This window comes from Vigna unguiculata, chromosome 4 (assembly GCF_037176805.1).
Source record: "Vigna unguiculata cultivar grain cowpea cultivar isolate G323 ecotype 2 chromosome 4, ASM3717680v1, whole genome shotgun sequence".
NCBI classification, from domain to species: domain Eukaryota; kingdom Viridiplantae; phylum Streptophyta; class Magnoliopsida; order Fabales; family Fabaceae; genus Vigna; species Vigna unguiculata.
Window position 1 is genome coordinate 44,472,880 of NC_140795.1, and position 119,672 is coordinate 44,592,551.

The window sequence follows — 119,672 nt, forward strand, 5'->3', positions numbered from 1 at the left end:
CTGGTAAATCTTCTTCACTTTCAAACTTTAACTTTTCTTCATTTTCTCATTTTTATTTTAGTAATGTCAGTGAATGTGAAAGGTCATCAATTTTCTGAATTTCATTCTTTTCAATTCAAACATGAGTTTCTTTAACAAATTCAAGAAAATTCTACGAGTGGATATTGATGTGACCCTAAAGCGGATTGAAGCAGCTATGAATTTATACGATACTTTTCTTCGTATACAAACAAAGAAAGAAAAGCTACGTCAACTTTCATAGGCAAATAGCAGTCGACAAAATCAACGGAGTCTGAAGAGACAAATGGAAGAATATAGAAGTGAGATGATTTTACACAAAAACAAATTGAAGCAGGAGTTGGAGGAGGAAACTAGGGATCGAAAAGCGTATTTTTCCAATACTTCTGACTCAGAGACGGATTGATGAAACTAGTTGGAAGAGGAAGTTTTCTTGAATATTCTGCCAAAGGTTTTCCCTAGCATATTTTGTAATAAACATGTGTACAGCTATACTTTTTTTAATTCTGGTTCTTCATAATCAGCGAAGGCGCTAAATAATTGAAATGGTTTTTCTTGGATCTTCTGCCAGAAATATGACTTAACTATTTGTGTGGTGGTGTCCCATAATATGAGTCCAAAACCCCTATAAATCCTTCCCAAATCATTAAGTATGACCAAACTGACTAATGTGTTTCTAATTCATACAAATTTTTTCAGCATCTGTCATGTTCATGTCAAATGTTTGCTTTGCTGTATTAAAACTTTATAACATGTCAGTTCAACATTCCACGCATATTCTTTCTATTTTCTTAAGTCTTCTTGCCGGTTGTCTTTCCGCCGCACCAATCCCCTCGTTCCGCCTCTCCTCCTTCCGCTTGTAAATCCTCTTCACTTTCAAACTTTAACTTTTCTTCATTTTCTCATTTTTATTTTAATAATGTCAGTTCTACATTCCACGCATATTCTTTCTATTTTCTTAAGTCTTCTTGCCGGTTGTCTTTCCACCGCACCAATCTCCTCGTTCCGCCTCTCCTCCTTCCGCTGGTAAATCTTCTTCACTTTCAAACTTTAACTTTTCTTCATTTTCTCATTTTTATTTTAGTAATGTCAGTGAATGTGAAAGGTCATCAATTTTCTGAATTTCATTCTTTTCAATTCAAACATGAGTTTCTTTAACAAATTCAAGAAAATTCTACGAGTGGATATTGATGTGACCCTAAAGCGGATTGAAGCAGCTATGAATTTATACGATACTTTTCTTCGTATACAAACAAAGAAAGAAAAGCTACGTCAACTTTCAGAGGCAAATAGCAGTCGACAAAATCAACGGAGTCTGAAGAGACAAATGGAAGAATATAGAAGTGAGATGATTTTACACAAAAACAAATTGAAGCAGGAGTTGGAGGAGGAAACTAGGGATCGAAAAGCGTATTTTTCCAATACTTCTGACTCAGAGACGGATTGATGAAACTAGTTGGAAGAGGAAGTTTTCTTGAATATTCTGCCAAAGGTTTTCCCTAGCATATTTTGTAATAAACATGTGTACAGCTATACTTTTTTAATTCTGGTTCTTCATAATCAGCGAAGGCGCTAAATAATTGAAATGGTTTTTCTTGGATCTTCTGCCAGAAATATGACTTAACTATTTGTGTGGTGGTGTCCCATAATATGAGTCCAAAACCCCTATAAATCCTTCCCAAATCATTAAGTATGATCAAACTGACTAATGTGTTTCTAATTCATACAAATTTTTTCAGCATCTGTCATGTTCATGTCAAATGTTTGCTTTGCTGTATTAAAACTTTATAACATGTCAGTTCAACATTCCACGCATATTCTTTCTATTTTCTTAAGTCTTCTTGCCGGTTGTCTTTCCGCCGCACCAATCCCCTCGTTCCGCCTCTCCTCCTTCCGCTTGTAAATCCTCTTCACTTTCAAACTTTAACTTTTCTTCATTTTCTCATTTTTATTTTAATAATGTCAGTTCTACATTCCACGCATATTCTTTCTATTTTCTTAAGTCTTCTTGCCGGTTGTCTTTCCACCGCACCAATCTCCTCGTTCCGCCTCTCCTCCTTCCGCTGGTAAATCTTCTTCACTTTCAAACTTTAACTTTTCTTCATTTTCTCATTTTTATTTTAGTAATGTCAGTGAATGTGAAAGGTCATCAATTTTCTGAATTTCATTCTTTTCAATTCAAACATGAGTTTCTTTAACAAATTCAAGAAAATTCTACGAGTGGATATTGATGTGACCCTAAAGCGGATTGAAGCAGCTATGAATTTATACGATACTTTTCTTCGTATACAAACAAAGAAAGAAAAGCTACGTCAACTTTCATAGGCAAATAGCAGTCGACAAAATCAACGGAGTCTGAAGAGACAAATGGAAGAATATAGAAGTGAGATGATTTTACACAAAAACAAATTGAAGCAGGAGTTGGAGGAGGAAACTAGGGATCGAAAAGCGTATTTTTCCAATACTTCTGACTCAGAGACGGATTGATGAAACTAGTTGGAAGAGGAAGTTTTCTTGAATATTCTGCCAAAGGTTTTCCCTAGCATATTTTGTAATAAACATGTGTACAGCTATACTTTTTTAATTCTGGTTCTTCATAATCAGCGAAGGCGCTAAATAATTGAAATGGTTTTTCTTGGATCTTCTGCCAGAAATATGACTTAACTATTTGTGTGGTGGTTTCCCATAATATGAGTCCAAAACCCCTATAAATCCTTCCCAAATCATTAAGTATGACCAAACTGACTAATGTGTTTCTAATTCATACAAATTTTTTCAGCATCTGTCATGTTCATGTCAAATGTTTGCTTTGCTGTATTAAAACTTTATAACATGTCAGTTCAACATTCCACGCATATTCTTTCTATTTTCTTAAGTCTTCTTGCCGGTTGTCTTTCCGCCGCACCAATCCCCTCGTTCCGCCTCTCCTCCTTTCGCTTGTAAATCCTCTTCACTTTCAAACTTTAACTTTTCTTCATTTTCTCATTTTTATTTTAATAATGTCAGTTCTACATTCCACGCATATTCTTTCTATTTTCTTAAGTCTTCTTGCCGGTTGTCTTTCCACCGCACCAATCTCCTCGTTCCGCCTCTCCTCCTTCCGCTGGTAAATCTTCTTCACTTTCAAACTTTAACTTTTCTTCATTTTCTCATTTTTATTTTAGTAATGTCAATGAATGTGAAAGGTCATCAATTTTCTGAATTTCATTCTTTTCAATTCAAACATGAGTTTCTTTAACAAATTCAAGAAAATTCTACGAGTGGATATTGATGTGACCCTAAAGCGGATTGAAGCAGCTATGAATTTATACGATACTTTTCTTCGTATACAAACAAAGAAAGAAAAGCTACGTCAACTTTCAGAGGCAAATAGCAGTCGACAAAATCAACGGAGTCTGAAGAGACAAATGGAAGAATATAGAAGTGAGATGGTTTTACACAAAAACAAATTGAAGCAGGAGTTGGAGGAGGAAACTAGGGATCGAAAAGCGTATTTTTCCAATACTTCTGACTCAGAGACGGATTGATGAAACTAGTTGGAAGAGGAAGTTTTCTTGAATATTCTGCCAAAGGTTTTCCCTAGCATATTTTGTAATAAACATGTGTACAGCTATACTTTTTTAATTCTGGTTCTTCATAATCAGCGAAGGCGCTAAATAATTGAAATGGTTTTTCTTGGATCTTCTGCCAGAAATATGACTTAACTATTTGTGTGGTGGTGTCCCATAATATGAGTCCAAAACCCCTATAAATCCTTCCCAAATCATTAAGTATGACCAAACTGACTAATGTGTTTCTAATTCATACAAATTTTTTCAGCATCTGTCATGTTCATGTCAAATGTTTGCTTTGCTGTATTAAAACTTTATAACATGTCAGTTCAACATTCCACGCATATTCTTTCTATTTTCTTAAGTCTTCTTGCCGGTTGTCTTTCCGCCGCACCAATCCCCTCGTTCCGCCTCTCCTCGTTCCGCTTGTAAATCCTCTTCACTTTCAAACTTTAACTTTTCTTCATTTTCTCATTTTTATTTTAATAATGTCAGTTCTACATTCCACGCATATTCTTTCTATTTTCTTAAGTCTTCTTGCCGGTTGTCTTTCCACCGCACCAATCTCCTCGTTCCGCCTCTCCTCCTTCCGCTGGTAAATCTTCTTCACTTTCAAACTTTAACTTTTCTTCATTTTCTCATTTTTATTTTAGTAATGTCAGTGAATGTGAAAGGTCATCAATTTTCTGAATTTCATTCTTTTCAATTCAAACATGAGTTTCTTTAACAAATTCAAGAAAATTCTACGAGTGGATATTGATGTGACCCTAAAGCGGATTGAAGCAGCTATGAATTTATACGATACTTTTCTTCGTATACAAACAAAGAAAGAAAAGCTACGTCAACTTTCATAGGCAAATAGCAGTCGACAAAATCAACGGAGTCTGAAGAGACAAATGGAAGAATATAGAAGTGAGATGATTTTACACAAAAACAAATTGAAGCAGGAGTTGGAGGAGGAAACTAGGGATCGAAAAGCGTATTTTTCCAATACTTCTGACTCAGAGACGGATTGATGAAACTAGTTGGAAGAGGAAGTTTTCTTGAATATTCTGCCAAAGGTTTTCCCTAGCATATTTTGTAATAAACATGTGTACAGCTATACTTTTTTAATTCTGGTTCTTCATAATCAGCGAAGGCGCTAAATAATTGAAATGGTTTTTCTTGGATCTTCTGCCAGAAATATGACTTAACTATTTGTGTGGTGGTTTCCCATAATATGAGTCCAAAACCCCTATAAATCCTTCCCAAATCATTAAGTATGACCAAACTGACTAATGTGTTTCTAATTCATACAAATTTTTTCAGCATCTGTCATGTTCATGTCAAATGTTTGCTTTGCTGTATTAAAACTTTATAACATGTCAGTTCAACATTCCACGCATATTCTTTCTATTTTCTTAAGTCTTCTTGCCGGTTGTCTTTCCGCCGCACCAATCCCCTCGTTCCGCCTCTCCTCCTTTCGCTTGTAAATCCTCTTCACTTTCAAACTTTAACTTTTCTTCATTTTCTCATTTTTATTTTAATAATGTCAGTTCTACATTCCACGCATATTCTTTCTATTTTCTTAAGTCTTCTTGCCGGTTGTCTTTCCACCGCACCAATCTCCTCGTTCCGCCTCTCCTCCTTCCGCTGGTAAATCTTCTTCACTTTCAAACTTTAACTTTTCTTCATTTTCTCATTTTTATTTTAGTAATGTCAGTGAATGTGAAAGGTCATCAATTTTCTGAATTTCATTCTTTTCAATTCAAACATGAGTTTCTTTAACAAATTCAAGAAAATTCTACGAGTGGATATTGATGTGACCCTAAAGCGGATTGAAGCAGCTATGAATTTATACGATACTTTTCTTCGTATACAAACAAAGAAAGAAAAGCTACGTCAACTTTCAGAGGCAAATAGCAGTCGACAAAATCAACGGAGTCTGAAGAGACAAATGGAAGAATATAGAAGTGAGATGGTTTTACACAAAAACAAATTGAAGCAGGAGTTGGAGGAGGAAACTAGGGATCGAAAAGCGTATTTTTCCAATACTTCTGACTCAGAGACGGATTGATGAAACTAGTTGGAAGAGGAAGTTTTCTTGAATATTCTGCCAAAGGTTTTCCCTAGCATATTTTGTAATAAACATGTGTACAGCTATACTTTTTTAATTCTGGTTCTTCATAATCAGCGAAGGCGCTAAATAATTGAAATGGTTTTTCTTGGATCTTCTGCCAGAAATATGACTTAACTATTTGTGTGGTGGTGTCCCATAATATGAGTCCAAAACCCCTATAAATCCTTCCCAAATCATTAAGTATGACCAAACTGACTAATGTGTTTCTAATTCATACAAATTTTTTCAGCATCTGTCATGTTCATGTCAAATGTTTGCTTTGCTGTATTAAAACTTTATAACATGTCAGTTCAACATTCCACGCATATTCTTTCTATTTTCTTAAGTCTTCTTGCCGGTTGTCTTTCCGCCGCACCAATCCCCTCGTTCCGCCTCTCCTCCTTCCGCTTGTAAATCCTCTTCACTTTCAAACTTTAACTTTTCTTCATTTTCTCATTTTTATTTTAATAATGTCAGTTCTACATTCCACGCATATTCTTTCTATTTTCTTAAGTCTTCTTGCCGGTTGTCTTTCCACCGCACCAATCTCCTCGTTCCGCCTCTCCTCCTTCCGCTGGTAAATCTTCTTCACTTTCAAACTTTAACTTTTCTTCATTTTCTCATTTTTATTTTAGTAATGTCAGTGAATGTGAAAGGTCATCAATTTTCTGAATTTCATTCTTTTCAATTCAAACATGAGTTTCTTTAACAAATTCAAGAAAATTCTACGAGTGGATATTGATGTGACCCTAAAGCGGATTGAAGCAGCTATGAATTTATACGATACTTTTCTTCGTATACAAACAAAGAAAGAAAAGCTACGTCAACTTTCAGAGGCAAATAGCAGTCGACAAAATCAACGGAGTCTGAAGAGACAAATGGAAGAATATAGAAGTGAGATGATTTTACACAAAAACAAATTGAAGCAGGAGTTGGAGGAGGAAACTAGGGATCGAAAAGCGTATTTTTCCAATACTTCTGACTCAGAGACGGATTGATGAAACTAGTTGGAAGAGGAAGTTTTCTTGAATATTCTGCCAAAGGTTTTCCCTAGCATATTTTGTAATAAACATGTGTACAGCTATACTTTTTTAATTCTGGTTCTTCATAATCAGCGAAGGCGCTAAATAATTGAAATGGTTTTTCTTGGATCTTCTGCCAGAAATATGACTTAACTATTTGTGTGGTGGTGTCCCATAATATGAGTCCAAAACCCCTATAAATCCTTCCCAAATCATTAAGTATGACCAAACTGACTAATGTGTTTCTAATTCATACAAATTTTTTCAGCATCTGTCATGTTCATGTCAAATGTTTGCTTTGCTGTATTAAAACTTTATAACATGTCAGTTCAACATTCCACGCATATTCTTTCTATTTTCTTAAGTCTTCTTGCCGGTTGTCTTTCCGCCGCACCAATCCCCTCGTTCCGCCTCTCCTCCTTCCGCTTGTAAATCCTCTTCACTTTCAAACTTTAACTTTTCTTCATTTTCTCATTTTTATTTTAATAATGTCAGTTCTACATTCCACGCATATTCTTTCTATTTTCTTAAGTCTTCTTGCCGGTTGTCTTTCCACCGCACCAATCTCCTCGTTCCGCCTCTCCTCCTTCCGCTGGTAAATCTTCTTCACTTTCAAACTTTAACTTTTCTTCATTTTCTCATTTTTATTTTAGTAATGTCAGTGAATGTGAAAGGCCATCAATTTTCTGAATTTCATTCTTTTCAATTCAAACATGAGTTTCTTTAACAAATTCAAGAAAATTCTACGAGTGGATATTGATGTGACCCTAAAGCGGATTGAAGCAGCTATGAATTTATACGATACTTTTCTTCGTATACAAACAAAGAAAGAAAAGCTACGTCAACTTTCAGAGGCAAATAGCAGTCGACAAAATCAACGGAGTCTGAAGAGACAAATGGAAGAATATAGAAGTGAGATGATTTTACACAAAAACAAATTGAAGCAGGAGTTGGAGGAGGAAACTAGGGATCGAAAAGCGTATTTTTCCAATACTTCTGACTCAGAGACGGATTGATGAAACTAGTTGGAAGAGGAAGTTTTCTTGAATATTCTGCCAAAGGTTTTCCCTAGCATATTTTGTAATAAACATGTGTACAGCTATACTTTTTTAATTCTGGTTCTTCATAATCAGCGAAGGCGCTAAATAATTGAAATGGTTTTTCTTGGATCTTCTGCCAGAAATATGACTTAACTATTTGTGTGGTGGTGTCCCATAATATGAGTCCAAAACCCCTATAAATCCTTCCCAAATCATTAAGTATGACCAAACTGACTAATGTGTTTCTAATTCATACAAATTTTTTCAGCATCTGTCATGTTCATGTCAAATGTTTGCTTTGCTGTATTAAAACTTTATAACATGTCAGTTCAACATTCCACGCATATTCTTTCTATTTTCTTAAGTCTTCTTGCCGGTTGTCTTTCCGCCGCACCAATCCCCTCGTTCCGCCTCTCCTCCTTCCGCTTGTAAATCCTCTTCACTTTCAAACTTTAACTTTTCTTCATTTTCTCATTTTTATTTTAATAATGTCAGTTCTACATTCCACGCATATTCTTTCTATTTTCTTAAGTCTTCTTGCCGGTTGTCTTTCCACCGCACCAATCTCCTCGTTCCGCCTCTCCTCCTTCCGCTGGTAAATCTTCTTCACTTTCAAACTTTAACTTTTCTTCATTTTCTCATTTTTATTTTAGTAATGTCAGTGAATGTGAAAGGTCATCAATTTTCTGAATTTCATTCTTTTCAATTCAAACATGAGTTTCTTTAACAAATTCAAGAAAATTCTACGAGTGGATATTGATGTGACCCTAAAGCGGATTGAAGCAGCTATGAATTTATACGATACTTTTCTTCGTATACAAACAAAGAAAGAAAAGCTACGTCAACTTTCAGAGGCAAATAGCAGTCGACAAAATCAACGGAGTCTGAAGAGACAAATGGAAGAATATAGAAGTGAGATGATTTTACACAAAAACAAATTGAAGCAGGAGTTGGAGGAGGAAACTAGGGATCGAAAAGCGTATTTTTCCAATACTTCTGACTCAGAGACGGATTGATGAAACTAGTTGGAAGAGGAAGTTTTCTTGAATATTCTGCCAAAGGTTTTCCCTAGCATATTTTGTAATAAACATGTGTACAGCTATACTTTTTTAATTCTGGTTCTTCATAATCAGCGAAGGCGCTAAATAATTGAAATGGTTTTTCTTGGATCTTCTGCCAGAAATATGACTTAACTATTTGTGTGGTGGTGTCCCATAATATGAGTCCAAAACCCCTATAAATCCTTCCCAAATCATTAAGTATGACCAAACTGACTAATGTGTTTCTAATTCATACAAATTTTTTCAGCATCTGTCATGTTCATGTCAAATGTTTGCTTTGCTGTATTAAAACTTTATAACATGTCAGTTCAACATTCCACGCATATTCTTTCTATTTTCTTAAGTCTTCTTGCCGGTTGTCTTTCCGCCGCACCAATCCCCTCGTTCCGCCTCTCCTCCTTCCGCTTGTAAATCCTCTTCACTTTCAAACTTTAACTTTTCTTCATTTTCTCATTTTTATTTTAATAATGTCAGTTCTACATTCCACGCATATTCTTTCTATTTTCTTAAGTCTTCTTGCCGGTTGTCTTTCCACCGCACCAATCTCCTCGTTCCGCCTCTCCTCCTTCCGCTGGTAAATCTTCTTCACTTTCAAACTTTAACTTTTCTTCATTTTCTCATTTTTATTTTAGTAATGTCAGTGAATGTGAAAGGTCATCAATTTTCTGAATTTCATTCTTTTCAATTCAAACATGAGTTTCTTTAACAAATTCAAGAAAATTCTACGAGTGGATATTGATGTGACCCTAAAGCGGATTGAAGCAGCTATGAATTTATACGATACTTTTCTTCGTATACAAACAAAGAAAGAAAAGCTACGTCAACTTTCAGAGGCAAATAGCAGTCGACAAAATCAACGGAGTCTGAAGAGACAAATGGAAGAATATAGAAGTGAGATGATTTTACACAAAAACAAATTGAAGCAGGAGTTGGAGGAGGAAACTAGGGATCGAAAAGCGTATTTTTCCAATACTTCTGACTCAGAGACGGATTGATGAAACTAGTTGGAAGAGGAAGTTTTCTTGAATATTCTGCCAAAGGTTTTCCCTAGCATATTTTGTAATAAACATGTGTACAGCTATACTTTTTTAATTCTGGTTCTTCATAATCAGCGAAGGCGCTAAATAATTGAAATGGTTTTTCTTGGATCTTCTGCCAGAAATATGACTTAACTATTTGTGTGGTGGTGTCCCATAATATGAGTCCAAAACCCCTATAAATCCTTCCCAAATCATTAAGTATGACCAAACTGACTAATGTGTTTCTAATTCATACAAATTTTTTCAGCATCTGTCATGTTCATGTCAAATGTTTGCTTTGCTGTATTAAAACTTTATAACATGTCAGTTCAACATTCCACGCATATTCTTTCTATTTTCTTAAGTCTTCTTGCCGGTTGTCTTTCCGCCGCACCAATCCCCTCGTTCCGCCTCTCCTCCTTCCGCTTGTAAATCCTCTTCACTTTCAAACTTTAACTTTTCTTCATTTTCTCATTTTTATTTTAATAATGTCAGTTCTACATTCCACGCATATTCTTTCTATTTTCTTAAGTCTTCTTGCCGGTTGTCTTTCCACCGCACCAATCTCCTCGTTCCGCCTCTCCTCCTTCCGCTGGTAAATCTTCTTCACTTTCAAACTTTAACTTTTCTTCATTTTCTCATTTTTATTTTAGTAATGTCAGTGAATGTGAAAGGCCATCAATTTTCTGAATTTCATTCTTTTCAATTCAAACATGAGTTTCTTTAACAAATTCAAGAAAATTCTACGAGTGGATATTGATGTGACCCTAAAGCGGATTGAAGCAGCTATGAATTTATACGATACTTTTCTTCGTATACAAACAAAGAAAGAAAAGCTACGTCAACTTTCAGAGGCAAATAGCAGTCGACAAAATCAACGGAGTCTGAAGAGACAAATGGAAGAATATAGAAGTGAGATGATTTTACACAAAAACAAATTGAAGCAGGAGTTGGAGGAGGAAACTAGGGATCGAAAAGCGTATTTTTCCAATACTTCTGACTCAGAGACGGATTGATGAAACTAGTTGGAAGAGGAAGTTTTCTTGAATATTCTGCCAAAGGTTTTCCCTAGCATATTTTGTAATAAACATGTGTACAGCTATACTTTTTTAATTCTGGTTCTTCATAATCAGCGAAGGCGCTAAATAATTGAAATGGTTTTTCTTGGATCTTCTGCCAGAAATATGACTTAACTATTTGTGTGGTGGTGTCCCATAATATGAGTCCAAAACCCCTATAAATCCTTCCCAAATCATTAAGTATGACCAAACTGACTAATGTGTTTCTAATTCATACAAATTTTTTCAGCATCTGTCATGTTCATGTCAAATGTTTGCTTTGCTGTATTAAAACTTTATAACATGTCAGTTCAACATTCCACGCATATTCTTTCTATTTTCTTAAGTCTTCTTGCCGGTTGTCTTTCCGCCGCACCAATCCCCTCGTTCCGCCTCTCCTCCTTCCGCTTGTAAATCCTCTTCACTTTCAAACTTTAACTTTTCTTCATTTTCTCATTTTTATTTTAATAATGTCAGTTCTACATTCCACGCATATTCTTTCTATTTTCTTAAGTCTTCTTGCCGGTTGTCTTTCCACCGCACCAATCTCCTCGTTCCGCCTCTCCTCCTTCCGCTGGTAAATCTTCTTCACTTTCAAACTTTAACTTTTCTTCATTTTCTCATTTTTATTTTAGTAATGTCAGTGAATGTGAAAGGTCATCAATTTTCTGAATTTCATTCTTTTCAATTCAAACATGAGTTTCTTTAACAAATTCAAGAAAATTCTACGAGTGGATATTGATGTGACCCTAAAGCGGATTGAAGCAGCTATGAATTTATACGATACTTTTCTTCGTATACAAACAAAGAAAGAAAAGCTACGTCAACTTTCAGAGGCAAATAGCAGTCGACAAAATCAACGGAGTCTGAAGAGACAAATGGAAGAATATAGAAGTGAGATGATTTTACACAAAAACAAATTGAAGCAGGAGTTGGAGGAGGAAACTAGGGATCGAAAAGCGTATTTTTCCAATACTTCTGACTCAGAGACGGATTGATGAAACTAGTTGGAAGAGGAAGTTTTCTTGAATATTCTGCCAAAGGTTTTCCCTAGCATATTTTGTAATAAACATGTGTACAGCTATACTTTTTTAATTCTGGTTCTTCATAATCAGCGAAGGCGCTAAATAATTGAAATGGTTTTTCTTGGATCTTCTGCCAGAAATATGACTTAACTATTTGTGTGGTGGTGTCCCATAATATGAGTCCAAAACCCCTATAAATCCTTCCCAAATCATTAAGTATGACCAAACTGACTAATGTGTTTCTAATTCATACAAATTTTTTCAGCATCTGTCATGTTCATGTCAAATGTTTGCTTTGCTGTATTAAAACTTTATAACATGTCAGTTCAACATTCCACGCATATTCTTTCTATTTTCTTAAGTCTTCTTGCCGGTTGTCTTTCCGCCGCACCAATCCCCTCGTTCCGCCTCTCCTCCTTCCGCTTGTAAATCCTCTTCACTTTCAAACTTTAACTTTTCTTCATTTTCTCATTTTTATTTTAATAATGTCAGTTCTACATTCCACGCATATTCTTTCTATTTTCTTAAGTCTTCTTGCCGGTTGTCTTTCCACCGCACCAATCTCCTCGTTCCGCCTCTCCTCCTTCCGCTGGTAAATCTTCTTCACTTTCAAACTTTAACTTTTCTTCATTTTCTCATTTTTATTTTAGTAATGTCAGTGAATGTGAAAGGTCATCAATTTTCTGAATTTCATTCTTTTCAATTCAAACATGAGTTTCTTTAACAAATTCAAGAAAATTCTACGAGTGGATATTGATGTGACCCTAAAGCGGATTGAAGCAGCTATGAATTTATACGATACTTTTCTTCGTATACAAACAAAGAAAGAAAAGCTACGTCAACTTTCAGAGGCAAATAGCAGTCGACAAAATCAACGGAGTCTGAAGAGACAAATGGAAGAATATAGAAGTGAGATGATTTTACACAAAAACAAATTGAAGTAGGAGTTGGAGGAGGAAACTAGGGATCGAAAAGCGTATTTTTCCAATACTTCTGACTCAGAGACGGATTGATGAAACTAGTTGGAAGAGGAAGTTTTCTTGAATATTCTGCCAAAGGTTTTCCCTAGCATATTTTGTAATAAACATGTGTACAGCTATACTTTTTTAATTCTGGTTCTTCATAATCAGCGAAGGCGCTAAATAATTGAAATGGTTTTTCTTGGATCTTCTGCCAGAAATATGACTTAACTATTTGTGTGGTGGTGTCCCATAATATGAGTCCAAAACCCCTATAAATCCTTCCCAAATCATTAAGTATGACCAAACTGACTAATGTGTTTCTAATTCATACAAATTTTTTCAGCATCTGTCATGTTCATGTCAAATGTTTGCTTTGCTGTATTAAAACTTTATAACATGTCAGTTCAACATTCCACGCATATTCTTTCTATTTTCTTAAGTCTTCTTGCCGGTTGTCTTTCCGCCGCACCAATCCCCTCGTTCCGCCTCTCCTCCTTCCGCTTGTAAATCCTCTTCACTTTCAAACTTTAACTTTTCTTCATTTTCTCATTTTTATTTTAATAATGTCAGTTCTACATTCCACGCATATTCTTTCTATTTTCTTAAGTCTTCTTGCCGGTTGTCTTTCCACCGCACCAATCTCCTCGTTCCGCCTCTCCTCCTTCCGCTGGTAAATCTTCTTCACTTTCAAACTTTAACTTTTCTTCATTTTCTCATTTTTATTTTAGTAATGTCAGTGAATGTGAAAGGTCATCAATTTTCTGAATTTCATTCTTTTCAATTCAAACATGAGTTTCTTTAACAAATTCAAGAAAATTCTACGAGTGGATATTGATGTGACCCTAAAGCGGATTGAAGCAGCTATGAATTTATACGATACTTTTCTTCGTATACAAACAAAGAAAGAAAAGCTACGTCAACTTTCAGAGGCAAATAGCAGTCGACAAAATCAACGGAGTCTGAAGAGACAAATGGAAGAATATAGAAGTGAGATGATTTTACACAAAAACAAATTGAAGTAGGAGTTGGAGGAGGAAACTAGGGATCGAAAAGCGTATTTTTCCAATACTTCTGACTCAGAGACGGATTGATGAAACTAGTTGGAAGAGGAAGTTTTCTTGAATATTCTGCCAAAGGTTTTCCCTAGCATATTTTGTAATAAACATGTGTACAGCTATACTTTTTTAATTCTGGTTCTTCATAATCAGCGAAGGCGCTAAATAATTGAAATGGTTTTTCTTGGATCTTCTGCCAGAAATATGACTTAACTATTTGTGTGGTGGTGTCCCATAATATGAGTCCAAAACCCCTATAAATCCTTCCCAAATCATTAAGTATGACCAAACTGACTAATGTGTTTCTAATTCATACAAATTTTTTCAGCATCTGTCATGTTCATGTCAAATGTTTGCTTTGCTGTATTAAAACTTTATAACATGTCAGTTCAACATTCCACGCATATTCTTTCTATTTTCTTAAGTCTTCTTGCCGGTTGTCTTTCCGCCGCACCAATCCCCTCGTTCCGCCTCTCCTCCTTCCGCTTGTAAATCCTCTTCACTTTCAAACTTTAACTTTTCTTCATTTTCTCATTTTTATTTTAATAATGTCAGTTCTACATTCCACGCATATTCTTTCTATTTTCTTAAGTCTTCTTGCCGGTTGTCTTTCCACCGCACCAATCTCCTCGTTCCGCCTCTCCTCCTTCCGCTGGTAAATCTTCTTCACTTTCAAACTTTAACTTTTCTTCATTTTCTCATTTTTATTTTAGTAATGTCAGTGAATGTGAAAGGTCATCAATTTTCTGAATTTCATTCTTTTCAATTCAAACATGAGTTTCTTTAACAAATTCAAGAAAATTCTACGAGTGGATATTGATGTGACCCTAAAGCGGATTGAAGCAGCTATGAATTTATACGATACTTTTCTTCGTATACAAACAAAGAAAGAAAAGCTACGTCAACTTTCAGAGGCAAATAGCAGTCGACAAAATCAACGGAGTCTGAAGAGACAAATGGAAGAATATAGAAGTGAGATGATTTTACACAAAAACAAATTGAAGCAGGAGTTGGAGGAGGAAACTAGGGATCGAAAAGCGTATTTTTCCAATACTTCTGACTCAGAGACGGATTGATGAAACTAGTTGGAAGAGGAAGTTTTCTTGAATATTCTGCCAAAGGTTTTCCCTAGCATATTTTGTAATAAACATGTGTACAGCTATACTTTTTTAATTCTGGTTCTTCATAATCAGCGAAGGCGCTAAATAATTGAAATGGTTTTTCTTGGATCTTCTGCCAGAAATATGACTTAACTATTTGTGTGGTGGTGTCCCATAATATGAGTCCAAAACCCCTATAAATCCTTCCCAAATCATTAAGTATGACCAAACTGACTAATGTGTTTCTAATTCATACAAATTTTTTCAGCATCTGTCATGTTCATGTCAAATGTTTGCTTTGCTGTATTAAAACTTTATAACATGTCAGTTCAACATTCCACGCATATTCTTTCTATTTTCTTAAGTCTTCTTGCCGGTTGTCTTTCCGCCGCACCAATCCCCTCGTTCCGCCTCTCCTCCTTCCGCTTGTAAATCCTCTTCACTTTCAAACTTTAACTTTTCTTCATTTTCTCATTTTTATTTTAATAATGTCAGTTCTACATTCCACGCATATTCTTTCTATTTTCTTAAGTCTTCTTGCCGGTTGTCTTTCCACCGCACCAATCTCCTCGTTCCGCCTCTCCTCCTTCCGCTGGTAAATCTTCTTCACTTTCAAACTTTAACTTTTCTTCATTTTCTCATTTTTATTTTAGTAATGTCAGTGAATGTGAAAGGTCATCAATTTTCTGAATTTCATTCTTTTCAATTCAAACATGAGTTTCTTTAACAAATTCAAGAAAATTCTACGAGTGGATATTGATGTGACCCTAAAGCGGATTGAAGCAGCTATGAATTTATACGATACTTTTCTTCGTATACAAACAAAGAAAGAAAAGCTACGTCAACTTTCAGAGGCAAATAGCAGTCGACAAAATCAACGGAGTCTGAAGAGACAAATGGAAGAATATAGAAGTGAGATGATTTTACACAAAAACAAATTGAAGCAGGAGTTGGAGGAGGAAACTAGGGATCGAAAAGCGTATTTTTCCAATACTTCTGACTCAGAGACGGATTGATGAAACTAGTTGGAAGAGGAAGTTTTCTTGAATATTCTGCCAAAGGTTTTCCCTAGCATATTTTGTAATAAACATGTGTACAGCTATACTTTTTTAATTCTGGTTCTTCATAATCAGCGAAGGCGCTAAATAATTGAAATGGTTTTTCTTGGATCTTCTGCCAGAAATATGACTTAACTATTTGTGTGGTGGTGTCCCATAATATGAGTCCAAAACCCCTATAAATCCTTCCCAAATCATTAAGTATGATCAAACTGACTAATGTGTTTCTAATTCATACAAATTTTTTCAGCATCTGTCATGTTCATGTCAAATGTTTGCTTTGCTGTATTAAAACTTTATAACATGTCAGTTCAACATTCCACGCATATTCTTTCTATTTTCTTAAGTCTTCTTGCCGGTTGTCTTTCCGCCGCACCAATCCCCTCGTTCCGCCTCTCCTCCTTCCGCTTGTAAATCCTCTTCACTTTCAAACTTTAACTTTTCTTCATTTTCTCATTTTTATTTTAATAATGTCAGTTCTACATTCCACGCATATTCTTTCTATTTTCTTAAGTCTTCTTGCCGGTTGTCTTTCCACCGCACCAATCTCCTCGTTCCGCCTCTCCTCCTTCCGCTGGTAAATCTTCTTCACTTTCAAACTTTAACTTTTCTTCATTTTCTCATTTTTATTTTAGTAATGTCAGTGAATGTGAAAGGTCATCAATTTTCTGAATTTCATTCTTTTCAATTCAAACATGAGTTTCTTTAACAAATTCAAGAAAATTCTACGAGTGGATATTGATGTGACCCTAAAGCGGATTGAAGCAGCTATGAATTTATACGATACTTTTCTTCGTATACAAACAAAGAAAGAAAAGCTACGTCAACTTTCAGAGGCAAATAGCAGTCGACAAAATCAACGGAGTCTGAAGAGACAAATGGAAGAATATAGAAGTGAGATGATTTTACACAAAAACAAATTGAAGTAGGAGTTGGAGGAGGAAACTAGGGATCGAAAAGCGTATTTTTCCAATACTTCTGACTCAGAGACGGATTGATGAAACTAGTTGGAAGAGGAAGTTTTCTTGAATATTCTGCCAAAGGTTTTCCCTAGCATATTTTGTAATAAACATGTGTACAGCTATACTTTTTTAATTCTGGTTCTTCATAATCAGCGAAGGCGCTAAATAATTGAAATGGTTTTTCTTGGATCTTCTGCCAGAAATATGACTTAACTATTTGTGTGGTGGTGTCCCATAATATGAGTCCAAAACCCCTATAAATCCTTCCCAAATCATTAAGTATGACCAAACTGACTAATGTGTTTCTAATTCATACAAATTTTTTCAGCATCTGTCATGTTCATGTCAAATGTTTGCTTTGCTGTATTAAAACTTTATAACATGTCAGTTCAACATTCCACGCATATTCTTTCTATTTTCTTAAGTCTTCTTGCCGGTTGTCTTTCCGCCGCACCAATCCCCTCGTTCCGCCTCTCCTCCTTCCGCTTGTAAATCCTCTTCACTTTCAAACTTTAACTTTTCTTCATTTTCTCATTTTTATTTTAATAATGTCAGTTCTACATTCCACGCATATTCTTTCTATTTTCTTAAGTCTTCTTGCCGGTTGTCTTTCCACCGCACCAATCTCCTCGTTCCGCCTCTCCTCCTTCCGCTGGTAAATCTTCTTCACTTTCAAACTTTAACTTTTCTTCATTTTCTCATTTTTATTTTAGTAATGTCAGTGAATGTGAAAGGTCATCAATTTTCTGAATTTCATTCTTTTCAATTCAAACATGAGTTTCTTTAACAAATTCAAGAAAATTCTACGAGTGGATATTGATGTGACCCTAAAGCGGATTGAAGCAGCTATGAATTTATACGATACTTTTCTTCGTATACAAACAAAGAAAGAAAAGCTACGTCAACTTTCAGAGGCAAATAGCAGTCGACAAAATCAACGGAGTCTGAAGAGACAAATGGAAGAATATAGAAGTGAGATGATTTTACACAAAAACAAATTGAAGCAGGAGTTGGAGGAGGAAACTAGGGATCGAAAAGCGTATTTTTCCAATACTTCTGACTCAGAGACGGATTGATGAAACTAGTTGGAAGAGGAAGTTTTCTTGAATATTCTGCCAAAGGTTTTCCCTAGCATATTTTGTAATAAACATGTGTACAGCTATACTTTTTTAATTCTGGTTCTTCATAATCAGCGAAGGCGCTAAATAATTGAAATGGTTTTTCTTGGATCTTCTGCCAGAAATATGACTTAACTATTTGTGTGGTGGTGTCCCATAATATGAGTCCAAAACCCCTATAAATCCTTCCCAAATCATTAAGTATGACCAAACTGACTAATGTGTTTCTAATTCATACAAATTTTTTCAGCTTCTGTCATGTTCATGTCAAATGTTTGCTTTGATGTATTAAAACTTTATAACATGTCAGTTCAACATTCCACGCATATTCTTTCTATTTTCTTAAGTCTTCTTGCCGGTTGTCTTTCCGCCGCACCAATCCCCTCGTTCCGCCTCTCCTCCTTCCGCTTGTAAATCCTCTTCACTTTCAAACTTTAACTTTTCTTCATTTTCTCATTTTTATTTTAATAATGTCAGTTCTACATTCCACGCATATTCTTTCTATTTTCTTAAGTCTTCTTGCCGGTTGTCTTTCCACCGCACCAATCTCCTCGTTCCGCCTCTCCTCCTTCCGCTGGTAAATCTTCTTCACTTTCAAACTTTAACTTTTCTTCATTTTCTCATTTTTATTTTAGTAATGTCAGTGAATGTGAAAGGTCATCAATTTTCTGAATTTCATTCTTTTCAATTCAAACATGAGTTTCTTTAACAAATTCAAGAAAATTCTACGAGTGGATATTGATGTGACCCTAAAGCGGATTGAAGCAGCTATGAATTTATACGATACTTTTCTTCGTATACAAACAAAGAAAGAAAAGCTACGTCAACTTTCAGAGGCAAATAGCAGTCGACAAAATCAACGGAGTCTGAAGAGACAAATGGAAGAATATAGAAGTGAGATGATTTTACACAAAAACAAATTGAAGCAGGAGTTGGAGGAGGAAACTAGGGATCGAAAAGCGTATTTTTCCAATACTTCTGACTCAGAGACGGATTGATGAAACTAGTTGGAAGAGGAAGTTTTCTTGAATATTCTGCCAAAGGTTTTCCCTAGCATATTTTGTAATAAACATGTGTACAGCTATACTTTTTTAATTCTGGTTCTTCATAATCAGCGAAGGCGCTAAATAATTGAAATGGTTTTTCTTGGATCTTCTGCCAGAAATATGACTTAACTATTTGTGTGGTGGTGTCCCATAATATGAGTCCAAAACCCCTATAAATCCTTCCCAAATCATTAAGTATGACCAAACTGACTAATGTGTTTCTAATTCATACAAATTTTTTCAGCATCTGTCATGTTCATGTCAAATGTTTGCTTTGCTGTATTAAAACTTTATAACATGTCAGTTCAACATTCCACGCATATTCTTTCTATTTTCTTAAGTCTTCTTGCCGGTTGTCTTTCCGCCGCACCAATCCCCTCGTTCCGCCTCTCCTCCTTCCGCTTGTAAATCCTCTTCACTTTCAAACTTTAACTTTTCTTCATTTTCTCATTTTTATTTTAATAATGTCAGTTCTACATTCCACGCATATTCTTTCTATTTTCTTAAGTCTTCTTGCCGGTTGTCTTTCCACCGCACCAATCTCCTCGTTCCGCCTCTCCTCCTTCCGCTGGTAAATCTTCTTCACTTTCAAACTTTAACTTTTCTTCATTTTCTCATTTTTATTTTAGTAATGTCAGTGAATGTGAAAGGTCATCAATTTTCTGAATTTCATTCTTTTCAATTCAAACATGAGTTTCTTTAACAAATTCAAGAAAATTCTACGAGTGGATATTGATGTGACCCTAAAGCGGATTGAAGCAGCTATGAATTTATACGATACTTTTCTTCGTATACAAACAAAGAAAGAAAAGCTACGTCAACTTTCAGAGGCAAATAGCAGTCGACAAAATCAACGGAGTCTGAAGAGACAAATGGAAGAATATAGAAGTGAGATGATTTTACACAAAAACAAATTGAAGCAGGAGTTGGAGGAGGAAACTAGGGATCGAAAAGCGTATTTTTCCAATACTTCTGACTCAGAGACGGATTGATGAAACTAGTTGGAAGAGGAAGTTTTCTTGAATATTCTGCCAAAGGTTTTCCCTAGCATATTTTGTAATAAACATGTGTACAGCTATACTTTTTTAATTCTGGTTCTTCATAATCAGCGAAGGCGCTAAATAATTGAAATGGTTTTTCTTGGATCTTCTGCCAGAAATATGACTTAACTATTTGTGTGGTGGTGTCCCATAATATGAGTCCAAAACCCCTATAAATTCTTCCCAAATCATTAAGTATGACCAAACTGACTAATGTGTTTCTAATTCATACAAATTTTTTCAGCATCTGTCATGTTCATGTCAAATGTTTGCTTTGCTGTATTAAAACTTTATAACATGTCAGTTCAACATTCCACGCATATTCTTTCTATTTTCTTAAGTCTTCTTGCCGGTTGTCTTTCCGCCGCACCAATCCCCTCGTTCCGCCTCTCCTCCTTCCGCTTGTAAATCCTCTTCACTTTCAAACTTTAACTTTTCTTCATTTTCTCATTTTTATTTTAATAATGTCAGTTCTACATTCCACGCATATTCTTTCTATTTTCTTAAGTCTTCTTGCCGGTTGTCTTTCCACCGCACCAATCTCCTCGTTCCGCCTCTCCTCCTTCCGCTGGTAAATCTTCTTCACTTTCAAACTTTAACTTTTCTTCATTTTCTCATTTTTATTTTAGTAATGTCAGTGAATGTGAAAGGTCATCAATTTTCTGAATTTCATTCTTTTCAATTCAAACATGAGTTTCTTTAACAAATTCAAGAAAATTCTACGAGTGGATATTGATGTGACCCTAAAGCGGATTGAAGCAGCTATGAATTTATACGATACTTTTCTTCGTATACAAACAAAGAAAGAAAAGCTACGTCAACTTTCAGAGGCAAATAGCAGTCGACAAAATCAACGGAGTCTGAAGAGACAAATGGAAGAATATAGAAGTGAGATGATTTTACACAAAAACAAATTGAAGCAGGAGTTGGAGGAGGAAACTAGGGATCGAAAAGCGTATTTTTCCAATACTTCTGACTCAGAGACGGATTGATGAAACTAGTTGGAAGAGGAAGTTTTCTTGAATATTCTGCCAAAGGTTTTCCCTAGCATATTTTGTAATAAACATGTGTACAGCTATACTTTTTTAATTCTGGTTCTTCATAATCAGCGAAGGCGCTAAATAATTGAAATGGTTTTTCTTGGATCTTCTGCCAGAAATATGACTTAACTATTTGTGTGGTGGTGTCCCATAATATGAGTCCAAAACCCCTATAAATCCTTCCCAAATCATTAAGTATGACCAAACTGACTAATGTGTTTCTAATTCATACAAATTTTTTCAGCATCTGTCATGTTCATGTCAAATGTTTGCTTTGCTGTATTAAAACTTTATAACATGTCAGTTCAACATTCCACGCATATTCTTTCTATTTTCTTAAGTCTTCTTGCCGGTTGTCTTTCCGCCGCACCAATCCCCTCGTTCCGCCTCTCCTCCTTCCGCTTGTAAATCCTCTTCACTTTCAAACTTTAACTTTTCTTCATTTTCTCATTTTTATTTTAATAATGTCAGTTCTACATTCCACGCATATTCTTTCTATTTTCTTAAGTCTTCTTGCCGGTTGTCTTTCCACCGCACCAATCTCCTCGTTCCGCCTCTCCTCCTTCCGCTGGTAAATCTTCTTCACTTTCAAACTTTAACTTTTCTTCATTTTCTCATTTTTATTTTAGTAATGTCAGTGAATGTGAAAGGTCATCAATTTTCTGAATTTCATTCTTTTCAATTCAAACATGAGTTTCTTTAACAAATTCAAGAAAATTCTACGAGTGGATATTGATGTGACCCTAAAGCGGATTGAAGCAGCTATGAATTTATACGATACTTTTCTTCGTATACAAACAAAGAAAGAAAAGCTACGTCAACTTTCAGAGGCAAATAGCAGTCGACAAAATCAACGGAGTCTGAAGAGACAAATGGAAGAATATAGAAGTGAGATGATTTTACACAAAAACAAATTGAAGCAGGAGTTGGAGGAGGAAACTAGGGATCGAAAAGCGTATTTTTCCAATACTTCTGACTCAGAGACGGATTGATGAAACTAGTTGGAAGAGGAAGTTTTCTTGAATATTCTGCCAAAGGTTTTCCCTAGCATATTTTGTAATAAACATGTGTACAGCTATACTTTTTTAATTCTGGTTCTTCATAATCAGCGAAGGCGCTAAATAATTGAAATGGTTTTTCTTGGATCTTCTGCCAGAAATATGACTTAACTATTTGTGTGGTGGTGTCCCATAATATGAGTCCAAAACCCCTATAAATCCTTCCCAAATCATTAAGTATGACCAAACTGACTAATGTGTTTCTAATTCATACAAATTTTTTCAGCATCTGTCATGTTCATGTCAAATGTTTGCTTTGCTGTATTAAAACTTTATAACATGTCAGTTCAACATTCCACGCATATTCTTTCTATTTTCTTAAGTCTTCTTGCCGGTTGTCTTTCCGCCGCACCAATCCCCTCGTTCCGCCTCTCCTCCTTCCGCTTGTAAATCCTCTTCACTTTCAAACTTTAACTTTTCTTCATTTTCTCATTTTTATTTTAATAATGTCAGTTCTACATTCCACGCATATTCTTTCTATTTTCTTAAGTCTTCTTGCCGGTTGTCTTTCCACCGCACCAATCTCCTCGTTCCGCCTCTCCTCCTTCCGCTGGTAAATCTTCTTCACTTTCAAACTTTAACTTTTCTTCATTTTCTCATTTTTATTTTAGTAATGTCAGTGAATGTGAAAGGTCATCAATTTTCTGAATTTCATTCTTTTCAATTCAAACATGAGTTTCTTTAACAAATTCAAGAAAATTCTACGAGTGGATATTGATGTGACCCTAAAGCGGATTGAAGCAGCTATGAATTTATACGATACTTTTCTTCGTATACAAACAAAGAAAGAAAAGCTACGTCAACTTTCAGAGGCAAATAGCAGTCGACAAAATCAACGGAGTCTGAAGAGACAAATGGAAGAATATAGAAGTGAGATGATTTTACACAAAAACAAATTGAAGCAGGAGTTGGAGGAGGAAACTAGGGATCGAAAAGCGTATTTTTCCAATACTTCTGACTCAGAGACGGATTGATGAAACTAGTTGGAAGAGGAAGTTTTCTTGAATATTCTGCCAAAGGTTTTCCCTAGCATATTTTGTAATAAACATGTGTACAGCTATACTTTTTTAATTCTGGTTCTTCATAATCAGCGAAGGCGCTAAATAATTGAAATGGTTTTTCTTGGATCTTCTGCCAGAAATATGACTTAACTATTTGTGTGGTGGTGTCCCATAATATGAGTCCAAAACCCCTATAAATCCTTCCCAAATCATTAAGTATGACCAAACTGACTAATGTGTTTCTAATTCATACAAATTTTTTCAGCATCTGTCATGTTCATGTCAAATGTTTGCTTTGCTGTATTAAAACTTTATAACATGTCAGTTCAACATTCCACGCATATTCTTTCTATTTTCTTAAGTCTTCTTGCCGGTTGTCTTTCCGCCGCACCAATCCCCTCGTTCCGCCTCTCCTCCTTCCGCTTGTAAATCCTCTTCACTTTCAAACTTTAACTTTTCTTCATTTTCTCATTTTTATTTTAATAATGTCAGTTCTACATTCCACGCATATTCTTTCTATTTTCTTAAGTCTTCTTGCCGGTTGTCTTTCCACCGCACCAATCTCCTCGTTCCGCCTCTCCTCCTTCCGCTGGTAAATCTTCTTCACTTTCAAACTTTAACTTTTCTTCATTTTCTCATTTTTATTTTAGTAATGTCAGTGAATGTGAAAGGTCATCAATTTTCTGAATTTCATTCTTTTCAATTCAAACATGAGTTTCTTTAACAAATTCAAGAAAATTCTACGAGTGGATATTGATGTGACCCTAAAGCGGATTGAAGCAGCTATGAATTTATACGATACTTTTCTTCGTATACAAACAAAGAAAGAAAAGCTACGTCAACTTTCAGAGGCAAATAGCAGTCGACAAAATCAACGGAGTCTGAAGAGACAAATGGAAGAATATAGAAGTGAGATGATTTTACACAAAAACAAATTGAAGCAGGAGTTGGAGGAGGAAACTAGGGATCGAAAAGCGTATTTTTCCAATACTTCTGACTCAGAGACGGATTGATGAAACTAGTTGGAAGAGGAAGTTTTCTTGAATATTCTGCCAAAGGTTTTCCCTAGCATATTTTGTAATAAACATGTGTACAGCTATACTTTTTTAATTCTGGTTCTTCATAATCAGCGAAGGCGCTAAATAATTGAAATGGTTTTTCTTGGATCTTCTGCCAGAAATATGACTTAACTATTTGTGTGGTGGTGTCCCATAATATGAGTCCAAAACCCCTATAAATCCTTCCCAAATCATTAAGTATGACCAAACTGACTAATGTGTTTCTAATTCATACAAATTTTTTCAGCATCTGTCATGTTCATGTCAAATGTTTGCTTTGCTGTATTAAAACTTTATAACATGTCAGTTCAACATTCCACGCATATTCTTTCTATTTTCTTAAGTCTTCTTGCCGGTTGTCTTTCCGCCGCACCAATCCCCTCGTTCCGCCTCTCCTCCTTCCGCTTGTAAATCCTCTTCACTTTCAAACTTTAACTTTTCTTCATTTTCTCATTTTTATTTTAATAATGTCAGTTCTACATTCCACGCATATTCTTTCTATTTTCTTAAGTCTTCTTGCCGGTTGTCTTTCCACCGCACCAATCTCCTCGTTCCGCCTCTCCTCCTTCCGCTGGTAAATCTTCTTCACTTTCAAACTTTAACTTTTCTTCATTTTCTCATTTTTATTTTAGTAATGTCAGTGAATGTGAAAGGTCATCAATTTTCTGAATTTCATTCTTTTCAATTCAAACATGAGTTTCTTTAACAAATTCAAGAAAATTCTACGAGTGGATATTGATGTGACCCTAAAGCGGATTGAAGCAGCTATGAATTTATACGATACTTTTCTTCGTATACAAACAAAGAAAGAAAAGCTACGTCAACTTTCAGAGGCAAATAGCAGTCGACAAAATCAACGGAGTCTGAAGAGACAAATGGAAGAATATAGAAGTGAGATGATTTTACACAAAAACAAATTGAAGCAGGAGTTGGAGGAGGAAACTAGGGATCGAAAAGCGTATTTTTCCAATACTTCTGACTCAGAGACGGATTGATGAAACTAGTTGGAAGAGGAAGTTTTCTTGAATATTCTGCCAAAGGTTTTCCCTAGCATATTTTGTAATAAACATGTGTACAGCTATACTTTTTTAATTCTGGTTCTTCATAATCAGCGAAGGCGCTAAATAATTGAAATGGTTTTTCTTGGATCTTCTGCCAGAAATATGACTTAACTATTTGTGTGGTGGTGTCCCATAATATGAGTCCAAAACCCCTATAAATCCTTCCCAAATCATTAAGTATGACCAAACTGACTAATGTGTTTCTAATTCATACAAATTTTTTCAGCATCTGTCATGTTCATGTCAAATGTTTGCTTTGCTGTATTAAAACTTTATAACATGTCAGTTCAACATTCCACGCATATTCTTTCTATTTTCTTAAGTCTTCTTGCCGGTTGTCTTTCCGCCGCACCAATCCCCTCGTTCCGCCTCTCCTCCTTCCGCTTGTAAATCCTCTTCACTTTCAAACTTTAACTTTTCTTCATTTTCTCATTTTTATTTTAATAATGTCAGTTCTACATTCCACGCATATTCTTTCTATTTTCTTAAGTCTTCTTGCCGGTTGTCTTTCCACCGCACCAATCTCCTCGTTCCGCCTCTCCTCCTTCCGCTGGTAAATCTTCTTCACTTTCAAACTTTAACTTTTCTTCATTTTCTCATTTTTATTTTAGTAATGTCAGTGAATGTGAAAGGTCATCAATTTTCTGAATTTCATTCTTTTCAATTCAAACATGAGTTTCTTTAACAAATTCAAGAAAATTCTACGAGTGGATATTGATGTGACCCTAAAGCGGATTGAAGCAGCTATGAATTTATACGATACTTTTCTTCGTATACAAACAAAGAAAGAAAAGCTACGTCAACTTTCAGAGGCAAATAGCAGTCGACAAAATCAACGGAGTCTGAAGAGACAAATGGAAGAATATAGAAGTGAGATGATTTTACACAAAAACAAATTGAAGCAGGAGTTGGAGGAGGAAACTAGGGATCGAAAAGCGTATTTTTCCAATACTTCTGACTCAGAGACGGATTGATGAAACTAGTTGGAAGAGGAAGTTTTCTTGAATATTCTGCCAAAGGTTTTCCCTAGCATATTTTGTAATAAACATGTGTACAGCTATACTTTTTTAATTCTGGTTCTTCATAATCAGCGAAGGCGCTAAATAATTGAAATGGTTTTTCTTGGATCTTCTGCCAGAAATATGACTTAACTATTTGTGTGGTGGTGTCCCATAATATGAGTCCAAAACCCCTATAAATCCTTCCCAAATCATTAAGTATGACCAAACTGACTAATGTGTTTCTAATTCATACAAATATTTTCAGCATCTGTCATGTTCATGTCAAATGTTTGCTTTGCTGTATTAAAACTTTATAACATGTCAGTTCAACATTCCACGCATATTCTTTCTATTTTCTTAAGTCTTCTTGCCGGTTGTCTTTCCGCCGCACCAATCCCCTCGTTCCGCCTCTCCTCCTCCCGCTTGTAAATCCTCTTCACTTTCAAACTTTAACTTTTCTTCATTTTCTCATTTTTATTTTAATAATGTCAGTTCTACATTCCACGCATATTCTTTCTATTTTCTTAAGTCTTCTTGCCGGTTGTCTTTCCACCGCACCAATCTCCTCGTTCCGCCTCTCCTCCTTCCGCTGGTAAATCTTCTTCACTTTCAAACTTTAACTTTTCTTCATTTTCTCATTTTTATTTTAGTAATGTCAGTGAATGTGAAAGGTCATCAATTTTCTGAATTTCATTCTTTTCAATTCAAACATGAGTTTCTTTAACAAATTCAAGAAAATTCTACGAGTGGATATTGATGTGACCCTAAAGCGGATTGAAGCAGCTATGAATTTATACGATACTTTTCTTCGTATACAAACAAAGAAAGAAAAGCTACGTCAACTTTCAGAGGCAAATAGCAGTCGACAAAATCAACGGAGTCTGAAGAGACAAATGGAAGAATATAGAAGTGAGATGATTTTACACAAAAACAAATTGAAGCAGGAGTTGGAGGAGGAAACTAGGGATCGAAAAGCGTATTTTTCCAATACTTCTGACTCAGAGACGGATTGATGAAACTAGTTGTAAGAGGAAGTTTTCTTGAATATTCTGCCAAAGGTTTTCCCTAGCATATTTTGTAATAAACATGTGTACAGCTATACTTTTTTAATTCTGGTTCTTCATAATCAGCGAAGGCGCTAAATAATTGAAATGGTTTTTCTTGGATCTTCTGCCAGAAATATGACTTAACTATTTGTGTGGTGGTGTCCCATAATATGAGTCCAAAACCCCTATAAATCCTTCCCAAATCATTAAGTATGACCAAACTGACTAATGTGTTTCTAATTCATACAAATTTTTTCAGCATCTGTCATGTTCATGTCAAATGTTTGCTTTGCTGTATTAAAACTTTATAACATGTCAGTTCAACATTCCACGCATATTCTTTCTATTTTCTTAAGTCTTCTTGCCGGTTGTCTTTCCGCCGCACCAATCCCCTCGTTCCGCCTCTCCTCCTTCCGCTTGTAAATCCTCTTCACTTTCAAACTTTAACTTTTCTTCATTTTCTCATTTTTATTTTAATAATGTCAGTTCTACATTCCACGCATATTCTTTCTATTTTCTTAAGTCTTCTTGCCGGTTGTCTTTCCGCCGCACCAATCCCCTCGTTCCGCCTCTCCTCCTTCCGCTTGTAAATCCTCTTCACTTTCAAACTTTAACTTTTCTTCATTTTCTCATTTTTATTTTAATAATGTCAGTTCTACATTCCACGCATATTCTTTCTATTTTCTTAAATCTTCTTGCCGGTTGTCTTTCCACCGCACCAATCTCCTCGGTCCGCCTCTCCTCCTTCCGCTGGTAAATCTTCTTCACTTTCAAACTTTAACTTTTCTTCATTTTCTCATTTTTATTTTAGTAATGTCAGTGAATGTGAAAGGTCATCAATTTTCTGAATTTCATTCTTTTCAATTCAAACATGAGTTTCTTTAACAAATTCAAGAAAATTCTACGAGTGGATATTGATGTGACCCTAAAGCGGATTGAAGCAGCTATGAATTTATACGATACTTTTCTTCGTATACAAACAAAGAAAGAAAAGCTACGTCAACTTTCATAGGCAAATAGCAGTCGACAAAATCAACGGAGTCTGAAGAGACAAATGGAAGAATATAGAAGTGAGATGATTTTACACAAAAACAAATTGAAGCAAGAGTTGGAGGAGGAAACTAGGGATCGAAAAGCGTATTTTTCCAATACTTCTGACTCAGAGACGGATTGATGAAACTAGTTGGAAGAGGAAGTTTTCTTGAATATTTTGCCAAAGGTTTTCCCTAGCATATTTTGTAATAAACATGTGTACAGCTATACTTTTTTAATTCTGGTTCTTCATAATCAGCGAAGGCGCTAAATAATTGAAATGGTTTTTCTTGGATCTTCTGCCAGAAATATGACTTAACTATTTGTGTGGTGGTGTCCCATAATATGAGTCCAAAACCCCTATAAATCCTTCCCAAATCATTAAGTATGACCAAACTGACTAATGTGTTTCTAATTCATACAAATTTTTTCAGCTTCTGTCATGTTCATGTCAAATGTTTGCTTTGATGTATTAAAACTTTATAACATGTCAGTTCAACATTCCACGCATATTCTTTCTATTTTCTTAAGTCTTCTTGCCGGTTGTCTTTCCGCCGCACCAATCCCCTCGTTCCGCCTCTCCTCCTTCCGCTTGTAAATCCTCTTCACTTTCAAACTTTAACTTTTCTTCATTTTCTCATTTTTATTTTAATAATGTCAGTTCTACATTCCACGCATATTCTTTCTATTTTCTTAAATCTTCTTGCCGGTTGTCTTTCCACCGCACCAATCTCCTCGGTCCGCCTCTCCTCCTTCCGCTGGTAAATCTTCTTCACTTTCAAACTTTAACTTTTCTTCATTTTCTCATTTTTATTTTAGTAATGTCAGTGAATGTGAAAGGTCATCAATTTTCTGAATTTCATTCTTTTCAATTCAAACATGAGTTTCTTTAACAAATTCAAGAAAATTCTACGAGTGGATATTGATGTGACCCTAAAGCGGATTGAAGCAGCTATGAATTTATACGATACTTTTCTTCGTATACAAACAAAGAAAGAAAAGCTACGTCAACTTTCATAGGCAAATAGCAGTCGACAAAATCAACGGAGTCTGAAGAGACAAATGGAAGAATATAGAAGTGAGATGATTTTACACAAAAACAAATTGAAGCAAGAGTTGGAGGAGGAAACTAGGGATCGAAAAGCGTATTTTTCCAATACTTCTGACTCAGAGACGGATTGATGAAACTAGTTGGAAGAGGAAGTTTTCTTGAATATTTTGCCAAAGGTTTTCCCTAGCATATTTTGTAATAAACATGTGTACAGCTATACTTTTTTAATTCTGGTTCTTCATAATCAGCGAAGGCGCTAAATAATTGAAATGGTTTTTCTTGGATCTTCTGCCAGAAATATGACTTAACTATTTGTGTGGTGGTGTCCCATAATATGAGTCCAAAACCCCTATAAATCCTTCCCAAATCATTAAGTATGACCAAACTGACTAATGTGTTTCTAATTCATACAAATTTTTTCAGCTTCTGTCATGTTCATGTCAAATGTTTGCTTTGATGTATTAAAACTTTATAACATGTCAGTTCAACATTCCACGCATATTCTTTCTATTTTCTTAAGTCTTCTTGCCGGTTGTCTTTCCGCCGCACCAATCCCCTCGTTCCGCCTCTCCTCCTTCCGCTTGTAAATCCTCTTCACTTTCAAACTTTAACTTTTCTTCATTTTCTCATTTTTATTTTAATAATGTCAGTTCTACATTCCACGCATATTCTTTCTATTTTCTTAAGTCTTCTTGCCGGTTGTCTTTCCACCGCACCAATCTCCTCGTTCCGCCTCTCCTCCTTCCGCTGGTAAATCTTCTTCACTTTCAAACTTTAACTTTTCTTCATTTTCTCATTTTTATTTTAGTAATGTCAGTGAATGTGAAAGGTCATCAATTTTCTGAATTTCATTCTTTTCAATTCAAACATGAGTTTCTTTAACAAATTCAAGAAAATTCTACGAGTGGATATTGATGTGACCCTAAAGCGGATTGAAGCAGCTATGAATTTATACGATACTTTTCTTCGTATACAAACAAAGAAAGAAAAGCTACGTCAACTTTCAGAGGCAAATAGCAGTCGACAAAATCAACGGAGTCTGAAGAGACAAATGGAAGAATATAGAAGTGAGATGATTTTACACAAAAACAAATTGAAGCAGGAGTTGGAGGAGGAAACTAGGGATCGAAAAGCGTATTTTTCCAATACTTCTGACTCAGAGACGGATTGATGAAACTAGTTGTAAGAGGAAGTTTTCTTGAATATTCTGCCAAAGGTTTTCCCTAGCATATTTTGTAATAAACATGTGTACAGCTATACTTTTTTAATTCTGGTTCTTCATAATCAGCGAAGGCGCTAAATAATTGAAATGGTTTTTCTTGGATCTTCTGCCAGAAATATGACTTAACTATTTGTGTGGTGGTGTCCCATAATATGAGTCCAAAACCCCTATAAATCCTTCCCAAATCATTAAGTATGACCAAACTGACTAATGTGTTTCTAATTCATACAAATTTTTTCAGCATCTGTCATGTTCATGTCAAATGTTTGCTTTGCTGTATTAAAACTTTATAACATGTCAGTTCAACATTCCACGCATATTCTTTCTATTTTCTTAAGTCTTCTTGCCGGTTGTCTTTCCGCCGCACCAATCCCCTCGTTCCGCCTCTCCTCCTTCCGCTTGTAAATCCTCTTCACTTTCAAACTTTAACTTTTCTTCATTTTCTCATTTTTATTTTAATAATGTCAGTTCTACATTCCACGCATATTCTTTCTATTTTCTTAAGTCTTCTTGCCGGTTGTCTTTCCGCCGCACCAATCCCCTCGTTCCGCCTCTCCTCCTTCCGCTTGTAAATCCTCTTCACTTTCAAACTTTAACTTTTCTTCATTTTCTCATTTTTATTTTAATAATGTCAGTTCTACATTCCACGCATATTCTTTCTATTTTCTTAAATCTTCTTGCCGGTTGTCTTTCCACCGCACCAATCTCCTCGGTCCGCCTCTCCTCCTTCCGCTGGTAAATCTTCTTCACTTTCAAACTTTAACTTTTCTTCATTTTCTCATTTTTATTTTAGTAATGTCAGTGAATGTGAAAGGTCATCAATTTTCTGAATTTCATTCTTTTCAATTCAAACATGAGTTTCTTTAACAAATTCAAGAAAATTCTACGAGTGGATATTGATGTGACCCTAAAGCGGATTGAAGCAGCTATGAATTTATACGATACTTTTCTTCGTATACAAACAAAGAAAGAAAAGCTACGTCAACTTTCATAGGCAAATAGCAGTCGACAAAATCAACGGAGTCTGAAGAGACAAATGGAAGAATATAGAAGTGAGATGATTTTACACAAAAACAAATTGAAGCAAGAGTTGGAGGAGGAAACTAGGGATCGAAAAGCGTATTTTTCCAATACTTCTGACTCAGAGACGGATTGATGAAACTAGTTGGAAGAGGAAGTTTTCTTGAATATTTTGCCAAAGGTTTTCCCTAGCATATTTTGTAATAAACATGTGTACAGCTATACTTTTTTAATTCTGGTTCTTCATAATCAGCGAAGGCGCTAAATAATTGAAATGGTTTTTCTTGGATCTTCTGCCAGAAATATGACTTAACTATTTGTGTGGTGGTGTCCCATAATATGAGTCCAAAACCCCTATAAATCCTTCCCAAATCATTAAGTATGACCAAACTGACTAATGTGTTTCTAATTCATACAAATTTTTTCAGCTTCTGTCATGTTCATGTCAAATGTTTGCTTTGATGTATTAAAACTTTATAACATGTCAGTTCAACATTCCACGCATATTCTTTCTATTTTCTTAAGTCTTCTTGCCGGTTGTCTTTCCGCCGCACCAATCCCCTCGTTCCGCCTCTCCTCCTTCCGCTTGTAAATCCTCTTCACTTTCAAACTTTAACTTTTCTTCATTTTCTCATTTTTATTTTAATAATGTCAGTTCTACATTCCACGCATATTCTTTCTATTTTCTTAAATCTTCTTGCCGGTTGTCTTTCCACCGCACCAATCTCCTCGGTCCGCCTCTCCTCCTTCCGCTGGTAAATCTTCTTCACTTTCAAACTTTAACTTTTCTTCATTTTCTCATTTTTATTTTAGTAATGTCAGTGAATGTGAAAGGTCATCAATTTTCTGAATTTCATTCTTTTCAATTCAAACATGAGTTTCTTTAACAAATTCAAGAAAATTCTACGAGTGGATATTGATGTGACCCTAAAGCGGATTGAAGCAGCTATGAATTTATACGATACTTTTCTTCGTATACAAACAAAGAAAGAAAAGCTACGTCAACTTTCATAGGCAAATAGCAGTCGACAAAATCAACGGAGTCTGAAGAGACAAATGGAAGAATATAGAAGTGAGATGATTTTACACAAAAACAAATTGAAGCAAGAGTTGGAGGAGGAAACTAGGGATCGAAAAGCGTATTTTTCCAATACTTCTGACTCAGAGACGGATTGATGAAACTAGTTGGAAGAGGAAGTTTTCTTGAATATTTTGCCAAAGGTTTTCCCTAGCATATTTTGTAATAAACATGTGTACAGCTATACTTTTTTAATTCTGGTTCTTCATAATCAGCGAAGGCGCTAAATAATTGAAATGGTTTTTCTTGGATCTTCTGCCAGAAATATGACTTAACTATTTGTGTGGTGGTGTCCCATAATATGAGTCCAAAACCCCTATAAATCCTTCCCAAATCATTAAGTATGACCAAACTGACTAATGTGTTTCTAATTCATACAAATTTTTTCAGCTTCTGTCATGTTCATGTCAAATGTTTGCTTTGATGTATTAAAACTTTATAACATGTCAGTTCAACATTCCACGCATATTCTTTCTATTTTCTTAAGTCTTCTTGCCGGTTGTCTTTCCGCCGCACCAATCCCCTCGTTCCGCCTCTCCTCCTTCCGCTTGTAAATCCTCTTCACTTTCAAACTTTAACTTTTCTTCATTTTCTCATTTTTATTTTAATAATGTCAGTTCTACATTCCACGCATATTCTTTCTGTTTTCTTAAATCTTCTTGCCGGTTGTCTTTCCACCGCACCAATCTCCTCGTTCCGCCTCTCCTCCTTCCGCTGGTAAATCTTCTTCACTTTCAAACTTTAACTTTTCTTCATTTTCTCATTTTTATTTTAGTAATGTCAGTGAATGTGAAAGGTCATCAATTTTCTGAATTTCATTCTTTTCAATTCAAACATGAGTTTCTTTAACAAATTCAAGAAAATTCTACGAGTGGATATTGATGTGACCCTAAAGCGGATTGAAGCAGCTATGAATTTATACGATACTTTTCTTCGTATACAAACAAAGAAAGAAAAGCTACGTCAACTTTCAGAGGCAAATAGCAGTCGACAAAATCAACGGAGTCTGAAGAGACAAATGGAAGAATATAGAAGTGAGATGATTTTACACAAAAACAAATTGAAGCAGGAGTTGGAGGAGGAAACTAGGGATCGAAAAGCGTATTTTTCCAATACTTCTGACTCAGAGACGGATTGATGAAACTAGTTGTAAGAGGAAGTTTTCTTGAATATTCTGCCAAAGGTTTTCCCTAGCATATTTTGTAATAAACATGTGTACAGCTATACTTTTTTAATTCTGGTTCTTCATAATCAGCGAAGGCGCTAAATAATTGAAATGGTTTTTCTTGGATCTTCTGCCAGAAATATGACTTAACTATTTGTGTGGTGGTGTCCCATAATATGAGTCCAAAACCCCTATAAATCCTTCCCAAATCATTAAGTATGACCAAACTGACTAATGTGTTTCTAATTCATACAAATTTTTTCAGCATCTGTCATGTTCATGTCAAATGTTTGCTTTGCTGTATTAAAACTTTATAACATGTCAGTTCAACATTCCACGCATATTCTTTCTATTTTCTTAAGTCTTCTTGCCGGTTGTCTTTCCGCCGCACCAATCCCCTCGTTCCGCCTCTCCTCCTTCCGCTTGTAAATCCTCTTCACTTTCAAACTTTAACTTTTCTTCATTTTCTCATTTTTATTTTAATAATGTCAGTTCTACATTCCACGCATATTCTTTCTATTTTCTTAAGTCTTCTTGCCGGTTGTCTTTCCGCCGCACCAATCCCCTCGTTCCGCCTCTCCTCCTTCCGCTTGTAAATCCTCTTCACTTTCAAACTTTAACTTTTCTTCATTTTCTCATTTTTATTTTAATAATGTCAGTTCTACATTCCACGCATATTCTTTCTATTTTCTTAAATCTTCTTGCCGGTTGTCTTTCCACCGCACCAATCTCCTCGGTCCGCCTCTCCTCCTTCCGCTGGTAAATCTTCTTCACTTTCAAACTTTAACTTTTCTTCATTTTCTCATTTTTATTTTAGTAATGTCAGTGAATGTGAAAGGTCATCAATTTTCTGAATTTCATTCTTTTCAATTCAAACATGAGTTTCTTTAACAAATTCAAGAAAATTCTACGAGTGGATATTGATGTGACCCTAAAGCGGATTGAAGCAGCTATGAATTTATACGATACTTTTCTTCGTATACAAACAAAGAAAGAAAAGCTACGTCAACTTTCATAGGCAAATAGCAGTCGACAAAATCAACGGAGTCTGAAGAGACAAATGGAAGAATATAGAAGTGAGATGATTTTACACAAAAACAAATTGAAGCAAGAGTTGGAGGAGGAAACTAGGGATCGAAAAGCGTATTTTTCCAATACTTCTGACTCAGAGACGGATTGATGAAACTAGTTGGAAGAGGAAGTTTTCTTGAATATTTTGCCAAAGGTTTTCCCTAGCATATTTTGTAATAAACATGTGTACAGCTATACTTTTTTAATTCTGGTTCTTCATAATCAGCGAAGGCGCTAAATAATTGAAATGGTTTTTCTTGGATCTTCTGCCAGAAATATGACTTAACTATTTGTGTGGTGGTGTCCCATAATATGAGTCCAAAACCCCTATAAATCCTTCCCAAATCATTAAGTATGACCAAACTGACTAATGTGTTTCTAATTCATACAAATTTTTTCAGCTTCTGTCATGTTCATGTCAAATGTTTGCTTTGATGTATTAAAACTTTATAACATGTCAGTTCAACATTCCACGCATATTCTTTCTATTTTCTTAAGTCTTCTTGCCGGTTGTCTTTCCGCCGCACCAATCCCCTCGTTCCGCCTCTCCTCCTTCCGCTTGTAAATCCTCTTCACTTTCAAACTTTAACTTTTCTTCATTTTCTCATTTTTATTTTAATAATGTCAGTTCTACATTCCACGCATATTCTTTCTATTTTCTTAAATCTTCTTGCCGGTTGTCTTTCCACCGCACCAATCTCCTCGGTCCGCCTCTCCTCCTTCCGCTGGTAAATCTTCTTCACTTTCAAACTTTAACTTTTCTTCATTTTCTCATTTTTATTTTAGTAATGTCAGTGAATGTGAAAGGTCATCAATTTTCTGAATTTCATTCTTTTCAATTCAAACATGAGTTTCTTTAACAAATTCAAGAAAATTCTACGAGTGGATATTGATGTGACCCTAAAGCGGATTGAAGCAGCTATGAATTTATACGATACTTTTCTTCGTATACAAACAAAGAAAGAAAAGCTACGTCAACTTTCATAGGCAAATAGCAGTCGACAAAATCAACGGAGTCTGAAGAGACAAATGGAAGAATATAGAAGTGAGATGATTTTACACAAAAACAAATTGAAGCAAGAGTTGGAGGAGGAAACTAGGGATCGAAAAGCGTATTTTTCCAATACTTCTGACTCAGAGACGGATTGATGAAACTAGTTGGAAGAGGAAGTTTTCTTGAATATTTTGCCAAAGGTTTTCCCTAGCATATTTTGTAATAAACATGTGTACAGCTATACTTTTTTAATTCTGGTTCTTCATAATCAGCGAAGGCGCTAAATAATTGAAATGGTTTTTCTTGGATCTTCTGCCAGAAATATGACTTAACTATTTGTGTGGTGGTGTCCCATAATATGAGTCCAAAACCCCTATAAATCCTTCCCAAATCATTAAGTATGACCAAACTGACTAATGTGTTTCTAATTCATACAAATTTTTTCAGCTTCTGTCATGTTCATGTCAAATGTTTGCTTTGATGTATTAAAACTTTATAACATGTCAGTTCAACATTCCACGCATATTCTTTCTATTTTCTTAAGTCTTCTTGCCGGTTGTCTTTCCGCCGCACCAATCCCCTCGTTCCGCCTCTCCTCCTTCCGCTTGTAAATCCTCTTCACTTTCAAACTTTAACTTTTCTTCATTTTCTCATTTTTATTTTAATAATGTCAGTTCTACATTCCACGCATATTCTTTCTGTTTTCTTAAATCTTCTTGCCGGTTGTCTTTCCACCGCACCAATCTCCTCGTTCCGCCTCTCCTCCTTCCGCTGGTAAATCTTCTTCACTTTCAAACTTTAACTTTTCTTCATTTTCTCATTTTTATTTTAGTAATGTCAGTGAATGTGAAAGGTCATCAATTTTCTGAATTTCATTCTTTTCAATTCAAACATGAGTTTCTTTAACAAATTCAAGAAAATTCTACGAGTGGATATTGATGTGACCCTAAAGCGGATTGAAGCAGCTATGAATTTATACGATACTTTTCTTCGTATACAAACAAAGAAAGAAAAGCTACGTCAACTTTCAGAGGCAAATAGCAGTCGACAAAATCAACGGAGTCTGAAGAGACAAATGGAAGAATATAGAAGTGAGATGATTTTACACAAAAACAAATTGAAGCAGGAGTTGGAGGAGGAAACTAGGGATCGAAAAGCGTATTTTTCCAATACTTCTGACTCAGAGACGGATTGATGAAACTAGTTGGAAGAGGAAGTTTTCTTGAATATTCTGCCAAAGGTTTTCCCTAGCATATTTTGTAATAAACATGTGTACAGCTATACTTTTTTAATTCTGGTTCTTCATAATCAGCGAAGGCGCTAAATAATTGAAATGGTTTTTCTTGGATCTTCTGCCAGAAATATGACTTAACTATTTGTGTGGTGGTGTCCCATAATATGAGTCCAAAACCCCTATAAATCCTTCCCAAATCATTAAGTATGACCAAACTGACTAATGTGTTTCTAATTCATACAAATTTTTTCAGCTTCTGTCATGTTCATGTCAAATGTTTGCTTTGATGTATTAAAACTTTATAACATGTCAGTTCAACATTCCACGCATATTCTTTCTATTTTCTTAAGTCTTCTTGCCGGTTGTCTTTCCGCCGCACCAATCCCCTCGTTCCGCCTCTCCTCCTTCCGCTTGTAAATCCTCTTCACTTTCAAACTTTAACTTTTCTTCATTTTCTCATTTTTATTTTAATAATGTCAGTTCTACATTCCACGCATATTCTTTCTATTTTCTTAAGTCTTCTTGCCGGTTGTCTTTCCACCGCACCAATCTCTTCGTTCCGCCTCTCCTCCTTCCGCTGGTAAATCTTCTTCACTTTCAAACTTTAACTTTTCTTCATTTTCTCATTTTTATTTTAGTAATGTCAGTGAATGTGAAAGGTCATCAATTTTCTGAATTTCATTCTTTTCAATTCAAACATGAGTTTCTTTAACAAATTCAAGAAAATTCTACGAGTGGATATTGATGTGACCCTAAAGCGGATTGAAGCAGCTATGAATTTATACGATACTTTTCTTCGTATACAAACAAAGAAAGAAAAGCTACGTCAACTTTCATAGGCAAATAGCAGTCGACAAAATCAACGGAGTCTGAAGAGACAAATGGAAGAATATAGAAGTGAGATGATTTTACACAAAAACAAATTGAAGCAAGAGTTGGAGGAGGAAACTAGGGATCGAAAAGCGTATTTTTCCAATACTTCTGACTCAGAGACGGATTGATGAAACTAGTTGGAAGAGGAAGTTTTCTTGAATATTTTGCCAAAGGTTTTCCCTAGCATATTTTGTAATAAACATGTGTACAGCTATACTTTTTTAATTCTGGTTCTTCATAATCAGCGAAGGCGCTAAATAATTGAAATGGTTTTTCTTGGATCTTCTACCAGAAATATGACTTAACTATTTGTGTGGTGGTGTCCCATAATATGAGTCCAAAACCCCTATAAATCCTTCCCAAATCATTAAGTATGACCAAACTGACTAATGTGTTTCTAATTCATACAAATTTTTTCAGCTTCTGTCATGTTCATGTCAAATGTTTGCTTTGATGTATTAAAACTTTATAACATGTCAGTTCAACATTCCACGCATATTCTTTCTATTTTCTTAAGTCTTCTTGCCGGTTGTCTTTCCGCCGCACCAATCCCCTCGTTCCGCCTCTCCTCCTTCCGCTTGTAAATCCTCTTCACTTTCAAACTTTAACTTTTCTTCATTTTCCCATTTTTATTTTAATAATGTCAGTTCTACATTCCACGCATATTCTTTCTATTTTCTTAAATCTTCTTGCCGGTTGTCTTTCCACCGCACCAATCTCCTCGTTCCGCCTCTCCTCCTTCCGCTGGTAAATCTTCTTCACTTTCAAACTTTAACTTTTCTTCATTTTCTCATTTTTATTTTAGTAATGTCAGTGAATGTGAAAGGTCATCAATTTTCTGAATTTCATTCTTTTCAATTCAAACATGAGTTTCTTTAACAAATTCAAGAAAATTCTACGAGTGGATATTGATGTGACCCTAAAGCGGATTGAAGCAGCTATGAATTTATACGATACTTTTCTTCGTATACAAACAAAGAAAGAAAAGCTACGTCAACTTTCATAGGCAAATAGCAGTCGACAAAATCAACGGAGTCTGAAGAGACAAATGGAAGAATATAGAAGTGAGATGATTTTACACAAAAACAAATTGAAGCAGGAGTTGGAGGAGGAAACTAGGGATCGAAAAGCGTATTTTTCCAATACTTCTGACTCAGAGACGGATTGATGAAACTAGTTGGAAGAGGAAGTTTTCTTGAATATTCTGCCAAAGGTTTTCCCTAGCATATTTTGTAATAAACATGTGTACAGCTATACTTTTTTAATTCTGGTTCTTCATAATCAGCGAAGGCGCTAAATAATTGAAATGGTTTTTCTTGGATCTTCTGCCAGAAATATGACTTAACTATTTGTGTGGTGGTGTCCCATAATATGAGTCCAAAACCCCTATAAATCCTTCCCAAATCATTAAGTATGACCAAACTGACTAATGTGTTTCTAATTCATACAAATTTTTTCAGCTTCTGTCATGTTCATGTCAAATGTTTGCTTTGATGTATTAAAACTTTATAACATGTCAGTTCAACATTCCACGCATATTCTTTCTATTTTCTTAAGTCTTCTTGCCGGTTGTCTTTCCGCCGCACCAATCCCCTCGTTCCGCCTCTCCTCCTTCCGCTTGTAAATCCTCTTCACTTTCAAACTTTAACTTTTCTTCATTTTCTCATTTTTATTTTAATAATGTCAGTTCTACATTCCACGCATATTCTTTCTATTTTCTTAAATCTTAATATGTAAATTAATACTGAATTTCGCTTGCTTAATATGTAAATTAAGGTTTGACTAATCAGATTTCTTAATATGTGGAAATGTTAAATCCATATATTTATCAAGGAGAAAGAATTAGTTCTCACTCTTTCTCATTTCAACATTCAAAGTGCGTGTTTGAGTGTCAATTTACATTGAAAAAGAGAGTCAAAACATTACCTTTCATAATGGCTTAAACGTCACACTGGCACTTGGGTGATGTAGTTTATTATATCAAGCTACAAATTTCCATAAACTATCACATACTTTCAATATTTTTATCATTTGAGTGGCCACTTGTTTGGACGATGAGAACTATAAAGAAGAGAAAAATGTTGATATCTCTCTCATTCAAATTTTAAGTAATTGCTTGAGTGAGGGGTATTATCAATTTAGCAACCAATTAATGTGACACTTTGAGAGATAATGTTGTATTTCTATAATTATTGTTATTGTTTAAACTTTGTTCCATTGTTCAGTGTAATATTCAAGTGAAATATGCAGAAACACAAAATACAACAAATTCACAAGTATGGACAAATTAACATCCAATTTTTATAATCCATCTTAACATTTTTTAAATACCAATTGAAACTAACTTTGCTCTCAAATTAACATATATACTGTTAAGAATTTTGTCTTCGGTAAAATATACTAATTCAGATTATTTACGGTCAATCAATACTTAAAATAAGTCAAAAGTAACATAGATAAAGTGTATTACTTCATCAACAAATCCACTATTTCAAATTCATAGAAATGCCAAATCAATTTTAAAATACTTAACATATTTTCATCAGAAATGATTTAAAACAATTGCATATATCTTAGTTATTAGTTTCCATCACCTAAAGGTAGTTTGATTTACAAGAAAAAACAATTTCAATATCCAATGACTTGTAAATTAAAACAACAACGGTTAAAATAGTCTTCCAACCATGGTTTTTGAACAGTCGTGATGTCATTATTATTAGAAGTTCAACAAAAACAATTGACGGTTAAAATAACCATCATTAAAAGTTTAAAATGATGGCCGTTATTCTAGAATTGTCGTAAAAAATCATCAAAAAAAACAGAAAAAAATAAGATAATGTGTTTCATATCACGATGAGATTAACAAAGGTAAACCTACCATAGTACAACATGAAAACATCTCTATCTGAGTGTTAACAAAGGCACATAAGTTTTTCATTGGTTCATCATTTGCTTCCTTGTGAAGCCCCGTAAAAATAAATTAGAAACAAGTACCAACCATAGGTGAGGAGGAGTTTTGCGGCGATGGTTTATGGTGCAATGTAGAAAGCTTTGTGGAGGAGTCTCGTAGCACAGTGTGGAGAGCTTCGCAGAGGAGCCTTGTGAGGTGGGTTTTACAACATGATGCAACATAGACTTGTGGCGTGAGGTGAGACCAACAATGCTTCACGATTGACAAAGGTTCAAGCGGAGCAGTTCGCAATTGGTGGAGGCTCGCGGAGGTTCACCATTAGCGATAGCGGTAGCTATGAAAATACAAGGGAAGAGAAAATGAAAGTGTACGGAAAGAGGAAATAGTCAAATGAAAGCCATGCATAGGAAAGACGCACATATTTTTTTATGAAAGTATTGTGCATTTGACAATAATTCTCTATATGTAATTGTCTCGTTTCTCTATCTTGAAAAAGTTTTAACAATGGTTCTTTGTATAATTATCAATACTTTTAACGACGATTATTTAGTCAATCATCTTTAAAAAGTTTATAAAAATTGCAATTTTGTCTCCTTGTATTTTTTTTTATTATTATAATGGCTTGTTAAACGTTGTGAATTGATGAAAAGTTCTTTTTACAATAGTGAATGTTAGAATATAAATATATATATATATATATATATATATATATATATATATATATATATATATATATTATCCTTACTATAATAATGATTTATAGCATAAACAATGATAAGTTTGAAAATAAGTGTTATTTCATATTTTCAATTTCATATTATTTTTGCCACATATACTTCGAATTAAAATCAATTAACTTATATTCGAAATATTAATAATGAGACTGGTTTAAAATTGTTATTTGTTTAATTTGTATACAATTTTCTTGATTTATGAAAGACAACATTTGTGATAAGATAGAGGGAGTCATTAAATAAAGTGTGTTATATTAGTTTATTGAATTGGGAAAGGGTAAAATTATTAATGATATACAGAATAAATATATATATAAAAATACATATAATTTCTGGTGGTATATCATCCATTTAATGTCAAATTATTACTATTATTTCTAAAAGAATAATATTCATAGAGTCAAGTTTATATTTAGTTATGTAGATAGACATTTTTACTTATTTATGTTGATATATGCTTTTGAGCTAAGTTAGGGTTGAGAAATTGTGCAAAAACAACCTTATCAGCTAGTCTAAAACTATTAGGTGTCTATGATGTGAATCCATCTTCAATAAATGATTACATGTTTTGAAATTAATACATTCTATACTTAGTTTAAAATTAGTAGAGAACACAAAAGTCTCTCAAACCACCATACAAATTCTTTTCATCCATTTTAAAGTTATTCATGGCTGAGAAAATATAGTTCTTGTCAATCCATAAAATAAGTGATAGTGTACAATCATATATATTTTTTGTTCGAATAACTTTTTATAAAACCCAAATAAATTTATTACTTAATTTTATTTTTTTTGAAGAAATACTAAATAAATTACTAATTATTTATCCGAATATCATCTTTGTTTTGTCAACAGTATGATCCTATTAGAAACTGATTGGTGCATTCACTCGCCACTACCTAATTCTTTGAACAAAACACAACACACCAACCAATGAAGGCACCAAATAATTGATTTGTTTCGCAAATCAAAGTTGTGAATGAAAACGGATTTGATTCCCTTTCTATAGTCTTCATTTATTTATTTCCTACTCTGTAGTCTTATTCACCGCATGCATTGTAAGTGTAAATAATAATATAGCATTTTATACCCTTCGCTTTCAAAGTGAAAGGTGTTCTTTGCAATTATATTGAATACCTATAATCAAATTAATAAACCCTTACACTTCTATCTAAATCATCCATGCAAAATCTTATTATTTCTTTTTCCTCTAATTTAAAAGTGTAATTTATTCTTATTATATATATTGTAAAGGATGATCTATATGTTATTATATATTTTTTCAGATTTCTATTTCTAGTTATTAAATAAATCTGTTTTAAGTGTATAGTTGTTGTACTATGGGTAGATTGCTTGTGGATTTTTCTAATAATTTATTTTTTCTAAATTTCATATCATCAATAATATTTGTCTTATCTGTTATGAACAACACGATTGAGTTTTGGTTGCATCACTCTTGGTATTAATGACTACACCCATCATTCATCAAAATGGTAAATTGATAGGATTCAAAGGTTCACATCAAATCCCAAAATATAATTTATTAACAATATTTTCATATGATATGTTTGCAAAATAAACATACGTAACCACTATTATACACATTAAAATGGTCCTTAATTGTAACAGTACCCTACTATGGTTAGCATCACTGTCAAACTTTGTTTTAATTGAATTTGGATCTTATCTTCTTCATTAGGCCTGAATCAACCACTCCCATTTTCTTTCCATAAGAGTTTTCTTTTCCTCTTTAAACCTCTTTTTTTTTCTTTTCTTACTTATCCAAACAAATTTCTCCATATTCCAACCTCATTCAAAACCACATCTTCTATCATTGTACTTTTGCATGATGAATAATCATCACAATTACCAACAAATTAATTACAACTTCAATAACCTTTTTAAAAAAGCAATCAAATTATTAGTTATGAACATGACCAACCTATTTTCTAACACTTTTTTTTTTCAACATATCCCCTTTTCATTTGATTTTATTAAAACTGTTTTCAAAAATGTTTTCTGGAAAAACGGTTTTAAAAATTGTAAAAAGAACACATCTTTCTAATACAGTTTTTTTTTTTCTAGTTTCTTAACCAATTCTCTTAGAACACTTGTTAAAATTAGAATAATTTAAATAATGCAGATATGTTAAACTTGTGGTGGTAGTTCTACAATGTTCTATTAAGATTGTTTGAAAAAGAGAGCTTTAAAATGTGTATTTATCTTCCTTACGTATTCAAATTTTTTTGAACAATGTTGATATGGTGATTGAAGATGACATACAACACACGTAAAACTCGTATGGACCAATCAATCTCAATCCTTATAAATAATCATATAAAAAACAAGGTTTGTATGAATAAAGTTTTTTCACAATATTAATTAAAGTTATTTCACATGGCATTTTCTCCAACCTTTTATTTTCTTTTTTTTAATATTTTAATTTTCACTTTATATATTCTTTTATTGTTTTTTCTTGTCAAATTTACATGTTCTTTTTGGCTTTTTCTATCTTAACATATGAGTATATTAAAATAAATTAATTTTTTATGACTTATATATAATGCCCACTAAATACTATTTCTGCAGTTCCATGGATTTTCTTATCTTTGAATCACATATTTTCAAGCTTAATGAATATAAAAGATTAATGATAACGTACATGAATGATATATTATTGACTTTTAATAGTATACTCTAAATGAGCATATTAATGATATTAATTGAACAATTAAGGAATAAGAAATTATTAAAAAATACAACAACAAAAAAGTAGAAACATCTTCACAAAATCTCATTACTAATAGTTTTCCCTAAGAAAAAGGTTTATATTTAAATTCTTGATTAATTAAAGAACTTGTTAATAAATTAGTTTTCTGCACATCAATGAACTAACTTTATTCTTTCTCTTCTTTTCTAAAGTCAAGAAACTCCTTTTGTTGGTCTTTGTCTTTAATTATATATGAGACCAAACTTTTTTCCCTTCAATTCTCTTAATACTTTGCACATAAATTAGGACATCTTAGATTTCTTTATTTATTTTAGGTGATACCTAATTTAATTTTTTTTTGTAACAACTATTCTTGAAAAATATTAATCTTTTGTATTATTTATGTACCAAAATAATAAAAAAAATGATATTTTTTATTATTAACATAATACTTATTTTCAAAAAAATATATTTTAAATTAAATAATAGAGTTGTGTGTGTTTTTCTGATCTATTTATATTGAAAGTAAGTAACGTTTAACTTATTTTAATAAGTAAATTCTTTTCTGCTTCTTAAACAGGTGACCTTTTTAAAAAAATTTACTTATTTTAATATATTTAACTATACAATTTTTAAAACTGTTTCAGAGGTACAAAGGTCTGGTAAAATAGAAACCAAAGAAAATTTATAATAATAATAAAAATAAAAATAATAATAATAATAATAAAGTATAGCCGTTGTATAATGGAGTTGATTAACCCTTCGATTAAGATGAAATCAAAATGTAAAATATTAACATGTTTCTAAATGATGAAAAATCACTTAGAAAGATACAATGGGCTAACATTAGAAGTGGACTAAAGAATAATGTGTATAATCTTTTTGGTGTATTATATACAATGTTAACTCTTGATCAATTTCAGCAATAAAAAAAATTCATCATTATCAATGTAAAAGTATAATATTATATTACAAATAATTGACATTGTTTAAAAAATCAGTTTTATATCATCAAATTAAAAAATCTTTCTCACTCTTCTTGTGTTGCAAGAGATGCAGTTTTGAATCCAATAAACCTTTTTCTTTAAATATTTATCATGTTGGGTCTGGTCCTTCCCGTTTCGCGTAAGTGCTGTTACTTTAACTATCTTTTTCTGACTACTAGTGGATGCACAGTCCGATTTTTTTTTCCTCAATCTTTATTTATGACATAATAATCTAATGAAAATTCCTTATTTAATGTAGATATATTATATTTTTATTTTATATTTGATTATATTTTTTATAATTTTTGTGTGGAATGTTTACAAAAACTTATAGACTCGTATTCTTTCAACACGTATAAATTTCATGTTACAAATAATAGAGTACAACTATATCGTATGATGTAGAAAAATATCATGTCCCTACTTATACTTTGTACATGTTTCACCAACCAATTAGGAAGTTTCCATAAATACTAATATCATGTCGATGTGCATATTTATATACACAACCAATCATACAACTCATACCTCCCGATTCATACACTCATAGCAACATCTTGTTCCCATCTCAACCTCATACAAAAATCATGTAGTAAAACATTTAAGTCAGACTAGCAAACAACCACATCAATAAACTATTTACATTATAGCACAAAACCTGTCACATTCTCGCTCAGGCTAGAAGATCTTGCTTAGGCGATAATAGTCTTCTCGCTCAGACGAGCCTCTTCTCGCTTGAGCGAGATAGTCTCACTCCTCTCTACTCCCTTGCAATTCATTTTCGTCCTCAAGAATGTTTCTTGATTTTCTTATTCATTATTTGAGTAGTCTTTTGTAATGTCAGTCTGTAAAAGGTCGTCATGCGATTGGTTATTAGGGTGTTGATATCGATAGGTTGTAGTCAGATAGTGAAACTTAACTCAAAATTTTCTAGATTCACTCTTTTCAGGTTCAAATATGTCTATTTTTTCTAAATTCAAGAACAGCGGATATTGATGTCACGATGAAGCGTATCGAGACTGCTATGACTTTATACGAAAGTTTTCTTCGCATCCAAACAAAGAAACAAAAATTATGTCAACTTTTCGATGCGACTAATGTTGAAGAAAAACAAGAAAATTTGATATACAAACAAGCTATACTTGAATATATTTGTGTTTAATAAAATATTTACGTTCTTCTTCGTGTGTTGAAGAGAAATCAAAATCAGAAATACTATGATACACAAACATGATCTTTGAACAGCTTAAATTGTGTAATATATTTTTAAATTATTTTTATGATCATTTTAATCACAATTATAATATAAAAGTGTTAAAGATTAAATAGGTAGAGACTTAAAAGCAGAAGAGAAAAGGGATGGTACAGGGATCTGGAATCAAATAGTATTAATTTTCTATTAGATATTAGAGAAGGTCTTAAAAGGTCGAAAATTTGGAAGTTGTACGATTATAATTGTTTTTATTTTAATTTAATTTAAAAATAAATTTTATATATATATATATATATATATATATATATATTTATATATTTATATATATATATATATATATATATATATATATATATATATATATTTATAATGATATATGTGACTTATCAAATCAATTATAACGATTATAATATATTCATAATAAATATAATTTTTGTATTGGTTAAAAATACAAATTTATTACATACATAAAGTATTCTTTTAAATTACTTCAACAAATTTATTATAAAAAGAATATTGTTAATCTATCCTGAAATAAATATTAAAAACTAAAATAATAAATTAAAATATGTTGAGGGATGAGAATAGAAGGAAATATTTTACCGAAACTAAGTTAAAATTCATATATTCTATATGAACAAAAATTAATTATTCAAATTTTATAAAAAATAATAATAAAATTTATAAAATAAAAACATATTTAGCATTGTTTATTTATATAAGAATAATATAGATTATTCATTATCTACCAAATAAAACAATCAATTGAAATTATTACAATAAATATTCAAATCTTAATCTATTATTTGTACATATCTATTGTTCAAAAAAGTAATGTAACTACTCATATCTCATATGTATTTTTATAGTTTTTCAAATTTCCTAATAATTGAAACAAATATAGCAATGGTACATGTATGATAAATTATCTATTTTCGAGTATAATTGTAACGTCCCATTTAATTAATAAACCAAATTAAAAGGAAACTGTCACATAGATTAATATATAAACGCAGTCCTGGAGTACAATCACAACTCCGTACAGTAACCAAGGCACACCACGATACTAAATTAAAACATAGAGGAATAACGACAAAGTTTTCAAAATGAAGCTCAAAGGCCATACAGTACATGGACCATTGCCCTAAAAGAAAAGCCCAATTATCATAAGAAGTTCAGCCCAGGTAGACTATGCCGCGAAATCATCTCTCCCTTGTTGACCACGAGTACCTCTCGCATCTGCTCCCATCAATTTCAATAAATTGATGATCATCGCAAAAGTAGAAGAACAACATAAAAAGCAATCAAACAAGCAAAGGGTAAGCTAGAGCCAAAAGTGGTTTTATCATGCAATCATGTATACTTTCACAGTCCAATATACATACATCATCCAAGCATGTTATGACCTTCCAATCAATACACTAAGACTCGACTCGACTCATCCGGATACATATAATCTGGTCAGATTTAGCGGATGCTTGCACTTGTGGTGGATTACCCTGCTCACCCCCGAGCCATGTGTTACAAGTGTTACAATGATTCAATCCCTCACACACAAGGTTAGTGCTTAATGAGTTTCAAGCCTCCTACTACTCTCACCACAAGAGTCAGTCCGCTCTAAGTGAGACTAACTGACTCCTTAGAGTGTCAGGATGCAACCTTACCTTGAATCCTTACCAAATTATATAGATGGACACCACCATGGACACCCACTAACAGGGGCCGTGGAATTACGTCCCGACCACTGAAGCAATACCCTGAAATCTCACCTAGAGATTTCCAAGGAATTATGCACTGACACGGACCAATCATACTGAATCAATCAAGAAAGATTTATCATACATATACATATACATCACATACCAACTCTTTATAATTCACCTCTGTCATTTTCCCAGTAAATCCATACCCATCCATTATTCTCAAACCATGATTGTGGAATTTCATCTCATGCCAATACCATACCACTTTAATACCAACCATCTCATTTGTTTCACATGCCAAGATCATACAATCACATCAATCCAATTTGTAACCACAACTTATATCATGCATTTCATTTCCCAAGCCTCATGCATTATATAGAGTACATCATAAATCAAACATTTCATTTAGCCAAACGAAGAAAACAGTGCAACCCGCAACAAATCTCGCTCAAGGCAGGAGCCCTCGCTTAGGCGGTGGACTCTCGCTTAGGCGAGATCGCGATAGGGGCACTGGGAGGCTTTCGCATGGCTCGCTGAGGCGAGCACTCCTTGCCTGAGTGAGACAACCCCTCGCCCAAAGGTGAGGTTCATCGCCTGGGCTAAAACAGGAGCAACATGCCTAGGGCTATCACGCGTCCTCGCTTAGGCGAGCGTCTCTCGCCTAAGCGAAATAATGCCTAACTCAAAACAAGAGTTTTCGCCTGAGCGAGAGCTTGAGTGCAACCCTGACCTGTTCCTGCAAGTCTCGCCTAGGCGAGACAGGCTCGCTTAGGCGAGTGTGTCGAACCTCGCCACTGTTTCTCCCTGCCATAGACATATTTTCATACCCAAACAATAATGACAACCATTCCATACATCCACAGTAGCATACAAACTCAATCAATCACAAAACAAACGCAAAACAACAGCAATCACACCCAACAAAACAGGAGGGTTCTAGCTTCCCTTACCTGGAAAGGGCTAATATCAGACTCCGACCCTAAGCCAAAGAACTTCGTGGATCCAGGAGCAAATTCACTACTAGAACAACGACACAAAAGGAAAATAGGGTTACCTTAACGGAAATCACGAAAACCAACTCAGAAAAGGTGAAGTAAGACTTAAGGACCAACTTACGTGAGATGGAGTGAACTTTCGAGCTAGTACGAACGAGTGGGAACTAAACCCTAGCAGAGCTCTGTTTTAGGGGCAAGGGAAGAACAACAGTTGTTTTATGAAAGTGATGAGTGACGAGTGTGTTAGGGCAGACTTAGGTCTGTTTTTCTTTTGGGCCAGCCCTTAGGCCCAATAGTTTGAGGCAGCCTTTCAATAAAAAGGACAGAATGAAAAGTGAGCTTTACAATAATTATACTACGCTTTATTTTCAATATGTTATAAAATATCTTCAAAATATTTATAGTTAATATTTTATTATATAATAAATTATTTCTACTATACCTTTAAAATATTATTTATAATAATTGACTGTGTAACAATCGATAATTTTGCAGGTGAATTTTCTTTTGTTTTTTACTAAATTTGGTAAGAATCGTTATATCATTTTCAAGGTAGTTGATCATATGTTCATATCTATGAGAGTTAGATTATCCATTTTCATTTGGGTTTAATAAATACTTTTATATCTTTATATTTATTTTTATATAAAGATAATTATGTCATAAAGATGAAATCTGACGATGAAAACCATAATACAAGTTGTTTTTTTTTCTATCAATTATAATAATTAATTGATATTATCATAAAAAAATAATAACATAATTTATTTATTTATTGTACATTTTTATGATTTAAAAAGTAATTATTTATCGCAACTACTTCATGTATATTTTTGTAGTTTTTCAGAGATATATATTTCTATTGTTTTTTCAGAATTCAAAATAATTTTTCTATTATTAAATTTTTTTTGATGAGTTTTGTATTGTGCATACTTTCAAGATATTTACAAGTAATATATTAGGATATAATAATTTATTATAAGATTTTGTTATATTTTAATATATTATGAAATATTTTCAAAATATTTAGAATTATTTATTATATAATTATTGTAAGACCCTAGAAAATGACGTTTTAAAAGTGATAATGGTTTAAAAATAGTGAGACTCGATTATTTTAATATTAAAAGATTTTAGTATAAATAGAATTGTTATAAACGAGTTTCATTATTTTAAAACACATCATCTCTCTAGAAACCACTTCTGTAGAGTTCTCTAACTTCTCTCTAGAGGTTCTATCTCTTTGGTCGTCTGATTGAAGAACCGAGATCGTAGGATTGATCCTCTCGGTGAGCTCTTCAAATTGGACCGATCAGTTTCTCCGTTCGCGTAAGTTGAGTTTCCGCTCTCTTTTTAGTCTTTTATGTTTTGTGTTGCATGTGAGCTCTCTTCCGCTTGCATGCGACATTTTAATCATCAATATGAGTCTTTGTTGATCAGTGATCATAATGGTAGGTCCTGATCGTTCTTATGATGTTTCTATGTATAGATAAAGCATCCAGTGGAATTAGATGTGTTTTGGTGTTCTTTGAGCGGTTTGGGTCTGTAGAGTCGCTTTGTCAGGTAAGGGAAGCCGATAATTGACTTTATTTAGAGTGTTCAATGAATAAAATTGTGTGTAGTTAGAATTGACTGCTTGACTTGCTGTGAATTGTGAACTAGTTGATGCTTTATATAAGTGGAATTGTGAATGCATTGTATGAGTTGAGGTTGAATTGGAAAATGAACACTTGAATCATGGCTCTAATTGGTATCATCTCACTTTGCTTGAAAACCATTTTGAAAACTATACAACACTACCATGGAGGTGCCAATTTGGGTCATGAAATTAAGTGAAACATCTCCCAACGAAAACCAGAATATGTGTTGTTTTCTGGTGCAAGGCTGAGCCTTGAAAAATACGAGAGGATCAACGCTCAGCGCCATCCCAGCGGTGCCTAGCGTTGAAAAATGCGAGAAGAATGAGGCTGAGCGCCAGCCGAGCGGTGGCCCAGCGCTGGGACCCCTGCAGGTCTGGAACGAAATTTTAATGCTGAGGCTGAGCGTTGGAATTTGAGGTTGAGTGTTGGCTGCCAGATTTCATGTGTTTGCTGTTTTGATGTGTTTCATTGCATTAATCGATTTGAAATGGATTATTTTGACTGTCTTGGTATGCTTTGAGTGAGATTGGGTGAATATGGATCGGTTGTATGTGAATTATGGAGGAATTTCATGGAGAAATTCTAAATGTGGATGAGGTAGGGTATGCAAAGACATAAGGACTCAATTTTGGTTGGTATCCTGACCCTCCAATAACCACTAAGGCTCATATAGAGTATAATGGGTTATGTCGTGAGGAGTAGCAGGAGGTCTTAGCCACTAGACTTGATCAAGTCTTTGGCGTGAAGGAGACTTACCTAGTGTGATGATTGGGTGATAACCCCTTGAGGCCAAACTCTGTAGAGTTTGGGAATCATACACGGTTCAAGCCACCAAGAGGTCCGATGTTAATTGCATATATCAGGATAATTGAGTCTAGAGTTGAATGACGTGTGAGTATTGGAATGTTCCTATGTGAATTTGTGATAATTGATTGTTATTATGCTCTTTCTCTAGTGTAACCTTCTTTAAATTATTATTAGCTTACCCTTGCTTTCTGTGTTTCAGTCTCGTGTTGTATGTTTTCCTTTTGGCGATGATCACCTTTTCGGTGGGAGCAGATGTGGTTGCAGTGTCAAGGGCACTTCTGGAGGATGAGGATCCATCGTTTTAGGTTGTGGAGGAGCTTTCCCGTGGGAGCTTTAGCAGGGGTCAGTTTAAGCATAGACTTTACTAGTTTAGTTTAAGTGTATAATTGATATATTTTTATAGTCATATCTTTTGTAAGATTGTATTAATATACTGTGTATACTGGATTATCTGGTTTGGAACTATGATGAAACTTCCTATTTTTATTAGTTTCAACACTAGTGCAGAAATTCATTTTTACCTCGCCTTATATGCCTCGGTTGTCCAGGAATCGAAGCATATAATGGCGCGGTGACATTTTTGCAATTTCAGACAACTTTTATGCCTCGGTTCAGCTTAACCCGAAGCAAAAGAGGCTCATATGCTTCGGTTCGCCAAAAACCGGTGCCAAAGGAGGCTTATATGCTTCGGTTACACAGACCCGAAGCCAAAAACCCACTAGTCGTTACCTCTTTAGCCTCGGGTGGGTCTGAACTGGTGCCAAATAGGGCTATATGCCTCAGTTCAATTAATAACCGAGGCCATATGGTTTAATTAGGGCACCAAATTTGCGAGCCCCATTTCTCTTCTTCTTCCTCGTGCCCCTCTCTGCAACAACACTTTTTCTCTTCTCCCTCCGGCATGGCTGTTCCAGGCGCAATGGTGATGTCGTCGACGTTCCAAATGCAGCAATGGTGGCTCTGGTGGCGCGGATTCGCTGCTACTCCGATCTGTTCGAAGGTGGTGGTGGCGTTGCGTTGTTGCAGTGGTGGTCCGCTGCCTTCGTTTACGGTGGCGCTGCTATTTGCATCTGGTGCGTCTTTCACGGTGGCGTGATGATGGTGGTCCGCATCTGGATGTGCGTTCGCGTTTCGCGCAGGTTGTGGATCTGTGTTTCTGTTGGCTGCAGGTTTTTGCGCAGTGGTGCGGTGTGTTGCTTCCGACAAGGGTGGCGGCTGCCATGGTGATGGAAAGAGATGATGAAAATTAGGATTGCTCGAGCATGGTGCAGATGCGTGGAAGAAGATGGTGGTGGCTGCTGCGTTTCGCCGACGAGGATGATTGGCTTCGGTTCTATTTTGACCCGAGGCAGAAAAGAAACTCTATGGCTTCGGGTAACAACCGAGGCCAAAAGGGGTGCCTTTTGGTCTCACCCTAATTTGCCTCGGTTCTAGACCCGAGACAAAATAAGGAAAATAACCGGGACAAAAAGCCTTTACTGTAGTAGTGCAAGCTGCTAAAATTGGGATGTTACAATTATTGATTACCATATTATATTGTATCTTCAAAATATTATATATAATAATTAATTATATGATACCTTAAAGATTATAGTACTCATCATAGGTGTACTCAATCATCATACAATACTTTTTATATTCCTTACTCTTTGACTTGATTTAAACTTTAACTAGATTTTTCTTCGTTTTATTCCATTCTCTCTTTCTACTATCTAAGTAAATGGATTTGTTAATTTGTGATTTTATGGATGATTTGTGGCATCTTAATTCGAAAATTGATAGAATAATTAGGTAAGAAAAAATTAGGAAGTTTTACGTTTATAATTTTCCTTATTTTAATTTAATTTATAAATAAATCTTATAATAAAGTTTGTGACTTAAAAAATTAATTATAACAATCATAATAAAGTTTTAATGAATATCGTTTGTATTATTGAAGTATTCAAATTATTTAAATATATAAATAAAGTATTTTTGAAATTATTTTGTTAAAAGAAATATTGTTAATAAATATTAGAAACTGAAATAGTAATTTAGAATATTTTGAGGGATGAAATTAGAAGAAAAATATTTTACCAAAACAAATCTAAAATTCATACGTTTTATATAAACTTATATAAACTAAAATCAATTATTTAAACTTTATAAGAATAAAATTAATAATAATATTGGTAAACTAAAAACATATCTATCAAATAAAATAATTAATTGATATATTACTATAAAAGAAAATTTATAATTTACTTTTTTCACATTTTTATAGTTGAGCATGCGGAGATGCGTCGTGCGTTTGAGCGTGCGGCGATACGCCCGGGGGAGCCACTAAATTATTGCATGGGGGAGCGACTAGAATTTGGCTCGGGAGAGCGACTAGATTTTAGCGCGAGGAGTGACTAGATTTTTACGATTAGACTATCATTTTAAAGTTTTTTTTTTGAATATTTGGACTTTATTATTTAATAAAATTTAATTGCGTCATATTAAAGATTATATTAGAAAACATTTATATTTACAAATATATCGTCAAGTCTTTTGCTCTTATGTCTTTGATTTCATTTAAAATTTTAGTTTATATGTGAAGTTGATTAATGTTGCAATAGATTAGTACTTTTTGCCTTATGTCAAACTTTTTAAGATTCGTAACAAAAATATTGAAATTCTCATTTTTACATTCCAATGATCAAATAAATTAATAATCATAAGGAATTAAATTTCTGTCAAATCATTTACATACAAAACTATGGGTAAGAATACCTTGAAAACACATCATCAATTATGATAAAAGATAAACGATTTTTTTAATGTTGTATTAAATTATTTTATGTTTATATATGTTTATATCATTTTGTAAAATTTTGATTTAAAAACTATTTTTGTAAATTCTTTTATTTGTGCACAATCTTAGTGCCTTTTCTACCTTGTTACATATGAATGGTGGCTGAGTTTTCTCTTATTTCTATGGTTTTGATTTTGCAAATAAGAATCGAGAAGTATTTTAACACACCGTCATTGTATCGTGACTCCTTTTTCTTTTTTGTCAATGACTAAGTGTTTGAAAACAATATTGGGCTGTGACTAGTTTAAGATCGGAAGAGCCATTGAAGGAAATCAAGATTTTTCCAATGCATCTTTTTCATTCATAAGGTTTATTTATTTATTTATTTATTTCATTCATTGAAGGGAATAACCTTAGTTTCTTTGTTTCTCATCCGGAATGACTTAACGTGTGACAAAAAATAAAAAATAAAAACTTAAAGAACTTTTACTTTAAAACTCCTTTAATTTTAACATTAACTTTTTTGTGCGTAAGTGTTTTCTTGGGTAATTTTCTTTTCCCTTTCAAAATTCCAATTGTTCGTATTTCGTCTGTAGAATGCTAGTATTTTTTTTTCTCTCTTCAAACTTATAAATGTGTCATTGTTATTTATGGAGAAAATATTATTAAATTACAAATATTAGATTTTTCTGCCGTTAAAATTTATATCGATCCTCCAAAATTATAAGAGTGGTCTGCCATTTGCTAATAGAGGCTCGATAATGTAAAGTAAATAATTAATTAAACACTACAAATCATTAACCTACTTCAATTAGCAGAAAAAAACATGAATATTTGTAATTTATTATCTTAAAAGTCTCTCGTAGATTTTAATTGCATAGACGACGATGACACATAATTTTAGAGATCTAAAAATGAACGCTTGTCATTTTATGAGGATGAAAAATATATTTATTCCTTTTCTTTTTCATTATAATGTGCTTACTTTTAGAAAAGAAAAAAACATACTAAAAGAAGAGTTCAGAAAAATAAGAAATAGGATTTGTTTGACATCCGACATGTGGACTTCTATAACTAGTGAGTTATATTGTTTTGACAACACATTATGTTGACACAAATTGAAAATTATGTAGTAAAATTCTGAACTTTTGTCACTTCCCTCCACCTCACACTGGTTTTGAGTTGTCAAAGAAAATAAATGGATTTTTGCGTGATTGGGAAATTGAGAAAATGATATTTTCTTTGACTTTTGATAATGCGTATACTAATGATGTTTTAATAAAAACTTTAAAAAGTGAGCTTCTTTTGCAAAATGCTTTGGTTTGTGATGGTGATTTTTTACATGTACGTTGTTGTGCACACATTGTAAACTTAATTGTGCAAGAAGGATTGAAAGCTCTTGATGATTCTTTAGATGATATAAGGGAGAGCAAAAAGTATGTTAGGAGTTCTGAAATAGGATGATGAAGTTTAAGCAATGCATTGAAAAAATATGAGACATTGATGCCAAGACAACTTTGTGTATTGATGTTCCTACAAGGTGGAACTCTACATATTTAATGCTTCAAAGTGTCCTTAAATATCAACAATATCAACGTGTGTTTGTAAGTGTACACTTAGTTAATGAGGATTATTGTCTGTCTGAGGAGAAATGGAAAAGAGTTAAAAAAAATCCGTGTTTTCTTGTTACCCTTTTATGAGATTACAAATTTGATTCCGGCCTCAAGTTATCCTACATCAAACTCCTAAAGCGTAAGCATAGTGATTTGTCAACAACAAAGTCATCCTCAATTGATTCAATCAAGTCAAACGCTTTTCATGTAAGTCATATAATCATATTAGTTTGTACTAATTTAATCACTATTAATTAACATATAAATTAAATTCTGATTTCGGTTTTTATGTTAGGAATTAACACAACGCAAGCTTCAAGCTTCTACTCATATGCGAAAGAACCAACTTGACATATTTTTAGATGAGCCAACATTGGCAATTCCATTTACTGAACCTATGGATACTCTTGAATGGTGAAAGAGTAATAGTCAATGTTTCTCAGATTTTTCAATCATGGCTTGAGATTTGCTAAATATCCCAATTACCACAATTACATCTGAATATGCTTTCAGCATCGGTTCAAGGATTTTGAATAAGTATAGAAGTCGTCGAAGAAAGGTCCAAGGTGCGATTTCTGTGACATTGAAAGTTTTGATTTTTTTTCTTCTTTCTAAGTTTGTGGTTTCTGCATTTGTTAGTGTGTTTTTTCTTGTATTAAAATTTCTGAGGTGTTCATGCATTTCATTGAAGGAACATAGGTCATTGCTTTCGTAAGTTTGGAATTTTAGAGCAAATTAGGGTTTTTGGAGAAAAAAAAGGGCAGAAGCGTTGCTTTGTTGAATCTGTGGAGCAAAGAGTGTCTTCCGTGTTCTGTGGTGACTTCCTTACCACTCTTTTGACATTTTTGACATTTTTAATTGTGCTACCACCTCACAATTGACATTGGAAATTTTACACCTTTTATAAATATAAATATAAGTAGAGAATGATGTAATTGAAAATAATGAAACCTTATACATTATCCGAAAAAACATATAACAATTTATATACACATACAATGACATACCTTGAAAACTCTTGACAATGATAAACTGTATACTTATAACCACATTCTTAACTTATCCATATGCAAGAAAGACGCTCTCTTCTCCGCTTATAACAACACTTTGATTTTCAAATTAGATCTTTTATACACAATGCATATTTGATATTATGAGTGTATCTTGGTTCTTACTTTAGATATATATAATATCTAAATTACAACTTCTCTTTAATTACAACTTCGGTTTTCTTTTATTTTTCTTAGAAGTGGTATGCAAATTGTGCAGATTCTCTTGACATTTTATGTATAGCTCAATTGGTTTAATGTAAAGATAAAAGAAAAAGGAAAACACAAAAAAAAAAGTTAAAAGCTTGAGTAATTATTAACTTAATTAGTCTTTGTCATCAGTTTAATCCCTATTAAAGTCCAAGTTACGAATTAGTGAGAACAAAATTGTTACGAATTAGCGATAACAAAATTGTTACAAGTTAGTTACGAATTAGTGAGAACAAAATTGCGACAGATTAGCTACAAACTAGGAAAAACAAAATTACGACAAATTAACTACAAATAAAAGAGAGTAGTATTGTGACATATTAGCTACAAATTTATGAAAGCAAAGTTACCAGGAAATAACTAAAGATTAGCTAGAAATTGTAAAACTTTATAATTATAACTAATAAGGAATTAAAAAGATATTAACTATGAAATAGCAAAAGATTATATCTCTAATTAGCTACCTGCTTGATTTATGTAGGAAACATTCTCTATCAATTTGATAATTAACCTATCACAAAACTTGTTAATGAAAGATTAGGTACGAAATAGTTAGGAATTTTTCCGTAACTAATATACAACTTTTTGTAGTACGGTGACAACATTTCCTTGAACTAGACTTCTTCTAAGACCTTCATTCTTCTAGAAGGTGGTAACTTCAAAAGGGAAGGTGCCACTAGTAATTCTACAAAACCTAATAATACACAAGCATGATTCTGTAATTTATTTAAGACAACAACTAAACAAACTAGAAAAAAATTGAAAAAACCACTTCAAATAGTACTTATTTTCCTTAAGCAGTTTCATTTTGGAATGGGTGAGACTCATAAAATTTCCTTTGTTCTGTTTTCATATTTGTTTTTTTGTTTGACAATTTCTAGATGCATGTTCTTTTTGATAAATGATCGTTGAGGCACATATCTATTTGAATATGATATCCTTCAAATTTTGCTCTTCAATTAAGATTCCTGATTCAATCTTCAGCATCATTCTTGACCATTCGTTCTTTGTAAATCTTCAATCCAATTCTTGAATATTCATTCTTTGCAAATATAATTACGGAATGTCGGTTCTTGCAAATCTTCAACATAAGTCTTGAATATTCATTCTTTGCAAATCTTCAATATCGAGATATTTCCTTTTGAGTCTCTTCTCGTATCCAGATGTTTCTTGAAACGTTCATATTTTCTTGAAGCAATTTCTTCTGATAAGTTTTCATATTGCAAACGGTTTTTGTCTAGTTTTGACTTTTGAGTCTTCTGGTCAGTTCATACATTAGTCATCTGATGAAACACTACATTTTTGTTTCATCTAAAGACTATCTCTTTCGAAAGGTCTCGAGTGTAGCAAATTACTTTGAATAATTGAGATGTAGATGAAGATTCTTTTATCTTGGATGAAAGTAATTCAATAGTAATTTGTTGTGTTTGTTATCTAATGTGAGAATGTGTGATTCCCATTTTGATTATTTATACAATGTTAGTCACCATCTCTTAAAATTTCTCATTTTAACTTTTTCTCATCCTGTTGCTGAGGATATATACACTGGTTTCTGAGAAATTGGAGGATATCCTGCATGTCTGAATTATAGAAATGGTAATCATAATGCTAATACGAATGTTGTGGGTGAATTGAAAAATCAAAGCAACAAGACTATTACAAACACTTCCCTATCATCTGCTGGAATTTCTTTTTGATGCTGAAAATCAGCCTTAACTGTTCCATAATATATGTGCAACTATTTATGACATGATACTTATTATAATGCTAATCATTGTTGGTGTATGGATATTAGAATACAATAATGGCCCATATAGTTGTTGTGGCTAAAAGATGCAGCGTCAGAAGATTGTCTCACACTTGGTGTAATTAAGAATGTATCTTGGTCATCCATTGATGCATGGTAATTGTAAATTCAAAACAAAATTTTACACTCAAATCATGCACTCTTTCAGCTCTAACATAAAAAAGCTTGTATTTTGGCTAGAAAGCGACTAAACAGAGAGCAAACATGTACGAACTGATACAAGGTAAACCTGTTCACAAATTTTATGGCTAGAAATCACCCTGTAATATCTCTCTTGTTAGCAGCTAAAAGGTAAACTCGTGATTTAGCAAGTAATCTTCTAACCTTCAAAACTATGGTCACATAAATCACATCTTTCAAGTGGTCAAGAAAACCAAAATAAGCATGCCTCCAAGTTCTGTTGAAGAAAATAACACTGCAAAACCCCCAAAATCCTGCGGCAAATCCAACTCCCATTCCCATATAAAACTCTGATGTTCCAAGGAAATTTCCATCACCATGTTTAACAGAAGCATTCTCTGAAATCCCTTCTTTGCTGGTGCAATTATTTGTTATAGGAGGACCACAGAGCTCAGGATTTCCTGTGTAGCTAAGTGTTTCAAAGCTCTGAAGTTGTGTGCTTGTGGGAATTCTGCCAGATAAGTTGTTGTATGACAGATTCAGAAAACTGAGGAAGGACAAATCAGACAAGCTTTGAGGGATTTCACCTGAAATGTGGTTTAATGAGAGATCAAGGGATTCTAACAATTTCATTTTTCCCATGTCTTTTGGTATCTCTCCAGACAGAATGTTTCTAGATAAGTTCAAAAACCTCAAAGCAGATAGCTTTGAAATTTCAGGTGGAATTGCCCCAGAAAGCTTATTACTTGAAAGGTCGATCATTCTCACCAGTATGAGGTTGTCTCTGTACTCTAACTCATCTCCTTTGGGAACTAACTCAAGACTTTCTTTGTAGTTGTTATAACTGAAGTCAGAGCCATAAGAATAACTCAAAGGGTTGGCAAAAAAGTCATCTTCACCAGCCATTGTCTTCATCTGATCCAAACAATTTGGAATGGATCCTGAGAGGCTATTATTGGCAAGATCAAGCACTATAAGGGAAGAAAGTTGGCACATCTTTTGAGTAATGCTGCCTCTGAAGTTATTGGATCTCAGACGAAGAACTATTAGATATTGCATTTCCCACATCCATGTTGGTATTGTGTCAGAAAGCTGGTTATTACCCATGTCAATGAACTTCATTGTAGAGCAATTTTGCAGGGATGAAGGTATATATTCTGAAAGAACGTTGTCATTTAGCAACAAAGACTCAAGTTGAGACAGATACCCAATGGAGTTTGGAATTTCACCAGAAAAATGGTTAGAACCCAAGTTCAAGTGCACCAAGGCTTGCCAATGAACCCAACACTGACCAAGATCACCAGATAAGTCATTATTTGAGACATCCAGCACACTTAACTTGTTAGTAGCATTTGTCTTTCCACATAATAAGGGAGAAACTGTGCCAGAAATTGAGTTATTGGCAATATTCAGCACTTCAACATTTGCAGACACACTTGGCAATGCACCCTTGAACAAATTAGAACTCAGGTTTATGACGCTGGAATTTAAAAAGATGTTGGATACATCTCCTCTCAAGAGGTTGTTTGAGAGATCAAGGAATTCAAGTTGCAGACTCCAATTCCAAAACCAACTTGGAACCAAATCTGAAATACCTGACTTAGACATTGTCAACACCTTAACAGAACTCTGGTCTTTCAGCCATTCTGGAAACTTGGGCCCTATTCCGAAGGAGCTGAGTAAAACATATTCAAGCTGAAAAGGAGGAACCCATCTAGAGTTCACACTGAGGAACAAGTTTGTTGAAGATAAACGTAGTTCCTTTAATCTCAGAAGTTTTACAAAATGTATCTCCTCTATTGATCCTTCTAACAAATTTGATGAAAGGTCTAATGTCACTAAATTTGAGAGGGTTCCAAGAGTTACAGGCATATCACCATTCAGAGAATTAGCTCCAAGATTTAATATCCGCAGCTTATTGAGGAGCCCAAAACTCTTGGGAATGGTTCCATTCAGTCGGTTGTGAGCCAGGTTCAAAGTCCTCAACGATGATAAGTTTGAAAATGATGCAGGAAGTGGACAAATAATGGTATTATTACTGAGATCAAGAACTTCAAGATGCTTGAGCTGACTTAATGAATTAGGAAGTGCTCCACTGAGTTGGTTACCATGCAGGTCTAGAATTTTGATGTTCTGAAGGCTTGACAATATTTGTGGGATTTCTCCATGCAAAAGGTTACTGTGTAAATCAAGTTGGACAAGAGTTGTGCTGAGATTGGATAGCCATGAAGGGATTTCTTGATTGAGATTATTATTTGAAAGATCAAGGACTTGGAGATGTGTGAAGTTGGTTTTCCCTTTTGGTGGTACCAAGTTATCAATTTGACAGTTCTCCAAGTGTAGTTCTGAAAGAGAAGGAAGTGCACTTAGTACTTGAAGCCAATCAGATTCTTTTTGAAGGTCTACATAACTCAAATCAAGGTATTCCAAGGAAGAAAGGCTTGATATCCAATTAAGGTTATCTATCTGAAGAGCATAGTTGTAGCCAAGATTAAGGTGCTGTAGTTTTGATAGATTTCCTAGTTGGTGAGGGATTAGTCCCATGAACCCACTTAAGCTAAGGTCCAAGTATCTTAGACTCTCCATTGAGCCTAGGAAGCTTGGTATTGGAGTAAGAACAAAATAATTTGAACTCAAGTCCAAACGAGTCAGAGATTTTAGTTCAAGCAGGGAAGGACTAATCTCACCACTCAATTCCCTATAGGGAGATCCCACAGATGTGTTAAGATTGAGTTCCATGACTTGACCAGTGATGTTGTTGCAGCGAACCCCTGGCCATGAACAGCAATCTTCTTCATCAGACCATGATGAAAGCCTCTTTGAAGGGTCTTGTAGTCCATTCTTGAAACTGAGGAGTGCATCCTTTTCTTTCTCACTGCAACTCATATTGAGTCCTGCTACTATGATTGCTCTGAAGTGGAGTGTTGTCAATACAATCAAGAGAAGAACTTGAGTTGCATATGACACTGCCATGAGGAAGTAGTAACTGAATCCACAGTTTTCTGGTGATTGAGATTAGTACTAGAGGCTATATATCATAGAATGGTTTGCAAGTGAAATTTTGTACCACTAATGGTTGTTGCAGACTTGTGTAGTGATGTATATGTCTAGAATGAGTCATTTAAGATTAAAAAATCTCTAACAGGGCACCCATCACTATGCACTAGTTTATTCTGTACAAAATTTAGAAAAAGTTCTGTAAGTGCTTCTGGTGCTGATATTCAATAAAAAATGAAGTTATTTTTTGATAATTTGTGGATTATCGTAGTAAAATTTTTAACTTTCGTTATTCCAAAATGATTTAAGGGTTTTCCCTTGAATTCTTTGGTAACCATGGATTATGTACCAGTTTAAACAAAACCATGAAGGACTACGTGTAAAATACTTGCATGTAACTTGTAAGAAATGCTATTAAGACAATGATTAAGACAACAGTGGAAACTACCGTAAATTATAGTTTTCAAACTTCACATCAGTGCTCATGTCAATGTTTTATGTCCTGCTTTCGTAACTTTGAATTCTACGTCAAAGAACTCGGTCTTCAACTTTTGTCCTTTTATTATATGGTGGAAAGAAATCGAATTTCAAGGTACAACATTGGATATATATGATATCAGAAGAACCGTTTGGTTTGGTGTCAGAAAATCTCACATAATTCCAAAAGCTGCGGTAGAAATTGACTTAGTTGTGCATAAACAATGGGTGCCACAAAAACTCATGTACCAACAACCCATTACTGCAAGTAGCATAAGTATTTTATCAAGGGAATTCTTGCTTTCTCAATTTTTCAACTTATAATGCTTCTTAACTCAAGTGCTGTCCATTTTGGTGAACTTATTTTTATTTCCAGTTATGGATTTCATTATTTTGTCAACAAAAAACTGCAACTCACCTTTTGGTGAGTGGTGTGAAAGTTATGCAGACAAATAATGTGCAAGCTCCACTAGTCCATTAACTGCAAGTTGCTACCACATTTTAGTCGATAAAGTAATGACAATATTCCTAGTACTACAACTTAATCAACAATTTTTTTAGTGTGGTTTTAGGTGACTTGTAAAAAGATACCAGTGATTTATATAAATAAATTAAACATAGGTTATAACTTAAAAATATCAAATTATAAAAAGAGTTTAATGGCCATATAACTTCAATGATATTTAAAAAAAAATATAGCTCTATAATAATTACCAAAAATCTGTGATTGGATGATAATATATAAGTATATTTTAATTAAAAGTTTTAATATATATATATATATATATATATATATATATATATATATATATATATCCCTAGTGTGGTTTATTTTTCAAACTACCATAATAATATATTTAGGAAAAAGCATTGATATATGATGGACTAGGTCATAATGGGTGTGGTGTGGGGACATACATGGAAAGTTGGTGAGGAATTTTTGAATGTTTATGCATGTTTTTCTTTTATTCATATTAGAAGAACAAATGTCTTCAAGATATCAGAAGCACGTTGCTCTCTCTCAGCCAGTAACTACTTTAGACTAATTTTCACATTTAACTGCAATATGTTAATTTATTTTCACTGATTCTTCTATAAAGACAAAACCAAAAAATAATATTTTCACAAAAGAAATAGTTCAAATACTTGTTCAAACTTAGATTGTTCAACACAACCATTGTCTAATCATTCAACTTTCACGAAGACTTTCACTTGCTAAGTTTAACACCTTTTTTTTTTTTTTGTCTACCACGTAGGTATCAAACATACATATATTTTGTTGGGTTAAGTAGGTCTTCCTGAATTTTAATATAAAATTGAAATTTGTTTAAAAACTCAAATACTAGTCGAAAACATATATGAGACATCAAAATATATTAAAGTTATAAAAACAAATTTTAATTTTCATCAAAATTAAGAGATTAAAGACGTGCTTAACCCTATTTTTTTTCATTCTCATGGTTATTCTTTTTCATATTCGATGACAGCATTTTTTATTGGTCCTTCCACCTTTCATTAGCAAAGTGAACACTTCAGAGATTCTGTCTGAAACAAATAACAAGGACGAAGTATAAAATGAAAAGCTTCAACTCTTGGTGTTGGAAAGATTTACTTTGGAAGATAAAAAAACAATATGTAAAAAACTGGAGTCTGATTATAGTCCAAAAAAGCCTAATTACAGTAGAAAATAAAATAAGCTGGTAGTGGACAACTTGCTCATACAGTATTCGAAATGATTCAGATCCTAGTCTACGAGCTGGTCTGCTTCAGTGAGTTCACATTGCAACCATAGAATTTTTCTTCTTCCCAATTTCCATATTACACTACAAAAACGTCTGATAAATTCAACCATGAACAAGACATTTCATATGTAGCACTACACCTTAACAATTTCTACCTATAATATAACCCTGTCGTGTATATTAATCATAAATCTTTTTCCATACCCTATAACTATATGTTAGGAATTCAAGTGTGAGTCTAAGTCCCACATTGACCAGAATTGAGAAAGTAGAGCACCATATAAGGATCAAGGCCCATAAACCCATTGCCTTAAGGTTTTGGGTTGAGAGTGGTGTCAGTGTCTTATGTGGTTAGGCTCAGATCTCATTGGTGTTGTTCTCCCCAGTGAAACCCCCTCTGTAAAACCTGACAAAGTGGTATCAGAGCCGATGGTTAAAATCGGTTCAGACGAGTAAGGTCCCTGTATCGAAAGTCTTCCTGGCAAAGAGTTCCAGGTAAGCGTGTCCCGTTAAGATGAACGGCGGTACGAGAAGGGGTACTCGTGGTTGGGAATGCTTCCGCTGGAGGGGGAGTGTACCAATGTGGTTGAAGGGACTCACCCTTGAGGGGGAGAATGTTAGGAATCCAAGTGTGAGTCTAAGTCCCACATTGACCAGTATTGAGAAAGTAGAGCACCATATAAGGATCAAGGCCCATAAACCCATTGCCTTAAGGTTTTGGGTTGAGAGTGGTGTCAGTGTCTTATGTGGTTAGGCTCAGATCTCATTGGTGTTGTTCTACCAGAGTCTTGGGAGGTATTTCGGGTTTCAATTACAAACTCTGCCTCGAATGGTGTTGTTTCTTTTCAGATGGCAAAGAGCGGTGCTCTTAATGAAGAGATGAGAAGGAAGGCACATGGTTCTTCATCTCAGTCTGAGATGCTTGTTACAGAAGCTAGGGGGAGAAGTCAGAAAAAGGAACATAAAGGTGGTAGAGAGAAGAGTAGGAGCAAGTCCAAGTCAAGATACAAGAATTTAGAGTGTCATTTTTGTCATAAAACTGGGCACATTCAGAAATATTGTTTTAAGTGGAAAAAGGAGAACAAAGACAAGAAGGGCAAACAGAGAGAGAATGATCATGATGATGATGATCGTGTCACTACTGCTACAGATGGTGATCTTGTTCTTCTTCGTAACTTTGAGTCTGTTAATCTTGTATCTGATGAGAGCATGTGGATTATTGATAGTGGTGCTACACTGCATGTTACACCTAGGAAGGAGTTCTTCACATCTTACACTTCTGGTGATTTTGGAGTGTTGAAGATGGGTAATGATGGTGAGTCTAAAGTGATTGGTGTTGGTGATGTTTGCCTGCAAACCAACATGGGAGTGCAGTTGTTGCTTAAAGGAGTCAAACATGCTCCAGATGTTCGTTTTAATTTAATCTCTGTGCAGTTGCTTGATGATTGTGGTTATGACAATCACTTTGGTTCTAGTAAATGGAAGCTCACTAAAGGTAACTTGGTTATGGCCAGAGGGGAGAGACAATCTAAATTGTATTGGACTAAAGCTTTGGTTGCTAAAGACAGTGTGAATGCTATGTATATGGAGGCATCTTTGTGGCACCGGAGGCTTGGTCATATAAGTGAGAAAGGGCTTAACTGCTTAGCTAAAAAGGATGTGCTTATGGGATTGAGAAATGCAGAATTGGAGAAATGTTCTCATTGCATGGCTGGTAAACAAACCAGAGTATCTTTTAAGAAGCATCCTCCCTCAAGGAAGTCAGAATTGCTTGAATTGGTGCATTCTGACGTTTGTGGCCCATTAAAGGTAAAGTCATTTAGTGGTGCACTTTACTTTGTTACTTTTATTGATGATTGTTCCAGGAAGCTATGGGTCTATGCTCTTCAGCGGAAAGGTCAAGTACTTGAAAAGTTCAAGGAATTTCATGCTATGGTTGAGAGGCAATCAGGTAAGAAGCTGAAATGCATCCGTAGTGATAATGGTGGTGAGTACCGTGGACCTTTTGATGTTTATTGCAGGCAGCATGGTATTAGACACGAGAAGACTCCTCCTAAAACTCCTCAGTTGAATGGTCTAGCGGAGAGGATGAACAGGACCTTGGCTGAAAGGGTTACATGTATGCTTTCAGAAGCAAAGTTGCCTAAGCACTTTTGGGGAGAGGCATTGCTTGCAGCTGTGCATGTTATTAATCTCAGTCCCGCAGTTGCTTTGAATACTGAGGTGCCAGACAAAATTTGGTTTGGTAAGAATGTTAGCTATGATCATTTGCGTGTCTTTGGTTGCAGGGCATTTGTTCATGTTCCTAAGGATGAAAGATCCAAGTTAGATAAAAAGACAAGGCAATGTATCTTTATTGGCTATGGTGAGGATGAATTTGGCTACAGGTTTTATGATCCTGTTGAGAAGAAGCTTGTTAGAAGTCGTGATGTACAATTCATGGAAGACCAGACCATTGAAGACATTGATAAGGTGGAGAAGACCACACCCGAGAAAGATAGTAATCTCACTGATGGTAATCCGATGAGGTTGCCCGCTCACAATTTGGAGAATGTTGAAACGGAAGCTCAAGACAATGAGCAACATGGTGATGTTGATGATCAACAGTTTGGAAGTGGAGTAGAGGTTCCAATTGATGATGCTCAAGAGGAACATGATGATGATGACGATCTTGGTGATATACCTGAATCACCTCAAGTCCAACTCAGGAGGTCTAATAGACAAAAACAACCTTCTACAAGGTATTCCTGTGATGAGTACATAACCTTGACTGACGGTGGAGAACCTGAGTGTTTTGAAGAGGCTTTGGATAGTGAAGAGAAGAAACAGTGGCTGGATGCAATGCAAGATGAGATGAAATCTTTGCATGATAATCACACTTACGACTTGGTGAAATTGCCTAAGGGCAAAAGGGCATTGGAAACTAGGTGGATTTTCAGGGTGAAACAAGATTCAAATTCTACGCTTCCAAGGTACAAGGCCAGATTAGTGGTGAAAGGTTTCAGACAGAAAAAGGGTGTTGATTTCAATGAGATTTTCTCACCTGTGGTGAAAATGTCATCCATCAGAACTGTGCTAAGTTTAGCTGCTACTCTTGATTTGGAGGTTGAGCAGATGGATGTGAAGACAGCTTTCCTTCATGGTAATTTGGAGGAAGAGATATACATGAAGCAACCTGATGGTTTTCTTATTAAAGGCAAGGAAGATTATGTGTGTAGACTAAGGAAGAGTCTATACGGTTTGAAGCAGGCCCCAAGGCAGTGGTATAAGAAGTTTGAGTCTTTTATGTGTGAGCAAGGTTACAAGAAGACTACTTCTGATCATTGTGTCTTTGTTAAAAGGTTTTCTAATGATGACTTTATTATCCTGTTATTATATGTTGATGACATGCTTATTGTTGGGAAAGATATTTCCAGAATTGACAGGTTAAAGAAGACACTTGGCGAGTCTTTTGCCATGAAAGACTTGGGAGCTGCTAAAAGGATTCTTGGCATACATATCTCACGTGATAGGAGAGAAAAGAAGATTTATCTATCACAAGAGCAATACATTAGGAAGGTGTTGCAGAGATTCCAGATGGAAAATGCTAAAGCTGTGAGTACTCCTCTTGCTACTCATTTTAAACTGAGTGTTAAACAGAGTCCTTCAAATGAAGTTGAGAAGACCAATATGAGTAGAGTTCCTTATGCATCTGCGGTGGGCAGTTTGATGTATGCGATGGTGTGTACAAGACCAGATATTGCACATGCTGTTGGTACAGTTAGTCGATTTTTGTCAAACCCAGGTAGAGAGCATTGGAATGCTGTGAAATGGATTTTGAGGTATCTTCATGGTACAGTTGATATGAAGCTTTGTTTTGGAGGTGATAAACCTACTTTGATGGGTTACTCAGACTCAGATTTGGCTGGGGATATTGATTCCAGAAAGTCCACTTCGGGCTATTTGATAAAGTTTGCAGGGGGAGCTGTGGCTTGGCAATCAAGACTACAAAGGTGTGTAGCGTTGTCTACTACAGAAGCAGAGTTCATTGCTATTACTGAAGCATGCAAGGAGGTGTTATGGTTGAAGAAATTCTTGCAGGAGCTTGGTTTTAGGCAAGATAACTATTCATTGTTTGTTGATAGCCAAAGTGCTATCCATCTTGGTAAGAATCCAACTTTTCATTCTAGATCCAAACATATTGATGTGAGGTATCATTGGATACGTGATGCTTTGGATGCTAAGTTGTTGGAGTTGAAAAAGGTTCATACAGATGATAATGGTGCTGATATGATGACTAAAGCATTGCCAAGAGGAAAGTTTGAAGTTTGTTGTGAGATCGCCGGTTTGGCGGTTATCTCCACATAGTTGTGAGGGGGAGATTTGTTGGGTATTGGGCTCCCTTCCTATGTGGAGAAAAGGCCCAAAATTTGAGAAGCCCATGTCTCACTTAAACCTAGTGGAGAGGAGGCTATAAAATAAAGAGAGAGGCAGAACAATAGAGTCAGAATACACTGAAAGCCCTAACACATAGAGGGAGAGGTAGAGGGAAAATTCTGTTCACGTTTTTCATAGAGCTGTCGCAGTAAATTCGGCGCTGCGGATTCGTTCACCGTTGGATCGGGCTGAAATTTTTACAGCAGGTTCGGAACTCATTGCTCTTCATTCTGACCAGTCGGATCTTTGATACGAGGTCTGAGTTGGGAGATATTAATTTCGCACTGCAGCAGTGATTTGTAGAGGTTTTCCTCTCTTGTTCTTCTCTATTTGAAAGCTTTGTTGCTTTGTTATTTGGTTGGGTGTTGGCACTAATTTGTGCTATTGATTGAGACTCTTTTGTACTCTTGTTGATCATAGTGAAGCTATTTCTTTGGTCTGGACGACTCGTGGTTTTTACCCTTGATTTGAGGGGTTTTCCACGTTAAAAATCTTGGTGCCTTTATTTGTGCTTTTGGTGATTTATTATTGCTGCTCTTTGATTATTGCTCCTCATAGATTCTTGCAAGTTAGGGGAAATTATATCCGCTGCATTCTCTGGTATATTGTTTGTTGTTGTTTTCCCCATCAGAGTGGTATCAGAGCTGTACCAATGTGGTTGAAGGGACTCACCCTTGAGGGGGAGATTGTTAGGAATTCAAGTGTGAGTCTAAGTCCCACATTGACCAGAATTGAGAAAGTAGAGCACCATATAAGGATCAAGGCCCATAAACCCATTGCCTTAAGGTTTTGGGTTGAGAGTGGTGTCAGTGTCTTATGTGGTTAGGCTCAGATCTCATTGGTGTTGTTCTCCCCAGTGAAACCCCCTCTGTAAAACTTGACAAGTGGTATCAGAGCCGATGGTTAAAATCGGTTCAGACGAGTGCAGGTCCCTGTATCGAAAGTCTTCCTGGCAAGAGTCCCAGTCAAGGGTTCCAGGTAAGCGTGTCCCGTTAAGATGAACGGCGGTACGAGAAGGGGTACTCGTGGTTGGGAATGCTTCCGCTGGAGGGGGAGTGTACCAATGTGGTTGAAGGGACTCACCCTTGAGGGGGAGATTGTTAGGAATACTTTCGATACAGGGACCTGCACTCGTCTGAACCGATTTTAACCATCGGCTCTGATACCACTTTGTCAGGTTTTACAGAGGGGGTTTCACTGGGGAGAACAACACCAATGAGATCTGAGCCTAACCACATAAGACACTGACACCACTCTCAACCCAAAACCTTAAGGCAATGGGTTTATGGGCCTTGATCCTTATATGGTGCTCTACTTTCTCAATTCTGGTCAATGTGGGACTTAGACTCACACTTGAATTCCTAACAATCTCCCCCTCAAGGGTGAGTCCCTTCAACCACATTGGTACACTATAAGTCTATATAATCTATCTCCACTTTACTCATTCATTCATCAGCATTGAAAAAAATGTATTTCAGAGCTGCGTCACCACACATGCTGCTAGTGTTAGCAATAACAATGGTGGTGGTTATGCATGCAATGGGTGACTCAGCCCAAGAGAAACAGAAATGTGCGGAATCTCTGACAGGGGTTGCAACGTGTCTGCCATATTTGGGTGGTGAGGCAAAAGCACCAACTGCAGATTGTTGCAGTGGTCTCACACAAGCCATGAAGAGCAACAAGAAGTGTATCTGCGTTATTCTCAAAGACAGGGATGATCCTGACCTCGGTTTGAAGATTAACATTACAATTGCTGTTGGTCTTCCTTCGCTTTGCAAAACACCTGATAATCTCTCACAGTGTCCTGGTATGTCCAAATCATGCTTTCCTTTTCCTTAAAGAACACAACATTACAGTGTCTTGTTCCATTTTCCTTTTCCTTAAATCTGTCTAATTTTTTTCTCTGTGAAGCTAATGTTTCTGACTTTTTCAACTCCGAAAGTTAAAGATATTTGAGGTTTGATTTATCTCAAAAAGTTCTTGTTGGAATTATTTGAGCAGCACTTCTGCACTTGGATCCTAAATCACCTGAAGCTCAAGCTTTTAATCAAAAGGGTCAGAACAACAATGGTGACTCTGCTAGTCCTTCTCCGAGTCCTTCTGGTAGTTATCCTTTCAAAGAAATATTCGTTTTTGGATTTTATTTTTTACTTTGAGATTTGGATTTAATGGTGTAGTATTAATTAAAATTTGCATTTATTTATAATGTGTTCTTTTGTTGTTCAGCTAGAGCTAGTTCTGAAAATGGTAGAAACCAGGGGATAGATGAAACTGTCACAGGAAAGAATGGTGCATCTTATAAAAGAAAGAGATTGTTAGAAAGATTTGTTGCAGCTGCAGTTGCAGGGCTTGTAATTTTGCTTTTTTGAGCTTAGTTCAGATGCTACCAAATATAGTTTCAGTGATAAATAAATGAGATTAATTTGGCTTATGATTTGATATAATGGAAATTGTGGATGAGAATGATTTTGATTCCGCCAATCAAATAATATTCTCTACTTTTACAGTGATTACTAACGTAAAGAAAGTATGATATATGTGTCTGTGAAAAGATTGAAGATTGTTAAATTTTAAGCAGAGTTTGATCAGATTTACTATGGACTATAGAAGAAATTAAGATGTTCATACTAAGGAATAAAAGAATTGGGCATTGAACTAAATTTAGAGAAATTATTTTATGTTGATATAATAATAAAGATAGATTGAGTAATGAGATTACCTTATGGAGAATGAAAATAATTATTATTCTCTCAATATTTTATTGCTTTTGCAACTGCTACATTTATCTGCCAAAAAATTAACAAACTTGACTATGAAATATAATTCTATGATAGTTGACTCGAGAAAAGGATTCTTACTTCGTCAACTCTAAAGTTTACAGAGTCTCTCCTTTGACCCTTTTTAACATTTTGTTTACTCTCTCACTTACTTCCTTTTCCCTTTTCTATTTCTTTCTTTTTCTTGAGTTTTTTTTTTTTTTCCAGCAAAAGAGGGTTTATGCTACATTCTTTTGGTGATAATATTTTTTCCTTTGTCTACCATTTTCAGCATTGTGATATTTCGACTTTAAATACCCTTATTCTTCGCATATTTCTTTTATGGTTCACATCTTTAGAAAAAGATTAAAAAAAATATTTGTTATCAACTTTGAAAATTTTAAACCCCTGCCCTTACTTTCAAAACATTACTTTCATATTTTTTAACACTTGAAAGACAAGTAAGATAACAGCCGCACAATTTGAGAAATTTAGAGGACTTAAAATTTAATTAAACATAAATTTCAATATTATCATCATTATTGACCTATATATCATGTTGATGCATTCTCATTTAAAAAAAATAATAATTTCCTTAGTTTGAAAAATATACCAAGTATTTTGGTTTAAATCTAAAACTCATAATGAAAATATAAGGTTAGTTTACAGATAAAAGGTAGAATAGAGAAAGGGATAAATCATAGATACGAAGAAAAGTTACATATGAACCATTAAACATTTATAAGAAAAAAAAAATCTAAAATTCATATTTTTATCTAGTATGGTATGGATCATCTAAAGTCTAATACAGCATATATATAATCTTGATTCTACTTGTATCCTTCCAAGATAACTCTATATGTGTGTATGAAGGGGAAATATTGTAAGAGTGGATATGTTGAGTTGAACATGGGAAAAACATTCACTAAGATGTTATGTTTTGATTCTGCCAGTAACTTCTCTCCCATGATTCAACTCGTTCAATTGAATTTTTCTTTCTCTGTAATTGTGCGTACAAAGATGGAGGATCAAAAGGTGCAGGCATGGTGCAAGGGTCGGTGTCTGCAGGACCCTTCACCAATGATTCCATCATAAATTTCTTTTCCGATCCTTCTGCTCCACAAACCATTGACTCCACACACAGTTCAGTAGCATTTCCACTAATGGAGGGTTTGTAAGTAAACAGTTTAGCATATGCATTCAGAAGATGAAACATGTAATCATACACAAAATCCATCTTCAACTCTTCTTGAATGAATTCACTTGCTGCCTTTCCAATTTGATGTGCCTGATGTATTTCACAGATAACAATGGCTAAACATTTAGAAGGTGTTCAAATATTTGACTTTCTCTTACGTCACAGATTTCACTAAAAAAATTGAAGTTGTCGAGAGTCCTAACGATTTCAATACTGAAGAAGTGAGGTAATCAGAAATTATGACGACAATCGTCATGATTTTGACTTCACTTTTTCGAGAGTCGTTATAACTCTTGGCTTTACATTTTGCCTCGTGTAAAAAGAAAAAGCCAGATATTCAAAGGTAAAATATTTCATGATTGATCTTAGATTCTGCAGAAAAAGTTTGAAAATTACCCTTGGCTTGTGACTGTTCCCCCAATCTACTGCAAACTTGATGGACCTGCACTTGTCATCTTCCTTAATGGGCCAATAGTGGTGCCCTGGAATGAGTCCTCTGGTGAAAAAATCGTAGTAATGTGGTTTCACAAGTAGAGTGGTGGAGTCACATGCCAGGATATATTTTTCACTCACTGACCAAGCAGAACCTTCAATGTACACCTTATATCTGCACAAATCATGAAGGAATTGAAACATGTCCAACAACAAAAATGTACTGTTACTGATAAACTGAACATGTCCAATGACAAAAATGTAATGTTACACAAAATAATAACTAAAAGAGGAGTTAAAAATTTGTCTCTTCCATCTTATACCTATGAGTGCATTGGTTTGCCAAGTCTGATTTCTTAAACCCTTCTTCTGTTTCTCGTTTCCAATCCTGGATTCAAATTTTCATTGGTCAAGAAGGACAAGAGAATAAGAAGAATAAATATATAACACTACAGACATAATTATCCTTTTTCTTTCAAATAATAAAGGCTTAATAATCATTTTTTATTTCAGTTAGTATAATTAAAGAAAACTAAGAAGAATGGTTTTTTCTTATATGAATGGATTCCCAGAGAAAAAGTGGAGTCGCCATAATCATGACGACTTCAATATCCAAAAAGTGAGTCGTTAGAAATCATGACCAAGACGACTTCACTTTTTCTTACTGAAGTTGAAGTTGTTAAGATTTCTAGTGATTTATTAACAAATGTGCTCCACTCATATAAAAAAACCCAGAAGAATGATAGTAATACCTGAGCATATAAACGAGCATTCCAATCATGATTCTCAGAAACATTGCATTTCATGAGGTCTTCTCTGGTTTCTGCAACAGATGGATTACCTTTCCAATATGCATAAGGCTCTCTGTTGAGCCATGGTATTCTCTTGTTCCCTTCTTTCAACTCTCCCAACAAAATCTCCCATGGCTTTATATTAACCTCAGCCCTAGCACCAAACACATACAATATAGTATGCCATCAATACTAAACCCTTTTCTACGTTGTAAAGTTCAGTTTTTGTACCCTGATAACAAGAATAGTATAGTATGAACAAGTGTAAGTGTGTTACCATCCCCAGAAAGACCAATCAGGAAAGACAATGTCCAAGGTATCATCATTGCCACAATATCGAAACAACGGTGGTGGCTGCTGAGAAACAGGACCACTATATTGGTTAGCCAGAACCACAGGCCAATCCACACAATCAAACATGAGTTCCAAATCAGGAACTTTTCCAGGGTACCTCCTTAACAACTGCAAAATGCCCCATAATGTAAAGACATCCCTTGTTTGGAAGGACTTTTGGTAGGTCTCCAGATAAGCCCTACCCTTCAATATCACCAACTTGAAGTTTGCCGTTGCCTTTGCCCTCTCCACCATCTCTTGTGTTATGCCTGTGTGGGCCCACGGTCTCAGATCCTCGTCGATCCAACGGAAGTACTCTGGACACGTGGCGCTGGATGAACGGCTCTGATCATCCTGTTGGATTGGGTTTTGATTGGTGGGGCATGTTCTTGTGAGGTTGTATACACCGCAGTTCAATGGAGTCTCTCTTTGAATACTGAAAGGGATTTTGGTGCTCAATGCAGATTTGGTAGATGAAATTCCAGAAAGTGTAGGCTATAAGGCAAAGTGGATCACCACAAAGAATTAGTACATTTTTTTTTTCTCAGCAAAGAAAAATATAATATAAATTCTTGCAATTTTTTATGAAATATTCATAAAGAAAAATGTGATCCAAAGTTTGAAAAATTGCAGGGAATAGACACGTTTGACAACAAGAGTCGTCTCTAATATATTTGATAATTTACATTTCAATCTATATTCTGACATCATATTGATATTAGTAATATATTATGTGATCTTTTTCGTTTTCCCCAATGTTATATATAAGAGAAATCGGTGAGGTAAATAGGTCAACTTTCTAACTTTCTATTAGAGGAATTACATAGTATAAAAGTTTGAAAAATAATAAAAAAATGTGTTGTATAAAACCTACGCACAAATAGTCAAACAAACCCTAATAAAAACAACGACGTATTATCCACGTCCTTGAGAGTTGAAATAGGAAAACGTAAATGAAGTACCACTGTAAATGACTTACTTTAAAAGCTTTGAATTGGTTGAAAAGAGATAGAAAAGTGAGAACAAGACAAGGCCTCCCTTAAAATAGGGTAAAATAAGTAACGTAGGGTACAACAAAGTTATGGGTCCAAGGTAATTTACGTGCATGAAACAGGTGGCGCAAAATTACAAGGCACGTGATCCCTTAAAGTCAAGAATCGGTTCCCTCTTTTGGGTTTGTCATGAAGTTTTAAGGACACGTGGTCCCAAAGAAAAACTCACGATCTTTAGAACTTTGTCTATGTCTGGTTAACCGACACTCTCGGCGTTTGTTTTGGTAAGGTCGTGGAAATGGAAGTTTCGAGAAAAAGCATTAATGATTTCAAGGGAAAATTTAGCACACTTTTTTAGTATATTCTTTGATATATACAAGTTTATTAAACAAACATTGTGCTTTGGGTCTGTCTGAGAATCCAAAAACGTGAAATTTAATACATTAATTTTTTTATCAGCAATACATTAATGATCAACCCTAAATACATTAATGAAGTTCCATTTTCAAAATTCAACGTCCTTCCTTGCTCAATTTTTACTTTTGTAGAAGGTCTAAACCTACCACATCTATATTTCACTTTCTATTACACCTAAATAGTTGAACTACTCCTTTTCTTTCACATTTAGTAATCAATTTTTTTTTAAGTATGAGTTTTTCTTAATTCAATTACTTCCCAACATTTATATGATCAAATCATATCATCTTATTCAACTAGTTGCAATTAAGTTTAAAGTATATTTTTTAGGATAATAGAAATTTACAAGCACCTAATCTTTCCACCACCCTATACCCTAATGGAATTTGATTTAAGTTACATGTATTCATAATGGTTAAATAAATAATCTTTAACTAAATAGAATGTTTTGGAGGGAAAAAGACTAAGAAGAAAGGACAAAGACATTTGGTGTTTTGTTGAACGATCCATGCCACGAGCCAAGGGAATTCACACACCATTCCTAAGGAATTCCCCAACGTGTCTCTGTTTCAGAGAACCGTAACTTACGAAACAAACAAGAGCATATAATAACGTTAAAAATAGCCCACACATTGAACCAATCAACGTTGGAGGTAAAAGGATAACAATAGCGATAACAATGATTAGGGAGAATACTCACAGGTGTGTCGATCACGCGCGTGTAAGCCAACACGCCGACGATGACCACGACGGGGAAGACGAGAACCACCGCGGACCGCGGCAGAGATTTTATGATCGGCAACCACATTCCCTCCTTACTGGAATGACGAAAATGCCCCGATCCGTTGTCCTCTTGCATCTGCGCGATTACAGTGTCGTTGTTCTCTCTTCTTCTCTGTTTCTTTGCCTCTGTTTTTGCCTCTTCGCCACTTCACTCTTACCCTTTTGAAGTTCTGAGCTTCTTCTACATGGAATGTTTCAAAGCTGAAAACTTTATAATGGCTCTTCAATTGGGAGGCTGGGTTTTATTTTACCCAATTGGATGTGTCTCTGTGTTGCAAAAGTTGAAAATCAATGCACTCTTTTTCTGCGCTGACAAAAGAGAAGATTGAGTTAGTTCATGATGCATAGATGTATATAGCATATATATATATATATATAAAATGATTGTTTAGAAACTGATTGAAAAGCAAAAAACCATGTCTGATTTTGCTATAAAACGTAAATTTGTAACTACAACTTTTTGAATAAACTATATAAATCACATATAACCATGCTACAAAAACGTGAAACTTGAAGCTATTAACTCTCTAAATATAAAAGAATAACATCAAGAACAGATAGCATGTGGGGTGGTGTGTGAGAAAAAACACAGATCATGAGAACCGACACAGAGAAAGATAACAAACCTGCGATTTTTCTTGTGTGAGTTGAGTAGATGTGAATCTAAGAAAGATGTTTAAGTTTATCTCTGTTTCTCTGTTCTAATAGCATGAAGATTAAAGATCAAAAGTGAAAGAAACATGTAAAAAGTTTGACATTGGAGAGAAAATGTGGATTCAACATGGAAAAAGGAAAAGAAAATCTATGAATCTCGTGAATACAGAGCTGTGTGTGGGTTTTTGTCTGAGTGATTGTTATATATAGTGCGATGAATAATGTGAAAGGAAATAAGAGAAAATAAGAAAAAGGATCCTTATTGTATCTATCTTTCTTTGATGACCACAATTTGGAAAACAAGTGCACATGTTGCAGTGTGATGCTTGCTGGTTTTGGGAATTTAGTTATTGTTATTTTTTTACCTTCATCTGTTGTTTTTTTCTCTCCCGAGAGAGACCATTTTCCTTAACCTCTAGATTTTTTCTTTGTTCCTTTGGAGTAACGTCTTCGTCACTCGATCACAATTTTTTAGGAGTTCTTTTCCTTCCTTGGAATTCCCTAAATTCTTTCATCGTTGAACTCTTATTTACATTATTTAGGGAGAACTCATTTACATGTACATCATAATTAGTACCATTATGAAATCAAATGTTAAAAGAAGATCAAATTAGAGACGGGAAAGGGATGAGATTCATTATTTTATCTTTTTTCTAAAGTAAAAGTGTATGTCCATTTCCGCCTTCATAAATATAAATATTTTTATCTCATTTCATTCTTACCTATTAATGAACATGTTCGTATTTGTGTTTGTACTTATTTTTTTATTATTTTAATATTAATAAATATTTTTTCTGAAAAATAAAAATTATGAAAAAAGTATTATATTATCAAGTATTCAAAATCAAAATAATATGATTAATATCAAACATTTAAAAACAAATGATAATTATACAAATTTTAAATCAAAATAGGAAATGAATAATTATGTAAATATTATACAAATAAAATTTCATACCAACTAAAATATTCAGTAATTTTGAAAACAAGAAACAGAAAAGTTAATAAAGTTGAAAAATTATAAAATAAACACAAATGTTCAAGCTTATTAATATTTCAAATGTTTATATACTTCATCTCCCCCAAATTATAAGGAATATCTTTTTTTATACACTAAAAATATTATAATACACTACTTAAAGGAAATCACAGATATAAAAAAAGTAACTAATGATAATTTAAATTTAGACATAAATATTTTATCATTTGAACTTCATGACAATGAAGTTTAGAATTTAAGATTCACATATATGTTTATGAGAGTAAGTTAGAAAATAAAAATAATTATATTAAAAATATTAAAATAATACTCTACATGATATAAAAGTATTAAAAAGAAGTAAAATGATTAAATATGTGTTCGAGAAACTATGTGATACTCCATTGAACACTATTATACAAATAAAAATGAGTAATTAAAAGATAAAAAGTATCTTGGAAATCTTAGAAAATTTTTTAGATATTGAACTAGTCGTCAAGAAATAATAAAAATTGTTTGAATGAAACAAAAAATTCTTCAAATAAATAAATAAAAATTAAGAATCAAAGATAATAAAAAACAAAAGATTTTTCATATATTACTTAGTTAAAGAAGGATTTACACCATTGAGCACTTGAAACATACAGAAAGTCAAGATTTCTAATGAGAAAAAAAAATAAACAATAAAAAAAATACAAAATACAAAGAAAAAAAGAGATTAGAAATAATTGAAAATTAGACCTAAAATTGATAATACCATTTGAACGTAACTATAAAAAAAATGTGTAGTCAAAAGAGAAAGTAATAATTTTATGGTTACAGAACAAGCCAACCAATTTTAAAAAGGAGGAAAACATGTATGATAAAAAGAGAGAGTAGGTTACAAAACTAAATATACTAAAAAATTATAATAATAAGTCTTTTATGTTACAATACTTCTGTAATTTATACAGGATAAAACAAATTGAGTATTATCCATCTTCATACATGTAGAGAGTAAATACAAAAAGTTTCCATACAAATAAAGACTAGTTTAGAAAATACCTATTACTCGAGGACATGTCTATCTTTGAGTTTTCCGAGTGATCCTACTTTTTTCTTCTTTGATTCTTTATGATAGTTAATTTAATGTGTTTTAATGTCTACGGGGTTTTAATTGCTACGAAGAGTTATTGTGCCTTTCCTTCTATTACCATACCAATTATGTGCATTACCATATTTGCAGAAGATTAATCAACCGTTAATTCAACAAATAAAAACAAAAATAAAGAATTAAGAATTTTTTTGTAGTAATTGTTTAATTTTTTTGAAAATTTCAAATTTTCTACTCTAATAGATTTTATTACAGTCCATTTAAATTTCTCGTCATAATAATTACATTCCATTTAAATTTTTCGTGCGTTAATTTCAAATTGTTTCGAAATTCTTTTTCTAACATTAATGGGTAAGAAGACCCACAATGTTTTTCTTTATTATCATGTCATCACATGCTTATGAAGTTACGTTTGAATGTTGAACTTTCATTAAGTCAATATTCTTAGCTACTTTGAAAAGTACATCAAACAAATTTATTTAATTGACGAAACAATCATTTGAGCAATGTTTTAATGAAGCACAATTAATTATTCACATTAGTCTCTTGTTTGAAAGCTTAAATTTATTATGTAATAATTGTCCCCCATTTCACTCGTAAAACAATTCCTACATATCCACGTTTATGTGTGACATCCCATTTAAATAAAATAATTCTACTAAATAAAACATTACATAAATATAATATAAAATAGAGTACGAGACATATTGTATGAAAGATTTTGCAGTCATCTATAATATACTGGTAGGAAAGCCAAAGGCACTACACAATGTCATAAACAAAATTCAAAATGGAACAGTTGTCCAAAAGGTTGCTCACAGAGCAAGAAAACTATAAACAAATAAGAGTTCTTCAAAAGGGAACTCAATAGTGAGCCACATCCAAACACAAGGTCTAAACTACATGGCGGCATCTCCATCATCCTGACGACCAGCAGGGATTTTCACATCTGCTCACACCAATAATTGATAATCATTGCAAAAAGGAAAACCAAACAGTAAACAAACAAAAAAGAAAGGGTAAGATAGAGTAAGAATTTTAACATGTTATTTGAGCAAGCAAATATTAGAAGAGGTTATGAACATGTAAAGCAGCAGGCACCCAAAACATGTGATAGCAACGAATTAGACTCTTTGACTCAATAATCCGGATTATGCACTTGATATAGAATTCTAAAGAAAGTATGCACCTGTGCTGGTTTCTAAACTCTACAAAGTCTAGACACAAAGGTTATCACCCAACCACACATAACGTTAATCCCATTATGTCTTAGGTTCAAACACCTCCCAAGACTAGGATCTCCTGTCACTCTCACCACATAATTCATTATACTCAATATGTGTGTGAACGATTATTAGAGTTCAAAATACCTTCCTTTATCTAGACATCTCCTCTATCAAGACATACACTAACCACAACATCACCAAGAGTTTCCCTTGAAACTCTTTTACCATCAACACTCCACATGTTATCTCATAATAATTACCATCCCAAACTAAACACATCAAGTACAGGTAAAAAAAAATGCCACATCATTCATGCATATTCATACATCATATTTTTAGCATTAACTCAGTCAATCACAAGTTAAAGTAAGGAGTTAAATTTATGTTGCAATTCTCGCTTAAGCTAGACTAATTTTGCTTAAGCTAGAAATGCTCGCTTAAGCTAGACTGGTCTCGCTTAAGCTAGATTGATCTCGCTTAAGCTAGACTTGTCTCGCTAAAGCTAAAAATTATCGCTTAAGCTAGACTGGTTTCGCTTAAGCTAAAATATCATATTTTCACTAATTTAAACATGCAAAACCAAAAATCTCAAACACAAAAAAACACAACCACTCCGATTTCATTACACTCATTAATCCAACACATCAAGATGCAATCAAATACCAAGATAAACAATTTATTTCAAAATCTAAAAGAAAACCCTAGCTTTATTTACCTCGAAACTGAGAACTAACTCAAGAAACCTTTAAGGAGCTGAAAAACAGAACCATGGGAGACAAGAATGAGACCATTATTGAGACTCATGTGGAACTAGAGCTACCACAAACAGAAAAGAACGAAGGGGTAGAGTTTTAGTGCTCAACTTACGTAGTGAAAGATGATTTTCGCTAACTGGAAAGGAGATTTAAGAGTGGGAACTGTTTTTGGCGAATGAGATAGAATGAGAGAATTAGTGACGAGAAGGGGATCTTGGAGTACTAAGTGGACTAACTCAGGACCCTCAAATAAAAACCAGATCCAAAACCTTTGAGATAAAAGGGACTTAGAAATAGTACTTAGTACTTGATAACCAATAAATAAATTTTTATCATACAATATTAGTGAGAACACAATACGTAGGGCTGGGCAAAACGTACTAATATGTACTGAACTATTAAAAATTGTATTGAACTAAAAGATAATTCACCTGAACTGCACTGAACTGAAAAACAGTTCAGACAGACTAAGCTGAACTGTTTTTTTTTTCAAACAAATTGAACTACACTATAATATGAATCGAAATGTTATAAAATGAACTATTTTACAAATTGCACTATTTTTAAACTGAACTACATTACTCTTGAAAACTTCAAATATCAACTAAAAAATGTATAAAGTTTTTATATAAAATCACTTTGTTCAAATTTATTCAAGCTCTTTAGTATCTTGTGAAAAAATATAGAGAAATATATTTATGTCAACACAATACAAATCATTTTCCCTAACTTATCTCAATGTATTTATCAACTTTATTAATTTTTTTTCTTCCAAACATGTTTTAATACTCGTCTTATAATTGTCAAACACATTGTAAATGTGATATTTAAATAAAATATAAGTGATGGATTTAAATATATATATATATATATATATATATATATATATATATATATATATATATATATATATATATATATATATAAAACATAAAAGAATTGATGAAATTTTTATTCACATAAACTGAATTTAAATAGAGATATTTTTTAAAATTGAAATAGAAAAACATATTAATATCCTACCCATACCATACTTAACAAATGCTCTTTCATTTTGCAAAGAAAGCCAATACTTTACAAATTCGTCAACAACTTTAACCATTTCTTCCGAAAAGAACATGCATCCAAATTAATTATTCTCCTTGTTAAAGTTTATCATTGTCCAAGATTTTTAGCCTTATTTATTAACTTTGAAATATTAAAATCTCAGCTTTTTTTACTGTAACAATTATTGTGACAGTGCTGATTGAAACAAAAAAAATGGAAAGTGTTCAAATCTTGAAGAGGAATGTTCAGATAGTGAAGAGGAAGGGAAAACTAAAATGCCACAATTCATTTCATATATGGAACAGTTAACTGATAAGTTTGATTTCTTGAAACTGAACCGAAAAACAATGCAGTGCAGTTTTATATACAAACAGTTCAGTTTTTTTTTTAGTATAAAATAATGCAGTTAACCACATATTAGGTTCTATTTTATCTCTTCAACAAGTTTAGTAATAAGCATAACGATTCTATTTTTATGTGGCACTAACGATTTAATAATTTTAATAACTATCTTTGTAGTTCTAGAATGTTTTGGTTTATGTTCCTATCTACTATCCGGATATACCAAGAAAGATGTACGGTCTAATGAGACTACTACGAAATATTTACTCATGGGTGAAACAAGCTCAGTAAATTATGCCCAGTCCTAACAATACGTTAAGTGTCTTTTTTTTATTGAATATATAACTTTAATTTTAAAGAAAACTAAATTTAAATAAATAATGATTTGAAAAGGATAAAATGTTAAAATAAATATTTTAATTTAAAAATGATTAAACTTAAATTAATATATATTTAAAAGATAAAAATTAAATTATAAATTTTTAATTTAAAATAAAAATTATATATATATATAATTATTTATTTTCTAATTTTATGTATTTATTTTAATACATATGAAAACAAAATTAATATATATATATATATATATATATATATATATATATATTATTTTTTTTTTTGAAATCCTGTAATTATAATTAGATTTCAAAATTCGGTAATTTTAATTTTTTTAATCAAGTTTTAAAATCTGGTAGCTTCCTAAATATGTTTTTTTAAAATCGTTTTAGTGGGTTTAAGTTGGTGAGGTGGGTAAAAATAAAAAAAAAGTTATTTTGGTAATTTTGAATAACTTGGAGGTGTTGAAGAAATCTTTAGGGGTGGAGGAAGAAGTGCCCAAAAAGAAGATGCCCCATTGACCCAAAAAGAACAGAAGGCACACCCTACCAAAATAACTAAATAATCCAGGAAGCAAGTAGAGGCCACAAAAACGGTAACCGATCAAAGGTGCTTTTTGAGCTACCATTGCTCAATTCTTTTCCATCAATAATTGGCATTTATTAGTTTTAACAGCCACACTCAGTGCTATTGTTGAGATTTTATCTCAAGATAACAAAAAAATCTGACTATCATGATAGATTATCCATCAACAGCTATTATCACGCTATAATCACAGTTCATGATTGCGATGCTATTAAGTATCATCATAAGCATAAGGGACTCAAACTTATCTCAAAGAATATGAGTTTCTCTTGGTATATATAACATTTCCATTACTAACAAATGAAGGAAAGTAACAGGAGAGAAATGAAAAAGGAAAATTGAAAAAAAAAAACCCATTACTTCTTCTTCCCTGCTTTTCCTTCCTTTCTCCTTACAATTTCATCAGCATATTTGACACCCTTTCCTTTGTATGGTTCTGGGGGTCTCCATTTCCTGATAGAAGCAGCAAACTGGCCGACCTCAGATTTGTCAAACCCACTAACTGTGATTCTGGTGTTTTCTTCCACCTTCACTTTGAGGCCACTGGGGATTTCCATCTTTACAGGATGAGAAAATCCAAGATTCAGCACCACTGCGTTTCCTTCTACCATAGCACGATAACCGACACCAACAAGTTGAAGCTTCTTTTCAAACCCTTGAGATACTCCAACAACCAGGTTGTTTGTAAGAGTCCTGTAACATTTATGTGTCAAGTATGAATATATGATCAAAGAAATATGACTAAGATTCATATTTAAGCTACCCCAGTTAAACTGTGATTCTACTCATACAAGAAAAACTTTCATACTTTAAATGGATGATCACAACAGGGGAACTAACATCAATAATAGAATTATGCCAAGCCAGGCGATAACAGATTAATTTCCCCCAACAACAACAAAAGGTGCGTATCTGCAAAATGTATTGCACAGATTTGAATGTTTTGAAGACTATTCACAAATCTAGGTATGAGTCTAACTAAATCCTTTGGGCACAACTATATCTCAAGTTCAATAATAAGAAATAACCAATCTGTGAACTACCAAGGGCTAATTGTAAAAGTTTATTGCAGCGAGAGTGAAATCAATGTTTCTGATCGCCAGCTATGAAAAGCAGAAAATAGCACAAGCTTTTCATTGAATTACAGCCATGGAAAGAAAGGGGAGGGGAGTTGTGGGGAAGAGTACGGGAACTATTCAAAATGGAAGTTTTCAATGAGAACTAAATGGAACCTTATCCCGAACATTATTAGTTACAGCTTGTTGTAGAAGGGAGTAGTAAAAGGGCAAGAAAAGAACTATCAAGGTTCCAATAAGCAGAATATTATATGATTTCATTAACATTCAATATTGTAATCAGAATATTCCTTTTAAGTGGTATCGAGTGCAGAGTTCATTCCATGATCTGAATCCATGGCATTCAGGTCAGAAGGCCAGCCAACATTCTTATCGTTGTATTGATGCTTACCCTTGCACTACAACATTCTAATTAGAATCACATAATGGTTTCATGAAAATAAAGATTAGTTTTACCAAAGATATATTCAAGATCACAAAAATCCCCAAACAATATAATCATCATGAACCACTAAATTATCATGATTAAAAATAACATTGCCTAATTGACAAGTGATCCATTCTATATCACTACTTTCCCGTCTTGTCTTCTAACAAAATTAACACAATACTAGTTACCAACATCTAGCTCAGATAAATTATTGCTATGGCTAATCACAAAGCAACATGAACGAATGAACAGTAGGTTATAAATTTACTACTATCATTATGCCACAAAAATTGGTGCATTATGCAACGGACATTGGCAGCAACATATCCTATTTCCTACAGTCATCAAGTCAAAGTTTTTTTTGTTTCCATTTTCATCTCCGTGTGTTTACAGAACAATATTGAAATAATGAGACAAAGGTGCAAAGGTAATCAGCATGTATTAAGACAAAATGGAAATTTAATACTCCCGAATCCTAATTGAGAAAGGAGGTCAGTAAAATGAAGTACCTAAAAAGCCCATGCATTTGATTGGCTCTTCTGGTTTCAACTGCCTTTTTAACCCTTATAGTCCCAGACTCATCCCTCTCAACCAACACTTCTCGAGGATAAGTTAATGCCAGTTCTCCCAAAGGACCTTTAACTTGTATATCCTGTCCTTCCAAATTTACCGTAACATTTGATGGCACTGTAATTCGTTGTTTCCCAATTCTTGATTCCTTACATTCTACAGTTTTTCTAACGAAACCAGCTTGAGCACCAGGAATACTAGAAACTCTGAGCTTATTTGTCTCACCCACGAAAACAGTCTTCAAATTGCTGAAATAAGACAGCAAAACTATCAGTGAGATTTCTCAATCCTATATAACATTTACTGATTTAAATGTACTTCTCATCACCCAAGAATTATACCAATCACATGAACAAATTACTAAGAAAAATAGAGGAAAACAAAAACCAAGAGTTCTGTCAATAGACCCAAGGCCAATTTAATTCGACATTTCCCTAAAATTTAGAAGTTATTTTCCATTTCATAGAATGTAGAAATGCACACTAAAGAACAACACCCAGCTTGAACGTGACGCAATCAATGAAGTGAGCACAAGCAATAATCTACCAAAATTATTTCTGTTAACAGAAAAATCATGAATAAAAACAATTACATTCCCAACTAATGATTTCATCAAGAACTCCCTCTAAGCATGCTCATTAAACTTCTCTTCAAGTCTGTACATGTCGCTGGCAACGTAAAATAGAAAATTCATAATCATTATTCTTCACATATTGACAATACCACTAACAAGCATTTCATCAAATATCCTCAAAGCAACACCCACTTCATTGAATTCCAAGCACAGATCCACAAGATTATTATCACAGTTATGATTACCCACGAGCAAATCATTTTGAAGACCAGAGTGAACTCAAAGCCCCACAATTTCTTGAACTATCACATAATTCTTTAGGCCCAATTGAGATTGAGGCACTTAGAGCCATTCAAGTGAAAGAAAAACACATTCAAATGTTCAGACAGCTAGAGAGTTCAGAACAGTCGTTTTTCTCAAAGTTTAAAACTGTACTTGCTACTGCGATAAAGGAGCTAAAACCCGTAAAGGGTGGTTTTTTCTTCCGTGAAATGTAATATTTGGTAACCATATAACCGACATTGAAGATTGCAATGTAAAACTAAAAGTGTTCCAATACACAGGGAATTGAAAAAGGGAAGTAGCATAAGTGAAGCAAATAAGAGAAAGAGAGAGTAAGAATCTTTACCTTATACAAAAAGAGGAAGTAACTGAGGAAGCCATTGTTACACCGTCCAAGGTTGTTCCACCAAGAACAGAAGAAAAAGCCTTATCCAATGAAATATCGTATTTTTATTTATTTTTAATAACAGAGTGATCGGTAATTTGAAATAACCCTTTTTGGTCCAAGAAATGATGATGAGGTAACTCCTATTGGGCCTATGATTATTCTTTTTGGGCCAAAAGCCCAACAAGAGTCTAAGATTGAGTAATCCCTCCAGTGAATTACTCTATTTCAACTTCTTTTAATTGTTTCACCAAAAAAAATATTTTAATAAGTTGAGAAAAATAAATTATTTATTTGAGATATATCCTACTTATTGTCATGAAGATTGTGTCAAGGGAAAGATACTAGTTTTCTATAATATTGTAAACTACGTTTCAAACTCTAGTTGAGAGAAATGTTTAAACACTTCATGTTTAATTGATTGAGTTGTGAAGGAGAATTTTTAATTAATCATATATGTGTTAAAAGAAATAGTCTAGAAGATTGTGCAAAAAGATTAGAACATTATTTAATAGTTTTTGTTGAAAAGTTTAAAGTGGGGATTAGTTGCTAAACAAAGTATATAGTATCATCTTTATGGAATAACATCAAAGACAAAATTCAATACATAGTAATTGTATTTTTGGTGAAATTATGTAATTGTTATCCTCTATATTTTCTCCCATTTACCAAGCTTAGAATGAAGGAAAAAAAAATCCTTTTCACTTATCAGTATAGTAAAGTAATTATTTATCAACAACGCATTCAAAAATTCTACCTTCTCTAGAAATACATTAAATATGAGATTCCAATTGATATAATTTAAATTTGTGAGACAAAAATTAAATAATTACATTTAAAAAAACTAAGAATGTAATTAAGAGGATTTGATAATTTAAATATTTTTTACATTGTCATATAATAATATAGTATTATCCATATAATAAAATTATTAATGTTTATAATAACTAATTTAAATCACAATTAGAATTTACACAAGCTTGTAAATATCTTTACATCGTTAATGAAAATTTTAGAACTTTAATATGATGAGATACTACTTTTTTTTTTTTAATTTTTAATAACGGATCTTTTTATTCAGCTCTTACAATTTAAGGAAGGATTTAGTGGGATAATGCAAAATAATAAAATCTGAGTCAAATTCAAAACTTTATAAGATAATTTTATGATTTTTTTTATACAAGGTGCTCAACTTTCTAGTAATTATAATGTGAAACTTAAATTCACGATTCTCATTACTTACCAAACCTCAATACTATTATTTTAATAATTTTTTATTCCATTTAATTACAGATTTATCTTTTATTATATACCTTTTTTATCAAAATAATAATCACATAATCAATTATAACATATATTTTTTTCTTAAACTTAAACCCTAGTAAATCTCGATATTTGAACAATGTAATAGAATTACTCATTAACGGACCAATTTCCAATTAAAAGTAGAAAAATTATCTAAACTATCACTGCTGTTTTATAAGCATTGTGTACATTTGAGCAATTCACACTTCTAAAAAATCTTCAATGGAGTATGTCCAGACTTGAAAATCCTTCATTTAAATCACAACCTTTCTTCTCAGTTTCCTAAGATTGTGTTCAATTGAGAGAGAAGATTTGAAAGAGTGGATAGGTTTGGCTGGATTTGAAAATAAATTATGTGTTTTTTTTAAGAGATTCAGAGGTCATTATAAGTAGATTTGGATGTAAATGTGAGGAATTTGATTGATACTATAAATTAAAAAATATGTTTTGATACAAGTATTGGTTAAATTACCATTTTATCCTTTATGTAATAAGTAGTACAATTTGATATTTATATGAGTAAATTTATTTTGTTAATTTTTTTAACTACTAAAATCGAAAAAAAATAATACCAAGTGATGTGGGATTGGATCCAAGTGATGTAGGATCGAATTCAAGCGATGTGGGATCGGATCATGCCTGGATCGGTTCCAACTATGGTAGGATCGAATCCCTTCTTCAATGAACGTGTAATTGCTCAATATTTCACAAAGGATAAACGTGTATTTTCACAATTAATCATCTCAAATCACCTTCCATTAGGCAAAATGGTAAAAGTAATATATCTTGCTATCACTAGTTTTTAATTAACTACTAACGAACATAAAACTCACTTCATAATCTATCTTTCCAAATTTTTTTTCCTCATTTTTTCCTCAATCGAACGTAGCCTAAATGTAGTAATCCTATATTAGTCATTATATTAAGTTGAATATGCGTCACAACACAAGTACTATAACCTTATAAGTTATCATCATAACATGCATGAGATGTGTATAAAAGAAAAATTATGTAAAATATATATAAAGAATGAGATGCAAAATCATGTTAATCCATTATGGCTTTTTCTGGTAACATTATGCTTTTGTTAAGAAAAGACTTTTGAGTTGTTGGTTCTTGAATGTTGAGTGGTAAAGTAGATTTTGCCAAGTTGGCTCAGGTACTGTTCTTGATCTAAGAGTAACTAGCTCAGCTTCTGCAACATACTTCACTACTTTATGCTGTAAAGTGTGTTTGCTTTAAAATAGGTCAAGTACTCCTTCATTCAATACACATACTCTTCTCTGCTTTCAACACTTCTTTATGCACATAAATTTGGTTTCACCATCTCTCATTTATGTACTTGCTTTTCCTTTCTCCACATGGAACACCATGGTTTTACAGAGAATTTTTTCTGTGAACATAAAAACATAATTACAGAACATTCTTCCTTTGTCATTAAGGTTTAACAAAAGAAGTTAAGATTGTTTGTAATGTAAATGCATTATTTTGTTAAAAGACAACCTATTTTATTGATTTTAAGGCAAATTTTATCTTTGTTTTTATAATAACTTATTAAAAACGATTGGAAATAAAGTGAGTCAAAAAGTCTCATATTGATAGAATAAACAAAGTTAAATATTAGGTTAAAATACCTTTTTGATCCCAATTTTCGTCAAGTTTTTTCACATAAGTCCTAATTTTGGTTTTGTGTTCAAATAGGTCCCAATTTTCGTCAATTTTGTTCAATTGGGTCCTCACTTCGTGGTCAATTTTGTTCAATTGGGTCCTCACTTCGTGGTTTTTTTAAATTTTACTTTTATTTTTTTTTTAATTTTTTAAATTTTTTAAATTTTTTTTTAAATGTACACATGTCAACTCAAAAGTGTGCCACGTGTCACTTCGTGGTTTTTTTGAATTTTTTTAAATTATTTTTTTGAATTACTTTTAATTTTTTTTAAATGTCCACGTGTCAACCCAGTAGGGTGTCACGTGTCAAAGTCAATGTTCTAAATTCATTTTAGTCTCTATATTTGTTATTTTTGTTCAATTAGGTCTCAATTTTTGTTAACATTAACCAATTTGGTCCCTCTCCAAATTAAAACCAAATTTAATTTTTATATTAAAATTCACATTTTTTATTAAATATTTTTATATAATATATTAAAATTCACGTTATTATAACTTTGATATAAAAAATAAATTTGGTCACATTTTCGATAGGGACCAAATTGGTTAATGTTAACAAAAATTGGAACCTAATTGAACAAAAATAACAAATACAAGGACCAAATTGAATATAGAGTATTGACTTTGACACGTGGCACGCTACTGGGTTGACACGTGGACATTTAAAAAAATTCAAAAAAAATTCAAAAAAATAAAATAAAAAAATTCAAAAAAACCACAAAGTGACATGTGGCACGCTCCTGGGTTGACACGTGTACATTTAAAAAATATTAAAAAAATATTTAAAAAATATTTAAAAAATAAAAAATAAATAAAAAAACCACAAAGTGACACGTGGCAATCACTATTCATGGTCGTTAATGATTTAAACGGTGTTAGCAAAAAAGGATCCAATTGAACAAAATTGACGAAAGTTGGGACCTATTTGAACACAAAACCAAAATTAGGACTTATTTGAAAAAACTTGACGAAAATTGGGACCAAAAAGGTATTTTAACCTAAATATTACATAAGAATAAAAACTTATAACATCATTGCTTTAAGGTTTTGTGTTAAAAGTGGTGTCAAATGTATTATATGTGTATGTATAAAACCAATGTCATATATATAGAATCATAATCTTTCGATAACTATAACCAAACCATTCGATAAAATATAAACCCATAAAAAAATATCAAATATTGTAAAATAGAAAATTTAAACAATATAAAAAGAAAAGATCCACACAATTATTATTTTAAGATTTTGGATAAAAAATATTATTATGATTTCTTATCCGTTAGAAATCTTACATCAACAAAAGATAAGATTAATTTAGAGTATATAAATTATGTAAATCTCATCTTACAAATTAGTTATGAGGTTTAATTATGTTTAAGTTCACTTCTTAACATGCTATCAAAACTATAATGTTAAAACTTGTCGTATAAAAGTTGATTTTTGTTGAATTTATTAGTCCAATCGTTATCGAATTATTTTTGATTCTTAAATTTTAATTTTTAACTTTTTATATTTAATTAATGTTCAACTTATACTCATTTAAATTTTCAAAAGGCTTCTGTAAAAAGTAGACACAAGACTTTAATTATTTGATTTTGGTAAATATTTTTGTCTAGTTTTGTTTGAAAGAGTTATACCTTTTCTGCAAAGAAGGTCTTGTGAGGAATATTATGAAACCAGCTTTATTACAGAAGATCGTTATCTGCCTTTTCTGCTTCGATTGCGAAAGTGCCTTTGCATGTGGTCAAGCAAGCAAATATAATCATTTTAGTTTTTTAAATTTGATGTTAAAATACACTTTCAATAATATTTCAAAATTATCTTAGAAAATTTTATTTTATTTTCCTAATAAAATAATTTAAACATTTTAAAAAAAACTTAAAAGCATTTCAAACCGTTATGCCAAATAATTTAGTTTGTGATGTTACATGGACCAACCTCCAACTCCAACATCTTTTAGGTACGTGATTGACTCCTTCAAGATTCAAAAAAGAAAAGGTTGATCTAACATCTTTGACATCCCTCTAAGCATATAAATATAATGTTGAAAGATGTTAAATAGAGACCAACAAAATTTAAAGAAGGGATTATTATTGTATATAAAATATTATACTTTCATTATTCAAGATAATGCTGAGTTGTATATCACCTAGATTGTCTAGATTATCCATTTCACATAATAAAATTTGAATAAAAGAAAAAACTATCAAAAGATCCTTTTTGCTTATGCAAAAGTTTTTATTACACTTGTTTTGATGTGCATAATTAATATCAAAGGATTCCGACTTTGAAAACTACTAACACCACTAAAATTCTATTTAGTTAGAAACGAGTTAACTAACTAATTATAGTGAAATGGAATCGTTAGCACATTAAATTTGTATAATAATTTATAAGTGAGTTTTGTTATATCATTTAAAAGAAAAGCTTAAACACTTATTTGGTCTTCATTTTCACAGTATTTGTTGTTGATGATCCTAATTTTTGCAAGTGTTTTGTGTTTAATTTGGTCTTTTTGTGCCACGTTATCTCAATGAATAACAAAGCACTATACATGTGGCACTATTTGTATTACGTCTTCCATTTTGTTTATTACATGGACAGTTTGTATACACTGAGATAAAGAAACTAGGTTTAAATTAGGAATTTGGGGAAAACTTAATTAAGGATTTAGGGATTTGTGCTATTGGTGAAAAAACATGATTTTGTGACTTAATGATCAAATGGAAAGAAAACAAAAAAAATATTGTGAATTTCATCATCTTATTCACGAATTAATAAAAGGACAATTATATTTTAATTATTAAATTTTGACAACTTTATCTTACAACATGAGGTGACATTTTCTGAGTGATTTTAAAATATTGAAAACGAGAAAATACAAAAACGAAAAATCACTTCAAAAATAATACATAAAATTATAAGAGAAAGTTATCAAAATTTAGTTGTCAAAAAATCATTTTCCTTAGCTGATTTGATAAATCTAAAAAGGAAGATTAAAGAGACCGTTGGTTTAAATTTTCAACTAATAAAAACTAATATCTAACATTTGTCGCCGATAATAATAAAGAAAAAAAACATAACCTCTGTGTTATTTCGACTTAAAGATTGAATTCGGTACCAGACTGTTAAAAATGGCATGATAGACTATAATTTAGCATAAGATGAATCTTTATTTTCCTCATTCTTACGTTTGACACCTCTATCATATACAAAAAAGAATTGCAAAAAGGGTAAAGAGAGAACAAGTATGATTATTTGAAAACAAAGAACATTATAATCTTCGTAGATAGATGTTGATTACATGGTACCCACCATGCACCTTGTTTCGTTTACAAGCACTGCAACATAAACAGGTAGGCATGATGGTGAGTACATGTCCAACAAAGAAAACAGAAAAGGTGAGGAATCAGTGAGTGGTGTCTTCCATTTTCATGATTCCACTCAGAGATGTTCAAATTTTGTTGCCGAGAGTGGTCCATGGGTGCATGGGTGGTGGCAAGTCAATGGAGACAGGGTGTGACTGTGTGCCTCAAAATTGGGGAGCGTAAGAGAGAGGAATTCACGCTTTTCTTTTGCCTCACCCCACGCGTGAATATACTATTCTCTGCACCCTTTTCGGGTTTCAAAATCCCAATCATCCTTTTTCACCATAGCTCTTTAAAACACACCCTTCACATAGTTTCTGTTACCATCATCTCTTTCATCCTCAACTCAACACAACACACTACTCTCTCCCTTTTTCTGCAACAAGGGTCACTCTTGTTTCAGCTTAATCTACACAAGCAAATATGTCTGTAAGTCCCTTCTTCTGATTATATCTCTTACACAAGCACAGAATGGTTTGGTTCATTGCACTTGTTTGTGCCTTTGAAGTGAAGTTTATGACTGAGATTGCTACAATGTTTCACACTGCAGAATCATTCTGCTATAACCATTTTTTGTACATGTATCTACTGCATGATTGGTTTTCAGTTGTAGATATAGTTCAAAGATTATTGCATTGGAATTTGAGTGTGAAAAAAAAAAATGTAAAGTGAATGTCAAATGAATGTAAAAATGTGTGAAAGTCTTTTTTTTTTTTTTTCATACTTCTACTCTCAAAATAAAAGTTGGTTTTTCTTCATTATTGCATTGGAATTTCATGGAAGCACGTTTTCATCTGATATTTGTTGTAGTACAAAAGTACTAACAAGCATTTTTCTTTGCAGAATATGATAGAGGTGAGAGTCCCAAATCTTGATTGTGAAGGATGTGCTTCAAAACTAAAGAAAGCTCTCTTCAAACTCAAAGGTGCATTTTTGAATAAGCAATTCTGTGTTTTTTTTTTTTCTTTTCTGGTTTTTTCTTTTTGGGTCCCCTTTCATTTTCTGGTATACATGGGCCATTGAAGGGTAACAGTTGTGTTGCTTATCTTTGCATTTTGTTTGGGCTTTGATTTCAAAAATCTCCATGTGCATTCCTCACTTTCTTTGCTAAGTGTTAAACCATAAGTCAAGAATTTGGTACACCATACCATTCTGGGGTCCATGTAGACCTTCCTGTTGCCAGTTGGGTTCCAAGTTTCTTCAGACATGTTTTCCAATCTAACAAATTAGGTTGCCTCTCTGTCACACCTTAACCAAACAACATTAATTGTCATTACTAATGAAAACAAAACCAGTTCTGTAAGCTTACAACAAATTAGAAATGGACCCTTCACATTATTGTAATTACTGGTTGATCAATGTTAATTATTTTGAGGTGAAAGTCTGCAAGTTATATGCAACTATACATCTTTAGTTGTTGTTTCATTACTTCCTATAATGTGTATTCTGTTACATGGATAGATGATGTCTTAAAGTTACAACTTTTAGGTTTTGGTAGTCAACAAAAATGATTCTCATTTCTTTCTTCATGAAAAGTGAACTCATGAGAAACATGACATTATGAGCTCTCATTCAGCATGGTAATAAGCATACCCAAAAGCAAGAAAAAAAGTACTACAAAGTGACTTTTACTTAAGTTGGGTCATCAAGCACCATATGTATAATTGAGTTACTCACTTTTTTTAACTACCATGCTATGAAATTTAGCTTTTTTAACTTAGTCTATGCTTGGTTTCACGTTGGAGACACCCAAAATCAATTTCTAAAATCCATTCATGTTGATAAATTGTTTTGAGACACTCAAAATCAATTCAAAAAAACAAGTTCACATCGAGACAGAAACAACTCTTTCTAAATTCTTCATCAACTAAAGTCGATTTTCTCACATAAAGTAAAATCAATTCCCCAAACTCACAACTTTCTGCTTTTTGTCAAACCAACTGAAGTCTATCTGTCAAAAGATTGAGTTAGAAGCATATCAGAATGTATTATGTATAAGTTTTTGAGCTTTGAATGTGTGATTTGCAGGAGTAGATGAGGTAGAAGTTGAAATGGAATCACAGAAAGTAACAGTGAGGGGTTATGGATTGGAGGAAAAGAAGGTTCTGAAGGCAATAAAACGTGCAGGGAAAGTGGCAGAACCATGGCCATTTCCAGGACATGCTCATTTTTCTTCATTTTACAAGTACCCTAGTTACATTGTTAACCATTACTATGATGCATACAAAAGTGAAGCTACCAATGGAGTTCACACTTTCTTCCACACCCCTGCAGTGTATTCAGTTGCTGTGGCATCTGATGAAGCTTTTGCTTCTCTCTTCAGTGATGATAACCCTCATGCTTGCACTATAATGTAATTGGATTAGATCAGGTTCATGCATACTTTTTCCCTCACTTCTCAGGTTAGTTTCTCTTTTGAAGAGAGAAAGAAGAAGAAATTGAGTGAGACATTTTCTCCTAGGAAATTAGAGTATGTTTACTATTGGTTGATTTTTTTGCCAATTTTCTCGAGTGTATTGTCTTGTGCCTCCTTTTAATATCCAATGAGTTTCTTGGTTAATTTCTTTTTTTTGATGTTGTGTATAATTTATATATAACAGTGACGAAACCATGGAAAAAATTAATGTGAAGAAGTATGCTACAACAGAGAGAGTAAAAATATGTTAATTAATTAATTTGTATAAAGAAACATAGAAAATTGTATTACTTAATTTGATATTAAAAGATACAAAATTTGTGTGAAAAAATAAAGATAGAAAACATCTCCAAAATTTCTCCTGAATACAATAAATAATCCATATAAGAAATGCTTAATTTCTCTAATGAACACATCAAGTTTGAAATTTGTAAATGAAAAAAATAAATAAATAAAAGTGATTAATTTGGTTTTTGAATAATTTGGTTATCCAAAAATACAGTAAAACACCTTCTTACTACACATATACACACACTTTAAACCTTTTCTTTTACTTTTTTTTTTCTATACCTTTTTGAAATATTAGGTGAGTACTTTTTCGTTTACATATTTAAAAATCTAAGGGCATACTTCTAGAATTTTAAGCACGTTGTCATACTATTTTGATAAACTTTTCAAACTTATGAACTAAAAATGGCATCAATATAGTATATTAAAAAAGCAAAATATTTTTCATCTTGGTCGAGATAATGTATCAAGATCTTTTCTAGTTATGTTTTTAGCTTCCAATAATTTTTTTCTTAGATTTTTTGTGATGTCTTTTGTTAAGCTTTAAAATCTTTGATACTTTAAAAATAATTTTAATATATTTTAAAATTTTAAAATTAATGAAAATTAATATATTTTGAAGACATAATAGAAAAACAGTACAAAAAAACAGTAAAAAATCCACACTCAACTTTTTACTTTTTTTTTTTGTCATAAATGAAAATCATTTTAAGGACACATGAAACTTTCGAGGCCTAGAACATTTGAAGTATCACCCTACCGTCTCATGTCTCATTGAAAATCTTTAGCTTATATGATGCGATTTTTTTTAAAACATTGCATTTTCCAAGCCTCGTGTAATAATGGAAAAACAGAGTAATTAAGTGTCTGTAATTTGCAATATATAATTATTTGTTATGAACCTCAATACTACTTGAGGGAAATTGTTATGGACCAACTTCAATTGGATCCAGCTTAACCTAAAATTTTTTCTCAGCAAATTTCAATTCACGAAATTGTTATCTTCTATCAAGAGTAGAGTATATAGTTTTTTTTTTTTTTTAATTAAAGGGAAATCAACAAAAAACAGAGAAGGAAAAATACCTATAAACAGTGGAAAGCTTGAAGATGCAACAATTTTTGGATGACGAAGAGAAACCATTACAAATCTTTCTCTTCTCTCCTCTTTTTCTAACAATAATCTTGGTTAGTTATTATCCATAAGTAACTAAATATTTCTTTATTAAGATAAAATGTAGTCAAACTATAAATTCTGCGTGAGTATATATACAAACATAACAATTAAGAATAAAAATAGTCACCAAGATAGATGTATGAAGACGATTATATATATAATTTAACCTATAAAGATTTTCCATTCGATATTTCAAAAATTAATTTAGTTCAAAATTTTGATATTTTATTTATAAGACAAAGAAGTGAGATTCACATCCAATCTTCACATGTATGATTTTTTTTGCTGTATAAAAAAGGGGTAAAATGCATAAATGTGTAAGGTAAAATCACCAGTTAATCTCATTTATACAGTCAATGCAATTTAATTAAATTCAAAATGCAATAAGGTAAAATTTTAACCAAATTATAAAGACAAATGCATAAGACTAAGAATATTACCACAACACAACAATAATGTGTAAAAAAACATTATGTTAATTAAAGTAATTGCATGTTTTGAATTTGTGTAATCATGTTGGAAAAAGATCTCATGGAAAATACTCTGGAATCTGACAAAGTAAGTGGAAGTGTATAAAATCACTTAGCACCTTTGAAGTTGAGATTCTTGATTTAGAAAAGAAACATGTTGAAGGAACTGTGTTTTCCAATATTTGGCCCACCAATTGACCCACTAACTGTAATTTTCACTTTCCACCATTGAATTTGAATCTGCCATAATTATTCAACCACTTCACCCTCCATTGTCCTTGCATCACCACTGGCTAACTTGTGGGTGTTTCATAAGATCAATGGAGTGAGTTTGCAGAAAAGATAAGAATTTCTTTAGTGAGTATGTAATCGCTTTTGTTTTCATATTTTTTTTATGCGGTGCTTGAGAATGTTATAGTTGCAATCAATTTAAAATTATTAAGCTACCTCAAAGTATGAGTTTAGAAAAATTAATTTGATAAATTGGTTCGTAGAAGGCCAGGAAATGTAAATAGTACTAAATTCTAGATAGATTCATGGGAATAAAGAGAATAGTGTAACCTGATTGTTCTCGATTTCATTACAAAAGTAAGAAAATGGTGAGTAAATTGGAAGTATGAGAAGTAAATAGATGGTTATGAAGGTTCAACAGGAGAAGGGATTCTTTTAGTGAGAGGCGGAATTTACTCCTTGACAATTCCAAGTAAATTTTATAAGAGGAAATGACATCAATTATTTTTGTAGGTTAGGAAATGATAAAATGGATTGGGTAGATAGGTGAAATCGATCAGGATAAAATAGAGTCAATTTGATGGATCAAAATAGAGTCAACTTACTCAATCTATTGATCCATTATTTTTTAAATTAAAAATAAAAATAAAAATTATTAAACAAATTTTTTTTTTATATTTTGTTTTTAAAGGTGTAAATATATAATGGTATTTTAATTTAAACCATTAATACTTACAAATTAAGTTTCAATTACTAGTGATAATAGAGTAATTTAATATGTAAATATAATAATTATTTTAAATTTATCTATTAAAGACATAACTAATCAATTAAAAGTTTAAAAATATTTTTATATAATTAAATATACTTTTAACAAATTTTAAAAATTAAAAAAATTAAAAAATAAAAATTGACAGACCAACCTAGCCATGTTTGTCAACTCATTTTTGACTGGCGAATAGCGAACCAGTGCGGTCCTACCTATTTGCAAACCAATGCGGTCCTACTTATTTTTGACAACTGTTTTTGCCATTCCAAAAGTGTAAATATTTATTATTAAATCACCAATGAATATAATACTAACTTTTTATAATAATTATATAAATATTATGTACAAATTGAAATACTAATATATGTTACCAATGAAAAAAGTTAACAAATTTCAATAATATTTTATAACAAAACCTAAAAAAAAATATTTATTGAACTAAATTTTTTTCACTTTAATTTTTATATTGCATGTCCTTATTGTCATATTAAGAATTTGACTCCTAATTTTGTTTGTTCATTAATGTGCAGATAAGTTTAGGTAGAATTTTTCTATTAAAAAATAAATATATTTTAAAAAACAGTTCAATATGTAGAAAATAGATATGCCAGGCATAAAGAACTCCTATCAATTACTCTCTTAAACTTTACACTTAAGAAATCCATTTCATCTTCATTGAATATTAATATAAAGGAAGGAGGCAAAAAATGGTACCACAATAAATTCCCTCCAACAACAACAATAATAACTAAGAGGAACAAGAAGAGGTAGTGGCAAGTAAGAGGAAAAGAAAAGAAAAAAAAAAAAAAAAGTCTCAACCTTTGGTTTAAAAATTAGGTTAAAGTTCATTTTTTAACTTGAAAGACATCCATCATATCCTAGTTAATTTGTTTTGGATATGTTTGATTAAGTCCTAGTGCTGTCACAGCAACAACACCATCTTTCGTTTTCACAAGTTTGAGGTAAGATGAAGGAAGAAACAGTGTAGTGAAAAGCATATGTCACAGGAACAGACAATCTAGGAAGAATATTTTGTATGTAACCCATTCCTATGTCTTATACCAAGTCACAGTACTTTTCCTCATCATAATTTTTTCACAACAATGGATCTTTTGTCTTCATGGGAAATTCTCTGTCGGTATTCCATTGCCATTACTAAAAAAATTATTATATTTTCTTACATGAGGCATGTGTTTCAAATATTTGTCGTGTTTCAAACATCACCTACTTCCTAATCTTGCATTTTGTTTTGATTTAAAACGTAATGAAATTCTGAGCTAGATCTTGTATATTCCATTACCAAAGATCTAAAACTAACATTCAAACTTTTGTACTACGATAAAAGAAGAAAGAAACGACAAGGTCTACAAATACTTTTTGACATTGTGCATAGCATTTGACCATTATTTTACTATTCTTCATGGAATATTATTCTTCAAAAAGAAACAATAAAAACTAAAAGATAGTGTATCCTGTGTAAGAAATTCTAACGACCAACAGTAATATTAATAACATACTTCATTTTTTTTTATTATTTCCCAATCTCAGTTTTAGTTTTCTCTTTTTTTTTTGAATGTAATTTTAATTTTAAATCTTAAAAATTTTGAAATTCTGATTTTTTTTTTGAAATTTTGATTTTTGTTTTTTGAAATTTTATACATTTAGATAAAAAAACAAATTTAGAGTATAAAAGTAAGTGTAAATTTTATTTTAAAAATTAATTTTTTAGGATTAGTTAGACTTAAAATTTATCTTTTAAAAAAAATAACAAAATCATTTAATCTCTATTATTGAAAAATAAAAAATTTATTATTTATTAAATCTATTATGTCATTTTTTATTAGAGATGAAATCATCGTTAATGTTTAATTTCATAATCGAAATAGATATCTCAACATGAAAAAATCGATTAGAGATCCCACGTCAATTTAAAATAAGATAAATTTATGGATAATGATATTTTGACTACTAAATTTTGACAACTTTCTTTTATAACATGAAGTGTCATCTTCTAAGTAGTTTTGAAATGTTGAAAATAAGAAAATAAAAAAAAATAAAAAATCATTAAAAAGATAACACATAAGATTATAATATAAAATTGTCAAAATTTAGTAGTCAAAAAATTATTTTCTTAAATTTATACCGGATATAAATATTTATCGATTCAAGAGTGAGATACACTTGAAATTTATTATTTACCCAAAATGGAATAAATTAATCCCTGGTTACAATTAAATAAATCTTTCACTTAGCATTAGCATTAAGGGAAATGAGAGTGACATGATGCAACTCTAATCTCTCTAGAACAAGGGACCAGTCAAAAGGCCAAGATAGCAAATTTAACTTGATTTTCAGCAACTCTTTTTCCTCTCTCCAAATTCCAATCCACTCTCTGCATTTACTCATTCTAATGTGCAATGATGCAAGTTTCGGTTTTCCAAAGTGGATAAGAAAAGATACCAAGGCGAGAAAGAAAGCAAGAAAGATAAAAATACTTAGAAAAACCCAAATGGCAGAGAATGGGATCACCATGCCTAAAACACTCAAAAATTTGTCCTGTGTGCTGTCGAATTGCACCATATATGCGGCAAGAAATGTGCATTTGGAGGGTCCATCTCTCGAATGTGACTTCCACAGTCACACGCACAAATAAAAAGAAACAAGTCCAAAACCTCACACCTTTACCCTTATATACTACATGCTTCTCATTTTTCCCAAACCCCTTCTTCTCTCACTCTTCCTTTCACACCTCTTCAAATGGCTCAGGTACCGATCTTCATTTCATCATCTCTGCATAGCCCTTTTTTTCATTCCTTATGCTTCTTTTGTTACATTTTCATCATTGAAGTCACTGAGAAAAAGAAGATCGTGTGATTACTAATTTTGTTTTCTCTTTCTTCTGCATGTTGTTACCCCTCTTTGGATCCTCAACAGAAGGTCGTGCTAAAGGTTTTGACCATGACTGATGACAAAACCAAGCAGAAGGCTATTGAAGCTGCTGCTGATATCTATGGTGGGTGGCTTGTAAAACCCAAACTTTCTACCCTGAATTTGTTTTATCTTTTTATGGAAAAATGTTACTTGTTAGTATTTTTTTTAGTCGGTGAGTTAAATTCATAAACTTTCTCATTTTTCTCTTCTCATCGAATTCAGGATCTTTCTCTCCCCTTCCATCTAATCATTAAATGAAAAAAAATGATTGATCTGTTTGGTTTTTGTGGTTTGATCCATAGGGGTTGATTCAATTGTTGCTGATGTGAAGGAGCAGAAGTTAACAGTGGTTGGCCAAATGGACACAGTGAAAATAGTGAAGAAACTGAAGAAAGTGGGGAAAGTGGATATTATATCAGTTGGACCTGCAAAAGAAGAGAAGAAAGAAGAGAAGAAAGAGGAGAAAAAGGAAGAGAAGAAGGAAGAGAAAAAGGAAGAGAAGAAAGAGGAAAAGAAGGAAGAGAAGAAAGAAGAGAAGAAGGAGGAGAAAAAATAGAGGAATTAATACTCAATCATCATCGGGTTTTTTCCTTTTCTTTTTCTAATTCTACTTATTTTTCACTTTGTTTTGCATATTTTCCCATATTCTGAAGCAATTGTATGCTGCAAAAATTGTCCATAGAGTCTTTTCATTTTTGATCAAGTGGGTTTCTTCTCAATTATCTGCTGTTTATAATCCTTCTCAAACATGGATGAATCTTCAATTGCTTAGATGGAAAAGTTTTGAACTTTTAATAAAAGGGTGCCCAGAAAATTTGCCAATGGTGAAGCAAAATGGTCTTTTTACTTCTATTTTCTGATACAGAGGACTGGGGAAAGAAGGTATGGGAAATTGATAATTGGGTTCAAAATTGTTATGATTTAAAATAGTAAATTGTTGGAGAAAATCATTTAAGTATTTTTTTAATTGAGTCCATTATTATTATTTTTGGTTTGTTGTTATGCTTATGCAAGTGGCTCTTGTGACTTGTGACTATGGTAATATCGATGCTGTGTTTTGTTCCTGCTGATGAACAGAAACCAAGAAATTCCTCTATTGGTTGTGGGTCATTTGATCTTAGCTCAATGGCACCAAAGTCCAAAATGGCTTCTGATTCATCTTTTCAACAAAAGTGTTCTTGTGAGCACACAAAACTGGTTTTCAATTTTTTTTTTCGTAATTCGGAAGATCAATCCTGCATAGGATTAATGAACAAACAATGACATTATAGTATTTTTAAAAATCATTGGAATTCTTCAATATGTGTGATGATGGTTTTGTTTTATTCTGATAACTGTAAAGTGAATTTATCTTAGTAATTTATAATTTTAATTTTTTATTGACTAAAAAATTGTAAAATAGTTAAGAATATTTTAATAAAAATAATCTAGTACAAAAGATGATTTGAAATAAATTTTACAGAAAGTAAAATAGTTTTTAAAGAGCGACAGATGTAGTAGATAGAACTTATGAAGTTTAAAGAACCCTTCTCCATCAAATTACGATGTTATTTTTTTTTTCTTTACGATTTGAAACTCGGAATTAATGTTTGCTGAGTCATAGTAAAATTGTATTATGACATTTTTATTCCAAAAAATATACTTTGTTTTCTACGGAAAGAAATGTACTCTTTTGTTTAAGATGAAAAGTATAGACATTTGATCTATATTATTGAAAACATATCTCTTAGCAACATTGAGTAGCTATGAACAAAACTAGGATATATAATTTTTTTCCATCTCTTATGACTTTTATGTGTTATTGGTAGTTATTACTCTTGGAATATTTAAACTATCATCTTCGAGACTTTCAATTAGGTTTTAAATTTATCACGTTTTTTGCGACTACTTAAAATATTTGATTTGTAAAGTCTCATATTTAAGTAATAAAAAATAGTAAAATGTTAGCCAGTGTACTTAAAATATTGATTAAGGTATAATTAATCATCATTGATTTTATCATTTCTATATTGAAAATTGGAATAATTAACTCTACTAATTGAAATAATATAAATTCATATAACATAAGAAAATGTTAACCAGTTTCCTTAAAACACCGGTTAAGAAATAACTAATGTGCATTGGTTCCATCATTTTTGCCTTGAAAGTTAAAATAATTAAGTACATTAATTAAAATAATATAAATGCATATAACAATTTTTACAAAGACAAAAAATATCATTTTAAAGTTTTAGACAATAACTTTCTGATACAAAATAAGAATTTTGAAATTTCTAAGGTTTTTACTAAAAAGCAAAAAAATAATTTACTATTTTTTTTGTAAACTTTTTAAATATTTAACACTATTTATTTGTTGGTTTTTCTATTAATTTAAATTTTTTATATTTAATTATATTTCATTTTTAACAACATTAAAATATAGTTATTTTATTATTTTATTGTTTTTTAACGTTGGTGAGTATTAAATAAAATATTAAATACACATCTACAACACATATAGGCATTTTTTTCCTTCAAATAAAATAAAATTACATTGATGATTATTAAATCAAATTTTACTTAATATCACACTTAATTATGTAACTTTGTAGGATTCAATGTATCTTAACTATCTTTAATGAATGTTCTTGTTGCACTAGTTAACAAAACCCATAATATAAACTCATATAACATATTTTATAAAGTCAAACATATCCTTTGAAATTTCTAAACATATGTTTCACATAAAATAAATACTTTGAAATTTGTAATGTCTCTTCTAAAAAACAAAAAAAAAAAAAAATTCTCTAATACTTGAAAATGCAAATTTATATCTTGTGTTTCACTTACAAGTTTAGGAAATTAAATTTTTCATATTGTTAACTTTATGTATTTATAATTAATAATTTCAAATATTAAAAAATTATTTATTTTTTTAATACAAAGAACTTTATTAAATTAATAGAAATGTTACAAAATATTATTGAGAAGTCAAAGAAAAAAAAAACTTAATGAAGTCTAAAATTCATATTTTAATTTTTATTGTAAACTTTTTATATTGTTTACACTATTTTTTTTATTTTTCTTTTAGTTTAAAATATTTTATGTTTAATTATATTTAATACTATCTTTAACTTTTTATTAAAGAACATTAAATAAAATATTAAATAATTACATAATATTTATGAATTTTTTTATCATTTAAATAAAATAAAATAATCTTACTAATTATTAAATCAGAAATTATTTAATAGCACACTTAATTAATTATGAATTTTTATAAAACTAATATATATTAATTATTCTTATTTTTAGGACCCTGATTAACAGAAAAAAAAAATAAACAAAACCAATACCACCGAAAGATGAAAAAGAAACTTGTATTATCATAATAAAAACAAAAGAGTTGAAGAGGGAGGGCCGTATAATATTTTAAAATCAATAAAATTATAAAAGTAGTTGAAATATCTAATAAATAATATTATTTTCTGTTGTTTTCTTTAACCACCCCTTTTTTCTTCTTCTTCCAAATAATTAAATTACTTATAACTAATAATAATCAGATGAATTTTCCAGTCGCAAACATTTATAATATTATTTTTTAAATATTAAAAATGTAGCTTCTATTAATAAATTTTAACAAAGTACATAAAATTTGACATAGTAAATAATATTCTGACTAAGTTACAATTTTAGCCCTCTTTAATTCTTGATTTATGATAATAATTTCTCTATTTTTTCTCTTAATTTTAATTATCGTATATTTTTGTAAAATTTGTAAATTTAGTACAATCCTCAAATTCACATATGTTTATTTAATTTATTTTTAAAAAATTAAATCACAAACCTATCATGTTCACTTATAAAAGAATTACAATTGATTAAATTTAAAAATAAAAATCAAATATATTAAACTGAGATTTGATCAAAATTAAAATCTAAAGTTAAAGAGAAAAAAGACACAGAAGCAAAATCATGGATACGAAGTTAAAAGAAAACATAATTATAGTTTAGTGTAACATTTTATAATTCATCAATTGAATTGATAAAATCTAATATTTGTAAAAGAATAAAAGTGGAATACTAACTGGAATTTTGAAAAAATGACGAAAGCTTAATAGTTTTTTATTTATTTAAGGACATGAATGACAGTCCTCTAGTGGGGCCATAAGCATTAGTTAAGGTACTGTACAACCCTACATATTTTGGGTCACAGTTATATCAGATTGTAAGAATGCCTAATCATGATATAAGCCATTATGCATGCAATGATGAAGAATTTAAAATTTCTAGTGCCACTTTCCACTGTTACAAAAAGAAAATTACAAACAAGTTCATTCGAAATTCAAAGATAACTCAAAGCATTAATTGTGGATATCATATAACTGGAAAAATCGGTAATTTTTGATCCGGTCTGATTCAATCATTTATAAGTTGATTATTGAGCGGCTCAATTTAATTTGACTTATTTATTAATGAGTCAAAAAAATTTAAATTTGATCTGATCCATTATAAGTTGGTGAGTTAAACGGATTGACTCACTAACTCACTTATCTAAAAGAAAATACAACTTTTTTTAATCTCAAAAATGCTAAATATAATTTTGATTAAAATCTAAATAAATCTCGGTAGAATCCAAATGCAATCTAAAAGAATGTTAAACTCGAACTACAAACCAAAATCACAAAAATACCAATGTGTTGATTAAAAAAAATAACCTAATCCGACCAAAATGCAAAATCTAAATAATAAAAAATACTTATAATCTTTTATTTACGGGTTGATGAGTCAACCCTGGCTCATCACGGGTTCAATTTAAGTGAGTAAAATTTTAGGTGAGTCGAGTAAAAAATTAACTCGTATTAAAATTTGTAAAAAATTTCAACTCAACTAAATCCGAACCCGTGATGAATAAAATTGATTCGCAGGTTCTGATGGATTTTGACAGCTATAATCATTAACATTTATTTTGCTAAAAATGATTTCATTTTTTATTTTTCAATTAAACAATTTATTTATTTTTTCTTCTAGAAAATGTTTAATTAATTTTAGGTGAAGAAGTGGGACCTAATAATGAGTGAAAAGGTGATGAAGTGAAAGAGAAGAGGGGCCATTTGTGTTGTGAATGTGAAATGAGGATAACTGGTGATATTGTACTTGCAATGATCAAAAAGATATGAATGAATGAGTCAAATCTCTTTAAGATGGTGAATATTTGTTGCATCAGGACCAATGAATCTTCACACACACTTCAGCCTGCAATAAATTAGAGACAGATTCCAACTCATGGATGATTTTGATTGATCACGAACTTTTCACAACCATGCCCTTCAGGCCACACCAATAGTTTTTGCTTTAATTATCCTTCAAAATTTAATCATGCTTTAGATTGATTTTTATGCTGAGAGAGGGGGAAGGAATATAAAGAGAAAGAAATAAAAATTAAGTGAAATAAAAGTTTTTTGGTGAAATAGGATGGAATTAAAGTGAAAAATTAATAAATAAGAGTATTTCATTAGAAGGAAAAAAATAGATTATTGTTGATTTTCTTTTCCGGCCATTTCTATATTGAAGGATAAAAGTTTCACTCTGGTATATGATACAAACATTTTGAAATCCTCGTCATGAGAATGGAAAAGTAATTTAATTTTAAAGATAAGTTTTTGCTGCTTTTAGAATTTTCAGTAAATTCATATAAAGATTTTATTTTGGGACCACATCAAACTATGTCAAATTACAGCACACATATAGTTTAACAAAATGTTAAATATGTTTTTTATCTTTTAACTCTTAAAGTTAATTTTTTTTTTTAATTTCGATTCAATTTAGTTCCCAATTTTATAAATATGTAAATTTAGTTATTTTAACAAAATTTTATTAAATTTATTTGATATTTCAAACGCATCGCATAACAGTATTTAAATTATTAATACCATTTGAGACATTTCTATTTACATGTGCTATCGACAAAATTGCTTTGGACTACTCAAACTCTAAAAGATGGCCATGATGAAGACGAACCCAACATTGGATTTTCTTTTCACAAAAACTGGAATAAAAATTTTTATCCAACAAAAAATACAAATCATGGAAGAGATAAATTCTAAGTTCCAACATCCAACACTCTTTGCATGTCTTCTAAAGTAGAAAAAAAAAAAACTTCATTAAATCCTTTGCCAAGTAAAATTGCCTTCAATTGACCCAAATGCTTCCGAGCCATATAAGTTTTTTACAAAGGTCTAAATGTGTACACAATTCATCTCCTTTTGTTAACAAAAATACACCTATGCAAATTATTTGTTTACTCCTCTAAACCAGTAAGATAAACTTCTTCAAAAATCTACACAAAGACAATGTCTTCCTTTTTATACAAAGAAAATGTAATTGGAAACAAAGGAATATCAAACACATTATTAAGAACTTGGACAAATGTGTTTTTTTTTTTGTGCCCACACATTTGATAAAGATTTAAATAAAAATGATTTTTTGTGATCTTGATCCCATAAGCAACTCCAACAAATACAAACTTCAAAGAAGAAATCATACCAATGTTTCACAGAGCAGCAAACCCAGACGCCTCCAACATTCAATCACGAACTAGTACTAAGTAATGCACGATCAACGTTTCATGCAAAGTCTTTATCTCTACAAACCACCATCAAATAGGAGTTAACGTGGACTTGAGTTCTTCGAATTCCCTTCTATTCTATTCATTAACGGTAAATTTTTGAAGTAAAATTTTACTCCCAATTTGTTTTGATCAGTATATAATATATTTATGAGCCTCCTATTATTAAAAAATCGAGTCAAAATGTAGTTTAAATATGTAATTTTTTTTTCAATATTTAAAAAATAAAACTTTCCAGATTTCAAAGTGAATAACTCTAGATGTGATCATTAATATAAAAGATATTAACCCGACCAACTCAAGGTCAACAAAATTATTTTAATATTTTATGTAAACTTAAAGTAATAAATATTTTATGATTAATACAAAAGATGAATTACTGAGAAAAGTAATCCAGTTTTATGGTGAAAAGCCTTGAAGAGTCCCTCCGAGAATTGGAACAGAAAATTGGGTCTGAAGTGGGTTCGCAGATTTTCAGTTTGGATGGCTAAGTAGACGGGTTTCCCGGAAGTTTTTGAAAGTCAAAAATGACTTCTAGATTACACAATTAAGCAAAGGCAAAAAAAAAAAAAAAAAGATTTTCTTATAAGTTGGTGCAGAGGGAAATTTGTGGAGGTGCAAGAAGAAGCTGCCAAACGGTTGGGTGAATATCTTTGAGTGGGTTTGGTTTTCGAATTTTAAGCCCGTCAAAACAAACACCTCATACAAGATGAGGCCCAAATTGCATTAGCTCAACACTGTAACTTGACCAATATATATATATGAAATTGTTATATGTTAAGAGAGAGTTGACTTCTCTAATGTTGCTTATAATAATTATTTTTCCACCCAATAAAGTACATCTGTAGGTAATTATTATAATCTTAAACTTTTTAAACGATAAATAAATGTAAACATTCTTCAAAGAATACCCGATACTTAAAAAGAAATAGAATAAGTTTATTTGAATTCAAGTTATTAATGTAATACAACTTGTATCCCCATCTAGTAGAAAACAAAACTAATTACATAATTATTAGAAAAGTCAATTTTAGTTGTATTACTAATATTTTAATATTCTTACTAACACGTAAATAGAATGATACTAATACCTAAAGTTAAATATTAATTAAAATTAGGATGTATGTTAGAGAAAATATCAATAAATGAAATAAAAATTGTTACATAATTTACATAAATTTAAAATAAAAGAAATGCAATTTTTTCTTCTTCTTTATATATAATAGATTGGAGATAGTAATAATGAGAATTGTGAAGATTGTTGGATTGATTAGCTTTTAAATTTATTTATACAACATGTGTAAATTAAGTCTATTAAAATAATGATTAAGACAATTATTAGGTGATAATGCTAAAAAGATGCTAATCCCTAGAAAGTGGGAAATACTAATTAAAAAAGTGACCAATGAGTTGAGAAAATTTATGGTATTTTCTTTTGACAAAAAAATCTTGTTTTGACAAAATAATTGCTTATTATAATTCTTAACATGTTTGTAAAAGTTTGTTTATAAAATTAGAAGAAAAAAATATTTTTATTTATTTTTTTAAGAACATGTTGGAGTTATACTTCTCAGATATACATAAAAAAGTACTCTCAATTAAAAAAAAATACTTACACAAACATATGCAACAAATTTAAACAAACAAGTTTATCATTAATGGCCAGTAGTAATGAAGTTATTATATACATTAAACCAAAGAATATACCCCTTTAAAAGGAATTAAATTTCATTATTCGTGTAAGTTGAGTGTACGAGTTTGGCATATAAAATTCAAAGTGAAACAAAAACAAAGTGTTGGCCAAATTCTTGATGATGAATGTTTATAAAAGTTCATAATCGTTGTTAATATGGAAGGTGCTAACTGTTGACATTAATTCGAAGTTTCGAAAATGGAGACTTGTGTGGGTGTTGAAGGAAAGACAAATAGTTAAAATAGAAGATGACTTAACAGCCATGCGTAAGCCAAAAAGCTTTTGTGTTGAAATGCTAGTTGTTCCATGGAACATCTCATTCATCTGAAAGAGAAACTAACTAATAAAATAATTTACGAAAAAAAGAATCCCATATGCAAGGATTTTATTAGGGTTCTTCAATGGTTGGTTTTGATTTGGATATCTCTTTCAGCCATTTGAAAGCTAAAGATTGTCTTTCTTTTAATTTGAAAATGAATGTCTTCTTCAATAATCTGACAAATTAAGCATTCACATATACGAAAGTGTTAATCATTGTAAGAGTTTGATTCTGTTGGTCTGTTGTTGAATCCTATGTATATGTATTCTTAAATATTTGTTCTATGATTCGATTTGTGATTAAAGGAATTTTCGTTGTAGGGTAGGACACGGTTTGAGTTAGTTCAATTTTGATATAAATGTGTCTCTAAAGCATATTCTTAATGTTATGCTAAAAGGGCTTGTAACTAAGCATATGGGTTATTTAGATTAAATTATGGGTTAAATATATTTTTGGTTCCTTAACTTTCAGTGAATTTTAGAATTAGTCTATTTCAAAATTTTGAACCAATTTAGTCCTTCATCTTTTGAAATACGTGAATTTAGTCATTTTAACAGATTTGATTAAGTTTATTTGACATTTCAAGCGCGTTTCATAATAATATTTGACTTAACATTAAAGTAAAATGGTGTCAAAGAGTATAAACAACTCAAATACAATCCGGAAATGCATAAGTAATATCAAATAAACCTAACAAAAACTTGATTAAAATTACTAAATCTATGTATTTTGAAAAATAAAAGACTAAACTGGTCCAAAATTTTGAAATGAACTAATTCTAAAATTTACTGAAAGTTAAGGACAAAAAACATATTTAGCTCTTAAATTATTAAGAAATTATCACTTGACATCAAATTGTGATTAAGATATATACTCTGAAAAACATCCGTACGCTGTTATATGACGAATAACTATGAAGTTCTAATTTTTTGTAACAGAAGACATTTTTTCTTTAGATTAAGGGAAAGTTGTACTATTAGTACATGTTTAATAAAGGAGATATTTTAACGTAAAATTGTTATTTTATTGGTGTTGGATGGAGTTGAGGAAATATGAGATGTTTGTGTATATTACCATCCTTTAATAAAATGCCATGAGGCAAGCTTAAAGAAAGGTTATTTGATCATTGTTTTGTAAAATAATCCGTATATATTTTATTCTAAGATTAACCCATAAATCACCTTTGACTTTGATCTTTTCAGCCATCTAATTTATGGTAATATTACATAAAATGTGATTTAATATATTTAACTTTTTATTTCATCTATATATTTAATTAAAGACAAATTCGTAAGAGTATTTTAATAGATGATTAGATATATATAAGTCATGAAAAGAAAAAATATTTATAAGAAGTGTTCGATAAAAAACAACTAAAATATAACTTTCATATATTAATTTATTAGAAATTTGTCGAATATATAAAATACAATATCCTATTATATTAATAAAAAAATTACACAATAAAATATAATATATGAATATTTAATAATAGTATAATAATAATAATAATATGAAAAAATTAGATATATAATAATTTTGATAAAAAATATATAATATTTCTATGATAAATAACTTGATAGTTACTTAATGGTAGATAGCAAAATAAATTTAGTAAACAAAAAATTTATTAGAACAAATTTTAAATTTTAAATAACTCTAATATCATCTTAAAAATTAAAATTCAATTTTAAAAACAAAAAACACAATTTTTAATTATATGTTTTTGTTTCTGACTCATAAAACAACTTATTTATTCTTGTTTTAATTAAATTATTTGTTATCTCTAAAAAAAAAAGTTAATGGACAAACTGAAAAAAAAAATGATAAATAAGCTAAGCATTAAGTTATCTTATTAATGATAAAATCAAACAAAAAAATAAAAAATACTTTAAATTTAATAAATATTTAAATTTACAAAGTACTTAAATTTTAAATAAATCCTAGATAATACATACAACAAATTATTACATTTTAGCTTATAGTTTTAAATGTACTTTTGTTTTTATCTTTTGACATTCTTTTATCAACAACGGTAATGAGGTAAGAATTAAAATTGATAATTTGAAGTGTATTTGTTTTTCGTAGTTTTCTATGTTTTCAACTCTATTTCCCTTACTGTCACCGACAGCATTTCACTGTCAGCACAGTGACGTTGTAACGGTAGAATAGAACTTCTCCCACCATCATAATTGCTTACCATTAATTTATTATTTATTTTCATCATACCAAGTACCAACTCCAATACTATTTCATCATCATTGCCATTGTCATGACAGTTATACCAATACTTTTTTTCTTCAAAAATTAAAATAATACTTTTATACTTTCTTTTTTTTATTTGTTTGTGTAGTTTCATTTATACCATCAAAGTGTCGGTCGCTCCGTATAATTCCTTAGTACTTCAAATAAATTCTTATTCAAACATAATTTTTCTAAAATTAATCATTGCAATTTTTAATTATTAAGGTACGTGATCTTTGATTGGCAGAGAGAGTAAAAAAGAGAAAAAAAAAATAGAAGATGTAAAATAATAGAATTAATGTTGTTATTTATTATTATAAAAAAAGTTGTTTTTAAAAAAGGTTGTGATAATCATAAATTTATGTAATTTTAATTTTTAAAAACAACTTTAAAAAATTAACTTATATATAGAATTATGTTTTTTTTTTTATACTTTTTTAAAACTGCTCATCGAATAGTTTCTTTATTTAAAAACTTACGAATTAAGACAAAGTTAGACTATGCTACTGTCAAATGTATTATAATTACTTATTACTTATACTTATATTTCCAGCATAACATGTATTTTTTTTTTTTATGTTGACGTTGCTTAAAAATGTTAAACAATTTTTTTATTTCTAAGTAATAACATCTTTTTAAATATAATAATAACAATAGGAACATTATCTTTTTTAGTCGAAAGTCGCGATTGCATGAATTATCGTTAAAATTTTATCTCTCTCGTCTTTTCATAGAAAATATACGCGTAAAAATTTAATTATGTAATTAGTTACTCTGAAATTATTAATTTATTATTTTTGAAATGATACACCTATATATGGATTATTATATAGATTATGATAGGTGGTAGAAATAAGGATGGAATGTGGAAAGGGGTGCGAAAAGAAAAAAAAATGTAGTAGGTTGAGTTCTTCTCATTAACAATTTGAATATAATTTGAAGATATATACTAAAAAAAGTGGGAAAGATTATGAGTTAAATTTTCTGACAAATAATAAAAAATAACATTGCTGATAAAAAAATATATAAATTATGTGAGGAATTTAATGTAAATCGAAGGTCTTATCGAAGAAAAACTCACGACTTTAATTCTAAAGTTTTAAATTTATAATTTGACAGATTTTTTGTGTTAAATTTAAGATTTGGGATTTATGATCTAAAGTTTTGGATTTACGGTTATTTTTAATCACTCAAATTTAATATTTAGAGGCTAAAATAATTTTTATTTTTTATTTTGAAGGACTAATTTAACTTTTAAGTTTAGAAAAACAAAACGAACATTTGCTCAAAATTCCATATAAAGTTGACTGGTGAGTTGGCCTATGTGTTTGTCTCTGATGAGACTCTGAAGTTCCTTTCACCAACCTAAATGCCTATTGGAGATTATTTCCTATTCAATGGAATACATAATATTTCTTTTTTTTTCATATGATTTCATTTAGAAACTTCCACCATCTAATATATTTATTAAGTTATCCATACACGTGCCTACTAATTCCTTTTTGTTAATTTTATGATACACTATGGGAAAATATTTTAATATTTCATCAGTTCAGAATAATGTTTGTTCGTATGTAATGAAAATATCTGCAGACTATGATTTATAAATAAAAAATAAACTTTCTCGTGGATATTAAATATAAAATATTGTTTTGGAGAAAGTTAAATTAATTGGTTAAGCACATTTTTACAAAAAAGATGTGAGATAAGGGAAGTAATTTAATTAAAGTCGAAGGACTTTTTTATATGTTCAACACTACCAAAGTCTTTACTTATAATTACGTGGACTTCAAAAAATTAAAAGTCTGCATCTAACACTTTTAAATGCCCAATTTGAAGATATTCCATTTTAAAAAATTAGGGTAAAATAAGATCACTTACTACGCAATTTTATTGATTTGATTAGGCTTACATTTGCCAACTAATCTCCATTACATTATCAATGTCAATTCATGAATCCCACAATTAATTAATTATCATAAAATGACTCAAAACTTTGTTATTCCTTTGATTTTTCTTCTTCTACTAAAAAATTTATATTTTCTGTTAATTTTATTTTGAATTTTTTTCTAAAACATACTTATAAATTTTGTTATAAAAAAATTTTACAAAAAATTACTGTCAACTTTTGTAAAATACTTTATATAAAACAACTTTTGAAACAAATTTTATAAAATATACTTAAAAATTTTACAATTTTGTAGGAAATAATTATCCACAAAAAAATTATTTATCAATTAAAATTCTTAAAACACATATAAGAAAAAAGTTTTTTATTGTAAATTTTTTTAACAAATTTGTAAAAATATTCTCATGTAATATAAAAATTTTTAGTAGTATTTTTAGTCGTGATCATATTATATTAATCTAGAAAAAAAAAACAAATCTCCTAATTTATTACCTGGTATTTTTTTATTATGACGTGAACATAAACTTGTAAAAACGTATTTGTAGAGGAACAATTCCAAGTTAAATTATGCAAAATCATGTTAAAATATTATTTTATGTAATTTTAAGTGAATGTTTACATGTTTGATCTATAGACCTGGGATTTTAATGCATAGGTGAGTCATGTTATTTAGTGTGGACATGGAATAATGAAGAATCTAAAAATCTAAAACTTAGGTTAAGTCAATTTATAAAAAAACTTACACAATACTATATAATAATTGAGAGGAGTCTAACCAAATACAATTAAGATAGAAGATTTTAACATCTATACTTGGTGTTTTTTTTTTTGTTAAAAGACTCTACACTACAAAAATTTTATTTTTCCATTCTATAACTTCAAGTTTCTAAATCCTTAATGATTAGCCCATGTCCTCACTATCTCATCTTTCACAGTTTTTAAATATAATTATTTTTAAACTAAAATAATTATTTACAGTTAAAAATTGTTAACTGAATAAATAAAATTCACGAATAATACAATAAAAATTAATTATATTTGTTTAATAATTATAATAATATTATCATCATAAAAAGAATAACAAATAGTGTTTTCACTAGTAGTTATAATATTATTTCAAAATAATATATATATATATATATATATATATATATATATATATATATATATATATATATATATATATATATATATATATATGTATATATTTGATAGATTTACACATATATTTTATTTTTTTAAATTTATATGTTATTTTTGAAAAAGATAATATTTTAATATAATTTAAATTAATTATAATAATTAATATTTTTTATCAAATTAATTATTAAAATTAACATTTTAAATTTTGTTAACTTACAATAATTTTAAAATGTTTATTCGTGAAAGAAAAAAAAAATGTTAGAAATCAAATTTTGTTATTTAGAGCATGAATTAAAAACATCATGTTTGAAAAAACAAAACATATTACTTAAATTGAATTATTTCTTCGACATTGAGATTTTGTAGGGAGAATATAAGAATAGATTGTTCATGGATGATCCCAAGTTAATAATTTATAACTGAATTCTATAAATGTATTAAAAATCTAAAAAAAGAAAAGACACATTTAGATAGTATTGTTCTATTATAAATCAATTCCAAACCTTCTCGAAAAATAATTCACTCAACATACTTCAAAGTGTAGAATAATTGAAAATCAGTAGATAGTATGAAGTTTTCTATGATCATATTATTTTTTTGTTTTATTACCTTTAGCTTTGATTTAGTTCAGTCAGAAAATCTTCAAATATCACAATTTGGAGGAAAACAAAATACCAATATAGCTAAGGTATGGACATTTCATATTGTGCCAAAAAAAAAGATTTGACATTGTTTGATGGAAACCAAATCACATTTCATCCTAAACTATAAGATCTCTTTGTTATTATTATAACTTTTCAATGATTTGTTATTTTCATATTCTTAAGGCTTTAATAAGTGCTTGGACTCAAGCATGTGCATCCACATCTGCTGTCAAAATTGTGATTCCAAAAGGAACATATCAAATGACACATGTAAAGCTAAAAGGTCCTTGCAAGGCTCCCATTGAACTTTACGTTGATGGCACAATCAAAGCACCGGTAAAGCCACAAGATGTTGGCGGTGACGAAATTCTCAGGATTGACTATGTTAATGCCTTAACCATATCTGGTAATGGAGTCTTTGATGGTCAAGGTGCCTATGCTTGGAAACAAAATGATTGTTCAAAAAGCTTTAATTGCAAATTGCTTGGCATGGTAAATAAATATTATTTTTGACATTCAAATAAAATGCAACATGAGCATCTATCAAAATTAGTTTTTATTCATTTGTGTTATTTTATCATATGTCAACAGAATTTTGCTTTTAACTACATCAATAATTCAATAGTTCGTGGCATTACCAGTAAGGATAGCAAACACTTTCATGTTAATGTTTTGGGATGCAACAATTTCACATTTGATGGATTTAAAGTAAGTGCTCCACATGATAGTGCCAACACTGATGGCATCCATATTGGAAGATCAAGAGGTGTGAATGTTCTTAATACAAACATTGCCACTGGAGATGATTGTGTTTCACTAGGTGACGGTAGTAAACAAGTTCTTGTCCAAAATGTGAAATGTGGACCCGGTCATGGTATTAGTGTTGGAAGCCTTGGAAAGTATAAGGAAGAAGAGCCTGTTGATGGTATTACAATTAAGGGTTGCACTTTGAAAGGAACTGACAATGGAGTGAGGATTAAGACTTGGCCTAGTGAACCAGGAACAATAACAGTTACTAACATGAAATTTGAGGATATTACCATGGACAATGTTAAGAACCCTATCATCATAGACCAAGAGTATTGTCCGTGGAACCAATGTACCAAAAAGGTATTTAGTCTCTTATATATTCATGTACACGTTGATTTTATTATTTTAGTTGCAAAATATTTCATAGACTACAATAAAGGGCCTTAAAAGACTAACTATATCATTTCTTATTGTTGTGATGATCTAGTATCCATCAAAAATAAAGATAAGCAAAGTTACCATCAAGAATATTAAGGGAACTTCAGCAACTAAAGAAGGAGTAATTATTGCTTGTAGCAGTGGTGTACCATGTGAAGGTGTGGAGATATCTAATGTTGATCTCAAGTTCAAAGGAGCTCCGGCAATAGCTGTGTGCAGTAATGTCAAACCAAAAATAACAGGAAAGGCTCCTACCTGTACAGCTCCAAGTAATAAAAAAGAGTAATAAAAATTTATTTAAAAAATCTATAAGTGTATTGTTTTTAGGTTAAAATACTCCCTTCGTCCATGTTTTTGTTGAAAAATCTCAAATAGGTCCTAAGATTTTTTTTAGTCTCAATTAGATCCATATTTTTGAAAATGTGTAACAATTAGGTCCATTCCGTTAGTATAGAGTTAACGGTGTTAAGGATATGCCACGTGTCAGCTTTTCATTTTTTAAAATTTTTTATTTTTTTAAAAAAAAAATTTAAAATTTTTTTAAAATTTTTTAAAATTTTTTAATTTTTATTTTTGAAAATTATTCATGCCACGTGTCACATCAATATTAATATTGTGCCACGTGTCAAGTCAGTAAGGTGACACGTGTCAAGTTATTGTTTGAATCTCAATTTGGTCCATATATTTGTTATTTTAATTATATTTCAGTCAATTTTTTTTTAATTTTCAATTTCATCATTTCCAAATTGAGATCAAATTTAACTTTTATATAAATTTTATAATAATATTTTTATTCAACATTTTAATAATATTAAGTTTATTTTATATTTTGTTTTAAAATTTTAAAATATTTATTTTAACTTGTTACAAAATTGTTTTAAATAATTTATATCCAAATGTTAAAGTTGGTTTAAAATTAACAATTTATAAATTTAAATATAAAATTTTAAAACAATTTTGTACAAAGTTAAAATAAATATATATTTAAAAAATTCTAAAAAAATGGACTGAAATGTAATAAAAATAACATATATATCAAATTGAGATTCAGACAATGATTTGACACGTGATACAATACTGACGTGACACGTGGCATGAATAATTTTCAAAAAAAAAATTCAAAAAAAAAATTTTAAAAAATAAATTTTTTTTAAAAAAATTCAAAAAAATGTGGAGCTGACACGTGGCACATCTTTAACACTGTTAACTCTATACTAACGGGATGGGCCTAATTGTTACACATTTTCAAAAATATGGACCTAATTGAGACTAAAAAAAATCTTAGGACCTGTTTGAGATTTTTCAACAAAAACATGGATCAAAGGAGTATTTTAACCTTGTTTTTAAATAGTATATAGGGTTAGTTGTAATTGTTATCCATTGTTAATAAATACTTGAAATACACTCAAGTAAAATGATAGTTATGTATATAATAGTTCTTTAACAATGAAGTGTTCATTCATCTGACAATAATATGTCTAACAAAATTTCTATTAGTTTTTCATGGTATTAAAAAGTTTATGGAATGATTTAAAATATACGTGCAAGAAAAAAATATTTATTTCTACTGGTGATTTAAAATGCTTCTTGATTAAATCCGTTATTAAAATAAGAATTAATGATACTTCATTTAATGATCGTATGAAAACTTATTTGGAGGGCTCTTTATCTCATAGCTTAATTCAAACTATTAGTATCTTTTCAATTCAAATTTTCTTCTTTTATAATAATATAGTAATAATATTTAAAGATTTCAATTGTAGAAATAAAGTTTTAAAATTTCATCCTAAAAAATTTCAAACATTTTCATTAAAATCAACGTATGTTACTCTCATGTAATTTGTTATTACCATTATACTAAACTGACAATTATATTTAAAATCCCATTCAATTTCATATGAATATAAAATTTAAACATAATATAGATTATTTTTTTTAATGTAATTTGTGAAAAACATCTAATTTATATATATATATATATATATATATATATATATATATATATATAATTATGTATGTATATGTATATCTTATTCTCTTGACAATTAATTTTGTAACCTTTTTTTTCTTTTCTTATATAATTTTTTTTCATATCTCTTTTTTAATTGTTTGACTTGTTTAA

The 119,672-nt window shown here is 31.9% G+C and overlaps 7 protein-coding genes across 8 annotated transcripts; 4 read left to right on the forward strand and 3 right to left on the reverse strand.

Moving 5' to 3' along the window:
- Positions 1–59,457: 59,457 nt before the first annotated feature.
- On the reverse strand, positions 59,458–62,749 carry LOC114181276 (receptor-like protein EIX2). The gene has a single exon (XM_028067683.2). It carries the CDS (start codon positions 62,486–62,488, stop codon positions 59,651–59,653), a length of 2,838 nt encoding a protein of 945 aa, XP_027923484.1. The 5' UTR covers positions 62,489–62,749; the 3' UTR covers positions 59,458–59,650.
- Positions 62,750–70,561: 7,812 nt separating this feature from the next.
- Positions 70,562–71,578, forward strand: LOC114182606 (non-specific lipid transfer protein GPI-anchored 14-like). The gene is made up of 3 exons (XM_028069504.2): positions 70,562–70,954; positions 71,149–71,250; positions 71,374–71,578. The coding sequence occupies exons 1-3, from the start codon at positions 70,615–70,617 to the stop codon at positions 71,514–71,516; spliced, it is 585 nt and encodes a 194-aa protein (XP_027925305.1). The 5' UTR covers positions 70,562–70,614; the 3' UTR covers positions 71,517–71,578.
- A 1,002-nt stretch (positions 71,579–72,580) lies between these two features.
- LOC114182535 (uncharacterized) lies at positions 72,581–77,727 on the reverse strand. 2 transcript variants are annotated; one of them, XM_028069426.2, is made up of 7 exons: positions 77,476–77,727; positions 76,767–77,153; positions 74,602–75,152; positions 74,286–74,478; positions 73,857–73,921; positions 73,498–73,708; positions 72,581–73,191 (listed from the first exon to the last, which is right to left on the reverse strand). In XM_028069426.2, the coding sequence occupies exons 2-7, from the start codon at positions 76,923–76,925 to the stop codon at positions 72,829–72,831; spliced, it is 1,542 nt and encodes a 513-aa protein (XP_027925227.1). In that variant the 5' UTR covers positions 76,926–77,153; positions 77,476–77,727; the 3' UTR covers positions 72,581–72,828. The 2 variants fall into 2 exon arrangements, with proteins under 2 accessions (XP_027925227.1, XP_027925226.1); XM_028069425.2 differs by having other exon boundaries at positions 76,767–77,158; positions 77,476–77,666.
- A 6,383-nt stretch (positions 77,728–84,110) lies between these two features.
- Positions 84,111–87,285, reverse strand: EMB2394 (Ribosomal protein L6 family). The gene is made up of 3 exons (XM_028067380.2): positions 87,145–87,285; positions 85,882–86,190; positions 84,111–84,559 (listed from the first exon to the last, which is right to left on the reverse strand). Exons 1-3 carry the CDS (start codon positions 87,177–87,179, stop codon positions 84,223–84,225), a joined length of 681 nt encoding a protein of 226 aa, XP_027923181.1. The 5' UTR covers positions 87,180–87,285; the 3' UTR covers positions 84,111–84,222.
- A 6,406-nt stretch (positions 87,286–93,691) lies between these two features.
- LOC114181665 (Heavy metal transport/detoxification superfamily protein) lies at positions 93,692–96,091 on the forward strand. Its single transcript, XM_028068175.2, has 3 exons — positions 93,692–93,953; positions 94,368–94,449; positions 95,553–96,091. The coding sequence occupies exons 1-3, from the start codon at positions 93,948–93,950 to the stop codon at positions 95,879–95,881; spliced, it is 417 nt and encodes a 138-aa protein (XP_027923976.1). The 5' UTR covers positions 93,692–93,947; the 3' UTR covers positions 95,882–96,091.
- Positions 96,092–101,486: 5,395 nt separating this feature from the next.
- Positions 101,487–102,525, forward strand: LOC114181451 (heavy metal-associated isoprenylated plant protein 39-like). The gene is made up of 3 exons (XM_028067915.2): positions 101,487–101,638; positions 101,807–101,885; positions 102,106–102,525. The coding sequence occupies exons 1-3, from the start codon at positions 101,630–101,632 to the stop codon at positions 102,357–102,359; spliced, it is 342 nt and encodes a 113-aa protein (XP_027923716.1). The 5' UTR covers positions 101,487–101,629; the 3' UTR covers positions 102,360–102,525.
- Positions 102,526–116,251: 13,726 nt separating this feature from the next.
- Positions 116,252–119,013, forward strand: LOC114182755 (polygalacturonase-like). Its single transcript, XM_028069687.2, has 4 exons — positions 116,252–116,406; positions 116,546–116,854; positions 116,954–117,472; positions 117,600–119,013. The coding sequence occupies exons 1-4, from the start codon at positions 116,287–116,289 to the stop codon at positions 117,834–117,836; spliced, it is 1,185 nt and encodes a 394-aa protein (XP_027925488.1). The 5' UTR covers positions 116,252–116,286; the 3' UTR covers positions 117,837–119,013.
- The last annotated feature ends 659 nt before the right edge of the window (positions 119,014–119,672 follow it).

Excerpts from the sequence above, each read along its gene's own strand:
- LOC114182755 (XM_028069687.2), top strand. The coding sequence starts at position 116,287 with ATGAAGTTTTCTATGATCATATTATTTTTTTGTTTTATTACCTTTAGC. Across the intron at positions 116,855-116,953 it reads ATTGCAAATTGCTTGGCATG|AATTTTGCTTTTAACTACAT; the intron begins GTAAATAAATAT and ends ATATGTCAACAG. Across the intron at positions 117,473-117,599 it reads GGAACCAATGTACCAAAAAG|TATCCATCAAAAATAAAGAT; the intron begins GTATTTAGTCTC and ends GTGATGATCTAG.
- LOC114181451 (XM_028067915.2), top strand. Across the intron at positions 101,886-102,105 it reads AGCTGCTGCTGATATCTATG|GGGTTGATTCAATTGTTGCT; the intron begins GTGGGTGGCTTG and ends TTTGATCCATAG.
- LOC114181276 (XM_028067683.2), bottom strand. The coding sequence starts at position 62,488 with ATGGCAGTGTCATATGCAACTCAAGTTCTTCTCTTGATTGTATTGACA.
- LOC114182606 (XM_028069504.2), top strand. The coding sequence starts at position 70,615 with ATGTATTTCAGAGCTGCGTCACCACACATGCTGCTAGTGTTAGCAATA. Across the intron at positions 70,955-71,148 it reads TAATCTCTCACAGTGTCCTG|CACTTCTGCACTTGGATCCT; the intron begins GTATGTCCAAAT and ends TTATTTGAGCAG. Across the intron at positions 71,251-71,373 it reads TCCTTCTCCGAGTCCTTCTG|CTAGAGCTAGTTCTGAAAAT; the intron begins GTAGTTATCCTT and ends TTTGTTGTTCAG.
- LOC114182535 (XM_028069426.2), bottom strand. The coding sequence starts at position 76,925 with ATGCAAGAGGACAACGGATCGGGGCATTTTCGTCATTCCAGTAAGGAG. Across the intron at positions 75,153-76,766 it reads CGCGCGTGATCGACACACCT|CCTACACTTTCTGGAATTTC; the intron begins GTGAGTATTCTC and ends TTTGCCTTATAG. Across the intron at positions 73,192-73,497 it reads GGAACAGTCACAAGCCAAGG|GCACATCAAATTGGAAAGGC; the intron begins GTAATTTTCAAA and ends GAAATACATCAG.
- LOC114181665 (XM_028068175.2), top strand. Across the intron at positions 94,450-95,552 it reads AGCTCTCTTCAAACTCAAAG|GAGTAGATGAGGTAGAAGTT; the intron begins GTGCATTTTTGA and ends TGTGATTTGCAG.
- EMB2394 (XM_028067380.2), bottom strand. The coding sequence starts at position 87,179 with ATGGCTTCCTCAGTTACTTCCTCTTTTTGTATAAG. Across the intron at positions 86,191-87,144 it reads ACTTCCTCTTTTTGTATAAG|CAATTTGAAGACTGTTTTCG; the intron begins GTAAAGATTCTT and ends GTCTTATTTCAG. Across the intron at positions 84,560-85,881 it reads CAAATGCATGGGCTTTTTAG|GACTCTTACAAACAACCTGG; the intron begins GTACTTCATTTT and ends TAAATGTTACAG.